Below are 144,179 nucleotides of genomic sequence, written 5' to 3' on the forward strand. Positions count from 1 at the left end.
AGACATTATTGGGAGGGAGGGGGCAGTGCTTATAAGCAAATGTAAAGGAGAAGTTGAAATCTGTACATAGATGCACTTTAATCAATGTAAAGTGGTGTTTGGTGCACTTTAATTTGAGTACTCACACTACACAGACACACTCCATGGATACAATATAATATACTGCAATATGATGCGTCAAACATACAGTGAGGCACAGAACTATATGGCGTTGAACTGGCAGTAACGCGTACAGAACTAAATGGCCTTAAACTGGCAGTAACGCACAAAACGATATGGCATTAAACTGACAGTAACGCACGCAATACGATATGGTGTTAAACTGGCAGTAACGCACCCAAAACGATATGGCGTTAAACTGGCAGTAACGCAAGCAAAACTATAGTGTTAAACTTGCAGTAACACATGCAAAAATATAGCGTTAAACTGGCAGTAACGCATGCAAAACTCTATGGCTTTAAACTGGCAGTAACGCACGCAATATGATATGGCATTAAACTGGCAGTAACGCACGCAATACGATATGGCGTTAAACTGGCAGTAACACACGCAATACGATATGCCGTTAAACTGACAGTAACGCATGCAATACAATATGCCGTTAAACTGGCAGTAACACACGCTATACGATATGGCATTAAACTGGCAGTAACACAATCAAATATACAGTGTTCAACCATCACTACACTGATGCTATCTGAACTGTCCCTACTCTAGCTATACACTAATGTTGAGATTACTGACACGGTCTCACTACACTACACTGAAATTATCTGAGCTTTCCCTACTCTAGCTGCACACTATGCAAAGCTGAATGATGGTCCTCCTCACTACACTCACACTATCCCTAGACTGACACTAAACTAATATTCTACACTGACAATTGAAGCAAAATAGCACAGTATAGCACACTAACTGATAGCACTGAACAGAGTCCTGTTCTATCTCTCTCCACGCCAAAATCACACTGAAAATGGCTGCCATTTAAAGAATAATTTTATACTGTGGGGCGGGAATGAGCCTTGATTGGATAAAGTCATGATGACAGTGTCCACTCATGACTCTGACAGTGCTCTGTGCCCTGATTGGCTGAAGCTTTCACTGCTTCAGCCAATCAGGGCTTGCAATGCACTGCTCAGCACCGCAATGCATTGTGGTCGGTTTGGGGGGGAACAAACGGTCGAAGGACCCACTTGTTTGGCTATTTACCGAATGCCCGGACAGGGAAAGTTCACCCATTCCTAGAGTAGGAGAATCTATTTTGGGGAGTAATTTTTGGTATGTACATGCTATGTACATGCTATGTGTTAGAAATGTTGTATAAATGGACAACCGTGTAAAAAAATGTTTTCATTTTCTTTCCACATTTTCCAAAAACTTGGAGAAAAAAATGACATGTTTAAAAGACTCATTATGCCTCATAGATTATACATTGGGGTGTTTTCTTTCCAAAATGTGGTAATTGTTGGGGGGTTTCCATGGTCCTGGTACTCCAGGGTCTTCAAAATTGTAAGAGGTAGTCAAGAAATTATATGTTTAATTCATGCTCCTAGAACGCCTGATGGTGTTCCCTGCATGTTCGGCCTCTGTATGTGGCCACGCTGTGGAAAGGTCTCACACATATGGTATCGTCATCCTCAGAAGTAGTAGAATGTGTTTTGGGGTGTAATTTTTGCTATGCATATGCTGTGTGTGAGAAATAACTGGATAATATGACAATTTTGTGAAAAAAAGAAAAAAAAATCTTGATTTTTCAAAGAATTGTGGGAAAAAATTACAACTTCGAAAAACTCACCGTGCCTCTTACTAAATACCTTGGAATATATACTTTCCAAAAAGGGGTCATTTGTTTTTGTTTTTTGTTTTTACTTTCTTGGCTAATAGGGTCTCGAGAAATGAAATAGGCTGTCAGTACATCAGGTGTGATCAATTTTCAGAGATTGGCACCACAGCTTGTGGTCCTTTCACAAAGACCAAATAATATACACCGATTTTTGTTATTTTTACCAAAGATACAGTATGTAGCAGCATAATTTGTGGCCAAAATTTATGAAGAAAAATTACTAATTTGCTAAATTTTATAACAGAAAACAAAGAAAAATGCATTTTTTTACAGATTTTCAGTCTTTTTTCTCTTATAGCGCATAAAAAACAACAAAAAAAAAGTGATTAAATACCACCAAAAGAAAGCTCTATTTGTGTGAAAAAGGGACAATTTCATATGGGTACAGTGTTGCATGACTGAGTAATTGTCATTCAAAATATGAGAGCACCGAAAGCTGAAAATTGGTCTGGTTAGGAAGGGGGTTTAAGTGACTAATGTAAAAAATGTAAAATAATGAATTTGGGTGGAAAAAATATGAATGCAATCTACTCACTCGGGGGAGAACCTCTGGGGGAATCTAGGATGAAAAAGGACCTGCGGGTCCTAGTAGATGATAGGCTCAGCAATGGCATGCAATGCCAAGCTGCTGCTAACAAAGCAAACAGAATATTGACATGCATTAAAAAGGGGATCAACTCCAGAGATAAAATGATAATTCCCCCGCTCTACAAGACTCTGGTCCGGCCGCACCTGGAGTATGTTGTCCAGTTCTGGGCACCAGTCCTCAGGAAGGATGTACTGGAAATGGAGCGAGTACCAAGAAGGGCAACAAAGCTAATAAAGGGTCTGGAGGATATTAGTTATGAGGAAAGGTTGGGAGCTCTGAACGTATTCTCTCTGGAGAAGAGATGCTTGAGAGGGGATATGATTTCAATTTATAAATACCGGACTGGTGACCCCACAATAAATAAATACCGTACTGGTGACCCCACAATAGAGATAAAACTTCTTTGTAAAAGGGAGTTTAACAAGACACGTGGCCACTTAACCACTTGCCGACCGCCGCACGACGATGTACGTCCATTTTTTGAAGAGGGATATCACGGTAACGGCAGCAGCTGCTGCCACAACCGAGGTGTCCATCTCTTCAGGCGGCGGTCGGCTGTACGATAACGGTGGTCTCCGTGGCGGATTCGCCGCGAGATCACCGCTATCGGCGGCGGGAGAGGTGCCACCCCCCCTCCCGCCGCCCTCCCGCACCTTCCGCCGCTTACCGGAGCCGTCGGTAGCGGCGGAGGTGATCGGGTCCTTCTGTCGGCTGGGCATAGAGACAAGTGAGGCTAAGATGGCCCCCACTCGTCTCTATACCATAGGAGGGCGGAAGCGACGTCAAAACGTCACTTCCGCCCATACCTCTTAAAGGTATATTTTTTTTTTTAAATGTCAGATTTTCTTTTTTTTGTTGCATTTTAGCCCAAATATGAGATCTGAGGACCTTTTGACCCCAGATCTCATATCCACTTTCAGACCGGACCATTTTGCTGGTAAATGACCAGAGGTCTTTTTACACTTTGGCACTGCGCTGCTTTAACTGGTAATTGCGCGGTCATGCAATGTTGTACCCAAACAAAATTTGCGTCCTTTTCTTCCCACAAATAGAGCTTTCTTTTGATGGTATTTGATTGCCTCTGCGATTTTTATTTTTTGCGATATAAACGTAAAAAGACCGCAAATTTTGAAAAAAAATGATATTTTCTACTTTTTGTTATTAGAAAAATCCAATAAACTCAATTTTAGTCATACATTTAGGCCAAAATGTATTCAGCCACATGTCTTTGGTAAAAAAAAAGTCAATAATTGTATATTTATTGGTTTGCGCAAAAGTTGTCACATCTACAAACTAAGGTACGTTTTCTGGAATTTACGCAGCTTTTAGTTTACGACTGCCTATCTCATTTCTTGAGGTGCTAAAATGGCAGGGCAGTACAAAACCCCCCCAAATGACCCCATTTTGGAAAGTAGACCCCCTAAGGAAATTGATAAGAGGCATGTTGAGCCCATTGAATATTTTATTTTTTTGCCTCAAGCGATTGAATAATGACAAAAAAAAAAATTTTTTTTTTTTTTTACACAAAGTTGTCACTAAATGATATATTGCTCACACATGCTATGGGCGTATGTGAAATGACACCCCAAAATAAATTCTGCTGCTTCTCCTGAGTATGGGGATACCACATATGTGGGACTTTTTGGGAGCCTAGCCGCGTACGGGGCCCCGAAAACCAAGCACCGCCTTCAGGCTTTCTAAGGGCGTAAATTTTTGAGTTCACTTCTCACTACCTATTACAGTTTTGAAGGCCATAAAATGCCAAGATGGCACAAAACCCCCACAAATGACCCCATTTTAGAAAGTAGACACCCCAAGCTATTTGCTGAGAGGCATGTTGAGTTCATGGAATATTTTATATTTTGCCACAAGTTGCGGGAAAATTACAAACTTTTTTTTTTTTTTTTTTTTTTTAACAAAGTTGTCACTAAATGATATATTGCTCATGCATGCCATGGGCATATGTGAAATGACACCCCAAAATAAATTCTGCTGCTTCTCCTGAGTACGGGGATACCACATATGTGGGACTTTTTGGGAGCCTAGCCGCGTACGGGGCCCCGAAAACCAAGCACCGCCTTCAGGCTTTCTAAGGGCGTAATTTTTTGATTTCACTCCTCACTACCTATTACAGTTTTGAAGGCCATAAAATGCCAAGATGGCACAAAACCCCCACAAATGACCCCATTTTAGAAAGTAGACACCCCAAGCTATTTGCTGAGAGGCATGTTGAGTCCATGGAATATTTTATATTTTGCCACAAGTTGCGGGAAAATTACAAACTTTTTTTTTTTTTTTTTTTTTTTCACAAAGTTGTCACTAAATGATATATTGCTCACGCATGCCATGGGCATATGTGAAATGACACCCCAAAATAAATTCTGCTGCTTCTCCTGAGTATGGGGATACCACATATGTGGGACTTTTTGGGAGCCTAGCCGCGTACGGGGCCCCGAAAACCAAGCACCGCCTTCAGGCTTTCTAAGGGCGTTACAGTTTTGAAGGCCATAAAATGCCAAGATGGCACAAACCCCCCCCAAATGACCCCATTTTGGAAAGTAGACACCCCTAAATTTAGGGGTACACTAGTGAGACTAGGTAATAAATGGCGGGTGCCCTGAAACTATAAAAAAATAACTAACCAACCAGCGTCACCTGTAACAGTTATATGGTGATCACTGGTGAAAGGGTTAACTAGGGGGCAATCAGGGGGCTTTATGCGGTAGTATATGGGGGTCCCTGGCGCTATAAAAAGCTGCAGCGAACCTAAATACCTACCTGCCTAACTAGCGTCACCTGTGACACTAATACAGCGATCAGAAAAACGATCGCTTATTAGGCTGGGTTCACACTGGAGCGATGCGGGAACGCCACGAATGCGCGGCGGGTTCCCGCATCGCATGCCTCCCGGCGGCAGTTCACACTGCCCTATGCGAACTGCTGGGAGTGTCAGTGAAATGTTACTGACACCCCCAGATCAGTTCGCATATCGCAGTGCGATCTGCAAACTCGGATCGCATGGTGTGAACACCCATGCGATCCGATTCTGCTGCGGGCCAAAAAAAGGGTCCCGTGCGAATTTGCGGCGGGTGCGGCGGGTGCGGCGAATGGCTGAACTCGAATCGCACAGAGATCGGATGTGATTTGCACTGCAGTGCGGTGCGAATCACATCCGTTCTCATAAACCGCTGCAATGTGAACCCAGCCTTAGTGACACTGGCGACGGGGGGTGATCACGGGGTTAAACCTTTATTGGGGGGGTTAGGGGGGTACCTTAGAACTAAAGGGGGCTAACCCTAACTGCCCTAACAGTTATTAGTCACAAATGACACCCGCCGGGTGATCAGGGGGTTAAACCTTTATTAGGTAATAAATGGCGGGTGCCCTGAAACTATAAAAAAATAACTAACCAACCAGCGTCACCTGTAACAGTTATATGGTGATCACTGGTGAAAGGGTTAACTAGGGGGCAATCAGGGGGCTTTATGCGGTAGTATATGGGGGTCCCTGGCGCTATAAAAAGCTGCGGCGAACCTAAATACCTACCTGCCTAACTAGCGTCACCTGTGACACTAATACGGCGATCAGAAAAATGATCGCTTATTAGGCTGGGTTCACACTGGAGCGATGCGGAAACGCCGCGAATCCGCGGCGGGTTCCCGCATCGCATGCCTCCCGGCGGCAGTTCACACTGCCCTATGCGAACTGCTGGGAGTGTCAGTGAAATGTTACTGACACCCCCAGATCAGTTCGCATATCGCAGTGCGATCTGCAAAGTCGGATCGCATGGTGTGAACACCCATGCGATCCGATTCTGCTGCGGGCCAAAAAAAGGGTCCCGTGCGAATTTGCGGCGGGTGCGGCGGGTGTGGCGGGTGCGGCGGGTGCGGCGAATGGCTGAACTCGAATCGCACAGAGATCGGATGTGATTTGCACTGCAGTGCGGTGCGAATCACATTCGTTCTCATAAACCGCTGCAATGTGAACCCAGCCTTAGTGACACTGGCGACGGGGGGTGATCACGGGGTTAAACCTTTATTGGGGGGGTTAGGGGGGTACATTAGAACTAAAGGGGGCTAACTCTAACTGCCCTAACAGTTATTACAGTCACAAATGACACCAATGCAAAAAAAAAAAAAAAAAAAAAAAAAAATGACATTGGTGTCACTGTGACTGGGGGGCAGGGGTAATTGGGGGGGTGATCGGGGGGTAAAGGGGGGGTGTGAGTGTGCCTGGCATGTTCTACTGTGTGTGTGAGTGTTGGTGCAACTTACTGATCCGCTCTCCTCCGTGTCGGAACGGAAAATACCGACACGGAGGAGAGAATACATCACTTCCTCTCCTGTGTTTACATTACAGGAGAGGAAGTGATGTCACCGGGGATTTCTATTCGTCGGGAGCGATCGCGAGGGGGTGGCCATGAATGAATGGCCGTCCCCTCGTCCGGGATCGCTCCCGTACGAATTCCGACCGCCGCAGGCACCGGGCGGGGGCCCGATCGGGCCCCCGACCCGCGGGAGGCAAGGGACGTACATGTATGTCCTTATGCCTGCCCGTGCCATTGTACCGACGTACATCGGCGTGCGGCGGTCGGCAACTGGATATTTAAGAGGACCTGTCATGCTTTTTTCTATTACAAGGAATGTTTACATTCCTTGTAATAGGAATAAAAGTGATCCATTTTTTTTTTTTTTTTTAAAGTGTAAAAATAAATAAAATAAATTAAAATAAATAAGAAAAAAAAAAAAAATTTAAAAACACCCCGTTACGATGAGCTTGCGCACAGAAGCGAGCGCATACGTGAGTAGCGCCCGTATATGAAAACGGTGGTCAAACCACATATGTGAGGTATCGCCGCGATCGGTAGAGCAAGAGCAATAATTCTAGCCCTAGACCTCCTCTGTAACGCAAAAAATGCAACCTGTAGAATTTTTTAAATGTCGCTTATGGAGATTTTTGAGGCTAAAAGTTTGACCCCATTCCACGAGCGGGCGCAATTTTGAAGCGTGACATGTTGGGTATCAATTTACTCGGCATACCATTATCTTTCACAGTATAAAAAAAAATTGGGCTAATTTTACTGTTGTCTTATTTTTTTATTCAAAAAAGTGAATTTTTTCCAAAAAAAGTGCGCTTCTAAGACCGCTGCGCAAATACGGTGTGAAAAAAAGTATTTCAATGACCGCCATTTTATTCTCTAGGGTGTTAGAAAAAAAACAATATAAAATGTTTGGGGGTTCTAAGTAATTTTCTAGCAAAAAAAACTGTTTTAAACATGGAAACACCAAGTCCGAAAAAGAGGCCTGGTCCTTAAGTGGTTAAAATTAGAAGGAAAGAGGTTTAACTTTAAACTATGTAGCGGGTTCTTTACTGTAAGAGCGGCAAGGATGTGGAATTCCCTTCCACAGGTGGTGGTCTCAGAGGGCAACATCGATAATTTCAAGAAACTATTAGATAATCACCTGAACGACCGCAACGTACAGGGATATACAATGTAATACTGACATATAATCACACATAGGTTGGACTTGATGGACTTGTGTCTTTTTTCAGCCTCATCTACTATGTAACTATGTAACAAGTCCTCTATGTGATAGTATGAACAGGTGACAGGCTCTATACTTTATACAGACATCCGGGGACTTTTAGACCCCTAATGTCTTCCCTGCCCCCCTGCAACCAATAAAGCACAGAACTTTCATAGAAGGATCTCCACACACTGACAGCTCTGAGTGTATTAAATGTGAAGAGCGGCCTCAGCCCCAGCTCCTCCCGATGGCCACAACACTGATGCGTTTCGCCCCCGGGGGTTAGACATAGCAGGGTGGGGCCATTGGAAGGAGCTGGGGCCGAGGCCGCTCTTCACATTTAATTCAGAGTGAGACACTATTGATGTAAAATCTCAATGGAAAGAAAACATTTCATTATCTGGGCATATTGTCGGAATTGTGTAGGGAGCGCCGTATATTTACTGTATGTTGAGAAGATTATGAGGTGGTCTTGAGTGTCTGAAATTTGTTGGATACTTTTAACCACTTAAGGACCAGCCCTATTATTTTAGAGTCGGTATTCACAAGTTAAAATCATTTTTGTTTGCTAGAAAATTACTTAGAACCCACAAACATTATATTTTTCTTTTTCTTACACCCTAGAGAATAAAATGGCGGCCGTTGCAATACTTTCTGTCACACCGTATTTGTGCAGCGGTCTTACAAGCGCACTTTTCTTGGAAAAAATAAACTTTTTTTTAAATTAAAAAATAATACTGCAGTAAAGTTAGCCCATTTTTTTTTGATATTGTGAAAGATGATGTTAGGCCGAGTAAATTGATACCCAACATGTCACGCTTCAAAATTGTGCCCGCTCGTGGAATGGCAACAAACTTTTACCTTTAAAAATCTCCATAGGCGACGTTTAAAAATTTCTACGGGTCAGTGCGCATGCGCGGCGCCCTGTGATGGTCGCCTGAACACAGGGCTCTGCAACGTCCCAGCCTTGCCGCTCACTTAGCGGCTGAACACCGCCGAAACACACAGCGCCACGAGTAGCAGAGGTACCCACCGACACAGGGGCACTAGCGGATGCCAAAAGGGAAGGCGAGGAGAGGGCTGAGCACCGTCTCGCAAGCCTCCCCGGAGCGGCCAACATTTCTAAGATGGCGGCGGAGCGGCCGCCTCACGAGGCCCTCGCTGGAACAGCAGGCTCTTCTCCCTGGCAGGACAGACTCCACGAAGAGGTATGTGGAGGGGGTCTCTCCCAACAACTCCAGGGAGTTCCCCAGTCCCCTGCCACCACAATATCGCTAATACAGCATACACTGGAGGACATCCAGGGCCTATCTCCTGAAGGGGATCACATATCACAGCATGCAGGTGCCTTCATAGACGCAGCACAGCTCATCCCTCAGCCATCCCAGTCCCCTTAGCCACAGGACATGTCTTTTATGTTTTCCAAATTTGCAGAGCTGCTTGACAGGGGGCTAGCGCAGACGGCGTCTAGAATTACCCCTGATATAAAATCTGATCTCCATATGCTGGGCTCCCGCATTGAAAGTATTGAACTTAAAATGGATGCCACGATCGATCGAGTAAATCAGAATTCCGATTGTTTCCAGGAACTACACGATCAACTTGAGGGGGCTTATGCCAAAATCGACGATTTGGAAAATAGATCCCGCAGACTCAATTTCTGCATCAGGGGGCTTCCTGAATCGGTAACAGATGTACATGAAGCTGTCCATTCACTTATAAAGACCCTCATCCCTGACATTAGAACACACCGAATGGAACTGGATCGCGCTCACAGAGCCCTGGGCCCCCCCCCGCCAAGATGGTCTCCCACGCGATATAGTGGTTAAACCTCACTACTTTAGCGTCAAGGAAGAGGTGATGAAGAGAGCTCGGTCATCACCCCAACTTCAAATTATGGGTCACCAGATACAACTATACGCTGACATTTCTTTCTTCACCATCCAAAAAAGGCGATCCCTCAAACCTTTGCTGACGATCCTGACTCAGAAGAATATTAAGTACTGGTGGTTATTCCCATTCGGCTTGAAATTTGACTTTAATGGTAAACCTTTCCGCTTCACCTCACTCCATGAAGGAGAACTGCTGCTCCGCAAGCTAGGCCTCATTCCTTCGGATCCACCATCCCCCATGCAGGCCACTTTGTCTGGGATGTCCAAACGTCCGCCACCATCCAGCCCTCTCACTTCACTCTGGATCTCCCCCAAGCACAAGAAAGCTAAAGATGGTCTTCCTCCATGAAAATGACACAGTCCTATTTTTGGCCCAAAAATGTATTTTTTCTGTGGGACTCTTTTTTGAGTCTGAACCTTTTTAGGTTCTTTGGTTTCAGGACCTTTTGCTAATTTTTCTCTCTCATTTTACCCCCCTTATAACACCTTCCCACCCCCCATTTTTTTTTTTTTTGTGTGCAAGTTATATATCACAGCCATTAGTTATGGTGTGCTACAGGTGTTCAGTTTTGTCTATTAGTTATAAATTGATTGCTATTAGGTTGGTGCTGTGGGGGCTGGGACGTTCCTCCTGAGCACTCTTTCCTCTCTGGGTGGGATAGTCCCTGAGGGGCCTGTCTCATCTAGTCTGGACGACTCCTCCTTTGTGAGGATAGAAATGTTGATTTCCTTCGGTGGGTGGATCCGTTATTATCCCCCACCTGGGAAACATTTTTCTTCTATGTATTTTTCTCTTGTCTGTTTCATTTTCTTCTTTTTCCTCCTTTCTCTCCCTGATATAGCATATGAAGCGGTCTCTCTCTCCCTTGCGGCTCGTTTAGAAGCATGGATGTCCTTTCCGGTGTCTCGCAGTCTGCAGCTGGTAACAAGCGAGAAGGTGGGTCCTCAGGGTATCCCTACCTTCTGTGCCTTTCTGCTCCATGGCTAACATACCCTACCACAAACCATTACTGCGACTAGCCTCCCATAATGTGCAAGGTCTTAATTCCCCAATCAAACGTAAAAAGATTTTCCAGCATTGTCACACCCTAAAAATTGATATCCTTTTTCTTTAAGAAACACATTTCCCGAAATCTTATCAACCCTCTTTCATTCACGCCAAATTTCCCAAATTTTACTTAGCTAATTCTGACAACAAAACCAAGGGGGTAGGTCTTTTTTTTTCAGGAAGGGTTCAATTTTCTTTGGTTTCCGAATTTAGAGACCCAGGGGGTAGATTTATTCTCCTTAAAATTATTATAGATGAACAAATTTACTCTCTTATCTCATATTATGCTCCCAACAAGGGGCAAGCACAGTTTTTCCAATCCATGCTTAGTACCTTATCTACACTGACGGAAGGAATAGTCATTTACGGCGGAGATTCTAATTTAGCTTTTGACTCTGGGGAGGACAAATCAAGTCCCCCAGGAAGGAATAGGGTTCGTCCGACTAAGCAGAGCCTTAAGGTAGCCAGACATTTATATCATTATGGTTTGATCGATGCCTGGAGGGAACTTAATCCCAGGGTTCGGGATTATACTCATTACTCTAGTCCTCACCAAACCTTTGCAAGAATTGATCATTTCTTTATCCTCCAACAACATATCCCACTAGTGCGTCGGTCAACCATTAGGGACTCTGCTTGCTCGGACCATTCCATGGTGCTTCTCTCCATTCAGGGAGGGTCGATCCCTCGATCCGAGTTTCACTGGCGCTTAAATGCCTCCATTCTCAGCAACCCTGTACACATTACGGAAATAGAACAACATATCCAGGATTACTTCCGCCTCAATGATGTGGAAGACATTTCCCCCCTCAACGCTATGGGCAGCTCATAAGGCCACCATAAGGGGAGTCCTCATCCAACTGTCTACCAGGTTACGCAAGGCTCGTAAGGCAGAAATACACAAACTTGAAAGGGAATTTTCTTCCCTAAGCAAAAGTCATAAAGCTAACCCCACACAACTCTCTACAGACAGACTAGATGTGGCCCGTAATGCATTAAATCTTACTGCGGTAGCAGAAAAAGACCTCAGATGGGAGGGAGGACGCTATTACCAACATAATAATAGTCTTGGTACCCGACTTGCTAGACGTCTTACCCCTAAAACCAAACTATTTTCACTTCCCAAAATCAGAATGGATGATGGTTCACTATCCCAGAATCCCCCAAAAATTTTGGATGCATTTCATGATTTTTATCTCTCCCTCTACGGCAATACAGATAGTGGCTCGCATTCCGACGCTATTCATTCATTCTTACAGTCAATTCAAATCCCCACACTGAAGGATCACCATAGGGACGATTTGGAAGCTCCATTTTCTGCAGAAGAAATAGAAGGGGTCATTAAGGACCTTAAGTCGAATTCGGCACCGGGGCCCGTCGAATTCTCGGTACCTTACTATAAACATTTTTCGCAAACTCTAGCCCCATACCTAGCACGCTTCTTTAATCACCTCAGATCTGGCTCTCCTTTGGATAAAGCCTTAAATTCAGCTTTTGTCACGGTAATTCCCAAACCTGGGAAGGACCCCAGTTGCGTGTCTAATTATAGACCCATATCTTTGATCAACAACGATCTTAAAATCTTAACTAAACTTTTGGCTAATCGTCTTTCTAAATTCATTAGCCTATACGTACATGCTGACCAAGTGGGCTTTATCCCAGGGAGACAAGGCCCGGATCAAATAAGGAGGGCCGTGGACATAATCTCACTGTTGCAGTCCAAGTGGGACGGGGGTCCCCCTCAACAGGGGTGCCTCCTCTCACTGGATCTAATGAAGGCGTTTGACTCAGTATCCTGGTCATTCCTGTTCCCCACACTGGAAAAGTGGGGATTTGGACAATCCTTCATGAACATCATTCACGCACTTTACTCGACTCCAGAGGCTTGAATAAAGATGCAGGGATATTTTTCAAACCCCTTCTCGATCCTTAGGGGCACAAGGCAGGGGTGCCCCTTATCTCCATTGATTTTCGCCATGGTCATTGAAACACTTGCTATATCAATTAGAGCGAACCCTGACATTAAGGGTATAAGATGTGGATCGAAGATACACAAGTGTGCTCTATTTGCTGATGATGTTCTGCTATTTATTTCCTCTCCCACCACCTCGCTCCCAGTAATATGCAAACTCCTTAATGATTTTGGCGGTATCTCTGGGTTAAGGGTCAATTATGCCAAGTCCTTAGTGCTTAATATCTATACTAGTTTCACAACTTAAACATAACTTCTGCTTTGATTGGTCGGAATCGACTCTCCCTTACTTAGGGATACACCTGACAGCTCCAAATTGTATTTAGCTAATTTCCTCCCGACATTCCGAAAGCTAGAGGAAGATCTGGCCTTCTGGGATACCCTTAAGTTATCCTGGATGGGCAGAGTAAATTTGGTTAAAATGACACTTCTTCCACAAATTTTGTATCTCTTTCGGTCATTAACTATCCCTGTACCTAAGGACCGCATTCGTAGTTTTCAGTCCAGAATCATGAAATTTATTTGGGGTTCCAAGGGTCATAGAATCTCTAAAGAAACACTTTTCCGTAATAAAAATCAAGGGGGTCTAGGGGTCCCAAACATCCTTTCTTATTATCAGGCGGCACAACTCTCCCAACTGTCTACTATATACCTTAAAACATCCCAGCCAGATTGGGTTCACATGGAGAGACAAGCGGTCCCTAACCATACTTTGGATTACCTCCTATGGAGCGCGCCTAAGTCCAGACCGGCCGTTATGGCACCTACTCTCTCCCACTCCATCGCCCTTTGGGACTCTTTGAAAAATAATCGATTTATTACCTCACACTGGAAACCACTTTCCCACATATTCAGGAATCCCCTCTTTCTTCCAGGGCAGGATATTATGGCCTTCCGTTGGTGGCTAGATAAAGGGTTGTATAGGATTGGCCACTTTATTTCACCCAGATCATAAACCTCTAGCCTCAGATCTGTAAGCTGATTGTTCATAGTCTTATCTGGTTCAAATGGTTTAGTTATATTTAGTCCAAGGTAATTCATTGTTCTTCATTTCGGGACATTTATTTTCTGATACTTAATCCAGAGGATGCTGTTACATAGGTTCCGGATCCTGGGTTGGGTGGGGTCTCAGGGTTCTCAGCTCAGCAAGTTCCCATTTGGGGTGCTGGGCCCAGGAGGCTCGACCTCCCAGTTCATATATGGGTTCTCCGGAACCAAGGGTTTTATAACTATTGAGATGTTGTTTCGTTAGAATTTTTGAATTTAAGATTTACCTGGTCTTCACCCGATAGCTTATATAGATAAGCCTCGCTCAATAACTCTTAGGGTTTATTTTCTGTCTATTCTGTACTCTATTGTATTTTATGGTACAATTGTGCACTGTGCAAACATACTTTTGTTTCTGTATATACCGTATATACTCGAGTATAGGCCGACCCGAATATAAGCCGAGGCCCCCAATTTACCCCCAAAAAAACTGGCAAACTTATTGACTCGTGTATAAGCCGAGGGTGAGACATGCCTGTCCATCCCTGTGTGTGTGTCCGTCCATCCCTGTGTGTCCGTCCATCCCTGTGTGTCCGTCCATCCCTGTGTGTCCGTCCATCCCTGTGTGTCCGTCCATCCATCCCTGTGTGTGTGTGTGTCCATCCATCCATCCATCCCTGTGTGTGTGTGTCTCCATCCATCCATCCATCCATCCCTGTGTGTGTGTGTCTCCATCCATCCATCCATCCATCCCTGTGTGTGTGTGTCTCCATCCATCCATCCATCCATCCCTGTGTGTGTCTCCATCCGTGTGTGTGTGTGTGTGTGTGTGTGTGTGTGTGTGTGTGTGTGTGTGTGTGTGTGTGTGTGTGTGTGTGTGTGTGTGTGTCCAGCCTACCTTTGTCCCGAGCCTCCGTCCCGTGCCTTGCCTCCTTGCCTCCGTCCCGTGCCGTGCCTTGCCTCCTTGCATCCGTCCCGTGTCGTGCCTTGCCTCCTTGCATCCGTCCCGTGTCGTGCCTTGCCTTGCCCCCGTCCCGTCCCGTCCCGTGCCGTGCCGTCCCGTGCCCTCTTCGTCGGCGGCCATTGTAAAGTTCAAAAGCTGCGCCGCCGCCTTCGCCTGTGATAGGCGGAACACTGAATTTCCCAGCAGCCTGTGTTCCGCCTATCACAGACGTCGTATCATCCTCGTCCGTAGTACGACGATGTTAATACGATGTCCGTGATAGGCGGAACACAGGCTGCTGGGAAATTCAGTGTTCCGCCTATCACAGGCGAAGGCGGAGCCGGAGGCGCGGCTTTTGAATAGAATGGCCGCTGTCTGTCTGCTCGACACGCTGATCGAGCGGGCAGACAGCGATGACTCGAGTATAAGCCGAGGGGGGCACTTTCAGCCTCAAAAAAGAGGCTGAAAATCTCGGCTTATACTCGAGTATATACGGTAAGCTTTCAATAAAAATCTATTGAAATGAAAAAAATTTCTACGGGTTACCAGTTTTGAGTTACAGAGGAGTTCTAGGGTTGGAATTATTGCCCTCGCTCTAATGATTGCGGTGATACCTCACGTGTGTGGTTTGAACACCGTTTTCATGTGTGGGCACGACTCACGTATGCGTTCGCTTCTGCACGCGAGCTCGTCAGGACGGGGCACTTTACTTTTTTTTTATTATTATATATTTTACTTTTTTTTAAACTGTCCTTTTAAAAAAAAAAAATTGGGTCACTTTTATTCCTATTACAAGGAATGTAAACATCCCTTGTAATAGAAAAAAATTATGACAGGTCCTCTTAAATATGAGATCTGGGGGTCAAAAAGCCCTTACACCTCATATTTACACTAAAATGCAATAATTTATTTATTTATTTTTAAATGTAATTTGAAAAAAAATAAGTAAAACAATTCTCCTTTAAGAGCATTGTGTGGAAGTGACGTTTGACGTAGTTTCCGCCAGTCAGTGCTATGGAGCAGACCGGGGACCACCTTCCCCTTACTCGTCATCCAGGCTACCATGGGAGCAGACGCGATCATCTCCTTTCCTGCCACCGATAAAAGTGATTTTGGGGTGAATCCGCCGCCAAGACCACTTTTATTTGAAAGCGGACCGCCCGTTGAAGAAGCAGCTAGCTGCTGCCATAACAATGATGTTCCTCTTCAAAGTGCCGACATATAACACCGGCGGGGGGTCCGTAAGTGGTTAAATTCCCTTTAGTTGTCAAAATTATTATCTTTTTTTTCCCACAAATAGAGGTTTCTTTTGGTGGTATTTAATCACCAATGTGTTTTTTTTTTTTTGCTAGAATTTTGAAAAAAATTCATAGTTTGTTTTCAGCTCCAAAGGATCAGCTCCAAAGGACTCAGCGATCACAGTGCTTGCTGCCAGAGGGCTGTAGGGGGCATAGGCAGAGCGATCACGGGAGGACATCCATGGAACCCTCCTGGCAAAGTAATCCCGTGCTGTAGTCATCTTTCGGCTATAGTGTGGCCAGAAAGCGGTTAAAGAAGATATACAGCCTAGGAACAACAGAATGTTGTGAGTGTTGAAAGAGTGTTGTGTGTTCAGTATGGGTAGGTAGTTGGTAGGTAGGTAGCTGTCTCCAGGGGGTATGTAATATAGGGATGAGTTTGATGTTCGAGTCGAACGTAAGTTCGGCTTGAACATCGGGTGTTCGCCCGTTCGCTAAACAGCGAATATTATGGGGTGTTTGTGGGAAATGTAAGCACCTGTGGATCGTCCTATAATGCACTGCGAGATCGCAGCGCATTGCCGTTTGATGATTGGCCAAAGCATGCACCTGACCTGCATGCTTTGGCCAATCCCAGAGTGCTCTACTGAGAGAGCCATCAATTGCCAAAGGCAGTGTGCCTTTGGCCAATCATGGCTCAGGGGGACTAAGTTCACGTTCCACACTATGTAAGGCTGCTTATATGGCGGCCGTGTATGCTGTGCTAGATTAGGCAGGCAGTTTTTTTTTTCTCTGGACTGTCTGCGCTGTGAGAGAAGATGGATTTACATTGCGGAACACTTTTTTTTTTTTTTTAATAAAGGAATTGTCAAAAACTGTCTACTGTCATTTTTTTACCTTTTTGATGCTTTTTTGGTGAATGGGTAGGGGTACAATATACCCCTACCAATTCACATAGGGGGGCCCGGGATCTGGGGGTCCCCTTGTTAAAGGGGGCTTCCAAATTCCAATAAGCCCCCCACAACCAGCTGGCAAGGGTTGTGGGGATGAGGCCCTTGTTCCCATCAACATTGGGACAGGGTTCTCTGGGGGGGACCCTCCCCATGTTGAGGGCATGTAGCCTGTTACCCCCCCCCCCCCCCCCCCATTCAATTTACAAAGAAATACACACAAGAAGAAAGATTATCTGATTAGCTCCTATAAAAAAATATATATTTTAAAACACAACTGATCACAATGTGAACATGCTCTCATCAACTTAACTAATATAAAAAATGATATCTGAATACACCAAAAATTTTTATTTATTAATATAGCCGGATACATCTACATACAATATAATTAACCACTTCAGTCCTGGAGAGATTTACCCCCTTAATGACCATGCCATTTTTTTGCGATACAGCACTGCATCATTTTAACTGACAATTGCGTGGTCGTGCGATATTATACCCAAACAAAAATTGATGTCTTTTTTTTTTCCCCACAGAGTTTTCTTTTGGTGGGATTTTATCACCTCTGCAATTTTTTTTTTTGCGAGTTCCTGATTAGGGATGAGCTCTGAGTTCGAGTCAAAGTCACATTCGACGTGAACGTTGGCTGTTCACCCGCGAACAGTTTGGGGTGTTCGCAGAAAATTCGAAAAGCCGCGGAACACCCTGTAAAAGTCTATGGGAGGAATCTAAACTGCTAATTTTAAAGGCTTATATGCATGGTATTGTCATAAAAAGTGTTTGGGGACCCGGGTCCTGCCCCAGGGGACATGTATCAATGCAATTTTTTTTTTAAAGCGGCCATTCTTTCGGGAGCAGTGATTTTAATAATGCTTAAAGTGAAACAATAAAAGTGTAATATTCCTTTAAATTTCGTACCTGGGGCTGTGTATAGTATGCTTGTAAAGGTTCGTATGTTTCCTGTGCTTAGAACTGTCCCTGTACAAAATGTCATTTCTGCAGGAAAAAAAGTAATTTAAAAGCACTCGTGGCTATAATGAATTGCCGGCTCCCCGTAATACAGAGAACAGTCATTGAAAGTCATTGATAAAAAAAAAAATGGTGGTGATCCCCCAAATTCAACTACCAGGCCCTTCAGTTCTGGTATGGATATTAAGAGGAACCCTGCGTCAAATAAAAAAAAAATGACGTGGGGTTCCCTCCAAATATCCATACCAGACCCTTCAGGTCTAGTATGGATTTTAAGGGGAACTCCACGCCAAATTTTAAAAAAATGGCATGCAGTTCCCCCCAAAAATCCATACCAGACCCTTTATCTGAGCACACAACCTGGCAGGCCACAGGAAAAGAGGGGGGGGGACGAGAGAGCAGCCCCCACCTCCTGATCCATACCAGGCCACATGCCCTCAACATTGGGAGGGTACTTTGGGGTAGACCCCCAAAGCACCTTGTCCCCATGTTGATGGGGACAAGGGCCTCATCCATGCAACCCTTGCCCGGTGGTTGTGGGGGTCTGCGGGCAGTGGGCTTATCGGAATCTGGAAGCCCCCTTTAACAAGGGGACCCCCAGATCCCAACCCACCCCCTGTTTGAAATGGTAATGGTACATTGTACCCCTACCATTTCACAAAGAAAGTGTAAAAAATTGTAAAAAAAAAAAAAACACAAAGACACTATTGGGATAAGTCCTTTATTAAAAATAAAAAAAAGTAAAAAAGATTCCAGCGGTGGTAATCCACTCTGGGTATCCAGCGATGGCTGATCATCTCTCCAGGGTACAGCGATGGATGATCTCTCCTCTCCAGGTCCAGGGTCCAACGATGATGTCCAGCGCAGTGCAACCTGTCTCCACCGGAGACACTGTGGGAATCCCAGCAGCCTGACAGGTCTCTTAGCTGAGGACGGGGCCACCCGTCACGTGACCCCATCCCCCTCTGACCCAAGGGGAAACCCAGGCTTCCCCAGTGACGTGCAGGTGACCCGCCCCCCTCTGATGTAATGGAAACCTACTTTATAATGTACCTGTTACCATTTCAAACGGGGGCGCCAGGGTCTGGGGGTCCCCTTGTTAAAGGGGGCTTCCAGATTCCGCTAAGCCCTCCGCCTGCAGACTCCCACAATCACCGGGCAAGGGTTGCGGGGATGAGGCCCTTGTCCCCATCATGGTTCCCCCAAAGCACCCTCCCAATGTTGAGGGCATGTGTCCTGGTACGGTTCAGGAGGGGGGCTCTCCCGTCCCCCCTCTTTTCCTGCGGCCTGCCAGGGTTGCATGCTCGGATAAAGGGTCTGGTATGGATTTTTGGGGGGAACTCCAGGCCATTTTTTTATTTGGCATGGAGTTCCCCTTAAAATGCATACTAGACCTGAAGAGCCTGGTAATTGAATTTGGGGGGACCCACACGCATTCTTTTTTTCTCAATGACTTTCAATGACTGTTCTCTGTATTACGGGGAGCCGACAATTCATTCATTTCAGTACTTTTTAATTACTTTTTTCCCTTCAGAAATTACACTTTGTGCAGGGACAGTTCTAAGCACTGGGAAACAAGCGCTACTTTACAGGCATACTATAGACATCCCCAGGTACGAAATTTAAAGGAATATTTCACTTTTATCGTTTCACTTTAAGCATTATTAAAATCACTGCTCCCGAAAAAAAGGGCCATTTAAAAAAAAAAAATTGCATTGATACATGTCCCCTGGGGCAGGACCCAGGCCCCAAAACACTTTTTATGGTAATAACTTGCATATAAGACTTTAAAATTAGCACTTTAGCCTTTTAATGGTCGAGTCCCATAGACTTTAATGGTGTTCAGATGTTCGAACAAATGTATTGTCTGTTCGCATGTACTGATGCAAACCAAATTGGGGGTTGTTCGGCTCTTCCCTATTCCTGATCACTAGGAACAGCAGATCTTCATGCTGTCCCCTGTCAAAACAGGCATCCGCCTTGTTTACATAGACAAATTCCGTTCTGTCTCTCTGTGCAGTGATCGCCGGTGGCCGGCGGAAATTGAGTCCATACTATCAATTGCATGAAACGACGTACAGGTAGGTCGTTTCACACAATAGAGCCGCCCTGCCGCCATATATGTGATTAAAGTGACCCAGACACTAAAAATACATTACAAGCAGCTTATAAAAGAACATGTTTTATATATTAATCTTTCGGGAAGGTGGTGAGGAAAATCTTCCCTCTCTGGAAGAGTGATGGGTGTCTCTGATATCGGACACTTTAGGATGATTTGGATACTTTGTCCTCCTCTGATCACTGTGGTTCCTCCTCACTAAGTGACTACATTGTTCTGTATTGATGTAACCACTACACCCAGCAGGGGACAAGGTTTCCAACAAACCCAAAGTGTGCAATACCAATGGTGTCCAGAGCAAAAATTAAAACACACCTTCCAACAGAGAGGTAAGTATTAAATGTTTATATTAAGCAGTGTTCATTCTCAATACACCAGCAAAATACTAATATTAACAGTGATAGAGATAATGTTATAACTACTGGTAATCCAGTGTTGCTCCATACATATTAGCGGATAACTGTTTTTGTATTCAGGTCGGGTCTGAACAGAATTATATAACTTTTTGGAAAAAATATACAGCCAAGAAGTCCAGAATTTGATGCTATTATAGCAAAAACCTCCACAGCCACCATGTACTTCCCTCTGGTGCTCAGATAGGCCGGGATCATGGCAATCCAGACACTGCAGAACACCAGCATGCTGAAGGTGATGTACTTGGCCTCATTAAAACTGTCCGGTAATGTCCTGGCTAAAAAAGCGATAATGAAACTCACAGCGGCCAGAAGTCCCATATATCCCAGGACTGAGTAGAAGCCGATAACTGAACCCTCACTACACTGAATGATGATCTTCCCCTGATAAGAGTGAGTGTCCCGATCCTGGAAGGGAGGAGAAATAGACAACCAAGAGACACAGATTATGACTTGAACCAGTGAGAAGACACAAATGATAGAATTGGGCAGTTTGGCTCCCATCCATTTCCTCCAGGGACTCCCAGGTTTGGTGGCTTGAAAAGCAATACACACCATGATACTTTTGGCAAGTAGAGAAGAGACGGCAACTGAGAAGATGACACCAAAGGAGGTCACACGCAACATGCAGGTCACATCTACTGGATGGCCGAGGAACAAGAAGACACAGAGGAAGCTCAGCATGATGGAGACCAGGAGAAGATAGCTCAGGTCCCGGTTATTAGCTTTAACAATGGGGGTGTCCTGATGAAGTATAAATATGCTCAATATTAAACCAGTCAGAAGACAACAGAGGATGGAGACAGCTGAAAATACTGCAACAATGGGATCATCAGTGTAGGAGAGAAATTCCATAAACTTTGGAACACACCGATCCTTCTTCTCATTTGGCCATTCATCATCAGGACATTTCATGCAGTTTTCACTGTCTGTAGGAAGAACAATACAAACACAATGAGCATCGGGGTCAGAGCTTCGGAGAAAATCAATTATCTTGTGTTTATACAGTAAAACCTTGGAATGTGAGCATAATTCGTTCTGGAAACATGCTTGTAATCCAAAGCACTTGTATATTAAAGCAAATTTACCCCCTAAGAAATAATGGAAACTCAGATGATTCGTTCCACAACTATTTATTCATAAGTCCTTCAGTCTATAGTCCATGTAAACAGATTATAGCAATGTGACCAGGTTGTGTGACCATAAAATGTCCATCCAGAAAATGGCAACCTCTAAGGATTAATGTACACGGGACATTTTAAAAAACTCTCCCGAACGATTTAACTTGACAGATAGTAACCGACATTTAAAAACGTCAGTTTTTGGCGCGTTCAAATGCCGCATTTAGCCGCATTTACATTTAACAAAATGCGGCTAAATGCGAGTTACCGTGTTTACACACGTTTACAAGCTGTTAGAGTCATTTGGTGTTTCAAATGCCTCTGGAAATTGGGGGGGGGGGGGGGCGTGGCTAGCTGGGAACGAAGATGGACGTCTAATTCCTCAGCTCGTCAGCCGGGAGCTATCACCTCACGACACAGGCTGACATCGTTGACCCATCCGCGGCTATCCCACTCGGTAACGACCGGAGGAAACGATGAGCTCATCTCGGAAGAGACTCACCGATCGTAAACCTGAGAAACTCACCGAGTTTGCATACAAGCCGGCGGAGCGTCCGGCGACTAGTCAAAATGGCGCTGACCGGGCCGCACGAAGCGCGGCATATGCAGATCTACAGGACGCTCCATCGGTGGACATCGTGGACGCAGGTACCCTCTCCTCATCTTCCCTTGACCAGGCACCCGATCCCTTACTGGACAGTCCAGCTAAAGCCAAAATGCGGCTAGACATGCCGCCGCAGTGGCATCTCCACCCCCAAATCGAGACCCAGGCTTCAGATCCCTTGTTCTCTGACCAGGCCCTGCAATCCTCCATGGCTGCCTTCCCCAAAGCGGGCCAGTCAGTGCTTGACACGACCTTAAAGGAGATGCTCCTATCCCTCCAGTCTTCCTTAATGACTGATCTCTCCTCCATGTTCTCTAGAATAACATCTGATCTACATTCCTTATCTGACAGAGTGACCAACACAGAATTAGGATTAGCTGACTGTACCACTACAGTCAATGACATAATTGATACCTGTGAGGACCTTAAAGAAGAACACTCCTGGATGAAAGCCAAGCTGGCCGACCTCGAGGACAGATCTCACAGGAACAACCTCAAGCTGCGAGGGGTCCCTGAAAATGTCCCCCCTACTGACTTACCACGCTACGCCAAAGAGCTTATCCGTGTTATATTACCAGACATACCCCCACGTGATTTGATCATTGACCGCATCCACAGAATAGCCAAGCCACCCCGCTTAGCAGCCTCAGTCCTTAGAGCCGTGCTGATGCGGATCCATTTAGGTACTATTAGGTATGAAAGAAAAATCTCCTCTACCATCTCTGTATACAGGAATCCAATTGTTTCCGGATCTTTCCAAATATACCTTACAAATGAGAAGACACCTCAACCCAATCACCAAGTCGCTACAAAACCACAAAATCACCTACAAATGGCGCTTTCCAGCTACGCTCCTCATTGCTAAAAATGGTCACACACATGTGATCGGTGCGCTGGACAAGGGCCTAAATCTCCTCCACTCCTGGGGTGTCATGACTGAACCCCCCGCCTCGACCAACCACCACAGGGCTCCACCTGTGTCCAATAGAAACCTCGATTTCAACAAATCCTAAATGCCGCCTCACCTACTACTATCTGGCCATTTTACGATGTACTAGCTCCCGAGAGCTTTGATCCGCCGACACTTCACCCTTCGTTCCTAGATATCCGAACTGTTTTACCCCTGTCTGGAGGCTTTGTTTAGTGCTACTTGCACCCCTCCAACCGGTTGCCTTTTCCTCTTTTTATTTTTTTATTTTTTTTTCTTTCTTACTAGTTCCATCGCATGGTTATACAACTCTCCCAATCCAGAGACGTCTAGAGGACAAATAAATAATTGTATCATTAAGTCCTACTAGTATCGCCACATCTTACTCTCTGCCTTTTTTTTTCTGTTCCTTTTGTATATAACCTGCACAGTATTGCTCTATCCACAGCTTAGAGATCACTCACACTTCTGTCTCCTTGGACAGTCAACTACTCTGCCTGGACCCTCACAGCACTCGATCTTTGAAGAACCCACCTAAACGTGAGTGATTCCACTATCCTATTCCATTACCCGCCCACCATCTCATACCCACGATGCCTCTCACCATTGTGTCGCTTAACGCCAATGGTTTAAACCATCCGGCCAAACGCCACTCCCTGTGGAGAACTACCTCTGACCTCCGTAGTGACATTATCTGCGTACAAGAAACCCACCTACTGACAGTGGATACCCCACTCTGTAAAAAACACTTATTCCCTCATGTCTTTCATGCCACTGATGCCACCAAATTTAGAGGAGTTATGATTGCTGTCAAACACACAGTTGACTTCCAACTTCTGAAAGCCACATCGGACCCAGATGGCAGATACCTCATCCTTACCTGTAACATCAACCGAACGACCTATACGCTCCTTAATGTTTACGCCCCTAACTCCCATCAGTTGTGATTCTTACACAACGTACTCCGAATCGCAAAACCTGCTCAGAATCACCAATTCATAATGTGTGGGGACTTTAACTTGACTCCAGATCCACTGATGGACTCCAGATCTACTGCTACTAGGCTTGGATCACCTCTAAAACACTTCATTTCCTCTCAAGACCTTTATGATGTCTGGCGCTGCCATCATGGCTCTGAACGGGACTTTACATTCTTCTCTGCCAGACACCGCTCTTACTCGAGAATAGATCTCTTTTTATCTGATAAGTGGACCTTACAAAAAATTGTTAATTTCGTAATCCACACCACGACTTGGTCAGACCACGCCCCTATCTCTATCTCTATTGAGACTTCTCACTCCATCCCCACTGCTCACCTTTGGAGAGCAAACAACTACCTCCTCCAAAACGATCAATATGCATCAGAAATTTCGACCCATATCACTGATTACTTCCAGTTCAACAAGGGCACTGTGTCTGACCCAGGTGTGGTGTGGAGTGCCCATAAAGCATACATGAGAGGGGTACTTATAAAATTGGGCTCTCACCACAAAAAAAAGAGGACGCAACGTTTTGACGGCTTAACAGCCCAAATTACTGCATTGGAACTGAAACATAAGTCCAACCCTAGCTACATATTGACGGACCAATTATTGACCCTACGACAGCAACTTAGAACCTTTCTGCTTCACTCTTATGAATACCTCCAGAGGAAAGTGAAAGCAACTACGTACTCTACTTCTAATAAGGTAGGCAAGAAATTAGCGCAACACATAAAGGGAAGACATCTTAAGACCAAAATTTCCCAACTGACCCACCCTCACACCAAAACTACCCTTAGCGACCCCCAAGACATTGCTGATGCCTTTAGTTCCTACTATAGCGACCTGTATAACCTTGCACAAGACCCCTTCATCCCACAACCCTCGCAAACCATGATTGACAATTTCCTTCAAAACCTGAACCTCCCCACATTGACTGCCGAACTATTGACCGATCTCAACGCCCCATTCACCGAAAAAGAAATTTTGGATACTATAAACACACTACCAAATGGCAAATCTCCAGGCCCAGACGGACTAACTGGCGAATACTTTAAACAATTTGCTTCAATTCTAGTCCCCCACTTGACTGAACTCTTTAACAACATTGCCTCCTCTTCTTCTTTTAATAAGGAATACTTAAAAGCATTTGTGATAACAATACCTAAGCCAGGGAAAGAACCGAATGTCCCCCAAAACTTCCGCCCAATCTCATTACTAAATCAAGATCTGAAAATTTATGCCAAAACCATAGCCCACAGATTAATTCACATCATGCCCACACTCATACACCAAGATCAGATGGGATTCACCAAGGGGAGACAAGCCCCTGATGCCTCCAGAAGAATGCTCAACTTAATCCACCAAGCAGAATCAACCGGAACGCCTTCTCTGCTTCTCTCTTTAGATGCAGAGAAGGCGTCCGATAGAGTTCACTGGCCCTATCTTACCTCAGTTTTGAAAAAAAATTGGTTTTACAGGGCATATATTGAATGGCATCATGGCATTGTACAGCACAAGTCTTTCCGGAAGGAATGCTATCCCGCCCATTTCCCATCATTAATGGTACCCGCCAGGGATGCCCCCTGTCACCCCTTATTTTATACTTAGTTATGGAAACCCTGGCTGAACATATTCGATCTCTCCCTACTATCTCCGGAATAACGATTGGCACAACCTCCCATAAAATTTGTCTGTTTGCAGATGATGTCATCTTGAGTCTTACGAATCCGACTTCTTCCCTGGCTGAGGTACAAAGATTACTTAAATGGTTTAGTTCGGTCTCCTTCTACAAAGTAAACGAGTCCAAATCCCTTATACTGGATATTCATATTGATGCCACCACAAAGAATCTCCTCCAAATGCAATATCCATTTAAATGGGCAACTACCCACATCCCGTATCTTGGCATTCAACTACCAAAATCCCTAAAACATTTATATGCGGTCAATTTCCCTCAACTGTTACACGATATCCAACAAAAATCGCAGAAGTTAGCAAAACATGAACTTTCCTGGACCGGAAAACTCGCCGCCTTTAAAATGATTTGCCTTCCCCAAATCCTCTATTATTTCCGAACACTTCCTATTCCTCTCCCTACTACGTTCTTCCGTTCCTTACAAACCATGTACAATAAATACCTCTGGAAGGGGAAAAAACCCTGATGTGCACACTCGAATCTCATTAAGCACAAAACAGTGGGCAGAATAGGCTCCATAGATTTCAAAGACTACCACTCAGCAGCCATTCTAGCCCAACTTCCTCACTGGTTCTGCCCACACTCATTAACTCCTTGGGCCCAGATAGAACGACAAACATTTACCAAATCTGATTTAAAATCCTGGCTTCTCAGTGTGCCTCTGGGCACTTCCATCCCGACTTTCATATCCCCAACACTAAAGGCGTCGGCTCTTGCCTGGCGTAGACTAGTTGACCGTCTACCCGAAGTACCTTCCTTTAGTATCCCTTTAGAGACACTTTCTCATCTAACTCCTGATCTACCAACTTCCCTCTGGTCCCTCAAAGGTATTCATAATCTTCACCAATTGTACCAAGACCATCAACTCAAACCCTTCTCCTGATTACAAGCCGAATGTGCGTTGCGAAAGAACGCTGGATGCAGGACAGGCCAGTAGTTCAATTCCATACTGTGCAAGCTCTGGCCAGGGATCCATCCTCAAGACCCAGCAACGCAGAGGATTTTCTGTGGGAAAGGTGTCCAAGTCTGATCTTGCCCCTAGGTATTCCTGCACCATGTAATTTAGATGCTGGCGATGGTTGCTGGAAACAATCATACCTTGGGGCTGCGGACTAAAATATTGTCTGAACGCATCGGTCAGACAGCCACCTTCTCCACCGTTCCTTCTGTGACTGACCGAAGCCTCAGCAACATGTTGTCCAGGACCAGGAATTTGTAACCTCCCAGTCTCTGGGAATGCATTGCACAGACCTTTATGCAAGGCCTCCCAAAGATGTTTCATCCTCTGCTCCCTCTGAAACAGCAAGATAAGGTCCGCAACCTTGCCCTTGTAACGTAGATCAAGGAGGGTGGCCAGCCAGTAATGATCCCGCTCCTTGATCCGACGAATACGAGGATCCTTCCACAGGCTTCGCAGGATCAGGGAGGCCATGCAGTGTAGGTTAGCTGAGGCATACGGGTCGGAGTGCTCTGGGTCACTAAGGAGGACATGATCCACAGCCACCTCCTCCCAGCCACGTTCAAGTCCACAGGTTTCTTGGGACTGTAAATGATCCCAAAAAGACTGCTGCTGATTCTGAGTGCCAGGCTCCACCTCCATGCTGACACAATCCTCCTCCTCCTCCTCTTCCTGTGTGAGGAACACTGTCTGGATAAAGGGGGCCTTCAGAGGTAAGGAAGTCCTCCTCTTCCTGCCTCTGTTCTGCCTCAAGTGCCCTGTCCATTATTTCACGCAGCGTGTGCTTCAACAGGTGGACAGGAGGGACAGTGTCACTGATGCATGCACTGTCACTGCTCACCATCCTCGTGGCCTCCTCAAATGGTGACAGGACAGTGCATGCTTCCCTGATCATGCACCACTGATGTGGGGAAAAAACCATGCTCCCCTGACCCTGTCCTGGTGCCGTAATCACACAGGTACTCATTGATGGCCCTCTGCTGCATGTGCAGCCGCTGCAGCATGTGCAGCCGCTGCAGCATGGTTAGCGTTGAATTCCACATGATGGACATGTCACAGATTAGGCGGTTCTTGGGCAGGTTAAATTCCTTTTGGAGGTCAGCCAGCTGAGCACTGGCATTATATGACCAGCAGAAATGCACACAGACTTTCCTGGACTGCCTCAGGACAACCTGTAAGCCCCTGTAACTGCCCAAGAACCACTGCACCACCAAGTTAAGGATGTGAGCCAAACAGGGCACATGGGTCAGTTGTCCCTGTCGGAGGGCGGAGAGGAGGTTGGTGCCATTGTCACAAACCGCCATTCCTGGCTTAAGCTGGCATGGCATCAATAGGCAGAGGGTGTGCCCTTAAGCTGGCCCCTGGAGGGCATCCTTCCTCGTTGGAGATGTGCCTCCTCCACCTCTCTCCTTTCAGGCACCCATGTGGAGTCAGTGACCTCATCATCCCCTCCCTCATCATCACTGGAGCAAACCTGGCAGTATGTTGCAGCTGGGGGAACATGACTGCCAGATTACTGTCTTTCTTGGGCATCCCCTCTCTCTGGGCTCAAGTTACTGCCTTCCTCTAGTATCATCATCAGAGCCTTCAAATCTCTGGGCATCCTCCTGGAGCATGTACCCAACACTGTGCTCAAAAAGTTTGGGGGACTCCTCAGGAGGACATGCTGGGGCTAGGAAAGGAGTGACTGATGCCATTGAGCCAAGGGAAGAGGCTGCATTGCCGGCTGCTTTGCCAGACAAAGTACCCTGAGCCTGGGTGAGAGAGGATGAGGAGGATGGGGAGCATGAGGACGGCTTGGTCATCCACTCTACCAAGTCTTCAGCATGTTGCGGCTCAACACGGCCAGCTGCTGAAAAAAAGGACAAGCGTGTCCCATGGCCACGTGCTGATGAGGATGCACTGTGTCCACGACCAGCACTGTTGCCTCTAGACACAGAGCCTGCTTGCCCTCTTTTATTGGCTTGTGATTGTCTGCCTCTCCTTGTTGGACTTACAGACATACTAATGGCCTGCAGGGAGATGTAGCTGCAAAAAGCTGGGACGTATATACTGATTATACTGCAGCTAGCAGAAACAACTGCCTTCCTGTAGTATTATTAGTATGAGAACACCAGAAATTGGGGTAGCTTTAGGTGCACACTGTGCAGATGACATAATACACCGACTGTAATTACTACAGCAGCCTGTGGATAGGATCAGCAGAACACCAGCAATTGGGGTAGCTTAAGGTGCACACTGTGCAGATGACACAATGCACCAACTGTATTTGCAACAGCTGCCTGCGAATAGGATCAGCAGAACACCAGCAATTGGGGTAGCTTTAGGTGCACACTGTGCAGATGACGCAATACATCAACTGTAATTGCTACAGCTGCCTGGGGATAGGATCAGCAGAACACCAGCAAGTGGGGTAGCTTAAGGTGCACACTGTGCAGATGACACAATGCACCAACTGTATTTGCAACAGCTGCCTGCGAATAGGATCAGCAGAACACCAGCAATTGGGGTAGCTTTAGGTGCACACTGTGCAGATGACGCAATACATCAACTGTAATTGCTACAGCTGCCTGGGGATAGGATCAGCAGAACACCAGCAAGTGGGGTAGCTTTAAGTGCACACTGTGCAAAGGACACAGTACACAGGAACAAATCTAGCTAAACTGAATACAGTGTATATATATATATATATATATATATATATATATATATATATATATATATACACACACAACAACACCTAGGATGCATATATATATACACAATACACTGACTGCAGCGAACTGACTAGCCTCCTGCCTGCTCTATCTAACTCAAATGAAATGAAGTGACACTGTCTATCTCTCTCTCTCTATCACCACGTCGGAACACACTACACAAGGCCAACTTCCAGGGAGACTTATATTCATCATCAGTCTGAAAACTTGTAGGCTACATGTACTATTACTCCCTCATAAATTATGGTTATTTCTTGCACCACTAGAGTGTAAAATTAGAAAACATTAATAAATAAAACTGTATATAAAATAAATAAGGCATACCTGTCTTATTAGATATCTGTCCTTCTGAACATTGGAGACAGCCATAGCAGCAAGAGTGAATTGAAGATCCTGGCTTTTTTCTGTATCCGGGCGAACAAACATCCACACATCGAGATTCCAGCTTCTAAAAGGAAGTGAAAAAATAAATAAAAAATTAAGTCCACTTGTGTGAAATAACATTAGAGATTAAAAACTACTTCAGCCCCGGAAGATTTTACCCCCTTCCTGACCAGACCATTTTTTGTGATATGGCACTGCGTTACTTTAACTGCCGGTTGCGCGGCCGTGCGACGCTGTACACAAATAAAATGTTATATCTCTGTCGGGAGCGTTCGTAGGTAGCCAGCGGACATTGCTTCGGCCGGGTCCGATGACTGGCTCCCCCTGTGGCCAATCAGAGCATGATCGCAGCTCCGGCTGTGCATACGGGCCCCCCAGTGGCTATTCAACAAAATCTCGTACAGTTACGTGATTTTGCGCAATAGAGCTGACCTGTCGCAGTATATATGCTGTAGGCGGTCGGCAAGTGGTGTGTCTCAAAATATTACTGTATTTTCTTAACCATTGCTTCCATTGGACATTACCCAATGGTCAACCAGACGCCCTCATTATGTGGTAGCAGGTTGGCACGGCTGTCCAGTCACTGTCGGTTTACGTCGGTCGCTTTAAGTGCTATAGGAGGTGCACCCGTGACGCATTGCCAGAGCCGATGCATGTGGCCGGCGGCACGCGATGTCCGCTGGCGACCCGTGATTGCTCCACAGAGGCAGAACGGGGATCTGTCAGTGTAAAAAACAGATCCCCGTTCTGACAGGGGAGTAGAGAGAGATTTTCTGTTCCTAGTGATCAGGAACAGCGATCTGTCTGTACTCCCAGTCAGTCCCACCCCCCCACAGTTAGAATCACACACTAGGACACACTTAACCCTTTTCTCGCCCCCTAGTGTTAACCTCTTCCCTGTATAAATTGCTGTATAAATGTCAATGGTCCGTAAAAAGTGTCAAAAGTGTTCCGATCTGTCCACTGCAAAGTCGCAGTCCCCACAAAAAATTGCTGATCACCGCCATCACTAGTAAAAACAAAAATTTCTAATAAAAATGCCATAAATATACCCCCTATTTTGTAGATGCTATAACTTTAACGCAAACCAATCAATATTCGCTTATTGCCTTTGTTTTTTTGTTTTTTTTACGAAAAATATGTAGCAGAATACATATCAGCCTAAACTGATTTTTTGGGATATTTATTATAGCAAAAAGTAAAAAAAAATGTGTTTTTTTTGTTTATAGCGCAAAAAACAAAACAAAAAAAAGCAGAGGTGATCACATATCACCAAAAGAAAGCTCTGTTTGTGGGGAAAAAAAGAATGGCAATGTTGTTTTTTTTGTACAGCATTGCCTGACCGCGCAATTGACAGTTAAAACGACGCAGAGATGTATCGTAAAAAATGGCCTGGTTATTTAGGGGGTAAATCCTTCTCGGGGTGGAAGTGAGTAAAAGTGCATGCAAACCCAAATTCTATTTTTTGGTGCCAACATGCCTCACTGTGTACAGTCTAGAGATCAGGCCAGGAACAACACTTCTTATTTCAGGTTGACAACGCTAAGCCACTGCCTGACATTGGAGGAGGACTCATGGTAGGCTGACAATGCTAAACCACTGCCTGACATTGGAGGAGGACTCATGGCAGGCTGACAATGCTAAACCACTGCCTGACATTGGAGGAGGACTCATGGCAGACTGACAATGCTAAGCCACTGCCTGGCATTGGAGGAGGACTTATGGCAGGCTGACAATGCTAAACCACTGCCTGTCATTTTAGGATGACTCATGGCAGGATGACAATGCTAAGCCACTGCCTGGCATTGGAGGAGGACTTATGGTAGGCTGACAACACTACGCCACTGCCTGACATTGGAGGAGGACTCATGGCAGGCTGACAATGCTAAGCCACTGTCTTACATTGGAGAAAGATTCATGGCAGGCTGACAACTCTAAGCCCCTGTACACACGGTCGGACATTCTGCCAACCAAATCCGTCTGATTTTGTCCGACGGATTGTGTCCGACGGATTGTGTCCGAAACTGTTGCATACACACAGTCGGGCCAAGTTGTCGGATCATTCAGAACGTGATGACGTTGTTTCGTTATGATGGGACTACGTTCAGGTTAGTAGCCAATAGCTTTGGTCTAGGAATTTGATCTGAGCATGCGTGGCACTTGGTTCGATCTGAATTCTCTACACATGATCGGAGTATGTCCGATCGAACCAGTTGGTCGGAAAATATTTCCAACATGTTGGAAAATTGGGCCCGACGGATATTCCGACGGAATCAGTCCGATGCATACCACACACAGTCGGATTATCTGACAACACGGTCCGATAGGACACATTCTGACAGATTCTCCGACCGTGTGTACAAGGGCTAAGCCACTGCCTGACATTTGAGGATAACTCATGGCAGGTTGACAACGCTAAGCCACTGCCTGACATTGGAGGAGGACTCATGGCAGGCTGACAATGCTAAGCCACTGCCTGGCATTGGAGAAAGATTTATGGCAGGCTGACAATGCTAAGCCACTGCCTGGCATTGGAGGAGGACTTATGGCAGGCTGACAACGCTAAACCACTGCCTGTCATTGGAGGAGGACTCATGGCAGGCTGACAATGCTAAGCCACTGCCTGGCATTGGAGGAGGACTTATGGTAGGCTGACAACGCTAAGCCACTGCCTGACATTGGAGGAGGACTCATGGCAGGCTGACAACGATTAGCCGCTGCCTGACATTGGAGGAGGACTCATGGCAGGCTGACAACACTACGCCACTGCCTGATATTGAAGGAGGACTCATGGCAGGCTGACAATGCTAAGCCACTGTGTTACATTGGAGGAAAACTCATGGCAGGCTGACAACTCTAAGCCACTGCCTGACATTTGAGGAGGACTCATGGCAGGTTGACAACGCTAAGCCACTGCCTGACATTGGAGGAGGACTCATGGCAGACTGACAACGCTAAGCCACTGCCTGGCATTGGAGGAGGACTGATGGTGGGCTGACAACGCTAAGCCACTGCCTGACATTGGAGGAGGACTGATGGTGGGCTGACAACGCTAAGCCACTGCCTGGCATTGGAGGAGGACTCATGGCAGGCTGACAACGCTAAGCCACTGCCTGGCATTGGAGGAGGACTGATGGTGGGCTGACAACGCTAAGCCACTGCCTGACATTGGAGGAGGACTGATGGTCGGCTGACAACGCTAAGCCACTGCCTGGCATTGGAGGAGGACTCATGGCAGGCTGATAATGCTACTGCTAATATTGGGGCAGTTGTTTAGCATTGTCAGCCTGCTACAGGAAGGGCTGCTACTGGTGTAATCTCTGGGTAAGAAACTCCAAAGGATTTGCAAAAAAATGAATTTCTTAAGAAAACTGAATACAGCAAGACATGATGCCTAACATACTGAAAACAAAAAAAAAAGATTTGGGGTTTACATGCGCTAAATATTTTTGCAGACTATATGGCGTCAGCCGTCAGCCTTGCCCAATCTATTATTTATTTTTTTTTTTTTTTGAATAGGTATAACAAAATTATTTTGATGGTATTCTTAACAGAGCAAACAGGAGGACATAAGAGAGATTCAGTCGGTTTACATACACTTGAAATCATTTTAACCTGAGGGACAGAAGTCATTGCTATGGATGAGCTTCAAGTTTGAGTCAAACTCATGTTTCGACTCAAACATTGCCTGTTCGCCTGTTCGCTGAACAGCGAACAATTTGGAGTGTTCGCGGCAAATTTGAAAAGCCATGGGACACCCTGTAAAAATCTATGGGAGAAATATAAAGTACTAATTTTAAAGGCTTGCATTGAAGTTGTTGTCATATAAAGTGTTTGGGATGGGGTGGGGGTTTCCCCCAAATTCAATTACCAGGCCCTTCAGGTCTGGTATGGTGTGGAGTTCCCACCAAAAATCCATACCAGACCCTTTATCCGAGCACACAACCTGGCAGCCCTCCTAAACTGTACCAGGCCACAACATTGGGAGGATGCTTTGGAGATCTGTGACCCTTCAAATCACCATATCCCCATGTTGATGGGGACAAGGGCCTCATCCCCACAACCCTGGTGGTTGTGGGGGTCTGCGGGCGTTGGGCTTATCAGAATCTGGAAGCCCCCTTTAACAAGGGGACCCCTGATCCCGGCCCCCCCTGTTTGAAATGATAAAGGGGTCCAAAAGTACCCCTACCCTTTCACAAAGAAAGTGTAAAAAAATTGTGACAAGTGACAATCCGCAATGTGTGGCAGGCGACGTGGCAAGTGACAATCTGCAACGTGTGGCAAGTGACAATACGTAATGTGTGGCATGTGACGTGGCAAGTGACAATGCGGAATGTTACATAGATACCCCCCAGGTACGAAATTTAAAGGAATATTACACTTTCATTGTTTCACTTTAAGCATTATTAAAATCACTGCTCCTGAAAAAACTTCAATTTTTAAAACTTTTATTGCATTGATACATGTCCCCTGGGGCAGGACCCGGGTCCCCAAACCCTTTTTAGGACAATAACTTGCATATTAGCCTTTAAAATTAGCACTTTTGATTTTGAATGTTCGAGTCCCATAGACTTTAATAGGGTTCTAAAGTTCACACAAAGTTTAGGTCTGTTCGCAGGTTCTGGTGTGAACCGAACTGGGGGGTGTTTGGCTCATCCTTAGTCATTGCCCATAGAGAAGCCCAAAGTCCAGAAGTATGAGTAATGCCACGTACACACGGCTGGCAGAAAAAGTTAGATGGAAGCTTTTCATCGTCTATTCCAATTGTATGCCTCATCTGACTTTTTTTTTTTTTCGAAAATTCTGACGGACCTAGAAATGGAACTTGTTCTAAATATTTCCGATGGAACCAATTCCTATCGGGAAAAGCGCTCGTCTGTATGCTATTCCCGACGGACCAAAAAACGACGTATGCTCTGAAGCAAGTATGAGATGGAAGCTATTGGCTACTGGCTATTGAACTTCTTTTTTCTAGTCCCGTCGTACGTGTTGTACGTCACCGTGTCCTTGACGGTCGGACTTTGGTGTGACCGTGTGTAGGTAAGACCGCTTGAGCAGAATTCCGTCGGAGAAACCTTCTGAGTTTATTCCTACGGCGAAACCGGTCGCGTGTACGCGTCATAAGAAATGATCCCTAAAAATATTTCACTTTCCTGTTTAATTTCTGTGTTATTTATACCAATATGTGAAGGGCAGATAAGACTAATATAATATTTGAAGCCAAAAAATTCATGGGTAACAATAAGAAATGTCATTGCTTGACTATAATTGTTACACATCTGTTCAGTGGTGTCACTGAAAACAGTGCCACCCCCCCGATCAGCTGGGTCTGAAGAATGTACCCATCTATGGTGGGCACCGGTGGCTTCCCTTGCTCCTTGGCAGCAACGGCGGTTTTCCCTTCTCCTGTACTCCATGGGCATTGCGGTAGCTTCCGTTTCCTCCCTCCTCGTTGGCGGCCAATCGGAAAGCGGGTCTCGGGACCTGCTTCTGATTGGCCAGATTGAGGATCAGTGTGACAATAGTGAATATTCATACGCTATTATCACTCAACTGGGTGGGCTCATGGTGCAATGCTCTGAGCCATCCCTATTTTGAAAGCCTATTATAGCCTTTGGCTCTAATCAGGTGCTTAAAAAAAAACACCCCCGCTGTGGTAATTAAGGCGCCCAGCGTCCTGAAAGGGGCCGGACACATGTATAGGGGTTGGTCACGGCAGCCATGGATAGATTCATCCATCCATTATTCATATAGGGGGTGGCATGGATAGAGGGGGTGGCACCCAGGTGCCCCTAATGGACGGGCCGCAGACTGCATCTGTTGTAAAAATTGTACAATTGGTTGCCAATGCAATGAAAAGTGAGAGCCCCATGTGCTCTTCCTTACCGTATTTTTGCCTTGGCTCCATGTTATATTTTTGAGGTCAATGTGAATTTGGTCTTCCTCTTTAGCCCATGGTGTGTACAAACCAACGTCAGTAGATCCTTTGGTCAGGAAGTCCAAAGAAGACCTCCAATTAACTATTTGGCAGTGGAAAGGAAATTTGCCGTTGTCATCAAAGAAGGTCATTCTGTCTGCCGTCTTAAATGGATTTTGTACTTGTTTCATATATTTATATAACTGGAAGACAGAAAAACTTCAAACTGTTTATGTGTTTTTTTGTTTCCCTTGTTTCTCCATCCCCCTTCATCAATATGTTATTTATTTTTATTTAATAACCTTTCTTTTTCTATTATATACCCTATTTTAGACTTATGCCCTGTACACACAGTCGGACTTTCCGACAGAAAATGTGCGATCGGATCTTGTTGCCGGAAAATCCGATCGCGTGTGGGCTCCATCTGACTTTTTCCGTCGGAATTTCCGACACACAACGTTTGAGAGCCGGGTCTAAAATTTTCCGACAACAAAATCCGATCATTTAAATTCCGATCATGTGTAGACAATTCCAACGGACAAAGTGCCATGTACGCTCAGAATGAATTAGGAGATGACGGTCCATTTATAGTCCCGTTGTACGCGTTCTATGTCACCGCGTTCAGAACGATCAGATTTTCCGACAACTTTGTGCGACTGTGTGTATTCTAGACAAGTTTGGGCCAAAATCCGTCAGAAAAAATCAGACGGATTTTGACGGTGCATAGTCTGACCGTGTGTACAGGGCATAATTTTGATGTCATCACTGGGTCCATGTGCCTTCCTATGTAATGCGGGCAAATCATGGCTGGTGGGAGGGACTGGCAGGGTGCTGTACATAGCTTCCTGAAAACATCACAGCACCTGCCTCAGGTCTCTTTTCAAGAATCTACAGTCCCAATGCAAGCAATGGTTGCAAAACAAGTAAAGCCCGGCGCCGCAGGGGTTAATAAAATCCCGTAGGCAGAGGGCTGGCATGACTGCGTGAACAGTGCATGTCAGCCCTGCATGATAGGGGGCGCGGGATTGGCCGGGAGTGTAGGGGGTGAGTCCTTCTGTGTAGGGAAGGTGATCCCGCGCCCTCCACGAGGCAGCAGTCTGGAGGAAAGTTTCCCACCCTCCCTCCCTAATATTGGGTTGTATATGTCGAGTGGTGTTTTTTCTGTTGTGTGTTTGTGTTTTTTCTTTCCAGGATGAGAACATGGACTGTCGTGGCAGTGGCTGGTGTTTGGTCTTTGCGGGTGGAGGAAGAGAGTTCTGAATGAAGAGTCAGGATCTGTCGGTGGTACGGGTCCTGTGGGTGGTACTCCAGTTAACGGAAGTTATCTGGTAATTGGTTATGGGGGCATTGCGGTAGGTGGGTGTCTCCGAGTCAGCCTCTCGGCTTGAGGCCTAATAACCCATGTCAGAGGGACCGCAGTGTCATAATTTGTGGCTATAGCTGAGTGTTATTGGTGGACCAGCAAAGACCAACACTAGGGGGAGCTGATGTTTGTCATAACTGATGTTGTTATTGTTTTGTTGTTGTTTTATTATTGTTTACACTATTTAAAGAGTTATATATTTTTGGATATTTATACAGTTTGATTAATAAATTAATGGCTGCTACGGCCTATTTTACTCCAAAAGTGGTATGGTCTTATTAATTATATAAATGGGGGGTAAGTTGGAGTATAGGTTGGTAGCAGATGCACATATGTTATACACTAGTCATGATTGCAAGACATGCAAATATCAGAATGCCCTGATGATTGGATGTCAGTCTGGAGGACTGAACACTTCTAGGCAGTCCAAAAAAAAAACAAAAAAACAAAAACAGTTTGCTGTAACTGGTTTTAAAGTATGAGCTGGAGTTTGGTTTTCCGTTGTTTGTGTATCTAAATCTGCTAGCACATCTTACACTCCCCTTCCCCAGACTGACAATGCTGCGGTCTGCTGTGTCTCCTGTGCTCATTCCTCCAGGGTGAAGGCACTCTAATACAGGGTGGAGGCCCTAGACAGCTGGGCACACTCTCCTGTCATGCGAATTGGAATGCAGGGAAACCTGCATCCAATTTGCATAAGTGTGAACCCAACCTAATACTGCTTTAATATTTGCAAATGATCATAGGTATTTCATACATATGCAGGGATTTGCTGCCTTCCACTGTTAGCTGCTAATGTCACAGTGTTATATATATATATATATATATATATATATATATATGTATTCCTGTCTATGGAAGATTGGCTTTGAAAAAACTCAGAAGGAGGAGATGATGAGAGAGAGGGGGAGAGAAAGTCTCAGTCACATGTCCTGTCCATGCTGCTAAATCCAGACCAAAAGGAATTGATAGGCAAGTGCTCCTATGTCTAATAATGTACTATTAAACTATACACCTTAGCTTACAGTTTATACTGTATACTGTGTGTATGTGTGTGTGTGTGTATATATATATATATATACTGTGTGGGTGTGTAGTGGTCACCTTGCCGTATGTTATTAGATGAACCTGTTTATTGCAATAGAGTTTATATACAGCCGCGGTTGTTTTATTTAATCCTATTCCTTCTGGTCTGGAATTCTATAGCATAGGCTAGAGCCAGGGACGGCATCCAACGGCCACTTCTGGTAGTTATAGGTCCAGTTGTAGGACAGCCTAGAATCTACTAGGGACTAAGAAGCAGAGCAGATGCGCTGACTCTTGAGTTCCAGTGCCAAACATGGTTTCTGCTGATGAAAAGCCCCATTTCAGGCTGGTTGGACAATGGCTGGAGGGTCTCCTCTTCACCACAAATCTTGTCTTTAGGTCTCAGACACAAAGATGGACGCTGCATCGCTGCCTTATCCTCAGAGACCCCTTAAACTGGACTTTGCTGCAACATTCATCTGGAGGTATCGCTATTAATAACTATATATGCCTGGGTATATGTACGCAATTCCCCCAGGACTCTTGTTGGACCCTTTGCTGATAAGACCTGTTTTTAGATTGGATGTATGTACTATTCTTTTCTTATATAAGGCTTGCATTGTTTTATACTGGTGTGCATCTATATACTTATGGTTAATGTTATTAGCTGGTTTCAGTAGTATTTCTGCTCCCACTTACCATGTTTAGATTACTACCTGATTTTCCAGGAAGGGAATCCCCTCTGTTTACAGAGGTCCTGTTCTAGGTGGAGGCATTGCCAACTTTACTATCAAACCCACTCTTCCACCTAGCAAAGGTTCTGCCGCTCTTACCTACAAGTTTAGTGCAATATTTTGTTATGGGGAGGGCCATTTATTATAACCCACTCAATACAAAAGAGGTCTACACATATCTTATTATTGTGAACACGTGCTCAATGTCTTCCATGTCAGTTGCTAAAAGGATAAACAAGGGGTGTGGTCTGGTGTGCAAACAAGATGGCCACTTGATCAAGGAGCTCTGCTGCCCTTGGGGATTTTCTTTAGCCCTTAGCTGTTCTTTATGCTAACCATGGTGAATATTGTCTGATTCCACCCAACAAGAACCCCTCACTCGCAACTAAGGTGTAATTTGTCCAAAATATTCCACACCCGGCCATCGGAGTCACAGACTGGATTGCGTGCCGGGACTTTTACTTCAATGACCGTGAGAAGCTCCATTGGAGTTATTGTCACTCTAATGTTCCAATAAACAACACTTCAAGGATTACAGTTTTGCCGGCTCTTCTTATTACGGTTGCATTGGAGTGTGTTGGGGAATATCGAGCCTCGGCACCTGTGAGTGGACCCAGTGTATGGATTGAGTTGTTCCAACAGAGAGCGCCGTTACCTTTCTTCTTCACCATTTATAGTGTGTTTAAATGATTCTGTTCTCTGTGTTTTGTACTCCTCTTTGAGGTGATTTTAATACTCTGATTTCTATTTAAATGAATATTTTTATTTAAAAAAAATATTGTAAATAAATATTAGTGCATCAGGGCTGGCTTAGCCCTTCCTCATCTGGGCTGGCCGCTCAGCTGTCGGCTAATTGCCAGCTCTCTTCTCTTTCCACAGTTACCAGCTGTTCCCGATGATGCTTGTCTGACCTGCTTATTTAAAGCCTTCCAGTTCACTTTTTCCTTTGCCTTCGCGTTGGTCACATCACAAGGAACCATCTCCTGCTGTTTGTTTCAAAGACTAGCTTGCTGACATCCCTCCTGGCTTCTTATCCTGCTTGCGGTAGCTATCCTTGGATCCCTGACTTCTGGCCTGGCTGATTACCAGATCTGGTTAATGAACTTTGGACTGGCTGACTACCCGATCTGGCTACAGGACTCTGGCTATGCTTGGCTATGCTTTTTTCTATTTACCTTTTATTTTTATTAATAAACAAGTGTGATTTGATTGTACTTCTGTCTCAGTCTGTTTCATGGTTTCTGACATTGGTCTGGATTGCCATGTTTCATATGATGCCAGCTTGGTGGGTTTTAATAGTTAAATAGAATTGGCCAAGTATTAGCCATATTACCCTGATTTCTACACAAATTATGCATGGCATTGAAGCACAGTTACCCTGCTTACTCTGGTAACTCTGTACAATATGAATAGTAAGAATATGTGATTTATTGACTACTTGGTAAATGATTCTTAAACATTGATTTCTATGTAAAATATTAAAATATAGACATAAACGTCTGATATGTGTGAATATATGAGTAGATTATTCTACAAATGTACCTCAAAAGTTCTGATAAAGAAGTACACTGGAACCTCGGATTACGAGCATAATCCGCTCCAGGAGAATGCTCGTAATCCAAAGCACTCGCATATCAAATCGAGTTTTCCCATTGAAGTCAATGGAAATGAAAATAATCTGTTCCGTATTGACTTCAATGGGATGCAATACCGCATGCGGCCAAAGGTGGGGGGCGCCTGAGAGCCTCGGAAATGTCCGAAAAGGCCCAGGGACACTACGGCTGACCTCAGCAAACCTCGGAAAGACTACCCGAGATTTGCAGAGGTCAGCTGTGCTGTACTCAGGCCTTTCCCTGCATTTCTGAACGTGACGTTCGGCTCTGCTCGGCTCTGGTGCCCCCCCAACTCAGGCCAAAAGAGGTACTACACACCACTTTAGCCTGATTCGTGCTCGATTTGTGAGACAACACTTGCAAACCGAGTTACGATTTTTAAAAATACAGTGCTCATATTGCGAAACGCTCGTTAACTGCGTTACTCGCAATCCGAGGTTCCACTGTATAATTTTCACATATTTTGCTAATGATTAAATGCCATTACAGTGTTTACAAGGTAATGTTAAGTTGTTGATATAATAACTTATTTACTTTAACCACTTGAGACCCGCGCTATAGCCGAATGACGGCTACAGCGCGGATCTCCTTTTCCGGGACGACGTCAATAGATTATGAGACTCGCCTGATCACCGATCCGTGCAAGGGGTCGATCCTGACCCCTTATCACGTGATCGGCTGTCAGTCAATGACAGCTGATCATGTGATATAACAGAGCCGGTAATCGGCTATTATTCCTCCTCGTGCTGACAGCGCGAGGAGAAAAAAAAAAAGCCGATCACCGGCGGCCGTGAACGGGACATCAGTCCCGATCACGGCCAGCCCTGCTAGTGCCCACCTGCCCCCTGCCAGTGCCCACCTGCCCCCTGCCAGTGCCACATTAATAAAAAGTAAGTGCCCCCCATCAGTGCCACCCAGCAGTGCCCACAGTGCCACCCAGCAGTGCCCACAGTGCCACCCAGCAGTGCCACCCAGCAGTGCCCACATTTCTACCCAGCAGTGCCCACAATCTGCCTCAATAAAGGTGCTGCACCCCAGTGCCACATATCCGTGCCCATCAGTGTCATCTACCAGTGCCCAGCAGTGCCGCCCATCAGTGCCCAGCAGTGCCACCTATCAGAGCCACCTATCAGTGCCACCTATCAGTGCCCATCAGTCCCATCTATCAGTGGTACCTATCAGTGCCCATCCGTTCCACCCATCCGTGCCACCCATCCGTGCCATGTTATCTGTGCCCATCTTTGCCCATCAGTGCCGCCTTATCTGTGCCCATCGGTGCCGCCTTATCTGTGCCTATTAGTGCCGCCTTAACTATGCCTATCAGTGCCCACCAGTGCAGCCTATCAGTGCCCACCAATGCAGCCTATCAGTGCCCACCAATGCAGCCCATCAGTGCCCACTAGTGCAGCCTATCAGTGCCGCCTCATCAGCGCACTTCAATGAAGGAGAAAAATGACCCGTTTGCAAAATTTTATAACAAACTATTAAACATGATTTATTTTTTTTTGCATCTTTTTTTGTTTGTTTAGCAAAAAATAAAACTCCCAGCTGTAATTAAATACCACCAAAAGAAAGCTCTATTTGTGGGAAAAAAATGATAAAAATTTCATTTGGGTACAGTGTTGTATGCCCGCGCAATTGTCATTCAAAGTGCATCAGCGCTGAAAGCTGAAAATTGGTCTGGGACTGAAGGGGGGTTTAAGTGCCCAGTAAGCAAGTGGTTAATAGAAGGATTTTGAAGAAAGATGTTATTGGAACATCCGGTTCTTTTCTGTATTCTTGGAAAGCCTTTTATGTGCAACATGCGACTAGGGATGAGCCCGATGTTCGAGTCTAACTTTAGGCGTTCGCCTGTTCACCGAACAGCGAGCATTATGCGGTGTTCACGGCAAATTCGAAAGCCGCGGAACTATGTTAAAGTCTAAGGGACACTGACATGAAAAACCAAAAGTGCTAATTTTAAAGGCTAATATGCAAGTTTTTGCCATAAAAAGTATTTGGGGACCTGGGTCCTGCCCCAGGGGACATGTATCAATGCAAAAAAAAAGTTTTAAAAACGTATGTTTTTTCGGGAGCAGTGATTTTAATAATGCTTAAAGTGAAACAATAAAAATTAAATATTCCTTTTAATATCGTGCCTGGGGGGGTGTGTATAGTATGCCTGTAAAGTGGTGCATTTTTCCCATGTTTAGAACAATACCACAACAAAATTTAATTTCTAAAGAAGAAAAAGTCATTTAAAACTGATCGTGGCTGTAATGAATTGTTGGGTCTCAGCAATATAGATAAAAATCATTGAAAAAAATGTAATGGGTTCCCCCCCAGTCAATTACCAGGCCCTTTGGATCTGGTATAAATATTAAGGGGAACCCCAAACCAATATTTAAAATAAAATTGTGTGGGGGTCCCCCCAAAATCCATTCCAGGCCCTTCAGACCTGGTATGCATATTAAGGGGAACCCTGCGCCAAATTAAAAAAAGGGGTATGGCCCCCCAAAATCTATACCAGACGCTTATTCAAGCATGCTACATTGTCGGCCATGGGGGGAGAGAGAGCCCCACCTCCACATCAGGCCACATGCCCTCAACATAGGGGGGTGCTTTGGAGTCAACCCCAAAGAACCTTGTCCGGTCCCCCTCTGTCCTCCTCTGGTCCTCCCCTGTCCCGGATCTGTCAGGATGGAGAATGGAAGAAGGAGCCATTAAATCTGTAATTTACCGGCTCCTTCTTTTTCTGAATGAACAGAGTAAATGATCACGAACTGTCCATTCAAATAACTGAGCAATCTGTATTTTCAATGTCTCATTTTCAGTGCAGCTGAGGCTGCAGAGAAAGGAACTGGGGAATCTGTGCCCTCAGTCCCTTTCTGTGTCTCAAAAGGGAGATGTCAGGGGTCTGTTTAGACCCCTGATAACTCACCAAAGACCCCCCTCAACAAGGCTGATAAAAAAAAAATAATAATAATAATAATAAAAAAAACGTAATACATATTTAAAAAGATAAAATTGTAAAAAAAAAAAAACACTGACACCGTCCACTCATTCCACCCTAAAAATAAATAAATAAAGCATTGTAAAAAAAAAAATAAAAAAATAATAAGCAACCTTTTGCAGAAAAAAAAAAATCCACGGACTGATGGTCCCGCAGGGTTCCCAAGTCCATCTCCTTCACTAGGCAGAAAAAACTGAGGCTGCAGGAAGGAGGCTGAGGGGTCGTTACTGAAGGGACCGCCTCTTGGGCGGAACTAGAAAGTTCTGTTTTTTGTACATGTTAACGTGTTCTGCCTAGTCCTCTCCTGAAGGTGGCGTAACAACCCAATGGTCAAGAATAAAGGAGCTGTGTCAGTCAGTGAACGTAAGAGAAAATAAAATTGTAAAAAATAGAATTGTAAAAAATAAAATTGTAAAAAAATAAAATTGTAAAAAATTAAATTGTAAAAAATAAAGTTGTAAAAAATAAAATTGTAAAAAATAAAGTTGTAAAAAATAAAGTTGTAAAAAATAAAATTGTAAAAAAAAAAGTCCACTGTCACATGACATTAAAAAAAGTATTGGTAAATCAGTATAGAAAAAAGTATCGGTACTTGTAAAGTGGTAATGGTGCAACCCTCATTGTAACTGTACTATTTTCCTTTTTTTTTTGCTTGTAAAGTACTGCGCAAACAGTTGGGGCTATATGAATCCTGTGTAACATTTTATTAAAGCTCCCAACTTTTTGGTCAAAGTACTCCTTAAAAAAACCTTCTTACATTTAAACACAAAAAGTCATCTAAAAATAATTGACAGGCGGTTGCGCTCTACTGTTTTACCTGCTTAAATCTGTTAATATTAAAACTGCGATTGAACTTGGTGAAAAGATTTATAGCTTCAGCCATCGCTTCTACCGCAAAATACACTCGTACAGATTCTTTGCAGAGCATTATATTTGTAGTGAATGAAAGCATGAATCTTAATTTACTGTGAGTGAAAATGGTAACATTTTGTAAATAAATATTTTTTCCATTTTGAGCTGACGTTATATTGTATAACGTAACGATCAAATCATCCAACAAAAGCTTAACTTGTGAACTTCCTGACAATAGATTGTCATCAAATAGACTTGTATTTCTACGGATTGGCGGATCAAAAAACTCGAAATTCAAACATGTTATAAAACCTAGGTAAAAAGCTATTGTCTTGATTTTATCTGAAGCCCAGGCTGGAGGAAGGATAAGCATATTGTTTCGATTGATCCGAGCGCATTCAATTATGTAGTTTTGGGCATTGCTTGTAAAGGAACCGCAAAGTATTAAAACGTAACAATTGACTTTATGAAGGGTGTCTGTCCACTGATCCATTGCAGCAGAATTCGTAGTTATTCTATTTTCAAAAGCCACACAAATCTCCTGGGAAGCCAAATGCCTCTTCAGAATTTGGGCCTCCGTCTCTCCCGTATCATCATCTGATAAAAGTATTCCAACCCAATTCCAGCCAAAATATTTCACTAGTTTGGCAATCCCCAAATAATAGACGTGATCGTTCTGAACGGTTCTGAATACATGCGGGTAAAGGTGTCTGGCACTTAATGAGTAATCCGTGGCTCCATAGCTAATCTGAAAAAGAAGAATATTAACCACTTAAAGCGGAGGTCCACCCTAAAATAAAAAATTACATTAACATTCACAAAAATATTTTTTTACTTACCAGAAAGCCCTGCTGCTAGGCAGTCTTCCTAATCTGCTTATTCCTATTCCGCGGTGCTTCCTCCTCTTCGGCGAGCTGCCCCCTTGTCTTCTGGGACACGTGTGTGTCCCAGAGAACAACGGGGCCATTCACAAAGTGCCGCGGGACTCGCATTGATTACCAGGGCCTGGTCATGGACTGGGTTCCCCCCAGTCCATAACCAGGCCCTTTGTATCAATGCAAAAAAAGTTTTAAAAACTGACGTTTCAGGAGTAGTATTTTTAATAATGCTTAAAGTGAAACAATAAAAGTGTAATATTCCTTTAAATTTCATACCTGGGGTGTGTGTATAGTATGCCTGTAAAGTGGCGCATGTTTTCTGTGTTTAGAACAGTACCACAGCATGACCGAATAAAACAATTCTTTGATCTTCACTACACCTTACAACCCCTCTCTTCAGAAACACTCTTTGAACACATTTGTTTGCACTCCTCCAGAGACAGGGGTATCATCTCACTACTCTATAACCTGTTAAACTCCTCCTCCACCCCGGAAAAATCTACCCCAATGTTACACTGGGAGGAGGAGCTTGACTGTTCTTTCACCCCAGAACTTTGGAGCGAGATGACTGACAATCTCCGGAAAAGTAATAAAGCAATTGCCTTTAGAGAAACCCCTCTCAAACTATTCTCAAGATGGTACATGACCCCGTCCAAAATTCACTCCTTTTATCCCGAAACTTCCCCTAATTGCTTCAGGGGCTGCACAGAACCAGGCACATATGCTCATATTTTCTGGAGTTGCCCTCAACTTCAACCCATATGGCAAGCAGCTATCACCAGATTTGAGCTATCCTCAAAGCACAAAGTCTCCCTTACACCACAAGTATGCATATTGTATGCCAATCTCCCTAACACTCCTACTCCTTGCACGAGACTGTTTCACTCCCTCATTAGCTCGATACAATGGATGATTGCTTTAAATTGGAGAACTAATACCCTTCTCTGGTCGCAAGTTTTGAACCGTATGGAAATGCTCAAACTATCAGAAAGAATTCACCATACCTTATATGACAGTATGCACATCTTTAACAACAAATGGTTATACTGGTCCCTACCCTGATCATATTCTGGTACCCCCACTCAAAATCTCTCTTCTCTCCTTAGGTCCCGTTCATAAAATTGTATTTCTATTATCTGTATCACTTTTCCCATCCCCTCTAATTTCTGTACCACCCTCACATTATGTAAACCCTAGCTTGTATTATCATCTACGCTTTATGCTATATTTTTACCAAAAAATTATCTTTTTATGCATTTTATTTGTATTTTCTAACTGACAAATAAAGCTTTTGTAAACAAAAAAAAAGAACAGTACCACAGCAAAATGGCATTTCTAAAGGAAAAAAAGTAATTTAAAACAGATCGCGGCTGTAATGAATTGTCGGGTCTCGGCAATATAGATAAAAATCATTGAAAAAAATGACATGGGTCCCCCCCCAGTCCATTACCAGATCGTTTGGGTCTGGTATAAATATTAAGGGGAGCCCCGAACCAATATTTAAAAATAAAATTGCGTGTGGGTCCCCCAAAAATCCATACCAGGCCCTTCAGATCCAGTATGGATATTAAGTGGAACCCTGTGCCAAATTTAAAAAAATGCCCCCAAAATCCATTCCAGACCCTTATCTGAGCACACAACACGGCAGGCCACAGGGGGGAGAAGAGAGACCCCCCATGAACCATACCAGGCCACATGCCCTCAACATAGGTGGGTGCTTTGGGGTCACCCCCAAAGCACCTTGTCCGGTCCCCCTCTGTCCTCCTCCGGTCCTCTCCTGTCCCAGATTTGTTAGGATGGAGAATGAAGGAAGGTGCCAATAAATCTGTAAGTTACCGGCTCCTTCTTTTTCTGAATGAACTGAGTCAGTGATCACTGACTGTCCATTCAAATAACTGAGCAATCTGTATTTACGATGTCTCATTTTCAGTGCAGCAGAGACTGCAGAGAAAGGGACTGGCAAATCTGTGCCCTCAATCCCTTTCTGTGTCTCAAGGGGGAGATGTCAGGGGTCTGTTAACCCCCCTGATAACTCACAAAAGACCTCCCCCAACAGGGCTGAAAAAATAAATAAATAATAATAATAAAAAAATTTAATACATATTTAAAAAGGTAAAATTGTAAAAATAAAAAAAAACACTGACACTGTCCACTCCTTCCCATCTAAAAATAAATAAATAAAGCATTGTAGAAAAAAAATGTACTTACCAGAAACCCCTGCTGCTAGGCAATCTTCCTAATCTGCCTCTTCCTATTCCACAGTGCTTCCTCCTCTTCGGCGAGCTGCCCCATTGTCTTCTGGGACATGTGTGTGTGGGGGGTTTGGGCGACATCGCAGGCTCCCTGGACAGGTAAGTGTCTTTATTAAAAGTCAGCAGCTACAGTGTTTGTAGCTGCGGCCTTTTTTTTTTTTTATTGCGGCTGGAACACCGCTTTAAGGACCAGGCCTTTTTTTTTAGATGTGCTGTTTACAAGTTAAAAACAGTTTTTGGGTTTTTTTTTGCTATAAAATTACTTAGAACCCCCTAACAATATGAATTTTTTTATAAAAAATTATGAAGAATAAAAAATAAAGAATAATAAATATAAAAAAAATAAAAATAAAAATAATAGCGGTCATTGCAATACTTTCTGTCACACCGTATGTGTGCAGCGGTCTTACAAGCACACTTTTTTTGGGGGGAAAAAATACACTTTTTTGAATTAAAAAATAAGACAACATTAAAGTTAGCCCAATTTTTTTATATTGTGAAAGATAATGTTACGCCGAGTAAATTGATAGCCAATATGTCACGCTTCAAAATTGTGCCCGCTCGTGGAATGGCAACAAACTTTTACCCTTAAAAATCTCCATAGGCGACATTTAAAAAATTCTATGGGTTGCATGTTTTAAGCTGCAGAGAAGTTCTAGGGCTAGAATTATTCCTCTCACTCTATCGATCGTGGTGATACCTCACATGGGTGGTTTGAACACAGTTTTCATATGGGGGAGCTACTCACATATGCGTTCGGTTCTGCGTGCGAGCAGGGCGGGACGGGGCATGTTTAAAACATTTTTTATTTTTTTTATTTTACCTTTTAAAAAAAAAGTGTCACTTTTATTCCTATTACAGTGGAACCTCGGTTTACGAGTAACGTGGTTAACGAGCATTTTGAAAGACGAGCAACTTTTTATTTTTTATTCTGACTCGGTTTGCAAGTGTTTTCTCACAAGATGAGCAGGATTCAAGCTAATAGGGCCTGCAGTACCACATTTGGCCTGAGGTGTGGGGCGCTGGAGCCAAGACGAGCTGAATGAAGCAGATTACAGCCGTTCGGCGCTATTCAGCAATACACAGAAAGACAAGGAAATACTCCGTTTCCTAGGCTTTCTGAGGTTTGCCGAGGTCAACCGAAGTGTCCTCAGGCCTTTCCGACCGTTTCCGAGCCTCTCCGGTGCCCCCCCACCTATGGCCACATGCGGTATTGCATGCTATTGAAGTCAATGCGGAACAAATTATTTTAATTTCCATTGACTTCAATGGGGAAACTCGATTTGATAACCGAGTACTTTGGATTACGAGCATTCACTTGGAACAGATTATGCTCGTAAACCGAGGTTCCATGATACAAAGAATGTAAACATCCCTTGTAATAGAAAAAAAAGCATGACAGGACCTCTTAAATATGAACTCTGGGGGTCAAAAAGACCTCACGTCTCATATTTACACTGCATATGCTGCAGTTGCAAATGCAATAAAAAAAAATTGTAATTAAAAAAAAATTGTTAAAAAAAATGTCCCTTTATGAGCTATGGGCGGAAGTGACGTTTTGACGTCACTTCCACCATGCAGTATCATGGAGACGGGTGGGGGCCATCTTCCCCTAACTCGTCTTCGTGCACAGCCAGTGACAGGACCGGATCTCTTCAGTCGCTGCCGACAGCTCCGGTAAGCTGCGGAGGGCACCGGAGAGCGGTGGGAGGGAGGGGCCCCTCTCCTGCTGCCGATAAAAGCGATCTTGTGGTGAATCTGACCCAGAGACCACTTTTATCTTGTAGCCGAACACTGGGATACCGGGATTATGGCAGCTAGTTGCTGCCATAACAACGATATCCGTCCTCAAAGTGAAGATGTATATCGCGTTCGGTGGTCGGCAAGTGGTTAAAGCGTAACTCAACTTTTGCTGAGAAAAAAACATTCCCCTCCGGGTGATCGATGTACATTACAAGGATTATAACAACCTTTGTTACAGATTCCTACCTTCTGTTATTCTGAAGTACACCCTGTGTGTTTGTCTGTGCCTCTGGGCTCAGTGGGTCTAATGGGAGGGCTTTCATAACTATCAGTCAGCTGTGGCAGCTGCAGAGCACTAATGAGGAAATCTGTGGGGCCTGCATACCTTTAGACGTGTTCCTATTAGAAATATCTCACCAAAAATGAAATTTTTGTTGCAGGGGATGCCTGAAATCTGACTTGTATCTTAGGCAGACTTCTGGGAAAATTGGGGAGCCAATCACACAAGCAGTAAATGATATTTCTGGGGAGTGGTCAGTACACATTCTGTGTACAGAACATCTCCAGGTAGCCATATTTCATTCCTTTTTTTAGGAAATTACCGTGGCTGCAGATTGAAAAGGAAAGGTGATTTTTAACAGCATTTAATTACAATATGATTCATGTCGCACTTGTACCAGCTATATTATTTTTTCTTTATTTGCTATTTTTTTTCTCCTAGGAAAGTAGAGTTACCCTTTAACCATTAACCGCTTGCCGACCAGCCGCAAAGTGATTGCCCCCCTTGTTAAAACATACTATAACTGTGGTTGTCCACACCTGAGTTCAATTTCTCTAGCCACACCCAGGCCTGATTATTGCCACACCTGTTCACAATCAAGGCATCACTTAAATAGGAGCTGCTTGACACAGTAAGGTCCACCAGAAGATCCTTAAAAGCTACACATCATGCCGAGACCCAAAGAAATTCAGGAACAATTGAGAAAGAAAGTAATTGAGATCTATCAGTCTGGAAAGGGTTATAAAGCCATTTCCAAAGCTTTGGGAATCCAGCGAACCACAGTGAGAGCCATTATCCACAAATGGCGAAGACATGGAACAGTGGTGAACCTTCCCAGGAGTGGCCGGCCGCCCAAAATTACCCCAAGAGCGCAGCGACGACTCATCCAAGAGGTCACAAAAGACCCCACAACAACGTCCAAGGAACTGCAGGCCTCACTTGCCTCAGTTAAGGTCAGCGTTCATGCCTCCACCATCAGGAAAAGACTGGGCAAAAATAGCCTGCATGGCAGAGTTCCAAGGAGAAAACCACTGCTGAGCAAAAAGAACATCAAAGCTCGTCTCAATTTCTCCACAACACATCTTGATGATCCCCAAGACTTTTGGGACAACATTCTCTGGACCAATGAGACAAAAGTGGAACTCTTTGGAAGGTGTGTGTCCAAGTATATCTGGTGTAGAAGGAACACTGCATTTCATAAAAAGAACATTATACCAACAGTAAAATATGGTGGTGGTAGTGTGATGGTCTGGGGCTGTTTTGCTGCTTCAGGACCTGGAAGACTTGCCGTGATTAAAGGAACTTTGAATTCTGCTGTCTACCAAGAGATCCTGAAGGAGAATGTCCGACCATCTGTTCCTGTACTCAAGCTGAAACGAACTTGGGTTCTGCAGCAGGACAATGATCCTAAACACACCAGCAAGTCCACCACCGAATGGCTGAAGAAAAACAAAATGAAGACTTTGGAGTGGCCTAGCCAAAGTCCTGACCTGAATCCTATTGAGATGTTGTGGTATGACCTTAAAAAGGCCGTTCATGCTCGAAAACCCTCTAATGTAACTGAATTAGGACAATTCTGCAAAGATGAATGGGCCAAAATTCCCCCAGGACGCTGTAAAAGCCTCATTGCACGTTATCGCAAACGCTTGGGTGCAGTTGTTGCTGCTAAGGGTGGCCCAACCAGTTATTAGGTTTAGGGGGCAATCACTTTTTCACACAGGGCCATGATGGTTTGGATTTTTTTTCACCTTTAATAATAAACACCTTCATTTACAAATTGCATTTTGTGTTTACTTGTGTTGTCCTTGACTATTGTTTAAATTGGTTTGATGTTCCGAAACACTTAAGTGTGACAAACATGCAAAGGAATAGGAAATGAGGAAGGGGGCAAACACTTTTTCACACCACTGTATGTGTATACTGTGTGATTGTATACTGTGTGTGTATACTGTGTGGCCCCATAATTTCCTATTGCCCTGGGGCCCCCTAATCTCCTATTGCCCGGGGGCCCCATAAGTTGTCAGTCCGCCCCTGGTAGAGAAAGATCATCTGTTCCTAGTGATCAGTAGCCAATAGCTGTGGTCTCTTAATTTATGCTGAGTGTGCGTGGCACTTTGTCCGTCGGAATTGTCTACACACGATCGGAATTTAAATGATCGGATTTTGTGCTCGGAAAATTTTAGATCCAGCTCTCAAACTTTGTGTGACGAAAATACCGACGTAAAAATTCCAGTGGAGCCCACGCACGATCGGATTTTCCGGCAACACGATCCGATCGCACATTTTCCATCCGACCGTGTGTACGGGGCATTACAGTTGGACAGTAACAGGCAATAGATTACTTTTCCAATTCAAACACAAGTGGCAAGTTTTTTTTTTAAGAAACCAAAGAATCTCTGCATGTTCAGTTAGAAGTCGGTTTCTGGTGACAGTCAGAATGTGTGACGCTGCACTGAACAATCTCTCACTTTCCACACTACTGCAAGGAGCTGAAAGATATCTTTGTGCCATTTTGGACAAGAGTTGGAAATCGCAGCTTATTGACTGCCCAATACCCAAGAGGTTTGTCCGAATGAGGCACATTGACCTCTCCAAGATATGCTTCAAAAGGGAAGAAACTGAACTTGGAAAATCAGGAGAGGACAATAAGCGACCGACCGGCAGGAATCTAGTAGTACTAGCTAAGTGGTGTATGGATCAAGACATCGAGGGCCTTCTATTTCATTTAATACATTTAATACAAAATATCCTTTGATCCCGCTAGTCACTTTTTCCTACTTGGTGCCAGTGGCAAAGATCTGATGGCTTTTCTACCCTCTGCAGTGCGTCTACCACTTGCGAGCATGCTCCCGGTGTCTACTGCTTATCCTGCTCTCTAACCAACTTGTGTAGTGGCTTTGACCTCTACCCTGCTTTGCCATTACTTGTGTAAATGCTCCAGGTGTCTAAGGTACTTATCTATCTGAATGGCCCTGGTGGGCGACAGGACTACTGCCCTGCTGTGAATAATAATGACAGGAGGAGCCACTGTCAATCAAATACCCCTGTCCACCCTGTCAAACAATGCTGTTGGTGAAGCAGGAAAATGGGAGCCTAATGGGGATGAGCTTCAAGTTCGAGTCAAACTCATGTTCGACTCAAACATTGCCTGATCGCCTGTTCGGCGAACTGATTCTGATAAGCCCCCCGCCCGCAGACCCCCACAACCACCGGCCACGGTTGTGGGGATGAGGCTATTGTCCCCATCAACATGGGGACAAGGTGCTTTGAGGGGTCACGGACCCCCAAAGCATCCCCCCAATGTTAAGGGCATGTGGCCTGGTACGGTTCGGGGGGGACGCACTCTCTCGTCCCCCCCTCTTTTTCTGCAGCCTGCCAGGTTGCGTGCTCGGATAAAGGGTCTGGTATGGATTTTTAGGGGGAACTCCACGCCCTTTTTTTTTTAAATTTGGAGTGGAGTTCTCCTTAAAATCCATGCCAGACCCTTGGTATGGGTATTTAGGGGGAACCCCAAGTCATTTTTTTTTATTTGATGCGGGGTTCCCCTTAATATCCATACCAGACCTGAAGGGCCTGGTAATTAATTTTGGGGGAACCCCCACGCTTTTTTTTTTTTAATCACTGACTTTCAATGAGTGTTCTCTGTATTATGGGGAGCCGACAATTCATTATAGCCGCAAGTGATTTTAAAGGACTTTCTTTCTGCAGAAATGACACTTTATGCAGGGACAGTTCTAAGCACGGGAAACATGCGTCCCTTTGCAGGCATACTATAGACACCCCCAGGTACGAAATTTAAAGGAATATTACACTTTTATTGAAAAAACTTTTAAAACTTTTTTTTGCATTGATCCATGTCCCCTGGGGCAGGACCCGGGTCCCCAAACACTTTTTAGGACAGTAACTTGCATATTAGCCTTTAAAATTAGCACTTTAGATTTTGAACGTTCGAGTCCCATAGACTTTAATAGGGTTCTAAAGTTCACACGAAGTTTAGGTCTGTTTGCAGCTTCTGGTGCGAACCGAACCGGGGGAAAATATGTAGTATTAACAGTGGCTCCTCCTATCCCATAACCCAGCCCTCACCACTGTAATTGGCAGCCACCCTCAGAATTAAATTAAATGTGGTGTGTATCTGCCACAGGGTGGTCCTGGAGATACACTACAGAAAAATTAAACATGCCACGTCCCGATACTAGACTTTTTAAAAAAAAAAACAAGAAAAGAAAAACACCAAAACCTCAACAAAAATTGTTGACCATACTGGGCTTTTTAGGCATACATATATATATATATATATATATATATATATATATATATATATATATATATAAATAAAAAAAGGAGGGGAGGGAAAAATAATTTAAAAAATGTTTATTCTTCTAAAAAGAGAAGAAAAAAAACACACCAAATCGCAATATTTCTTATCCTGTCTAGTTAGAGGTATGTCATAATCTGTATATATTCCTATACATATTCAATCATAGGAACATTAAGGAAAAATTGATACTTGGTACAGAAAACAGTTTGTATAGACAGGATAGCAATTGAGGAACAGCTCAAAGATATTTTGATGCTCTACATGTTTCGCGTTCATCATAACGCTTCCTCAGGAGCTTAACATTTTTATTCCTTTGGATAGCCAAAAGAGAAAAAAGGGAAGAAAAGGTGTCTCTACAGGGTTAGAGTGGTATATGGTATTGTAGTCAAACTATTGTATATAGAGGAGCCCACAGGTGAGCAAGGAACTGCAGACATATACATATAAAGCGACAGAAGAAGGTGGTGTAAGCCGTAATATTCTATTAGTCCAGTCAGAGATCCCAAAGTGCCTTTCCACTAAATCTAATCCAGACTTTAAGGTATCATTGAGGGAGAGGGGGAACAGCAAGACCCCTCAATCACCTTCTCACCTCGACCGTCGGGCTGCTCGGCCAGCTGTTCCCCCTCTCCTTCAATGATACCTTAAAGTCTGTATTAGACTTAGTGAAAAGGCACTTTGGGATCTCTGACTGGACTAATAGAAGATTATGGCTTACACCACCTTCTTTATACGCTTTATATGTATATGTCTGGAGTTCCTTGCTCACCTGTGGGCTCCTCTATATACAATAGTTTGACTATAATACCATATAGCACTCTACCCCTGTAGAGACACCTTTTCCTCCTTTTTTTCTCTTTTGGGCTATCCAAAGGAATAAAAATGTTAAGCTCCTGAGGAAGCGTTATGATGAACGCGAAACATGTAGAGCATCAAAATATCTTTGAGCTGTTCCTCAATTGCTATCCTGTCTATGCAAACTGTTTTCTGTACTAAGTGTCAATTTTCCTTATTGTTCCTATGATTAAATATGTATAGGAATATATACAGATTATGATATACCTCTAACATACTAGACAGGATAAGAAATATTGAGATTTGGTGAGTTTTTGTTTCTCTTTTTAGAAGAATAAAAATTGTTTTTAATTATTACTCTTTTCCCTCCCCTCCTTTTTTATACATATATATATATATATATATATATATATATATATATATATATATATATATATATATATATATATATATATATATATATGCCTAAAAAGTCCAGTATGGTCAACAATTTTTGTTGATGTTTTTGAGTCACCCTCAGAAGTCTTCTACAGTCTCTGCCCTCAGTCCTCCAAGCAACAGGAGAAGAGCATGCCAAGTATTCACATGGCTATAGATAAAAGCCCAAAAATAGTTAATTACATTGGATTTTCTAGATGTAAAATGGGGAAAAATCATTAGTGATGGTGCCAGGTGTGTTTTCATTTCTTTGACTGGCGTTTACATTTACACACACTTTAACGTTCACAGACCACCATGTTTTTGTAAAATGTATATTGTTGTCTCTGTTGACCCAGAATAGTGTTACAAATATTCAAGCCATTTCCACTCACCTGTGTGTATCTGTACAGTCCGAGGATTTGGGCGATTGGGATTGTAGTGGATGAATAGTGATCTCCAATAACACCGGCCAACTTGCCATGTCCTTTACATGAATAATTAGGAACGGTCCCATTTGGTCCAGATAAGATCTGCAGAACACTCTGTACAGCCTTCCTGGGTTCCAGCCATGAATCATATAGATGGAAGCCGAGAGTGATATTGGGTAAGATGTCTGGATCCTGGTTGATGTTATCAATTGCGTAGAGGAAAGCTAGGAGGTTCACGTAATACCGAAAAGATGAGCTATAAAAAGATCGCCCCAAAACAGTGAGTTAACAATTTGTATATATATATATATATATATATATATATATATATATATATATATATATATTTATAATATTTTTCAAATATTCATACATGTGATCAGCTTAAAGTGTTACTAAACCTACACCAGTAAAATCAGTCTGTATATGCAGTAAAGCATGCTTGTTATACACACTGTGAAACCTAAGGGGTTAATCCTTTGCAGTGTGTAAGAAGGCTGCTTGATCCTGTCTTTTCTGATCCTCACTTTTTTTTTATGAACGCTATTTTTACAAGACCGAGCGCTTCCGGCTTGTACTTGATTCCGAGCATACGTGGACTTTTGTGTGACGGACTTGTGTACACACGATTTGTTGGCAGAAAATTTGAGAACATGCTAGGCAACATTTGTTGGCAAAAAGTCCGATAACAAATGTTCAATGGAGCATACACACGGCAACAAAACCATGGAATTTTGTTCGAAGGTTGTTCGAAGGTTGTTCAAAGCTTGTCTTGCATACACACAGTCACACAAATGCTGGCCAACAATTACAAACGTGGTTACGCACAAGATGTACATAATATCTCCATTATGAATGCTAGTTTTACAAGACCGATCGCTTCAGAGCGCTTGTACTTGATTCCGAGCATACGTGGACTTTTGTGCGACAGACTTGTGCACACTGTTGTAGAATCTCATATTAGCCAATGTAGTTCACATTATTCATATTGATTTGCATATATTTTGGTTTCAAACTTATTATTATTGGTAGAAAATCACAGAATACAACAAGAAGTAATCTGATTCAAAGATACAGTGGACATCTCACAGTACAAATAACTTATAACTTGTACAGTAATAACAGTGTAACATCCTGTCGGGTGCTATCAGTGCTCGTTATTACGAAGCAAGGTAGAGTAGTTTTAACGACTGTATAGACAATATCAAGAGTCACTGGGGAGTTACTCTGAATCAGTAACCATATGTAACATAAAAAGATCAATATCAGGTCAGGGGAAAAACGGTCAAAAAGGATATTTATTTCAGTCTTGTTCTTGTTGTAAGGGATATGTATATAGGATTTTGGTCAGAAGGTAAAGAGAAGAAAGAGGAAAAGTAAAAAGAAGAAGAGGTGGAGAAAAGTGTATAGAAGGAAAAGAGTAATACAAGAAAGAGTATAGCAGTGTCGGTGGGACCGCACTGTCCCCCAGAAGACCACCAAATCACTGAAAATCATGGCGTAAGCAGACTAGTGTCGAAGTCTTCAGGAAGAAAGTTATCTGCCCAGGGTGTCCAAATTTTAGAATGCTGGGGGATACAATCTAGGATCGTCGCCTCAATTTTGCTGTGAATTATGGCTTGGGTTACTCTATTTTTCATTTCCGCTATGTGAAGTTTTGGGGTTTTCCAGGCTCTGGCCATTGTCTGCTTAGCAGCCGTAGTTAATTGGAGAAGAAGGTGAGTTTGGTCTTTAGTATAATCTCCTTGTATATGACTTAGAAGAGGCAGGGCAGGATCAGGGATTAGAGTATCATGAAGTAAAGTGGAAGCTATTTGGAATACTGCCATCCAGAATTGTTGTGCAATCAGGTATGACCACCAAATGTGGGTATGGGTACCCCTCTCCCCACAGCCTCGGAAACATACTGATGGATAGGTTGGTAGAAATTTTGAGATCCTTGCGGGGACAAGGTACCACCACATGAGCACCTTATAGTCAGCCTCCAGCGCCACTACGTTTTGGGTGGAGAAATTTGTGTTGGCCCAGATATTAGACCAGTCCTCTGTATCAAGTGTTAGTTGCAGATCTTTGGACCACTGTACAGCATAAAGGGGAAGGTCAGCTGGTGTGGAAATAAAATGGTTATATATGCGTGATATAATACCTGGGGCATGAGGGTCTGAGTTACAAATATTTTCATAAAAGGATAGGCTGTCCAGATCAGAACAAGAGCCTATCGCTGTCCTGACGAAGTGAGCTATTTGGAGATAGTGGAAAGCTTCAGTAGGGGGTAATTCCACTTGCCTTTTCGAGGGCTGGGAATGTTTTAAGGGTGGTATCAGTAACAAGATTTCATATTCTATGTAGTCCAGCCTGAGAACAGAGTTGAAAAGAACCAGGTGCAGTAAAGGCAGGATAGAATAATGGGTGGCCTATAAAGGAAAGTAATGGGGCATGAGGAGAAACCAGGTTAAAGGGATCATGTAATCTGTCCCATAATTTCAGTGAGTGACTTGTGACCGGATTAGTTATGGGGCCTCGGACTGGATTTGCATATATTCTATTGATAATATAATTATTATTGTTATTATTATTATTATTATGGGGGCGTGGCCGGACCTCACCGGAAGATGGACACATAACAGGTTAGCTCCCGCTGTGTTAACTGCCACTTTGCTGCTGAGAGACTTTTCTTTGCTTACCCGGTCCAGCTGACATAGGGACAGCATCGCGGACATCCTCCACCTCTCGTTCCCGCTCACCAAGAAGTAATCAAAGCGGCACAAACAGCAATTTTCTTGACCCTTTCTGGACACAGGGCTCTAACATGGCAGCTTCCCGCCAAATTTCCTCACAGAATTCCCAGTTACCTCAGCAGAGAATACCTGGAATGCAGCCAGATTATCACCCCGCTGACTCAGATATTTCAGTGGCCTCTGCTTCTGCCCTAGCTGCTACACACCCAAGTCTTTTAGACCTCAGAACAGTAGCAGCAGATATAAAGGATACACTGTCAGCTGCTATTGCAAACCTGCGTCTAGACATCTGTGCCATTGCTGACAGGGTTCTTGTGGTAGAAAACACAGCTGCCCAGCATCATACAATTCTGCGCAGAATGTCCCATAAAATAGATGCTCACACACTACAGCTTAGAGACCACACAGAAGATTTGGATAACAGAGGAAGAAGACATAATCTGCGTGTCAGAGGTTTACCAGAGGCTGTGGATTCTGATCATTTACTGTCTGCCATTACTACTATATTCAATGACACACAGAAGATTTGGATAACAGAGGAAGAAGACATAATCTGCGTGTCAGAGGTTTACCAGAGGCTGTGGATTCTGATCATTTACTGTCTGCCATTACTACTATATTCAATGACCTGCTAGACAGACCAGTGCACACAAACATAGCAATGGAAAGAATTCATAGGGCCCTCAGACCTAAAGGCAGAGAGAATGATCCCCCCAGGGATGTGGTGTGCTGTTTGGTTGATTATAAACTTAAAGAAGACATTCTTCACAAAGCGAGAAACAGGATTCACATTATGTTTGAGGGAGCTGAGATTCATATATACCAAGACCTTTCTGGCATTACTCTGAAGAACCGAAGAGACCTAAAACCCCTATTAGACACACTGCGTGCCAAAAATATTCCGTACAGGTGGAAATTCCCCTTTGGGCTCTCAGCTACATTTCAAGGTCGCACGGCTCTGCTGAGAGTGCCCGAGGACCTACCATCCTTTTGCAACACCATGGGCATTCCTCTAGCAGAAGTCCCAAATTGGTACGCTGAATTCCGACAATCTGCGACTAAAAAAGAACAACAACATGAAGAGCCTATGGAGGCACAGGAGACCCGACACCGTCGTTGCAGATCTCCATCAGACGACAGGTCTTCAATGTCTACAAGAAGACAGCACAACGGTACAAGCTCACCTGAATCACCGCGACCTAGAAGGGCCAGAAGGGACCACGGGTCACAGCGCAACCTTGTTTACCAACGCTAACAATCAAGCTTGGAGAGTATACTGGTTTAATCCATGGTTGTTTATAATGTCTTTTCTAGCCTCTTTACACCGACTTTACTCATCTGCTTTGGTTAAACTGATTAGAGACTGTCAACATCATATGAATTCTGGGGTTAAGTTACTGTTATAGATTGGATATGATAAATTCTCTTACACAATTCAAATCTCATGTTCCCACTAGAAGAGTACATAGGAAAGTACTATTGCACAGTTTTTAAACATCCTCATCCTCATTTATAGTGCTTTGATATTAGTTACTGCTCAGTCTGTTTCGTTCAATTTCCAGCAGTTAATTAGTCCTATATAAGGTTTTCCAATGCAGAACTCCCCTCCCCCCTCATCACACCCGTAGGACTACGGTTATTAGGATTTGTTTTCGGTTATCCTGCCCTGAGGAGACCAATGAACTAGTATCATCCTCTGTATGATACCTAGAAACAGTCAAGCTAGGCTATGTTTAAATGAGATGTAAGGCATAAAGGTGGTCCAACAAGGCCCAAGGAAAAATCGGAAGCATTATTAATATATATATATTTTTTTTTTTAAATTTATTTATTTTTTTTTGCATTTTTTAAGCCATCATAGGTAAAATTGGCCTTTAAATTTAATTTTAATTTCAGTATTAGTGTTATAGTATACCACTTTAGTGGAATCATCATAATGGTTATGTCTCGTTCTTATGGATGAAATACTAGAAAACTTTATTGAATTACATTACGGTCAAGACATTAAGTGAGACTCGCATTTTATAATTGTTAGTTTTGCATTATTACTTGTGCTGTTGTCCTAGTTAGTGGTTAGGTATGGCTATTTTACTTCCAGCACTTGATAAGTCCATCCCAGGATTCTACCTTAAACTATCCCCACCTATCCTCACGCCCACTGGAATGTGGCTGTGAGAGATTGTTATATTTCTTCCACCGTTGTAGATATACTAAGGAACGTGTATGGGTTTATACATAGGTATAGTACCAATAAAATTAAACACTACACAAGTAGTTGGGAGATACTAGTTTGGTTCAAGAAAGCCCAAAATACTCCGACTGCACTAGAATTATTTTATTACATTATTTTTATTTTATTTTTTATTTTATTTTGTAATTGTAATTTTATTTTTTTATTTATTTATCTTATTTATTTATTTTTCTTTTTTTTCCTGTTCCGTACTTGTCTTCTTAGGTTAAGATAATCTTTAATATTAAGGTTAAAGTACACCAAAGACACCTTATTAATGGTATATTGGTAAGGACATTCTGGTGTGGCAAATATTTCTAATTTTACACTGTCTATTCCATACACCCACTAATATTTCCTGTTAGTTGTTCTATAGGATTCAGAGCTGGGGTTTCTAGTTCTTTCCAAAGAAGTATAAGTTTATATAGGCGTGATACTGCTATGCTTTATAAATTTACAATTTATTTATTTATTTTTATGTGAGAACATCTCAGTATTTTTATTTGCAGATTCCACAAAACAAGTCTCTACTCGCATACACCATGTCCTGATTTGCGTCACTCTTATAGTTGCTTGGATTTATTATCATAATTAGATATTTAGTACTTCCACACCCATGCCAAATACATGACCGATATCAACACAAATTTTCCTTAGTTTCTCATATTTACACCTTTATAGGCATTTGGCATTGATAACAGCGGATTACCATGTCACTCATTCTCCTGTTCTCTGTGAGGTTTTATCCAACCCCCACACAGTAGCTTGGACCAGAGTTGGCCTGTGTTATGTAGGCTTTCTCTGGCCTTGCTCTGTACTTCTCCGATTCTACACAGGTCTTGGGTAGATCCCATAACCTGCTCGGTTATTGCTTCAGACCTTTCCCCACATTACACCATCTTAGCCTTATCACATAACCTGGTCTATTCCCCTTACCCCTTTCCCCTATTGCCAAAGTTAATCCAAAAAGAAAGCTACTAATCAAAACATACAATGTCTCTTGCAGGAAGGCACGGCCCTCCTCCCCAGGTCAAGCTATATTCTTTAAACATAAGGGGTCTTAACACTCCAGAAAAAAGATCTCAGTTGTTTATGTTACTAAGAAAAGCTAAAGCGGACATTGTATACCTCCAAGAAACACATTTTAGATCAGATAATATCCCCAAACTTTTCAATCCAGAGTATCCAACAGTATTTCATGCCACTAATCCAGACTCCAAATCAAAGGGAGTATCTATTCTGATATCTAAAAAATGCCCATTGCAGATCCAAGATACTTTGATTGATACTAATGCAAGATATATTTTTTTAAAAGGCAAATTGCATAACAAACTCGTTACTTTGGCCAATTTGTACGCCCCTAACAAACAACACGTTCCTTATTTCCGCGATGCCTTACAAAACCTTAGTACATTTCGCGCAGGCATGCTCATTGTCGGGGGTGATTTCAATTTGGCATTGAACCCCTCACTTGATATGTCCTCAGGTGCCTCCTCTATCACACACAGGGCTCTTCGGGCAATAAAAACACAGCTATCTAACCTGGAGTTACACGATACTTGGCGCACATTGAACCCAAACTGTAAAGATTTCACTTTCTATTCCCCTCCGCATCGTAGATACACAAGAATAGACTACTTCTTCTTATCACAACCAGATTTGGATCTACTTCATCAAGCTACAATTGACCCAATGGTAATTTCAGATCATCACCCTATTTCTGTCACAATCACATTTTTTACATCCAACACTAGACAATCAATCTGGCGAATGAATAGCTCTATTTTAACGGATCCAGTAAATGTAAAGCGTATAAATGATCGCTTGTTGCAGTATTTTCAGGAGAATGATTCCTCCGAAATTACCCCGGTTACCCTTTGGGCGGCACATAAGTGTGTCATACGGGGAGAACTAATTTCTATAAACGCTCAATGTCAAAAAGCTAGACAAGCTCTGATATCCAAATTATCGGATAAAATTCATTCCCTGGAAAGACAGCATAAACAATCATTGGCTGATCAAACTTTTCAAGAGTTATTAAAAACTAGGGAAGAACTTCTAGAAGAACTAGGGAAATCCATACGTCGCAAATATGCCCTATCACAAAAAACCTTCTATGAGTTTGGGAATAAATCCAGCAAATTTCTAGCTAAAGCCCTGCAATCTAAAAAAGCAAATACTACCATTCATTACATAACGGACCCCAAAGGGAATAAAATAGAATCATCCAGTGGAATTGCAAATCAATTTAAACAATTTTTTTCTAAACTTTACAACATACAATCCCATTCGCAGACAGGCTCAAACAAGGACAGGATAAGATTAATACAAGATTTCCTTACACAATATGGTCCACACCCTATCACTGAAGAGGAGGCAGATGATTTAGATAAACCTCTTACCAGGGAAGAAACGCTGGAAGCCCTCAAAATTATGAAGCCAAACAAAAGCCCTGGCCCAGATGGCCTGCCAGTTAGTTACTATAAAACATTCACTGAAGTTCTCATACCAAGGTTCTTAGAGACCTTTAATTCCCTAGATACCCTCTCAGATAAAAATAAAGATCTTTTAGAAGCCCATATAGTTATGATACCAAAACCAAATAAAGATTCATCTATAGTTTCTAACTACAGGCCCATTTCTTTAATAAATGTTGATGTGAAACTTTATGCAAAAATTTTAGCTAATCGTATACTTCCTCTACTGTCCTCTTTGATTTCTCTGGACCAAGTGGGATTTGTCCCAGGCAGAGAAGCTAGGGACAATACCTTGAAGGCACTCAATATTCATCATTGGCTGACATCTTCCAACACCCCTGCGTTTTTCCTTTCCCTCGATGCGGACAAAGCGTTCGACAGAGTGGCCTGGGACTATATGACGGAAGTCTTACGCAAAATAGGTTTCAAGGAACGCATGATGAACTATATCTTAACCTTATATTCATCCCCAACAGCAAAAATCAGAGTTAATGGTCTTCTTTCGGATGCTTTCTCCGTGTCGAATGGAACTAGACAGGGTTGTCCCTTATCCCCCCTTATATTTATACTAACCATGGAACCTATTCTAAGCAAAATTAGAGCCAACAGAGATATTAAAGGAGTTGAAATAGCAAATACTCATTACAAATTAGCGGCTTACGCAGATGATATTCTTCTTTTTCTTACTGATCCCATCATAACAATTCCGAACTTATTGAAGGATTTTGACCTTTTCGAAAAAATCTCCAACCTCCAAATAAATTTATCCAAATCAAAAGCACTCAACATTTCTCTGTCAGATTCCATTGTATCGCAATGTCAGTCCAATTTCCCGTTTGGCTGGGATGCATCAGCCATAACCTACCTAGGGATACAATTACCATCAAAACTACCTGATCTTTACAATAAGAATTTCGCCCCCATTTTAAAAACCATACAGAAGAACCTTCAAGACTGGAACAAAGGCAATTTTTCCTGGTTTGGTAGGGCAGCAATTATAAAAATGAATGTACTCCCTAGACTCTTATATTTACTCCAAACAATTCCTATAAAACTACCGCCAGCTTTCTTCTCCACATACAAAAGATTATGTTTAAAATTTATCTGGGCAGAGAAACCATCACGGGTCAAATGGGGTAAGCTAGTGTCCCCAAAATTGAAGGGGGGAATAGGTCTTCCAGATATTCAAAAGTATTACTGGGCTTGTCATCTGACTAGAATATTAGATTGGCATTTACATCACAAGACAAAGGCCTGGATAGGTATGGAAGAAGCTGTCCTCCATTTACCAATGTCTTATTTACCATGGATCAATCCACAAAAATTAACACATGAGGTCAGATCACATCCTCTAATAGCTCCCACGTTACAAATCTTCCATTCAGTTCGCAAGAAGCTACACATTGCCTCAGTTCCGGGCCCACTAACCCCAATTGACCAGAATCCGGACTTCCCTCCTGGTATTTTGCCTAAATCCGATGCTGACATATCTGCAGTGGAACCCATGAGAGCTAAATCCTTCTATCACAATGGTCAGATATTATCTTTTCAAGAAATTTTAGCTCGTTTCCCTGGAATGAAGATTCCTTTCTTTAAATACCTTCAAATAAGACATTTTTTGCAAAGCTCTAACTCCCAATCTCTGTGGTATAGAGACCATACGCCGTTTGAAAACTTATGCTCCAAAACAGACCCTCAAAGACACCTCATTTCATTTACCTATTCTTTAATGTTCCCAGATGCTTCTTTCTCAAATGACACCACATGTAAGAAATGGGTTAAAGAACTGTCCTTGGATTTAACACATGAGGACTGGCAAAACATATATACACACATACATTCAGGCTCCCTAAATGTTACCGCTCAAGAAAATGGATACAAATTATACTCTAGATGGTATAGAACGCCTGACCGAATTCACAAATTCCATTCTACTATCCCTCCCACATGTTGGAGATGTAATCTAGCGCACGGTTCTCTTCTCCACATATGGTGGGATTGTCCTTTAATCCAACCATATTGGAAGGAAGTCCATAAGCTCATCACTAAAATCACAACCTATTCCCCAGACTACACGCCAGCTCAATACCTCCTGCATCATACATCTATTCCGCAATCCACTTATAAAAGATCCCTCACATTACATCTTATAAATGCAGCAAAGCTTTGCATCCCCGTTCATTGGCGTTCTACCTCTCCCCCCACTATTTCTGAATGGCTCCGCAGAATAGAGAAAATAGCTGAAATGGAGGGCTTGATCTCTCAAGCGAAAGATACTCATACTAAATTTTATAAAACGTGGTCATTTTGGTCACATTTTAAGTGCTCGACTACATATAACACCCTAATATCTGTCCCTGTTTAGCTTGACCTGGGGACCCCAACATAATATAATAGAATAAATGACATTTCACTGCTTTTATATAGCAGCTTGTACTCAATTCTGGATACTAATTCCTTATAAGGTAGACAACCATGTTGGTTGTAGCTCAGATTAAAGCCATACAGACCACTACCTTATATATAGTCTGATGTTAAGACTCAAATTATTTCCGCGCACAGTTTGATCCCATTAGGGGTGCGTGAGATAATATGGAATTTACAGATTCATTGTTACTCTAGTTTGTTACACCTTTTTTTTGGTTTCTTATGAGATGTAGGTATGCGACTAATATGACTCCATATATACGCATGTGTTGTTTAAATCAATTTTATCCAGCTTGGACTAATTTCATCTATATGATAGATATTTACAAGTGTGTTTTTTTTTTTTTTTTTGTTTATTTTTTTTTTTTTTTTTATTGATCTATGCATGTCTATCTTATGCCAAATATCAATTCATATTGTTGCTTTATTTTCAAATTCTGTATTTCATAATTACAATGATATTCAGATTTATGTTTTACTATGTGTATGTAACATGCAATATTTGTTTTATCAATAATAATCAATAAAAACATTGAAACAAAAATTATTATTATTATTATTTAGTGGTCTTAGCAATATTATTATTCAATAGTAAAAAATTGTTATTACATTTTCATTAATGTACACTATGTTATTCTAAAATATAGAAAACGTCTTCATTTTTAAATGTTGAACTTTAGATGACCTCTCTGCTTCTTTCTGATATTTTTTATAAGATAGTTTACTGGGTGAAAGTTTATTAGAACACATTCAAGTTATATAGAATGTTATATTAAAGTCTTGAAACGCATATAAATCACAGAGATAGGAAAAGTTCATGTTTAGTTACTAATTAGAAGAAGAGAGAACTTTTGACAGAAGTGAAATATAGCTGATAAGATAAGCACTGTCAAAGATTAGAAAACAGGTGGTTAAAATAATTAGGTGGAATACGGGAAAGTTATGTACAGAACATTAAATTAAGTTTGACAGGGTAAAACAAAGGTCTGCTTGAGCCCTCATTAAAACTGTTAAAATCTATTGAATACGAAGTACACTCATGTGTATGTATATAGTATATATAATATTAATAATAACATTGAATATGAATAAGTAATTGGCTTGTGTAAAAGTATATATATATATATATATATATATATATATATATATATATATATATATATATATATATATATATATATATATATATATATATATATACAGTATATAGTAAGTAATACAGTACCTTACGTATACACACAGGATTGTATAGTGAAAAACATGACACATCTGGTGGGGTTATTGGAAGTTCATTCTTCCAGAGTCGTAAATCTGTTATTCTTGAATATAGTTAAACCTTATCAAGATGAGGATGGTTGCATTTAACACAGCTGGGTGCCTTTAATTGTCTTTAATTGGACAAAAGCAGTTTTAAATCATTTTTAATGAACATATAGGAATTCTGGGAATAATTAAGTTTATCTGGTTGTAGAACAGGTGTCAGATGTATGGTTGTTTACATTGACATAGATCTTAGTGACCAATCATATTTAGGACAGATGGCAGAAATAGGCTTCTAAATTGGTATATAAATGCAAGCTCTACAATTGTTAGTCAGACAAGTCAGATAGGAGCTCATAAGGCTGCACTCTGTGTATGCAGCCCTATTACAAGGGTCATAGAAGTCAGAACCAATGGGCAAATATCTGTCTGAAACTTGTCTCCTCGTACAAGTCAGAGAAGACTTCTTAAGCCGCGTACACATGGGCGGACTGTCTGGCCAACTTGGTCCGTCGAAACACATTTCAGCGGACAGTCTGCTCGTGTGTGGGCTTCAGCTGACTTTTTCAGCTTGCAGTCTGGCGGACTAAGTATTTCGAAATTTCCGTAATACTGTCCGTCAGACTTTGGTTTCAGCGGACAATCCGCTCGTCAGTAGGCTAGTTCGACGGACTAAGTATGGCGCATGCTCAGAAAGGATTTACACGGCGAAAGGTTGCATTGCTGTGTATTGGACTTCCTATTTCTAGTCCCGTCGTACGTGCTGTACACGTCATCGCGCAAGCTTTCGACGGACTGTTTGTGCATCCGTGTGTGGTCAAGTCCATTCATTCAAAAGTAGGACGGACTATCCGTTGGATTGTCTGACGGACTAAGTTGGCCAGACAGTCCGCCCGTGTGTACGCGGCTTTAACTTGTTCCAGAGTGTGGTTTCAGGTGAATTTACCTCACAAACTTGGTCAAGCTGGAACCCAGAACTCTGAAGGGACTGGACCACTGGTCGATGGACTGGTCCCTATCAGGCGACGGGTTCCCAAGAATTGGCAGAAAAGACCCATTCTGTTTCAAGGTGAGAACAATTCACAATTGGTTCAATTTGGTTAGGGAATAAGAATACCTATAACTAATATGCTTGCATTGTAAGAAACTGTATAAATTAGGCCTGTATCTTTTAATATTTTGAACATAAACCTGTATGTTATCAGCTGTTAATAAACCTGCATTGCTTAACCACTTTTAGCCCTGGACCATTTTGCTGGCTTAAGACCAGACCACCACGATTCAGCACTGCGTCGCTTTAACTGACAATTGCATGGTCATGCGACGTGGCTCCCAAACAAAATTTACGTCCTTTTTTTCCCACAAATAGAGCTTTGTTTTGGTGGTATTTGATCACCTCTGCGTTTTTTATTTTTTGCACTATAAACAAAAATATAGTGACAATTTTGAAAAAAATGCATTATTTTTTACTTTTTGTTATAATAAATATCCCCCAAAAATATATAAAAAAACTTTTTTTCCCTCAATTTAGGCTGATACGTATTCTTCTACATATTTTTGGTAAAAAAAAAGTCACAAGAAGTGATTATTGATTGGTTTGCGCAAACGTTATAGCGTTTATAAAATAGGGGATAGTCTTATGGCATTTTTATTAATATTTTTTTTTTACTGGTAATGGCAGCGATCAGCAATTTTTATTGTGACTGTGATATTATGGCGGACACATCGGACATTTTTGACACATTTTTGGGACCATTGTCATTTATACAGCAATCACTGCTATACAAATGCAGTGCTTCCTGTGTAAATGACACTAGCAGTGAAGGGGTTAACCAGTGGGTGGCAGTGTAGGGGTTAAGTGTTCCTAGGGGTGTGTTACTAACTATGGGGGGCTGGGCTTTGTTTTAGTGTACACTGATCTCTGCTCCAATCACATGGAGCAGAGATCAGTGTCACTTGTTGCTAGGCAGAACGGGGTGATGTCATCTCCTCGTTCAGCCGCCCCGTGAGATGATCGCGGGTATGCCTGCGGCGATCAAGTCCGCGGAACCCAAAACTGGACTCACGGGGGTCCCGACCGGCACGCGATGGCAGGGCGGCATTTAAAACTGGATGCACCTGTACGCCAATATGCCTGCCCATGCCATTCTGCCGACGTACATCAGCGTGTGCCGGTCGGGAAGTGGATCAATTCTGCCCGGTTCGATACTTTACAATTCTACTTCAACACACGATCGGACTTTCAGACAACAATCATTTGTTGGCGGAAAATTTGAGAACATGCTAGCCAACATTTGTTGGCGGAAAGTCAGACAACAAATGTTCGATGGAGTGTACACACGGTCGGATTTTCCACCAGCAAGCTCACATCCAACATTTCCCATTGGAAAATCGGACCGTGTGTATGGGGCATTATAGGGAATTACAGGGCATTACAAGGAACTACAGAACTACAGAAAAAAATGGGAAAGGATCTTTACTATAGCCCATAAAGGCTCAATAAATGTCTTGACCCAAGAAAACAATTATAAAACTTTAACTAGTTGGTATCGAATGTCATTCCCTACTCAACAAATATAACCCTGATATTTCTAGTAACTGTTATGCCCCATACACAAAGTCAAACATTCTGACCACAAAATCCGTCAGATTTTTTTCGACGGATTTTGGCCGAAACTAGTCTTGCATACACAGAGTCACACAAAGTTGTCTGAAAATCGGATCATTCTGAACGAGGTGATGTTATACACGTACGACGAGACTACGTAGAGGCCAGTAGTAAATAGCTTTCATCTACAATTTTTTTCTGAGCATGCGTGGCACTTTGTATGTCAGAATTCTCTACACATGATCGGAAAAAGTCCAATCGGATTTTGTTGTTGGAAAATATTAAATCCAGCTCTCAAAATTCTTCCGCCGGAAAGTCCAACAGAAAAAGTCCTATATAGCCTACACACGATTAGATTTTCCGACAACATAATCCGATCGGACTTTTTACTACTTCTAACCGTGTGTTATGCCCCGTACACACGAGAGGGATTAAGTCTGACAGACCTCCAAAGGAGTTCCGACGGAGTTCCGACGGAGTTCTGGCGGACTTTTCGACCGAACGGACTTGACCACACACCATCACACCAAACTCCGACGGAGTCGAACGTGATGACGTACGACTGGATTCGACGTAGGAAGTTCATAGACAGTAGCCAATAGCTGCCCTAGCGTCGGTTTTAGTCCGTCGGAGTAGCACACACACGAGCGAATTTTTCGAAGGGGACCGGGTCCGGCGGAGTTCCGTAGGGAAAATTTGAAGCATGCTTCATTTCTAAAATCCCCCAGACTTTTGCGAAGCGAAAGTCCGTTGCAGCCCACACACGATCGGATAGTCTGACGGACTCGGTCTGACGGACTTTGGATGTTGAAAAGTCCGCTCGTGTGTACGGGGCTTTAGAGAAAATGCGGAGAACAGGGTACACTGTTGCATATATGGTGGTCATGCCCATTAATACAACCATTCTGGATTCACTTACATGAAATAACGACACAAATTTCTATATACCCATTTTTTGTTTTTCGGGTCATTTGTTATGATCACAATTTGTAAATCCGTACATTCGTAAATTCATACATTCGTACATTCATAAATTTGTAAATTCATACATTCGCACATTCAGAAATTTTTAAATTCGTACATTCGTAAAATTCAAAAAATAGTAAATTAATAAATTCGTACATTTGTAAATTTGTACATTCTTAAATTAGAACATTTATTAAATTCTTACATTCGTAAATTTGTACATTCGGAAATTCGTACATTTGCAAATTCGAAAATGTGTATATTCGTACATTCATAAATTAGAAATTTCGGAAATTTGAAAATTTGAAAATCCAAAAACCCGAAAATTTGAAAATCTGAAATTGTAACTAACTATTAAATTATAGGTATTGTAATTTCCTTTCAAATTTGGCTGTTAGTGAATGTAATGAATACAAAACAAATGGAACGGAACAAATTAATAATAAATAATAATAATACAAAGTTTTTATTATCGTTATTTGTTATTATTCATTACGTTCCATTCATTTTTATACGGCATTCATTATTCCGGATAATTCGTAACTTTGGATTTTTCAAATGTTCACTAACAGCCAAATTTGAAAGGAAATGACAATACCTAGAATTTAATAGTTAGTAATAGTTAAGCTATTATTAGTTAATTATTATTTCAGATTTACAAATTTACTAATGTATGAATTTACGATTGTGCGTATGTATGAATTTACAAATGTGTGAATGTATGAATTTATGAATGTATGAATTTACAAACTCTTCAATAGTTCCTGATGTTTTGTATTGTATTGTTTTTTTCCTGTAACTCAATAACTAAACTAAATACCGCTACTGGTTAGCTTCTAATGAGACATTCGTAATATGATTGGACTTCCTATATGAGATCCAGCTTATATATAACAACCCTAGAATAAAACAGACCCAGTACCCCAGCATGACCCATTTCGGCATGAGTAATGCCGCGTACACACGACCGAACTTTGACGGACTTGGTTCGGCGGACTGAAATCCGTCAGACAATTTGATTGTGCGTGGGCTCCAGCGGAATTTTTCTTCCCAAAAGTCCGGCGGACCTAGAAATAAAACTTTCTGACGGACTTGAGTCCGGTCGAAAAATCCGGTCATCTGTGTGCTAGTCTTACGGACTAAAACCGACACTAGGGCAGCTATTGGCTACTTGCTATGAACTTCCTTATTCTACGTCATCACGTTCGAATCTGTCTGACTTTTAGAGTGATCGTGTGTGGCCGAGTCCATTCGTTTTAAAGTTCGGCGGACCTCAACTGCAAAGTCCGTCGGATTGTCTGCCAGACCAAGTCCATCAAAGTCCAATCATGTGTACGCGGCATTAGATGTTGCTTCTTTCCTCACAACACAATGGGCCCTACCACAAGGTGGCCCCTTTATCAGTTGTCTTGAATAAGTCCAGTTTAAGGCTCCATGCCCACTGAAGTTTATAAACAGCTGTTTTGGGGAGTTTGGGCATTTTTTTTTAATAACTCATAAACTCTCCTCTATGTTATCCTATGTGTCCATGCACACATGGAAGTTTTTGGACATTTATCAGCAGTGGAGTTTATGGGCTATTTTCTGAACGCCTAAGTACTCATGTACACTGCTGCTGGTAAACGGAGGTTTAGAAGCAGTTGGGAATTTTTTTCAACTGCTCCTGAACTCTCCTCTATGTTATTTTATCAGTACATGTACGCAGTGTGACGGAACCAATCCCACACTCCGATTGAGTGCTTCCATCTATATACCGCTTTCTAAGTCCTGGAACACAAGTCCAATGGATCTGACTATACGAACCACCAAGCACTAGACGACACCAGGCTTCGGAGTACATCAGGAATGACCTTTATTTGAGATCTCACACAAAATATATATACAGCGGGGTGACTAAAACCTAACCTAATTAGCATGAGCTAATTATCTAATCAACACTCAGACTAGTTTGACTGAAGGGATAAGACTTTTCGGCTCCTAGCTCACAATTCAATAAACATTACTATAAACATAAACAAAGGGTTAATTTGCACAAACAACAACGTTTGGAATGTCCTTACAAGCCAGACTAGACTCATTTACACCTCAGACAGGTGTCTGGAGTTCATGACATTAGCATCTGACAGTGTGTGTCCCAACAGCATGAGACAACACACATTATATATACATATATACAGCATTGAATCTGACTAGCACAGATTATAGTGGGGTTCTCATTCACCCTGTGCCCCTTAAAATCCAGGACCCAAAATCGGTCTGTCACATGCAGGTTCATTTATAGTCATCTCTAGGCAGTTGAGTTTAGAGGCCTTTTTTGGAACCCAAACAAATTAGTTCATATGTCGAGTTTAGAGGCATTTCAAGAGATAAACATGGCTCAACGTTGTAACTTGCGTCTAGCCGCAGCATGTAAACACGGCAAAACAGACGTTTTAAACGTCGGTTACTATCTGTCAAGTTAAATCATTCAGGAGAGGTTGTAAAAACGTCCCGTGTACATTAAGCCATAAAATCGCATTTAGGAGTCACTCTTTTCAAATGTTTTTATTGAGATTTTTAGCAGAGTTAGTTACAACAAGGGTTACAAAAAAAAAATAATATATAGTAATAAAAGTAACATAACGCAGTATAATGTAGTGACAGGGTTTTCTCAGCACAATATAGCATATAAACAAATAATCCACAATAAAGAATAAAGTAGTATTCCCAAGTATCTAATATTCATAGTCATAAAGGGACTCGAACAAGAGTAAGTCTCTAAGGCCGCGTACACACGCGGGGACTGTTCGCCCAACTTTGTCCGTCAAACAGTTTCAGCAAACAGTCCGCTCAAAATTAGCATGGACGGACATGGCCACACACGACGGACGAACAGTTTGCTGAAACCGTGCGCGATGACGTGAACGGCACGTACGACGGGACGAAAAATACGACGTCCTATACACTGCATTATAACTTTCGGCGTGAAAATCCTTTCTGAGCATGCGCGCAACTTTGTTTGACGAACAAGCCTACACACGCAGGGACTGTCCGCTGAAACAAGGTTTCAGCGGACAGTTTTTCGGAATTTCCGAAAAACCTTGTTCAGCGGACTGTTCGCTGAAACTGTCCGCTGAAAGCCCACACACAAGCGCACTGTCCGCTGAAACTTGGTTTCAGCGGACAGTTTCAGCGAACAGTCCCCGCGTGTGTACGCGGCCTTAGAATTTGTATAATAAAGTCCGTAATATAATTAGTGTAAGATTTATAAATAGCGATATGGATAATGGCCACTTCTGGAATCCAAGACACCCCTCACAGGGATCTATCTGTGTCTTGGAGTACCTAGTCCAACATCCTAAAGGAAATTCAAACACAGTAGTTATCTTTTATGAAGGAAAATAAAGATCTATTCTCACTTCGCAGCTCAATTCAGATAAACAAACATGTGATATATTTGTCACTTTGTTATGAAATTATTTTTAAAGCCATCCAAAAAAAAAATTAAAACGCACAGGAGTTCTTTCTTCTATATGATTAAAGAATCAGCATTATCTAAATTTTGGAAGTATAATTTTTGTACCATGTACTCCAAGGTTCCCATAGTTGTTGTTCCTTAATATATAGGGATTTGTCATTAGGAAATAACAATTCATAGGAGTGGTGGAGTTGGGTTAATTCTATAACTTCTGTCATAGTAGGAAGAGAGTCAGTTTTCCATTTTCTAGTTATGGATAGTCTCGCAGCTAAAAGTATATGTGTTACTACTTTATGATATTGTTTGGGAATCGTATGTAAATTCATATTCAGAATGGCTAGTTCTGGTGAAAGTTGAAGGACAATACCTGTTATGGAAGTGAGTAAATGGAAGATTGCCTGCCAGTAGTTATGTAAGCTTGGGCAGTCCCACATAATATGAAATAGGGTCCCCAATTGGGTACAATTTCTCCAGCAATTAGGTGACAAGTTCCCCTTGAATTTTGCTAGGATATGTGGAGTCAGGTATTGTCTTTGAAAAAAATTTTGTGCCAGTTCCCATAGTGTAACACATGTAGTGGCCCTATATATGCTTAGTAGGGAAGCCATCCATTGTTTAATTGAAAAGTCTTGCCCCAAATCTTGTTCCCATTTAAGGAAGGAAGGTAGTTTGCTGGGTATGTTTTTTTCCCCTAGAATTGGGTATATTGTAGCTACTCCTTTCTGTGAGGTGGCATGGTTATTGAGGAAAGACCATATTTTAACCGGGATTGAAGCTCTGAGTTGTGGATTGTGTAGCAGACACTTTTCTATTTGAATATATGTAGATCGCTCAGAATTCGGAAGCTGTAATTCATTACTTAACTGAGAAAAATACTTTAATGAGCCCTGTTGGAAGAAGGAACTAAGTTTGATATCCCGACCCAAATTCCAGTCGTGTATTTGTACGCCAGGAATTAATGTTGGTATAATTATTAGAGGAGGGTTTAACACCGTGATTGGAGCTTTATCCCATTTGTATGTGATGATTCTCTGCCAAGAGTGTAGCGTCGCTTTCACCGTTGGTGGGTATTGAGCTGTAATTGTGGACTTAATTTTCCTACTAGGTAACCAGAATTGCATATTAGGCTGTCGTGTGATGTCTTTCTCAATTTGTCCCCATAAAGTTTTAGGAGTAGGCAAGAACCATTCTTGCAATTGGGTCAAAAGAGTTGCGTCATAATAATCCTGTAGATCAGGTATGGTCGCACCACCTATATTTCTATGTTTAATTAGTATATGGTATGCGCAACGGGATTTTTTGCCATTCCATAGATATTTTCCCAAACTGCTTTGTAAGGATTTAAAGTAGTATTTAGGGATACATATTGGAAGGGACCTAAGTTGATATAATAATTTTGATAAGGTCATCATTTTGAAAGCTGCCAGGCGACCAGCCCATGTAAGTTCGAATTTACTAAGTGTTGTCAGATCTGTTTCAAAATGTTTCTTAAATGGTAAAAAGTTTGTTTTAAATAACTGTTTTGTTTTGTTAGTGAGAGTGATTCCTAAGTAAGAAATCCACTCGTCTTTCCAGTGGTAGGGGTATTTATTAGACAATAACTGCCTGGTTGTGTTATCTAATCCTAGGTCTAAAATATGGGACTTAGTTTCATTGATTTTATAATATGATGCTGCTCCAAATGTCGTTAGTATATTTTGGAGATTCGGGAGAGATGAAATAGGATCAGACACTATAAGCACTATGTCATCTGCGAACAGACTTATTTTATTATCTATTTGCCCAATTTTTATACCAGATAGTTTTGTGCCAGATCGTATACGTTCTGCTAGAGGTTTGATGGCTAAATTAAATATTAAAGGAGATAAGGGGCAACCTTGTCGTGTTCCATTCGAGATGCCAAAGGGCCTAGACATCATATCATTTGTGTATACTCTTGCTGAGGGGCCCTTATACAGTGCAAAAATTGCCGATAAAATATTTCCATGAAAGCCGAATTTTAAAAGCACTGACTGTAAATAGCCCCAATGGACCCTATCAAACGCCTTCTCTGCATCCAAAGAAAGGAGCAGAGAAGGCGTTTGATGTCTCTCAGTGAAGTGTATAATATCAATCAGATGTCTTGTTGTATCTGAAGATTGTCGCCCTTTAGTAAAGTCAGATTGATCTTTGTGAATGAGGTCTGGTATGTAGTTCATCAGTCGATTCGCTATTGCTTTGGCGTATATTTTGATGTCAATGTTCAATAATGAAATCGGTCAGAAATTTTGGGGAGCATTGGGATCTTTGCCTGGTTTCGGCAGTGTTATGATCAAGGCCTGAAGCATCTCAGCCGGAAATTCTGATTTGGATGCTGCTTCGTTAAAAAGTGAGCATAAGTGGGGAGCCAGTATATCTCAAAGTAATTTATAGTATTCTCCTATCATTCCGTCTGAGCCCGGAGATTTATTGTTGGGCAGGGAGTCTATAGTTCTAGCAATTTCTTCCACTGAAAATGGGACATTAAGATCAGAGATTTGATCAGTAGTTAATGATGGGAGACTAATAGTATCTAAGAAATCACTTATTATCTTTGAGGTAGGTGTGGGAGTCTGAGAATCATCTTTAAGATTGTAAAGGGAGCTATAATAACAGCTAAAGGCATTTGCTATGTCTTGGGGGTCTTGCAATTTTTCTCTAGTAATAGGGTGGTATAGATATGGAATCTTTGATTTGGAATATCTGCCTTTGATCCGAAGTGCCATGTTTTTTCCTGCTTTGTTGCTAGTATGGTAATATTTAGCTTTAAGTTTTCTAGTATGTTTTTCAAATGTATCCAATAAAGTCGTTCTGAGTTCCTGTCGTAATATTTGTAGTTTAGTTTTCATTTGTTGTGATGGGTGAGATTGGTTTTGGGAATCTAATATTTTAATGTCAGCAGTAAGTTTCTCAATGAGTTTCGTTTTATTTTTCCTGAATTCAGCATTCAGTTGCATTAGGATTCCCCTACTAAATGCTTTATGAGCACCCCATAGGGTGGCGGAGTCTGACACCGATCCCACATTATATTTAAAGAATTCAGTTATCTGGTTTTGTTTAGCTGTAGCATAGGTAGGCATTTTGATAAGATATGCATTTGTTCTCCATAGAAAATGGGTCGTTTGAAAGTGTTTAGGTAGAATAGTCATACTAATTGGGGCATGATCAGTCCAAGGTGCAATGTCAGACTCCCTCACCCGCTGCAATAACCACTTATCCGTAAAAATATAATCAATACGAGTATAGGTATTATTTACCAGGGAATGATATGTGTATTCACAAACTCCAGGATGATGGCATCTCCATACATCATAGAGATCGCTTTTATTCAAAAAATGTTTAAGTGCACAGTTGGTTCTGGTTTTGGGATTAGAAGTGTCTAGTTCTTGTTCATGTATTGTGTTGAAGTCTCCACAAATTATTAAGGCACCTTTTCGGCATTTACCTATTTTTCTCATCAGGCCATTCAGAAAATGGGATTGCCTTTTATTAGGCGCATACACATTTACCAATGTAGTAAGTGTATTATCAATGGTACATATTAATATGAGGTATCGTCCATTGGTATCTACAATAGATTCATGTAATCGAAAATTAACTGAATGATGTATGGCAATAAGTACTCCTCTTTTTTTCTGTTGGCCTGATGCTGTAAATATGTGAGGAAAGTTCTTATGGGTGCAAGTGGGAATAGCGCCTGTTTTGAAATGGGTTTCTTGTATACACAATATTTGACATCGCTGGGTGTTAGCCATTTGCCACATCGACGCTCTTTTTGCTTGATGGTTAAGACCATTAGTATTTAAAGATATTAACTTTATACTCATAAAAGGATATTAATAAGATGGAAAAAATAAGTACATACTAGCCTGATAATAGCTTTAAACTCTACTTCCATGTGAACAATCTGTAGTCTGAAATGACTATGAATGTCCAAAAATTTAGTGACTGAAAAGTTTTGATTCAAATTTTGTAGGTTCACAACATACCTGTCCCTTTGAACGCTATGAGTTGTGTATAGGATACTGTGAAGAAAAAAATAAAAGTAAAAACACAAACAAAAATATAACCAAACATTAAACTTAACTTGCAGTGGTAAACATTTCAATGCATACTGCAACATTAGAATGGGGAATTAGTTCAAAGGTCAGCTGTTCCAAAGATTTAGTATCGCACGGCACGGCGGGCAAGCTGATAGATCGGTTTCCTATAGATAGGATTGTATTTTGACTGGATCTAGTCAATGAAAGCTAATGCCATTGTGGCGTAAGTTTCTCTGGATTCTTCTTAGCTCCGATAGGTGGAGTTGGTTCGGGGATAATACCCCATGCGTGAAGTAACTTAATGCCTTGTTCCACAGAAGTGATTGTATGGTAGGTGTCGTTCTTCTGTATCAGTAGTTTAGATGGTTGTTTCCAACGGTATTCAATTTTATGATTACGCAGAGCTTTTGTAATCATGGAAAGTTGTCTTCTCATATCTAGAGTATGTTTAGACAAGTCAGCATAAATCTGGATTGTATTATATGGTTGTGGAAGTTGTCCTAGATGTCGCACTTTATATAGGATTTGTTCTTTAACATGGTAGAAGTGTACTCTAAGTAGTTCATCACGTGGTATCTGTGGAGGGAGAAATGACGGTTTCGGAATCCGATGGATACGATCAATTGTGAGCTCTAAGGCTGGTATAGCTGGCAGCAAGTTGGAGAATAAGTCAGTGGCATATTTTTTAAGATCAGACTGCTATATATTTTCAGGGATACCCCTGATTTTGAGATTGTTCTTCCTTGAGCGGTCTTCTAAATCTGCGATTTTAAATTTAAGCCACTTTTTTCAGCTTTATTTTCTTCATGAGCATCTATTAAATTATTAATAGTATTGATCATGTCTCCCATAGAGTTCTCAATAGTGTGTACTCTTTCACCTAAGGAGTTCACTGCTTTGGAGAATTGATTTGTGAGTTGTAAAATATCCGTATGAAGGAAGCGAAGTATGTAAAGATAATAGCATTTCTTTTAATTGGGTGTCCAGAATAGGCTGGTTATTAGTGGGGAATGCGGCTATAGGCAAAGCTATAGGAGTTATGACTGTGTTATCTTGACTAATATGAGGTATTTTATGGCTTACCTCCTGGCCTGTGAAATCCAGTTTGATACGAGTTTTAGCCGGGCTGCGACATGTAGGGCTGAGGCAATCTTCCTCATGAGGAGATTCCAGATGTGTTTTGTGAGTTTATTCTTCTAGAGCAGCATCAGGCATGTCAGGGTAGTGCGCTCTCCCTGAGGAGGCCATTGCTGGTACAGCATCTGTGAGAGGATCTGCGCCATCTTTTTTTCTCCCTCCCGCTGACTGAGAGGAGAATGTCGTTAGTTTTTTTCATTTTCCGTTCGTCTTTCCGCTTTTTGGACATCACCTTCGGATTCAGGAACTCTTCCGTCGTCTGTTCGTATCTTTTTTACCGATATTCGCTGTGAATTGTTGCTAATATGCCCGTTCGTGTCACGGAGCTCTCTCACAGAGCGTCCATTCGGCTCGTGCGCTGGCCACGCCCCCTCTGCACTATGTCTATTTCAATTGTTTCTAATTACAGCAGCCCCAAAACCTGACAAAAAAGACCAGTGACTGTCTATAGTAGATCTGTATCCCCTCTTGCCTCAGCTAGCCCCCGTATGCGAATATTTTGCCTACGGTGTCTATTTTCCTGGTCATAGAAATTGATCTAATAATGAATCTATTATTCCTTCATGATGCTTTACCATCTCTTGAGTTTCAGCCACCACCTGCTTAATCCCAACTTGACTTATCTCCATCTCTTCCACTCTGTACCCCAGAGCTACTGTGTCCTCCCTTAACCCATCCACTATTTGTTTACATGACAATTCCACTGCAGCAATAAGTGATTGTATATCCGTTTTTGTAGGAAGGGCTCTCAAATGTTCTCTGAGCTCTTTATCCAAGTCCATACTTATTGCCTCTGTTTGGAATACCACTTGCTCTGGGGAGGACTTTGAGTCAGGGGTATAGGTCTCTGTATTTGTGTTCTTAAGTCCCCCTCTCCTCCTGGGGTCCATCCCTGGCTTACATATCCCAGTTCCCTACTGGGGGTTCCACCCTCACAGTCCATCTCCCTGGGGTGATTCCCCAGTTCTCACCCCTCCACTCCCATCTACCGGGGTGACCTGGACCATGTCCTGTCCTCGGGTTCCTTTCTTAAGCTTATTATTAACACCCGAATAGTCACTTTTAGGGCTCTTAGGGCTTTTCCCCATGGCCAAGTGGTCATCCCTCCTGGACAAACCATCCCACTCCACCATCCCCAGTCCGCCAATCATAGTGTCCTCTGCCATTGCTAAACTCCTTCTCTCAAATTCTGGCCGGCCTTGGCCCTTTAGTTGTGTCTCCCTCTCCCTCTCATACCTGTGTCCTCCTTGACCAGCTTTGTATTCGGGATATCCGTGCCTTGTCCCATCCTGCTCCAGTATCTTCTGGGCTGTTCTTCCCAGCTCCGCGCTCTGTGGGGACAAATACACTCTCCAGCCAGCCATCTGCCCCATCTGCAGCTTCTCTCTACCAAGGGGCTGCAAAGCAGTACGTTAGCATATTGCCATACTATGCTGCAATCTTGGGGAAACCAGGAAGTGGGAGAGCTATCGCCGTGTCTCACTGCTGCTCCGTGTTGCTCAAATCTCTCAGAGGCCAGAAGTTTTCCGCACGCTCACACAGCACGTCTCATCTCCATACCGCACCCCGCTGCTGACACCGTCCACTACTCTACTGACACAAATCTCTGTCCTACTGACACTGTCCACTACTCTACTGATGCCAACCTCTGCTCTACTGACACCATCCACTGCCCTACTGACACTGTCCACTGCCCTACTGACACCAATGTCTGCCCTATTGACACTGTCCACTGCCCTACTGACACTGTTTACTGCTCTAGTGAAACTGTCCACTACTCTACAGACACCAATCTCTGCCCTACTGACAATGTCCACTACCCTACTGACACCAATCTCTGTCCTACTGACACTGTCCACTGCCCTACTGACACCTTTACTGCTCTAATGAAACTGTCCGCTACTCTACTGACACTGTCAGTATATATACACATGCACACACACACAGACATATGTGTTTGATCTGTGGGGGGCAATCCCCATTGCAACAGGCTGTGCACACCTACACACTGGTAGGAAATACCCCAAAGATATAACACAATACCATAAAATATTAATTATTATTATTATTTGTGAACAAATGTTATGTTACATAGTTACATAGTAGGTGATGTTGGAAAAAGACACAAGTCCATCAAGTCCAACCTATGTGTGTGATTATGTCAGTATTACATTGTATATCCCTGTATGTTGTGGTTGTTCAGGTGCTTAGCTAACAGTTTTTTGAAACGATTGATGCTCCCCTGGGGAGTCAATTTAATAAGGAGCACAATACGATCCAGGACTCCGAGAGATTGGGATCAGCAGCAGATGAAATATATGTCCCGAGGCTGTGGTCTTACAACAGCCTGCGTCTTTTGATAGGCCACACCAAACCCAGGTCATCACTGTCGACACTTCCTTCTATGTTTCCTTCCATGCTGCAGTGGTGGATTGGGTGGCTGTGATGTTGGTGGTGTTGCTTAAGGTGGTGGAAGAGTATGGTCCAACTCACACAGCTGGGTTTATGTTGTTAGTTCGCCCCTCATCCCCTTGTTTAGGGCCTACCAAATTAGTTCTTCACAGATTGTGCATTGGCCCTCCTCCATGTTTTCTAGTTTGCTTGCAGTGACAAGTCCAAATGCCTCATGTATACCAGGGGTCATGTTAAGTTCTGCAGTGGCCTGTTTGAGGAAAACAGCCACGGACTCCTCAAGGTTGCTTGCCTTCCTGGTCCCGCTGATTGGAGGGCAGAGGGGAGGAACCTAGGATTCAATCAGACTGCTTGCCATGTCCTCCTCCCGGCTGAGATATTCCTGTGTATGAAAATGGTACATAGTTTTTGGTTTTGGTCATCAACCACACACAATTTTGAGCTCCTGATTTTTGGCTACTACTGTCTACTGATATGTAAACCACTTTGTTAAATCAGAAATTAGTGATCAATAACATCTAGTTAACCACTTCAGCTCCGGAAGATTTTACCCCCTTCCTTACCAGAGCACTTTTTGCGACTTTAACTGACAATTGCGTGGTTGTGTGACATTGCACCCAAACAAAGTTGATGGCCTTTTTTAACCCCATAAATAGAGATTTCTTTTGGTGGCATGTGATCACCTCTGCAGTTTTTACTTTTTGCGCTATAAACAAAAGAAAAGCGACAATTTTGAAAAAAAACACAATATTTTTTACTATCAGTAAAGAGCAGTGCTGTGTGTGCACTGTTGGTGTGTGAGGAGATCCCAGCTGTTAGCTGTATGCAACTGGCCTTACCATATGCGATTCATTTTTCTGGAAAGTGTGAGTGAAGTTTACCTTTAGTTTATAGGGAATATTCAATATACTGTCTGTGCAATGGTCTTTTTCTTTTGTTGTTTCATACTGCAGAAGTTCTTTGAAAACCAGAAGCCAGCCCATTCTAATGAACAGCTGGATATATGAGAAAGCCATTTCTATCATTGGGATAACTCATTGAAACCTGTCTAAACTCATCAATCACTAAAGACATAACATTTCTTCACAGCGATATGCTGCCCTATTGAGATATTTGTGCAGGATAGGATTATAGGATTTTGTTATGGTGAAGGATGGTATGTTATTTATAATAGGCTCCATTTGCTTATTTTGCACACGATTCACTGATTAACCATTAGGAGGTTACACCGTGTTATATTGGGAGGTTAATATTAGCACATTATACATTCTAAATATAATCAGCACACAACCTGATGATGTGGATGCAGAGGTTCAGGAAGTGGTTGAAATGGTGACCACAACAGGTCAGTGTCTGAGACCACAGCTTCAGGTAATAAATATATGCCAGCATATTTATAATACATGGTGTGTGTTTTTGTTTTTTTTAGGTGATGTGGATGGTGTGGAAGAAGAAACTCACTTCAGCAATGCAAGTGCACAAATACTTATCAGTGAGATAATGGTGTGCAATCAGGATTTAGAAAAAGTTAAGCAAAATATAAATGATGTTCAAAAAAGACTGACCAACATCATTGATGTTTTAGCCAAAATCTAAAACCCCCAAAAATTTAAATTTTGTCATTATTGTTTTACGTTTTTTTAAAGTTTTAAAGTAATTGCAAAGCCAAATTTTGAAGCTGCACACAGTTTGTCAACCTGGGCTATCTACCATCTTGGGATATCAATGTAAACCTTTGTACGCAATACAACCCCTTCCTCAAAACTAAAGTAGGTGAGAGGAAGGAGTATCACCCTAAAACACGTCCTGTGATCCCCCATGATGGGATCTAGCATATGTTGACACACTGTGGCTTATTTAAAAAAAAGCAAAACTACTTTGCACTACAAGTGTAATGCAAGTGCATTTGAAATTGCACTTGTAGGGCAAAGTGAATTGTCCTTTCTGAAATGAGGCCCAGTGTGTCAACATGTGCTTGGGGGTGCAACCTCTTCCTCTCACCTACTTTAGTTTGAAGGAAGGGGTTGCACCCACAAAACGTGTACATTGTGTGACAGCACGCAGGTAAAATCACCTGGTTGCATCCAGGATGAAAAATATATATGCCCTAGATTCAAGCTTTATGCTGACTTATACCACTAGAGGGAGTGCTGGGAGTCCTACAGGGGAAGAGTTAATGAGCCCAGCTGAAGTAAATGGGCTCATTAAGATCTCTACAAAAAAAAACAGCATGCTTATGTAGATGATCCATCCTGGAACTAGTTCTGTGTTTGTGTAGACTGGGGAGTGTGGCATCTGTTCTGTGCGGTGAGTTAACGCCTGTGTGGCAAACTTCTACAACAGAGAGACAGGGACTGGGCATCACAAGGCTGCACCCAGTTGTTAGACAGGGAATCTACGTGTGTAGTAAGTGGTCAAGCTGACCAGGATTTATTTTCATGTTTCTTTTTGTTTTGCTGTTATATCTTTCACTGCATGTAGCATAAATAAACCCCACCTTTGTTTTTTTTCACCTACAACACTGTCTGCTGTGCCTGATTTTGTGTTGTGAAGCCATCCTGGGGGTCACACACACACCCGCTGCTGAGCGAACCCCTCACAATTGATATCCCATGATGGCAGATAGCACAATAGATGTAGGGAAAAGACACACATTTTAGGCATGGGATTATGAGGGAAATCCACATTTTGAGTCCCAATTTGTGTGTCTTCAAAATATGGTTTTTACAGGGGTGAGATCTCCCCATCTGATGAAGGCAAAATCAACACCGTTTTGACATACTAATGTCTCATATGGCCTTCACTTTAGCAAAGTTGAACTTTGTAAGTTCCTGAGTTGAGGGTGTGGCTGTTATGGTTTTAAACATGCCTGTTTAGCCACAAAAAAGGCTATATGCTGTCAAACATACATGTTATACACCCACCAAAGATGTTGGTTGGTTGGTTTGTTAATAAACTCTTTTATAACGCACATGTGAATGTGTTTGACGTAAAATGTTTTATACTCAACATTGTGCGTCTTCTTCTTTCAATACTCAATACCAGTTGTTTTAGTAAGTTGGTGTAGTTACAGTGACAATGGGGGTTATTTACTAAAGGCAAATCCACTTTGCACTTCCAAATTTTGAATGGAATAGAATAAAATAAAATAGAAAGAATATAGCTGTCATCCAAAAACCAAAAGTTGAATAGATTATAATAAAATGGAGTTGAATAAAATAGAAATAATATAACCATGTTCCCCAATTTGAAAACTGAAAAGAATAGAATAAAATAGACAGAATATAGCCATTTTCCAAAATTTGTATTTCAATATAATAAAATAAAATCTAAAAATATATATCCGGATTTGGAAATTCAAAATTTTAAATATGCATTTTGAATAGAGACATATAGGAGAGTATAGCCCCCCCCCCCCGTGTAATTGAATTTCAAATTTAGATCAGAATAGAATAAAATCGAAAGAATATACCTTTCATTCAAAATTATAATTTTTAACTACAAAATTCAAATTGAATAGAATAGAGTAAAAAAAGAAGAGAAACAGCCATCTTCTTGAATTCAAACTTAAAACAGAATAAAATAAATTAGAAAAAATCCATAACTAACTTTCAAAATTTGAATTTTGAAGTTCAAATTTTGAAAGTAAAAGAATAAAGTAGAAAGAATGTAACTGGTTTACAAAATTAGTATTTCAAATAGAATTCAAACTTTAATTTCATAGAATAGAATAGAATAACATGGAAATAATATAGACATTTTCTGAAATTTGTATTTCAAATTTAGAAAATAATTGATTAGAATAAAATAGAAAGAATATAGCTTTTGTTGAAAATTAGAACTATGAATTGCAAAGTTTAAATTTTGAATTCAAAATTGATTAAAAAAGAACAAAAAAATAGAGCCACCTTCCAAAAATCTAATTTAGAAAATCAAATTTAGAATAGAATCAAAAGTATATAGCCTATTTCCCAAATTCAAATTTCTAATAAAATAGAATACAATAGAAACATATATAGGTGATGTTCATGATTTGAATTTAGAAATTAAAATTTAGAATTTTGAATATAATAGAATATATTAAAATATAAAGAATGTAGATGGTTTCCGAAATTAGTATTTCAAATATAATTAAAAAAAATACACATTTAAATAGAATAGAATAGAATAACATAGAATATAGCTGTCATCCAAAATCCAATTTCAAATTTTTAATTTAGAAAAAAATAGACTAAAATAGAAAGAATATAGCTGTCTTCCAAAAATCAAAAGCTGAATAGATTAAAATAAAATTAAGTTGAATAAAATAGAAAGAATATAGACATCTTCCCAAATTTGAAATTTGAAAAGAATAGAATAAAATAGAAAGAAGATTTTCCAAAATTTGTATTTCAAATATAATAAAATAAAAATATATATCTGGGTTTGGAAATTCAGATTTTGAACTATGCATTTTGAATAGAAACATATAGGATAATATAGAAAGAATATAGCCCCCCTGTGTAACTGAATTTGAAATTTAGATCAGAATGGAATAAAATAGAAATAATATAGTTTTAATTCAAAATTAGAATTTTGAATTTCAAAATTTAAATTGAATAGAATAGAGTAAAAAAGAAGAGAAACAGCCATCTTCTTAAATTCAAATTTAAAATAGAATAAAATAAAATAGAAAAAATCCATAACTAACTTTCAATAAAGAATGTAACTGGTTTCCGAAATTAGTATTTCAAATAGAATAAAAAAAAAAAAAAAAATATATATATATATATATATATATATATATATATATATATATATATATATATATATATATATATATATATATATATATATCTGTCTTTCAACACATTTTTTATTTCATAATTTGCATTTTAAATAGAAAAGAATGGAAATGAAAAAAAATAGAAACAACATAGCCCTCCTTTGAAATGTAATCTTCAAATTTTGAATATAATAAAACAAAAAAATAGAAAGAATGCAGCTGTGCTCAGAAATTAACATTTTGAAATTAGAATTTTGAAAGAATCCAGCTATCTTTCAAAATTCAAACTTTGAATAGAAAATAATATAATCAAATATAATACAATAAATCTAATATAGCAACCTTCTGAAATTCAACTTTTTAAATTTGAGTTTCACAATTTGAATACAATGGAATAGAAAATACCTAGTCATTTTCTAACATCCATAATTTCAAATGAAATAGAATAGAATAGAAAAAAAATGAAGCCAACTTCCAAAATTCTAATTTCAAAATGTTAATTTCAAATAATAAAATAGAATAAAATGGAAATAACAGACATTTTCTGAAATTTGAATTTCAAATTTAGAAAATAATTGATTAGAATAAAATAGAAAGAATATAGCTTTTGTTCAAAATTAGAACTTTGAATTGCAAAGTTTAAATCTTGAATTCAAAATTGATTAAAAAGAAAAAAAAATAGAGCCACCTTCCAAAAATAAAATTTAGAATAGAATAAAAAGAATATAGCCTATTTCCCAAATTCAAATTTCTAATAAAATAGAATACAATAGAAACATATATAGGTGATGTTCATGATTTGAATTTAGAAATTAAAATTTAGAATTTTGAACATAATAGAATATATTAAAATAGAAAGAATGTAGATGGTTTCCGAAATTAGCCATCTTCCCAAATTTGAAATTTGAAAAGAATAGAATAAAATAGAACATTTTCCAAAATTTGTATTTCAAATATAATAAAATAAAAAAATAAAAATATATATCTGTGTTTGGAAATTTAAATTTTGAAATATGCATTTTGAATAGAAACAAATAGAATAATATAGAAAGAATATAGCCACCCTGCGTAATTGAATTTCACATGTATAATAGAATATAATAAAATCAAAAGAATATAGATTTCATCCAAAATTAGAATTTTGAATTTCAAAAATTTAATTGAATAGAATCAAGTAAAAAAGAAGGAAAACAGCCATGTTCTTTAATTCAAATGTCAAATAAAATAAAATAGAAAAAACCCATAAATAACTTTGAAAATTTTAATTTTGAAGTACAAATTTTGAATAGAAAAGAATAAAATAGAAAGAATGTAGCCGGTTTCCAAAATGTGTATGTTAAATAGAATTAAAAAAAGAAAAAAATCTCTGTCTTTCAACATTCAAATTTTACATTTCATAATTTACATTTTAAATAAAAAGAATGGAAAATAATAAAATAGAAAGAATATAGCCATCTTTTGAAATGTAAACTTCGCATTTTGAATATAATACAACCCAATACAAATAGAAAGAATATAGCTGGTCTTCAGAAATTTTAATTTTGAAATTAGAATTTTGAAAGAATACAGCCATCTTTCAAAATTCTAATTTTGAATAGAAAATAATAACATATAATAAAATATAAAAAAAATAAAAATAATATAGTAACCTCCTGAAATTCAAGTTTTTAAATTTAAGTTTCACATTTCGAATACAATAGAATAGAAACAATATGGTCATCTTCTAAAATCCATAATTTCAAATAAAATAGAATATAGTAGTAAAAAATTAAAGCCAACTTCCAAAATTCAAATTTTAATTTCAAATTTTGCATAGAATATAACAAAATTGAAAGAATATACAGTAATTGCCATCCAAAATTTTTAATTTCAAATTCCAAAATTCTAATTTTGAATAAAATAAAATAAAAAAAGGAAAGTATATATCCGTCCTTCAAAATTCAGATTTAAAGGAAAAAAAATAATTTTAATATAAAGAATAGAATAAAAGAGAAAGAATATAGCTGTTTTCCTAAATTATAATTTCACAAAAGGCAACTTTTGAGAATTGAATTTTGAAATTTAAATTTCAAGTTTGGAATAAAATAGAATAAAAAAGAAAGAATATAGCTGTTGTCTGAAATTTAAACGTTGAAACTTGAATCTTGAAAAGAACAGAATACAATAGAAAGTCTCTAACATCTTTCAGAGTTCAAAATTAAAATTTTGAATAGAATAGAATGAATATAGCCATCTTTCAAAAGTCAAATTTCAAATCAAATTAAATAGAATAGAATAAAGTAGAAACAATATTTAGCCGACTTCCAAATTTAGAATTTCAAATCAGTTTGAAAATAGCGAATATACAAAACAAATTTCAAAAACAAATCATTCTAACATAACAAATATGAATAAATGAAATGAGGAATCAAATGAACGAATCTGATTTCAAACTAAACAAATGTTTCCATTGTGCAGATCTCTACTAGCCCCTCCCCCATAAAGCCCAGATGGAGGAGGGCTGCATTGGTGTCCTTCTGGAACTTCATTCCATCTCCACACAGGATCTCTGGAGCTCAGTCAGAGTGACCATCGGGGCCACTTCTCTTACTAAGGCCCTTCTCCACGATTGGTCAGTTTGGTCAGGTGACCAGCTCTTGGAAGAGTCCTGGTTGTGTGATTCTTCTTCCATGTGAGAATTATGGAGGTCGCTGGGCTCTCGGGAACCTTCATAATTCTCACATGGAAGAAATGTTTTGTATCCTTCCCCGATCTGTGTCTTGCAATAATCCTGTCTCTGAGCTCTGCAGGCACTTCCTGTGACCTCATGGCCTTTGCTCTGATACAGAATACATTGTCAGCTGTGATCCCTTCTATAGAGAGGTGTGCGCCTTTCCAGATCATCGGTTCCCCACAGATGGACTCCAATCAAGGTGTAGAAACATCTCACCGACCATCCAGAATCGGGAGGCTCCTGAGATAAATCCCAAGTCTTGATGTAAAGGGTGTGAAGACTTCTGCCAATGTGAGATTTCAGTTACATTGGTAACATTTCTAATATTGTGATGTCACATTATGGGATACTGAGCGTAGATCAAAGAGAAAACGATGAATGTAACATCTGTAGTATCATCCGGGGCAACATAACAACCCTGAGAGAATCTGATGTTTTTCACCCTACAATGAGTTACAGCTAGTGACTGGGTGGGCTAAAGGGTCTTGGATCGTGTGGTACCGGACAGAGGAAGAATTTAGGATGGACATAGTCCTGTTGAGGACGGAGGTCCGTTACAGTTACATTATCTATTTAGCATTTAAAACAACTTATCTTGTTAATTCATGTTGCAACTTGTATCTCGATATCCTGCTTTTGATCAATTTTTTGTATCAATTAAATGTATGGTTTTTACCCAATGCAGAATCTGTCCAGGGTGCCGAGATAGTCCAAGATTCCCGTTTTCTTGTCTTGGAGACTTTTGAGGGGATTAGTCTCTCTGCTTTCATCTCTATCAGAAATAGACTTGAAAAACCTAACATAAATAAGTCACCAGTAGGGATAAGACGAACACCCCCAGTTCAGTTCGCACCAGAACTTTTGAATGGACCGAAAATTTGTGCGAATTTTAGAACTCCATTGAAGTCTATGGGACTCAAATGTTCGGAATAAAAAGTGCCAATTTTGATGGCTAATATGCAAGATATTGTCCTAAAAAGGGTCCGGGGACCTGGCTCCTGCCCCAGGGGACATGGGTCAATGCCGAAAATGTTTTTTTGGGGGCACTGATTTTAATGACGATTAAAGTGAAAAAAAGTGAAATATTCCTTTAAATATCGTGCCTGGGAGTGTCTATAGTATTCCTGTGAAGTGCCACGTGTTTCCCATGTTTAAAACAGTCCCTGCACAAAAATGGAAAATTGTATACTCACCTTTCCGTAATTTTCCTTTCCTGTTGCATCTCATGGCAGCATACACCTTTGGGTTGTGGCTCCGTCCCCGCAACCTGATAGGACCGTTTGACTATTAAATCTTGAGAGGGCCTCTGCCTCAGTATTCTCAATATATAGATACCTCACCTCAGACGGGTGGGCATCTGTATGCTGCCATGAGATGCAACAGGAAAAGAAAATTCCGTATTGGTGAGTATACAATTTTCAGTTTTCCTGTCGCATCATGGCAGCATACACCTATGGGGAATAACTTGCAAAGCTGGGTGGATATGAGCAGAAGTTTATTTACAAGGAATGGAGGAATTGGACTGAATAATTGCTCTCCCGAACTCCACCGTGGACAGCTTAGCGGAGTCCACTTTGTAGTGGGATATAAAAGTGCTTTTTGAAGACCATGTGGCTGCCCTGCAGATGGTTTCTGAGGAGACTCTTGAGAGGTAGGCTAGTATGTTGGATTTTACATCAAGTGGATGTGGGTTCCCCTGCTCGGTGGAAAGATTAAAATGATTAAAATGAAAGGAGGAAGCCACTTTCGGGATGAAGCGATCTGAAGGTTGTCTGGGTAGATGGTTAGGTATGGTTCCTTTGCCATTAGTGCATGCATTTCCGACACCCTCTTGGCTGATGTAATCGCTATCAGGAAGGTGATTTTGAGGGTTAGATCCCAAAAAAAAGCTCCCTCAACTGGAAAGAATGGATCACGGGATAGGAAATCCAGCACTACCAAAAGATCCCAAGAGGGAAAAGAGGGTTTCCTGGGAGGTCTTAATCTTAGGCAGGCCTTCTGGAATTGAGAAATAAGAGGCTCCTGAGCCGATTTCACCCCCGTTATGGCTGATAGAGCTGATACGTGCATCTTCAGGGTATTTGATCCAAGACCTTTGTCGAGACCTAGCTGTAGGAACTCTAGGATCTGAGCAACTGTTAGGGATGAAGGGTCCCAGGCTTGTTGTTGTGCGATCGAGAGGAACTTATCCCAGATTCTCTTGTAGGTGTTATTAGTGGTAACCCTTCTGGCTTGAAGAAGGGTGTTTATCACTTTGTGGGAACAGTCGTGAGCTATGAACCTAGCCCTTTCAGTCTCCAGGCTGTAAGGTGTAATTTCTCTGGGCATGGATGGAGGAGTTGACCTTAAGAGAGTAGGTCCGCTGTCACGGGAAGCAGCAATGGTTCTGCTGTATTCAACTGAAGCAGTGTCGTGAACCATGGCCTCCTTGGCCAAAAAGGCAGGACTGCTATTACTGTGGAACTTGAGTTCCTGAGTCTAAGTAGAAGCCTCGGTATGATTGGTGTTGGTGGAAACACATAACCCAGGTGGAAGTTCCAGTTGCGTTGTAAACAATCCGTGCCTTCTGCCAAAGGAAAGGGAATCCTCGCCAGGTACCTCTGACACTGCGTTGTTCAGAGTTGCTGCCAGATCGATATCTGGAACCCCCCAAATTTTTGTTATCAGAGAAAAAGCTTGACGGCTTAGGGCCCATTCGTGGTTGGATACGAACTCTCGGCTCAAGGTGTCTACTATCTGATTCTGGACACCTGGCACGTATGTTGCCCTGAGACTGGCTAAATTCAGCTGTGCCCATTGGAAGACTGGTTGGACTTCCTGCAACATGGAGCAACTCCTGGTGCCTCCCTGCCTGTTGATATAGGCCACTGCCACTTGATTGTCCATCCTTAGTAGAACTTCTTTCCCCTCCAGGAATGGGCTGAAGGCTAGTAGTGCCTGGAACGCTGCTTTCATCTCTAATATGTTGGAGACCACATTGTGTGTCTTGAACGGCCAACGACCATGGACTGCATATTGACAGTAGTGTGCTCCCCATCCTTCCATGCTGGCATCCGAAGTGATTACCTCTTGAGAGGGAAGGACTATGCGTTTGCACCTCTTCAGATTGTGTGGTTTGGTCCACCATGATAGTGATTGCTTCACCTCCTTCCGAATAACTATTGGCTGGGTCACTGACACGCCATTCCATTGCTTCAGAAATGATATTTGAAGAAGCCTGGCGTTCCACTGGGCCCATTGAACCATTGGAATAGTTGCTGAGAATGACCCTAGAATACTGAGACATTCCCTGGCGGGAATGGTAGTGGGCGCGAGTAGTCTCTTTGCTTTACGGATCAGGATGGGAATTTTCACCTCCGGGAGCTCTACTGTATTGAGTCGGGTATCCAGTTCCGCGCCCAAAAAGATCATTCTCTGCATAGGACTTAGACTGCACTTTCACCAGTTTATTAGCCACCCAATTTTTTGTAGGGTGGAGATTAAGATTGCGTGATGAAGTAGGAGGGAATCTTGGCAAGCAGAAGGATATCGTCTAGATAGTGGTGCACTCTCAGGCCTTGTTCCCTTAATAGGGCTATTACTGGGAGTAGGACCTTTGTAAATGTTCTCTGAGCAGTGGATATTCCGAACGGGAGACTTTGAAATTGGAAATGTTGATGACCTACCACAAAGCGGAGAAATTTCTGAAATGAGGTTTGAATGGGAACATGCAAGTAGGTGTCTTGTAAATCCATGGAGAGCATCCAATCTCCTATGTTGATGGCCTGGAGAATTGTCTGCAGGCTCTCCATTTTGAATGCTTCCACCTGGATTCTGTGATTGAGATTTTTTAAGTCCATGACAGGACGTAAGTCTCCTGTTTTCTTTTTTTACCAGGAATAGAGGAGAATAGAATCCTTTCCCTCTCTGTGGCAGTAGAACTTCCCTTATGGCTTGTTTCTGGATGAGGCCCTGAACATATTCGTTCAGTAGCAACCTCTTTTGGTGAGATGACGGTAACTTTGTTACCTGGAAATGGTCCCTTGGTTGCTTTCGGAACCTCCATTTGTGGGCGAACTGGACAGTCGCCACTGCCCATGGATCCTTTATTGCCTCCGCCCATACCTGCCTGAACAACCTGAGCCTGGCTCCTACAACAGCTGGTTGGGCGGGCGCACCTTCAAAAAGACTTTTGATCCCCTGTAGTAGGGGGTCTTGGCTTTCTGGAGCTTGAGGAAGGATGATTGAGGGTTCTTCCAGTTCCTCCTATATTCTCTGCCAGGTCTGTAGGATCTTGCCTCCCTATATTTGTCTGGGAGATTTCGTCTGGAGGCTGGCGGTCTTCACTGTTTAGATCTTCTATCTGAAGGGATCAGACCCGATTTTCCCCCGATAACTTTTGAAATTGCAGAGTCTAGTTTCTCCCCAAAGAGATTTACTCCGTCAAAGGGAATCTTGCATGAATTTGACTTTGAGGATGGGTCTGCTGACCAGGGGAGCTCACCATTGCCCTTGATGTAGATTTAATTATGTCTACAGAGGTTTCTGCGACAAAATCGCCTGCGAGAGACAGTTCCTGGAGGGCTGAGATTACTTTCTCTTGTTCCACTCCTTCTGATACCAGCTTTTCGGCATTGGCGGACCAGTTGAAAATGGCCCTACCGACAGTTGCTAGAGCCACAGCTGGTCTGCATGCGCCTCCTGCCAATAGGTAAGATCTTTTAAGATCTAAGTCAATTTTCCTATCCAGCACATCTTTAAATGTAACAGCATCTTCGATTGGAAGTGTCACGTGTCTAGCAAGACGCATCAGAGAAGAATCCACCACTGGAGGGGTCACCAATGGAGTGACACTAGGCTCCTTCAGGGGGTAAAACTTTGCTAACCTGTTAGTTAGGTTGATCTTCTTTTTTGGCTTTTGCCATTCCTCCTTAATCAAATCCTCCAGTTCATAAATAAATGGGAAAGTCTCAGGATCTTTTTTGAGATTTGGAAAATATTTCCCCACTTTTTGAGGAGTTGTTTTTCTTCCACCCAATCGATCGCTTCGTTCACTGATTTAATGAAGGGTTCGACCAGTGCAAAGTTGAAGCCGGTAGATGTGTCAATGTCATCGTTATCTGACAAAGGATCCGATCATCTTTGAAGAGGAAGGAGCAGCAGATGTGGTACCTTGCAAAGGTCTGCTAGTTTCTGGCCCTGCGATTTGGAGGGGCGATTCAATAGCTGGATTACTAGGTTCTAATTCTCTGTCTTTAGTTGCTTCATTAAAGCATGAACGACAGGCCATCTTATCTGGAACTGCTATTGCGCCACAAATCCAGCATGAATTCCCAGATGAACGGAGACTCCGAGCGCGAGAAGAATGTCTGCGCGTGGGGGATCTTCTGTAGTAGGAGTGGCCATGTCCAGAGTAGGACCTTGATCGACTCCTCCTGTGACCTCCACTCTCTCTGTGCCTTGAACGGCTTCTGCCATGGTCTCGGTTTTGTCTATGACTTGAGCGACTTCTTCTCGAGCAGCTTGAGTGCGATGATCTGGATGACCTGATAGGGCTGTCAAATTAGACAGCATTAGTGACAGGCTCTCTTTTTCATCTTCGTACTTACCAAGTTGACCCCACTTACCTATTAGGCTGGTGATGGTCTGCTGGGGCAGCGGCCTCCATGAAGAGTGATTCCTAAAAATGAACGGAAGTCAGTGTGCAAAAAGGCAGGTAGGGAGATATGCAGAGTTGCAAGAAAGGAAAAAACCACAAGAAACGAAGAGACTGACCTTAAGATCCGAAGGAAACAAGACGGAAAAACTATTGGAAAAACTCTTAAAACGATCTTATTAGAAATGCAGCAGCAGCCACAGTACACAATGAAAAAATTCATTTTTTTAAATTCAGCGCCACCACCGTCCGCAACGCTGACATCATCCCGCGCATGCACAGAAATGTCCCGCGACGTCTGGTGCCATCTTGGAAACTGTTGAACAGATAGAACAGCGAGGTACTGGCCACCAACGCATGTGCTGAAGAGTCCAAACATCGGCGCCCGAAGAGGGAGGAGAGAGGAACTACAGAGCTCAGCAAGGAAAAAGTACAGAACATACTGAAAAAATACAGGTTAGAGGCCGCTGCATGATAAATCCTTTTAAGATTTGTAAAGATAAGAATGGTACCCCTGAGACCATCAGAGTGGGGATTCCTCCATTAAGCTCATTTAGAGGCTGTACAGGTGGGACGTCCACCCAGGAGAGGCTTGAACCTGGCTGGGGCGATAGCGGTAAGGGGTGATGTCCGGTCTTCTCAGGTGAGGAAAAAAGGAGAATACTGAGGCAGAGGCCCTCTCAAGATTTAATAGTCAAACGATCATATCAGGTTGCGGGGGTGGAGCCACAACCCATAGGTGTATGCTGCCATGATGCGACAGGAAATTACATTTAACTGAAAAAAAGTCATTTAAAACTGCTTGCGGTTTTAATGTAATATCTGTTTCCAGCAATATGGATGAAAATCATTGAGAAAAATGGCATAGGTAGCCCCCCCTGCCCATTACCAGCCCCTTTGGGTCTTGTATGGATATTAAGGGAAACCGAGTACCCTTATTAAAAAAAGGAAAGGTGTGGGGCCCCCAGGCCCTATATACTCAGAACAGCAGTATAATGGTGGTGCAAACAAGACAGGGACTGTGTAGGTTTGTTTTGTTAAGTAGAATCTGTTTGTAATTTTGAACTGCTACATTTTTAAAGTGTAGCTCCAGTCAAAAAATCAGTTTTTAAGCTTTTTGGAAAACATAGGGAAGGGTTATCACCCCTATATAATTTGTTTTGCCATCCGTCTTTTTTCATCTCAATTCCTGTTGTCTCCTTCTGTTTGCAAGTAGGAGACGTTTGTAAGTTGGATGTTTGAAAGTAGGGGCCTGCCCTATATGCTTGGCAGAAATGGCGGAACAAGTTGTTGGTGTTGCCACAACACTGTAAGCCCTCAAAGTGACTCTTGGTGGGCGCTGGAGCTCCCTGCTGTGAACGATTATATCAAGAACTCTAATTACATGCCATTGTTGAACAGTGGTAGAAAAATTGGGCCTTTGGTGGTTGTGGTGGTGGTAGTGGTGCTGGTGCCACAACACTGTAAGTCCTCACAGTTACTCTTGGTGGGTGCAGAAACGGGCCCTGCTGTGAAATATTATATCAAGAATTGTAATTACATGCCTCTGTTAAACAGGGGCTGAAAAATTGGGCCTTAGGCACTGCTTGCTGGTGCCACAACACTGTAACCTCTCCCAGATACTCTAGTTGGAGTGCAGGAATGAGCCCTGCTGCAAAGCATTTCATAAAAAATTGTATTACATGCCTCTGTTAAACAGGGGCTGAAAAATTGGGCCTATACACTGCAACCTCTCCCATATACTCTATTTGTAGTGCAGGAATGAGCTCTGCTGCAAAGCATTGCATCAAAAATTGTAATCACATGCCCCTGTTAAACAGGGGCTGAAAAATTAGGCTGGTGGCATCACCCAAAACCAAAAATGTTCTTCCAAGATATCAGCGGAGGAGGAAGAGGATAGACAGTCAACATAACAGGACAGTCACTCAGCATCAGCATAGGCAGTCTTGAAGGGATGTGATATTTAAAAAAAAATATTCGGTTACATCAGCTTCAGGTGCTTGGTAGCTGGTGGTGATCCAAGAGTGATTCATCTTTATGAAGGTCAGTCGATCAACCGAGACGGTGGATAGGCGCACCCTGTGATCGGTTACAAAGCCACCAGCAGCACTGAAGTTGTGTTCCGAAGGAACGCTGGATGCAGGACAGGCCAGTAGCTCAATTGCATACTGTGCAAGCTCTGGCAAGTGATCCATCCTCAAGACCCAGTAAGCCAGAGGATTTTCAGTGGGAAAGGTGTCAAAGTCTGACCTTGCCCCTAGGTATTCCTGCACCATGTAAATCAGACGCTGGCAATGGTTGCTGGAACCGATCATACCTTGGGGCTGCGGACTAAAAAATTGTCTGAACGCATCGGTCAGACAGCCACCTTCTCCACTGCTCCTTCTGACCGATGCCTCAGCAACACATTGTCCAGGACCAGGAGTTTGTAACCTCCCAGTCTCTGAGAACGCGTTGCACAGACCTTTCTGCAAGGCCTCCCAGAGATGTCTCATCTTCTGCTCCCTCTACGATGGCAAGATAAGGTCGGCAACCTTACCCTTGTAATGTGGATCAAGGAGGGTTGCCAGCCAGTAATGATCCCTCTCCTTGATCCGATGAATACGAGGATCCCTCCGCAGGCTTTGCAGGATCAGGGAGGCCATGCAGCGTAGATTAGCTGAGGAATTCCGTCCTGAGTCCTCTGGGTCACTAAGGACAACATGATCCGCAGCTACTTCCTCCCAGCCATGTACAAGTCCACGGGTTTCTTGGGACTGCAAATCATCCCTACAAGACTGCTGCTGCTGATGCTGAATGCCAGGTTCTACATCCATGCTGACACAATCATCCTCCTCCTCGTAGTCTTTCTGTGTGATGGGTAGGACAGCAGGAACATTGTCTGGATTAAGGGGGCCTTGAGAGGCCTCTGTTCTGCCTCAAGTGCCCTGTCCATTATTCCATGCAGTGTATGCTCCAACAGGTGGACAAGAGGTACAGTGTCACTGATTCATGCACTGTCACTGCAGCATAGTCAACACTGAGTTCCACCTGGTGGGCATGTCACATATAAGGCGGTTCTTGGGCAGGTTGAACTCCTTTTGGAGCTCAGCCAGCCGAGCACAGGCATTAAATGATCAGTGGAAATGCACACAGACTTTCCTGGCCTGCTTCAGGACATCCTGTAAGCCCGGGTACCTGCCCAAGAACCGCTGCACCACCAGGTTAAGGACGTGAGCCACACAGGGCACATGGGTCAGTTGTCCGTGTCGGAGGGTGGAGAGGAGGTTGGTGCCATTGTCGCAAACCACCAATCCTGGCTTAAGCTGGCATGGTGTCAACCACCACTCGGCCTGCCCCTGCAGAGCTGACAAAACATTCGCCCCAGTGTGGCTCCTGTCCTCCAAACAAACCAGTGCAAGCAAGGCATGGCATTGTTTTGCCTGCGTACTTGCGTAGCCCCTTAAACGCCTATGGAGCACTGCTGGTTCCGAGGACAGAGCACTGGAAGAGACCATGGAAGAAGAAGAAGAGGAGGGGTGGAGGAGAGAGGTGTGTCACAACCAGTAGTAGCATTTTGGAGGCGTGGTGGCGGAACAACCTCCAACACTACTGCACCTTGTCCTGCATCCTTCCCAGCTGCCAGAAGAGTGACCCAATGGGCCGTGAAAGACAGGTAACATCCCTGTCCATGCCTGCTGGACCATGAGTCAGCGGTAATATGCACCTTACCGCTTACCGCCCTGTCCAGCGAAGCAAGGACATTGCCTTCCACATGCCGGTAGAGAGCCGGAATCGCCTTCCGTGAGAAAAAATGGTGTTTGGGGACCTGCCACTGAGGAACTGAACATTGCTCAAACTCACGGAAGGGGGCAGAGTCTACCAACTGAAGGGCAGCAATTGAAGTGCTAGCAATTTAGCCAAGCTAGCATTCAACCACTGGGCGTGTGGATGGCTGGGAGTGAACTTCTTTCTACGGTCCAGCAGCTGGGGCAGGGAAATTTGCCTGCTACAATCAGACGTGGGTGTACTGCTAGCAGAGTGCCTGCAAGCACTTGGCTGTGACACACCTAATTCTATACCTTCATTCCTCTCAGTGCAGGTTTCAGAGAGGACTGAAGGTCTAGTGGGATTGGAGATACCAGCTGATGAGGAGCAAGGAGAGGTACGCTTTGTTCTTTGGTGTGGGTCTTTGAGGTAAGCTTGCCAACGAGCTGCATGGCAGGTCAACATATGTCTGGTCAAGCATGTGGTGCCCAAGCGGTGATGTTTTGGCCACGCGAGATACGCTTGAGACATATGTTGCAAATAGCAGCGGTGTGATCTGATGCACTCGTCTTAAAAAAGGCCCACACCAAAGAACTTTTAGAATAACGCGCAGAGGCAGCGCCTTGCACAGGCGGAGCATGTACCCAACACTGTACTCGAACAGTTCAGGGGACTGCTTAGGAGGACATGGTGGGTCTAGGGAATGAGTCACTGATGATGACATTGAGACTGAGCACGCAGCCTGGCCGGTCAGGAAATGGGGTGGGGACGAGTGAGCTTATCGGAATCCGGGAGCCCCTTTAATAAGGAGGCCCCCGGATCCCGGCCCCCCACCCTATGTGAGTGAGTATGGGGTACCCCTACCCATTCACCTGTGAAAAAAAATGTAAAAAAAAACACAAAAAGGTTTAAAAATAATTTATTGCACTGCTCCGGGGGTCTTCCGTCTTGGGGGGGTCTTCTCGCCAGACTCCTCCGCTATCTTCTGCTCTTTTACTAGCTTTTTTACTAACCGAAGGAGCCCAGCTTTCTTCTTCGCCGCCACCCGGGGGTCTTCTTACGACTTTGGGGGTCTTGTCCACCTCTTCGGCGGTCTTATCTCTCTCTTCGGTTCTTCTTGCCGGGCCTCTGCTTTTTTCCTTTATCTCTTTTACTAGCGGAGAACCGGTCTTCTGTCACCGCCGCCTCTTCTTCCATCTTTTTCTGTCTTGTCCACCTCTTCGGTTCTTCTTGCCGGGTCACTGCTCCTTCTTCCAGCCTCCAGAGGGGGAACCCATGCTGTTTTTTAAAAAATTTGCCGTGGAGTTCTCCCTTAGGATTCTGTGAGGGCTTACCTAGGTTGGAGTCCATGGTGCAGAGATGTACGCTCACCCTTGCAAATACACACAGCCCACGGTAACAAACAGATAAGCTACCCGGGTTGTGAATCTGTGCATGGGAGCTTGACAAGAATAGCCAAGGGATCGTCAAAGTAAAGCCGTTGTCCAGGATTCCAGAAGTCAGCATAAACTAAATACAAGCCAGGGTCAGAAGTCGGGGTCAGTCTTGAAACACTGTAACTTTGAACACAGGTACCTTTGGTGGCAAAAGACAATGAACTGACCAAGCCCTCAGAGTGAGGCAGTGTTTTATACCCAGCTGATTAGGTAACCTGCCACAGCTGATCCAAGAGTGACAGGTACAAACAGAATTGCCCACAGTACTTAATGCAAAACTAGGCATGGCTGGAAAGCAGGCAGTCTAGAACTGAGATGTGGCTCAGGGGTAAAGAAACAGGAGTAAGAACAAACAGTCATTAGTTCAATACCACCCAGAGCCACTTGGGGCACACCCACGCCTGGCTGTCTAAAATACACGGTAGGGACTGTGACAGATTCGTACCAAATACAGTGCCTGGTATTAGTGGGAATCCAATTCAGATCCCCGCACCAGTGTGAACCCAGCCTCAATGTCAGCGATGCTTGTCTCTTTTTGGGAAAGTAAAAGAAACATTTTTCCTTTCCCGATGCGAGCCGGCACCTACTGTACAGGTGTATTCTGTGGTGCAGGCACGCAGACAACACCCAGTCACCCACTACCTCCTGCAGATGGCAGATGGCTCAATTAGAGAACAGCAATGAATGGTAGATAGAGGTGTATTCTGCGGTGAAGGCACACAGACAACACCCAGTCACCCACTAACTCCCTCAGATGGCAGATGGCTCAATTAGAGAACAGCAATAAAGGGTAGATACAGGTGTATTCTGCGGTGCAGGCACACAGACAACACCCAGTCACCCACTAACTCCTGCAGATGGCTCAATTAGAGAACAGCAATGAAGGATAGATACAGGTGCATTCTGCGGTGCAGGCACACAGACAACACCCAGTCACCCACTAACTCCTGCAGATGGCAGATGGCTCAATTAGAGAACAGCAACAATGGGTAGATACAGGTGTATTCTGCGGTGCAGGCACACAGACAACATCCAGTCACCCACTAACTCCTGCAGATGGCAGATGGCTCAATTAGAGAACAGCAATGAAGGGTAGATAGAGGTGTATTCTGCGGTGAAGGCATACAGACAACACCCAGTCACCCACTAACTCCTGCAGATGGCAGATGGCTCAATTAGAGAACAGCAATGAATGGTAGATACAGGTGTATTCTGCGGTGAAGGCACACAGACAACCCCCAGACACCCACTAACTCCTGCAGATGGCAGATTGCTCAATTAAAGAACACTCAGAACAGCAATAAAGGGTAGATACAGATGTATTGTGCAGTGAAGGCACACAGACAACATCCACTAACTTCTGCAGACGCCGGAAACACTACACAAGTCCGCCGCGCTGGCGGCCTTATGTAGTGTGGGGAGTGTACTACACAGCCTGAGCAATAATTGGCCACAGGAATCCTGCCTGTGGCCAATCATGGCTCTCCTCGCTGCTGGCGCTGTGATTGGCCAAGCATGCGGGGTCACAGTGCATGCTTGGCCAATCATGAGCCAGCAATGCACTGCGATGGAGCAGTGCATTGTGGGCCATGAATGCCATGCAAATTTGGTGTGAACGGCCCACAGAGTTCTGGCTTCGCCGAATGGGCGAGCAGCCGGTGTTCGAGTCGAACACCAAGCTCATCCCCAATGCCAATATTCCCACCCAGGCTAAGTCCTGGAGAGCAGCCCTCATCCTTTGCTCTCATTCTTAGTTGGGGCCTCAATAAACAGGACCATAAAATTGAATTGTAATAGGTTTATAAACTTTTGCCCTGTCCAGCAGTGCCATTACACCAGTCATTCTCCGGGTAGTTAAAACCCTCCATTATTATCACTGTCACAGGTCTTGCAGTCCTTTCCATCTGTGCAAGGAGCTGAGTCTCTACCTCTTCACTAACACTGGGAAGTTTATAAAAAAAACTCCAATTACAACCTTTGTAGTATGCACACCCATGTACAGTTCCACCATAATGCTTCAGACTCATCACATCTCCATTAACTTGGTCCTCTTTCATAATTGCTTTGAGATCACTGCTCATATAGAGACAGACACCACCACCCTTCTGTCTTACCCTGTCTTTCCAAAAGAGAGCATGGCCAGGAATATTAATAGCCCAGTCATGAGAAGAATGAAGCCAAGATTCAGCAATACCAATTAGATCATAGTTATCCTCGTAAATGTGTAGTTGTATCTAACATCCTGGTGTCTTTGTACTATAAAATGTGCCCATATACTGTATAAGTCAAGGTTCATCCATTATTGTTATGTTACTGCTGAGGAAAGATTCAATTAATTATATTTATTTCTCTTTTGACCATATAGCTGTATTTCTGCAGTGTTTCATGAAATCACAAGTTTATAGGAATGAAGTTTGGCTTCACCCCTACAATAAATTTGCAGCAATACCCTGGCTTCACATAGTTTGCATCCTTTGGACCTTTGACTGATAAGTTTTCAGGTTCACCATAAATAAGGGGCAACCTATGATGCAGTGAATAATTATTACTCCTAGTCAGCTGAGTCACAAGAGCCGATAATGTAAAGGAATGGATAACCCAGACATCTTCTTATATAAAGGTGGCCTTATGAAAGCCACATTGTCAGAGAGTTATTAGGGAAAATCTGTGTAGGGAGAGATTTTTTTATTTTGTCATTGGTACATCCATCTGCTTCTGCAACAGAAAACTTCAACTTGTAGACCTTTCCTTGTCCCACTACACAATGTGATATCAAACAATAACAGGTCTACAATCCCTTCTGCTATTTCACAGAATTATTGTCTATGATAGGTGCCGAACCTCATCCCTACACCTGTATTTATAGAGCAATAATAATATTAGGAATAATAATAATATTAATAAACGTGGCGTTCTTGGCCATCAAACTTCTAATTCTTACTGTTTCATGTACAATATAGCATAATTGTATTTTATAACCTTCACTTTCTACAGTGCTGACAAAGATGAATTCTGTGTATTTTATGTTTGGCCTTTTTTTTCCTACTCTATAAGCAGATTCATATTCCAGTCTATCAGTAATAAATAACAGAATTATTCTTTATAAACCCGACACTCTCACAGCCTTCAGTTGAGCCATGAAATCAGTGTCAGGATCCTGGGCTGCTGTCAGTGATGATGAGGTGAGAGAAGAGGAAGAAGTCATTGGAGTCTATCAGAGACTCGGCCATGCTGTCTTCAGATATCCACTTAGAATATTGTGGTTGTTGTCTTTGTGTGTGACCCCCTGCACATCTCACACTCTGAACTCTGCTCACCGCTGTGATATGACTATGAAGAATTATACATTTGAGTACAAGTATTCTCAGGATGGAGACATCATTATAGGAGGGATATTCACTGTACATTCTGTAGTGACACTGTGGAAAGAGAAAGGAAGTTTTATTAGAAATCTCATGTGTGCAGCGTAAGTGAAATATGAAATGTAAAGCTTGCAATCTGATCTACAGAGCTGTGTCTTTAGGAGATATGTGTGATAATGTGCAGGGCTCATTCAGTCTGTTACACGGCATTTATATAAAAATATGTTCATGAAAACCACGTATGGCCCATTCACATTTAGGTGTTCAATGCACCACAATGGTGGAAAAAAACACACAATACCTTTTTTAATAAGGTAGCATACCGCAGAGCATGGTATGTGTATTGTGGTGCCAAGAGGTGTGTTGTGTGTTGGGATCTATTGTACAATGCATTTGGCAATTCACAATGAATGACACCGCATTGCACTGCAAGGTGCTTTGTTATGCATTATGCAGAAGTGTGAATGGGACCTTGAATAACTTTGGCCCTTAATGACTCTATATATTTTTTTCACTTGCAAATAGAGTGGGGAAGGATAAAGAATCCCTGTCAGGTTTTTACTACTATCTGGGTCTCCATAAAAGAGAATCTGCAGAACAGGAAGTGAGGGAAAATCTCTATAATGGAGCCCTGGACAGTGACTGTCCAAAAAAAAAAGGTTTTTGTTGGAGATGCATTTTAAGGCACCACAATAACACTATATAGTATTTTGATTTCTGATGGCCGACATTACATTTACCTTTTCACTGGAATACATAATTTTAAGGCTTTACACGTTGGGGTTCTATTTGCTCAGAACAACCTCATATTTTATATTTTACTAAAAAAGTTGAGTAACACATTTTGTTTGTGTGCAGTAACATTACTTTTAGTGTATTTTTCACTGAAAATATGTGTTAAACAGCTCTGCTAGTATCATAAAAAAAAATTAACTACCACCATTGTTTTCAGGGTCTTTGCTTTCAGAAAATATATAATGTTTGAAGGGTTTTAACCACTTGCCTACAGAGCACTTTCACCCCCTTCCTGCCCAGACCAATTTTCAGCTTTCAGCGCTCTCACACTTTGAATGACAATTACTCAGTCATGCAACACTTTACCCAAATTAAATTTGCATCATTTTGTTCACACAAATAGATCTTTCTTTTGGTGGTATTTAATCACTAGTCTTTTTTTTTTTTATTATTATCTGTGCTATAAATAAAAAAAGTGAAACTTTAGTGAAAAATGCAATTTTCTTAGTCTCTGTCATACAATTTAGCAAATTAGTAATTTTTCTTCATAAATTTTGCCCAAAATGTATATGGCTGCATATCTTCGGTAAAAATAACCCTAATTAGTGTATATTATTTGGTCTGAGTGAAGGTTATAGAGTCTACAAGCTATGGTGCCAATCATTGAAAATGTATCACACCCGATCACACCTGATGTACTGAAGGCCCATCTCATTTCTTGAGACACTAACAAGCCAGGAAAATACAAATATGCCCGAAATGACACCTTTTTGGAAAGTAGACATCCCAAGATATTTAGTAGGCCACATGGTGAGTTTTTTGAAGTTGTAATTTTTTCCCACAATTCTTTGCAAAATGAACAAAGTTGTCAATTTATACGATATTCCAACACATAACATGTACATAGCAAAAATGAAACACCAATATACATTCTTCTACTCCTCCTGAGTATGGCAATACCACATGTGTGAGACTTTTACTCATACACCACATACACCACATACAGAGGTCCAACATTGAAGTAGAACCTTCAGATGTTCTACAAGCATAAATTACACATCTCATTTCTCAACCACCTATTACACTTTTGAAGGCCCTGGAGCACCAGGACAATGGAAACTCCCCCAAATTAACACCATTTTGGAAAGCTAACATCCCAGCATATAATTTATGAGGCACAATGAGTCTTTTGAATGGTTATTTTTTGTTTACAGTTTTTGGAAAATGTGGACAAAATTAAAACACATTTATTTTTACACAAAATTGTCAATTTATAAGATATTTCTAACACATAGCATGTACATAGCAAACATTACACCCCAAAATACATTCTGCTACACCTCCTGAGTATGGCGATACCACATGTGTGAGTTTACACAACCTAGAAACATACAGAGGACCAACATTGAAATAGCACCTTCAGGCATTCTAGGAGCATACACCAATCTAATTTCCTGATAACCTATAATTTTTTAAGGCAAATCATATTTCTAACAAATAGCATGTACATACCAAGAATTACACTCCAAAATAAATTCTGTTGAGGAAAATGTAAAAAAAAAAATATTACCTGTGGTTTTAGTAGTGTCTACAAAAGGGAGGATTGGCCCAGACAGCAGGCAGGGATGTGCTTAATGACAACAATAGTGATTATCCAGGCAGCAGGCAGGAATATTGTTTATAGTCTGCACAAGGATATCGTCAGTACAGCCAAAGAATGTGTCCATAGGAATTGTCCAGGCAGAGACACACTATTGGTCCTGGTACACTGTTACCTACAGACACTCATTGTACTGCTCTCCAGTCCTTCATAAACATACTGCTCTTGCTACAGCTATTTATTTCCATAGTCCAGGCAGTAAGCAGAGGTGTGGTCAGTTCATGTGGCAGGTAGAGGCATGATGGCAGTAATTCAGCAGCAGGCGGGGAGCTGCAATCAGGTAAGACCTGTGCACAGGGACACTGGGGTAGAGGCTTCTCTCACCCAATTATATTTGAAGTCTTTAGACTCCAGACCCTAAGTTGGAAAGTATGAAACCTGGAGAAAACAAAAATATTTTTTCTTCATCCAGAAAAACAATTCTGGAGCCCCTCACATGTGGGACCTCACTACAGTAGCAGATCAGTTCAAGTGGTAGGGAAAAGCATAGTAGATAAAACAGGCCAGGGTCAGTTAAAGTGAAAGCAGTCCGAGCAGTAGGCAGTGGCATAGTCAAAAAACAGGCCAGGATCAGTTCACATGATGGCACTGGCATGGTTATTTTAGGAAGCATGGAAAATGGTCAGCACAGATGAAAATGAGGAAATGGTTAAAAATATGGGCTAATATTTTAGGGATGTGTGAAAAAGTCGGAAGCATTCATCAATGCAAAGGCTGGGTTGGGAGGGACACTGGGGATAATGGTAGTTGGCATCTCTTCAAAATCCTTTTTTGCTGTATACTTGACATCTTTTTTGGCATCTTCAGCCTGCTTCAGATGGTGGAATGTTGTCTGGGAAGTGGCACTCATGAATTTGGCTAACAGCATCAGAGCAAAGGGTTTCTGGGGGGGGTCTTTGTTGGTAGATGAGGGACTTTACAACTTATTCAATTAATATTTTAATTCAATTTTAGGAAGTGGGCAGGGGTTTCCATGGATTTTGTGTAAATTATGTATGCATTATAAATGGTCAAATTAATTAGATAAATTGCTACTTTCTTGTACCTGAAATGGGACCTCCTTATTGACAAAAGGGCTGAAACATTTGGTCATTGAAATCCACCCCCCCATGTAGAGATTGTATTCTTGAACACACGTTGGCTTTTCAATGAGACCTCATCTTCTTTGAACCTCAAATGTAGTTTCATCATGGATGGTAGACATCATGTACGCATTCCTGTTATCCGTCCACTTCAAGGTCAGCACTTTGTTGCATCTCAAAGTTGCTTTTTCCCCCCTTTGCAGCTTTTTATTCACTATAGATTGTGGGAAGCCCTTCCTATTCTTTTTGGAGGTTCTGTAGGTCAGGGTTTCTACGAAGTATAGGTATTTGAAAAGGGGCAGGCTGGTGTAGAAGTCATCCAGGTATATGTGGTAACCTTTGTTCAACAGTGGGTGTGCCAGGTCCTATACAATTTTTCCAGTTGTGCCCATGTGGGCCGGGTACTCAGGGGGCTGGAGCTAGGAATCTCTTCCTTCGTATATGCGGAACGCATACCGATATCCCGTGACTTTTTCAGCTTGTAAAATTTGACTCCATATCTGTCTCTTTTGCGAGGAATCTATTGTTTTATTCCGAGCTGGCCTGAAAAGGGTACCAGGGACTCATCTACACATATATGTTTATCAGGGACATAGAGTTCTGCAAATCTTTGGGGGAAAAAAATGTATGAAGCTGCAAATTTTATATAGTTTGTCATAATTTCGATGATTTTGGGGAGGGCACTGGGTGTTGTCACTGAAATTAAGGAAGCATATAATAATCTAGTTTTGGGACCTGGACATTATGGCAGAATAAATGGGCATGTGGTGGATGGGATTGGTGGACCAGTAGAGATGTCCTTAATTTTTTTTTGGAAAGCCCTATATTTATGGTGGACTTACTCTGGAGGAGATCAAACAAGTTGAACTCCTCCAGAGTCAAATTTATCCACTTAAACGGATGGGTGTATGATGATTGGGGTTTGTTGGCAATTTGCTGCTGTGCATATAAAATGGTCTGGTCCATGATAAATTGCAGCAAAGTGTCGGGCAAAAACATATAAAAGCAATCAATTTCTGTAAAATTTTGGGTGTTGGCCTGCACACCTGTCTGTGCGGTGAAAGAGGGAATTCTTGCTGATCCCGAGTTGGAAGGCAGCCATGTCGTGTTGGCAAGACCATCTGGGAAATATGTAGCGGCCCTTAGCTCTTGGGGGATGTGACACTCCAGTGCTGGTAGTTGGGGGATTTGAAGTTCATGTGCTGATACTTGGGTGTGATGCGGCAACACTGGTACTGGGCCTGGGCATTTCTTGGGGTCTATCACTGGTGGCAGAACTGGTACTAGGCTTGGGAAGTTGATCCTGGGGTCTATTTCTTGTGGCTACCTGGTTTCCAGAGTGCCGTGCCCTTTTAGGAGGGACTCATTCTTCCTTTGATTAATTTGCAGATCCACTACTATTGATCGGTTCAAATGCTGAATTTGATTCATAATTTGAATTGGCATTTGAATCTGATGAGAACTTCCTGCTGCTCTTATCAGTCATGGAGAGGATCTGGAATGGCTCCTCACTGTTATAGACTTTTTTGGACATTTTGCTGATGGGCTGTGTGATGGGTGACAGATATGTGGCAGGTGACGTTCACTGATAGTTGACAGGTAACAGTCACTAATGGGTGACCGGTGACAGTCACTGATGGGTGACAGGTGACAGGTGATGGTCACTGATGGGTGACAGGTGCACTTTATGGGCACTGTTGGGTGACAGGTGCACTTTATGGGCACTGATGGGTGACAGGTGCACTTTATGGGCACTGTTGGGTGACAGGTGCACTTTATGGGCACTGATGGGTGACAGGTGCACTTTATGGGCACTGTTGGGTGACAGGTGCACTTTATGGACACTGATGGGTGACAGGTGCACTTTTATAAGCACTGATGGGCACTGATGTGGATCACTGTTGGGTGAAAGGTGCAATAGGTGGATGTGACAGGTTCTCTTCACTTGTGTGGTGTTTGTGCGGTACAGTACACACACATCGGTAACTCATTGCTCCGGGCTCTTCTCTCCTCACACAGGGAATGGAGTGTGAGGAGGGAAGAGCCGGTAATGGCTAGTTACTGGTCTGTATTTACATTTTGTGATTGGCTGTGAATGGATCACAGCCATTCACGTAAACAGCCGCCAGTCATTGGCAGTCTACCATGCTTGGTGATGAGCAATGTTTCTGGGAACATGCCGCTACTGAAATGCTCGCAAAGCGCACTCCAGATCGCGCACATGCACTGTCTTCAAGCAGGCAGTACCATTTGTGATCGGCCATGACTTAATCATGTCCAATCACATGGTAAACAGCCATGCCCAATGGCTGTTCACCCCTATTGGTGACGCTCTGTGTCTTGGGGACACGCTGCCATGACAGTTCAGGGCTACGTACACAAGATCTCGTGCATGCAGTGTTTGAATGGTGATGTCTGCCCAGAACCAGAGCCACACCGCCCCTCCATCATTTGACGGTGGCTGGGCGGCAACTGGTTAACTAATTGTCAGGTATTTTAATATTTCCCACAAAAGTGGCTCTGGCAGTGAAAGGACTGAAGACAGCGCAGTCACAGAAAAATTCCCATTGATCTGTTCTTGTTATGGGCTGACAAAACTGCACTATTTGTGAAATGAACTCACAAGGAATGGTGTCAGCCCTGCCAAGTTTCTTTTGGTAATCTAAAGAATGTCTCAACACTACAGCATTGGAGGATTGTTTTGTTCTCAAAGTAAAAACAGAAAACCAAAAAAATGAATGTGTGTTTTGGGGGTTGATTAGACTCTTCAAGGTAACATAGGTAGAGTTAAAAAAGAGGAGAAAAATAAATAACTAGCATGCTCTGGGGATGCCCTGATGCTGCCAGTGAAGGGGAGTATCAGTATAATGTATACAACCTACTACAGCAATATTAACATTTACAAATGAAAAAGATGCTGTTTAAATTGCTGGCAAATTACAGCTTCAGCCACCTACCAATCAGCTGAGGGATCACTTAATCTATAGCAGACTCTTATCCCAGGTGAGGGTCTGGTATAGATGTTAATGGTGGACCCCACACAAAACAAAAAAGTGTATAATTACCGATAAGGATACATAAATTACCTTTATCCCTGATAGGCTATGGATGTGGAGGAGGACCTCCCAAAAATGGCATATGGCTTCCCTCCTAAATATTCATGCTTGGCCATTTGGGTCTGGTATGGATTTTAAGGGGAAATTCCAAGCAAGAAAAAAAAACAAAAAACACTGGGTTCCAGCCAAAATCCACACCTGACACTTACTGTATATGATCATGCACCCTGTCAGGACAGGAAAAGGGAAGTGAGAATTTAGCCTCCTCACCTGAACCATACCAGGCCATATGCCATTAACATGGGGGTACCTTTCCAGGAGGGCCCCTCTGGCAAAGCACCAGAATGATGAGGATGATGCATATTTCCCATGACTTGGGCCTGGTGGTTGTGGGGGTCTGCACGTTGGGGGGGCTTATTGGAAACCCCAGATACAGGCCCTATCACCTATGTGAATAAGTAAGGGGTACCCAGTCCCCTTATTCATTCATAGAAACATTAAAAAGATAAACGCACCACAGTTGTTGACAGTCCCTAATTTAAAAAAATAAATAAAAATCCCACAAGGTAAATCCATCATCAATCAGTTTGTCCAACATTTTAGAATCAATCCACCCACACGAGCAGATTATGTTGCTGGCTGCCTGTTTCCTTACAACCAGTCAGAAATGAAGCGGTCACATTTAGTATCGTTAGTAATATTGAGGCCAAATGTATAATTTCCAGCTGGTGCCGGAGGTTTGACTGAGCCACACTAAAATTAGTTCAGCCCTTTGCCTAACCTTCAAACAAACAAGCAAAAGGTGGTCTGAATCTGTGACCAAGCCGGAAGCTCATCCCTAGACATTATCTTGGTCAAAAGAGCCAATAATATAAGTGAATCAACCCAACCAACTTTTTGAAAAAAAGGTGAGCTTACATCAGCCATATTGTTAATGTGTGGGAGCTTTATGGAAAGCTGAAAATACTATGTAGGGAGAGACACTTTCCTAATGGTATTGGTACATGTTCCCCTCTCCTAAATTGCAGTGGCCAGTTCCCATGCCTTTTTTGACAATTGTTTGCATATTAGTCCTAGTTAGTAGAACAAAAAAAAAAAAAAATTGTCCCCAAAGAATTTAATGCGGTTTGCTGACAGTTTAATAACTTCAGAATTTAACCAAGATTTGAGAAACTTTTCACAAACTAAACCCGGGAAGATTGCCTTATCTCTGGCCCTGACTGTCTCCTATGGCATGTCTGTAGGCTCCAACCAGTCCTGTAGCAAGCTTGTAGTCTCTGACCCTTTCCTATAGTAAGGCCGCGTACACACGGGCGGATTGTCTGGCCAACTAAGTTCGTCAGACAATCCGACAGACAGTCCGTCCAACTTTTGAATGAACGGACTTGACCACACACGATGAACAGACAGTCCGCTGAAAACTTGTGCGATGACGTATACAGCACGTGCGACGGGACTAGAAAAACGACGTCCAATACACTGCAATGCAACCTTCGGCCGTGTAAATCCTTTCTGAGCATGTGCCATACTTAGTCCGTCCAACTTGCCTACACACGAGCGGACTGTCCGCTGAAACCAAGTTTGGACGGACAAAACCAAGTTTGGACGGACAAAATTACGGAAATTCCGTAAGACTTTGTTCGTCAGATTGTCCGCTCAAAAAGTCAACTGAAGCCCACACACGAGCGGATTGTCCGCTGAAACACGGTTCAGCGGACTAAGTTGGCCAGACAATCCGCCCGTGTGTACGCGGCCTAAGTCTGCATTCTCTGACCTTCTTCTGTAGCATTACATATACTGAATATTGTGTGTGGCTATTTGGTTAAATCAGTGGGCTACAGCTGAGGTCCTCTATGCCTCGTAAATTACCAACCACTGCTATAACTCATATAAGTGCAGGAATAATTGAATTTAACTATATGTTTCATGGAGCAATGCACACGGCCACCAATCCCACCATAGATCTGCATTTGAAATCTATTATGCATTTAGCCATAAAAAAACTTTGGCTTTAATCCTTGTACTGTAGACCAATGCAAAACTATCCATTTTCCGCAGGGTTTATAACAGAGAATACAGACATCTCCTGGCTTTTATATTTGCTATTGATGAGATAAACCGCAGTCCAGATATTCTGCCCAACATAACTCTGGGATACCATGTGTATGATTCTTGTGGACATGTGAATAAAGCTATAAAAGACGTTCTACAGATATTATCTGGACATACAAAGGAAGCTCCAAATTATTCCTGTATGGAGCGGGGTGCCCTGGCTGGTTTCATTGGAGATCTCAATTCTGGCACCACTCTCCAAATGGCCCAGCTGCTGAATCTATATGGTTACACCCAGGTAAGAAAAGCTGAATTTTCTATATTACATAATGTTAGGACAACTAGTCATCTTATGGTGAGATGGGTCAAAAGGAAGCAAAAAGCTTGGCCTCAACCATTGGCACCTCAACCTATACCTGCACAGCGCTGCATTATTTTTTAGAACAATGCTATATTTTACAACATTTTGCCACATATGCTGTAAAATATAGCATTGTTCTAAAAAATAATGCAGGTATAGACCAATGGTTGAATCCAATGTTTGTCTGTTATGGCCAGTGGCTACTCCAGCTTTCCTATTTGGGGGGGGGGGGGGGGGACATGGGGGGCAGGAAAAAACGTGGGGGGGCAACTATAAAACACAACATCTATCTATCTATCTATCTATCTATCTATCTATCTATCTATCTATCTATCTATCTATCTATCTATCTATCTATATACACACACAGCACCTTGAAAAAGTATCCATACCTTGTGAACAGCTGGACAGCCTGGTGGTTCCTCCACTCCTCTCCATGTCCTCTCTCCTCTCTTCTTCCCCCTCCCACTTGGCATGCTGGGTGCTGCAGTACACTCCCAAGTAGGGATGAGCTTCGTGTTCGAGTCGAACATACGTTCGACTCGAACATCGGCTGTTCGCCTGTTCGGCGAATTCCGAACGTTATGGGCCGTTCGCGCCAAATTTTGTGTGGCGCTCACGGCCCACAATGCACTGTGTCATCGCAGTGCATTGCTGGCTCATGATTGGCCAAGCATGCACTGTGACCCCACATGCTTGGCCAATCACAGCGCCAGCAGAGAGGAGAGCCATGATTGGCCACAGGCAGGATGCCTGTGGCCAATCATAGCTCAGGCTGTGTAGTACACGCCCCACACTATATAAGGCCGCCAGCGCGGCGGCCTTGTGTAGTGTGTTGGCGTCTGAAGCAGTTAGTGGGTGTTCTGTGTACCTTCAACACAGTACACACCGAACGTTATCGGCCGATTTTCGATCTTGCTCTTCTGTAGTGGTTGCTGTCTGCTTGCCCTGACCGCAGTATGCACCGCTATATTCACCTCACCTATATAGCTAGTGATCTATCTTTTATAATAGAGATTGCAGTCAGTAGTGTTAGGAGATAGTGCGTGCTGTCTGAGTGCTCTGTACCCAGTACACAGCGCTATATCCACCTACATAGCTCTTCTCTATTTGAGCCCACTTGCCACTTGCGGGAGTTATTGGAAGTTGTGTGTGCCTCCAGCACAGCACAGTATACATCTGTATATACCCCTTTATCTCTGGTGTTCTATAATAAAGGCATCTGCAGGAGTTAGTGGGTTTTTTGTGCCTCCAGCACAATATACACCTGTATCTACCCTTTATTGCTGTTCTCTAATAGAGGCATCTGCAGGGCTTAGTGGGTGTTGTGTGACTCAATTACAGTATACCCCTTTATCTCTGGTGTTCTATAATAAAGGCATCTGCAGGAGTTAGTGGGTGTTGTGTGACTCCAGCACAATATACACCTGTATCTACCGTTTATTGCTGTTCTCTAATAGAGCCATCTGCAGGGCTTAGTGGGTGTTGTGTGACTCCATTACAGTATACCCCTTTATCTCTGGTGTTCTATAATAAAGACATCTGCAGGAGTTAGTGGGTGTTGTGTGCCTCCAGCACAATATACACTACCCAACTGCTGTTTTACCCAACTCCCTTCAGGCCATTACCATGTCTGGAAGGCCAGCAAGGAGAGGCAGACAGGCGCGAGCCGATAAAAGAGGGCAAGCAGGCTCTGTGTCTAGAGACAACAGTGCTGGTCGTGGACGCGGTGCATTGTCATCAGAACGTGGCCATGGGACACGCTTGTCCTTCTTTTCGGCAGCTGGACATGTTGAACCGCAACATGCCAACGACTTGGTAGAGTGGATGACCAAGCCCTCTTCATCCTCCTCATCCTCTCTCACCCAGTCTCAGGGTACTAGCAAAGCAGCTGCCAACGCATCGCCTTCCCTCCTCTCAATGTCACCATCAGTGACTCCCTCCCTAGACCCACCACGTCCTCCTGAGGAGTCTCCTGAACTCTTTGAGCACATTGTTGGGTACATGCTCCAGGAGGATGCCCAGTGTTTTGTAGGCTCTGATGATGACACTAAGCTAGAGGAAGGCAGTAGCGTGAGCGCAGAGAGAGGGGATGCTCAAGAAGGACAGCAATCTGGCAGTCATGTTCCACAAGCTGCAGCATACTGCCAGGTTTGCTACAGCAAAGAAGAGGGAGGGGATGATGAGGGCACTGACTCCACGTGGGTGCCTGGTAGGAGAGAGGAGGAGGAGGAGGAGGATGCACATGTCCAACGAGGCAGGATGCCCTCCGGGGGCCAGCTTAGGGGCAGCACACCGACTGAATCACACCACAGAGCTCTGCCTGTGCAGGGCGCTGCCTCTGCGCGTTATTCTAAAAGTTCTTTGGTGTGGGCCTTTTTTGAGATGAGTGCATCAGATCGCACCGCTGCTATTTGCAACATATGTCTCAAGCGTATCTCGCGTGGCCAAAACATCAGCCGCTTGGGCACCACATGCTTGACCAGACATATGTTGACCTGCCATGCAGCTCGTTGGCAAGCGTACCTCAAAGACCCACACCAAAGAACAATGCGGACCTCTCCTTGCTCCTCATCAGCTGGCATCTCCAACCCCACTAGACCTTCAGTCCTCTGAAACCTGCTCTGAGAGGAATGAAGGTGTAGAATTAGGTGTGTCACAGCCAAGTGCTTCCGGGCACTCTGCTAGCAGTACACCCACGTCCAATTATAGCAGGCAAATGTCCCTGCCCCAGCTGCTGGACCGGCGAAAGAAGTTCACTCCCAGCCATCCACATGCCCAGCGGTTGAATGCTAGCTTGGCTAAATTGCTAGCACTTCAACTGCTGCCTTTTCAGTTGGTAGACTCGGCCCCCTTCCGTGAGTTTGTACAATGTGTGGTTCCTCAGTGGCAGGTCCCCAAACGCCACTTTTTCTCACGGAAGGCGATTCCGGCTCTCTACCGGCATGTGGAAGGCAATGTCCTTGCCTCGCTGGACAGGGCGGTCAGCGGTAAGGTGCATATTACCGCTGACTCATGGTTCAGCAGGCATGGACAGGGACGTTACCTGTCTTTCACGGCCCATTGGGTCACTCTTCTGGCAGCTGGGAAGGATGCAGGACAAGGTGCAGTAGTGTTGGAGGTTGTTCCCCCACCACGCATCCAAAATGCTACTATTGGTTGTGACACACCTTTCTCCTCCACCCCCTCCTCTTCTTCTTCCTCCATGGCCTCTTCCAGTGCTCTGTCCTCAGAACCAGCGGTGCTCCGTAGGCATTCCAGGGGCTACGCAAGTACGCAGGCAAAACAATGCCATGCTGTGCTTGCGCTGGTTTGTTTTGGGGACAGGAGCCACACTGGGGCGGATGTTTTGTCAGCTCTGCAGGGGCAGGCCGAGAGGTGGTTGACGCCACGCCAGCTTAAGCCAGGAATGGTGGTTTGTGACAATGGCACCAACCTCCTCTCCGCCCTCCGACAGGGACAACTGTGTAGCTCACGTCCTTAACCTGGAGGTGCAGCGGTTCTTGGGCAGGTACCCCGGCTTACAGGATGTCCTGAAGCAGGCCAGGAAAGTCTGTGTGCATTTCCGCCGATCATTTAATGCCTGTGCTCGGCTGGCTGAGCTCCAAAAGGAGTTGAACCTGCCCAAGAACCGCCTTATATGTGACATGCCCACCAGGTGGAAATCAACGTTGGCCATGCTGCAGCGGCTGCACATGCAGCAGAGGGCCATCAATGAGTACCTGTGCGACTACGGCACCAGGACAGGGCCAGGGGAGCTCGGTTTTTTCTCACCACGCCAGTGGGGCATGATCAGGGATGCATGCACTGTCCTGTCACCGTTTGAGGAGGCCACAAGGATGGTGAGCAGTGACAGTGCATGCATCAGTGACACTGTACTTCTTATCCACCTCTTGGAGCATATGCTGCGTGGAATAATGGACAGGGCCCTTGAGGCAGAACAGAGGCAGGAAGAGGAGGACTTCCTTGCCTCTCAAGGCCCCCTTTGTCCAGACAGTGTTCCTGCTGTGCCACCCATCACACAGGAAGAGGATGAGGAGGAGGAAGAGGAGGAGTAGGATGATTGTGTCAGCATGGAGGTGGAGGCTGGCACTCAGCATCAGCAGCAGCAGCAGCAGCAGCAGCAGCAGCAGTCTTGTAGGGATGATTTACAGTCCCAAGAAACACGTGGACTTGTACGTGGCTGGGAGGAGGTAGCTGCGGATCATGTTGTCCTTAGTGACCCAGAGGACTCCGGACCGAATGCCGCAGCTAACCTACGCTGCATGGCCTCCCTGATCCTGCAAAGCCTGCGGAAGGATCCTCGTATTCTTCGGATCAAGGAGAGGGACCATTACTGGCTGGCCACTCTCCTTGATCCACGGTACAAGGGTAAGCTTGCCGACCTTATCTTGCCATCGCAGAGGGAGCAGAGGATGAGACATATCCGGGAGGCCTTGCAGAAAGGTCTGTGCAACGCGTTTCCAGAGACTGGGAAGTTACAAACTCCTGGTCCTGGACAACGTGTTGCTGAGGCATCGGTCAGAAGGAGCGGTGGAGAAGGTGGCCGTCTGACTGATGCTTTCAGACAATTTTTTAGTCCACAACCCCAAGGTATGATCGGTTCCAGCAACCATCGCCAGCGTCTGATTTACATGGTGCAGGAATACCTAGGGGCAAGGTCAGACTTGGACACCTTTCCCACCGAAAATCCTCTGGCTTACTGGGTCTTGAGGATGGATCACTGGCCAGAGCTTGCACAGTATGCAATTGAGCTACTGGCCTGTCCTGCATCCAGCGTTCTTTCGGAACGCACCTTCAGTGCTGCTGGTGGCTTTGTTACCGATCACAGGGTGCGCCTGTCCACTGAATCAGTTGATCGACTGACCTTCATCAAGATGAATCAGTCTTGGATCACCCACAGCTACCAAGCACCTGAAGCTGATGTAACCGAATAATTTTTTTTGAAATATCACATCCCTTTAAGACTGCCTATGCTGATGCTGAGTGAATGTCCTGTTATGTTGATTGTCTATCCTCTTCCTCCTCCGCTGATATGTTGGAAGAACATTTCTGGTTCTGGGTGATGCCATCAGCCCAATTTTTCTGCCCCTGTTTAACAGGGGCGTTTAATTACAATTTTTGATGCAATGCTTTGCAGCAGGGCTAATTCCTGCAATAAAACTAGAGTATATGGGAGAGGTTGCAGTGTGGTGGCACCAGCACCAGTGCCTAAAGCCCAATTTTTCTGCCCCTGTTTAACAGGGGCGTTTAATTACAATTTTTGATGCAATGCTTTGCAGCAGGGCTAATTCCTGCAATAAAACTAGAGTATATGGGAGAGGTTGCAGTGTCGTGGCACCATCACCAGTGCCTAAGGCCCAATTTTTCTGCCCTTGTTTAACAGGGGCGTTTAATTACAATTTTTGATGCAATGCTTTGCAGCAGGGCTAATTCCTGCAATAAAACTAGAGTATATGGGAGAGGTTGCAGTGTGGTGGCACCAGCACCAGTGCCTAAGGCCCAATTTTTCTGCCCCTGTTTAACAGAGACATGTAATTACAATTCTTGATATAATATTTCACAGGAGGGCCCATTCCTGTGCCCACCCAGAGTAACTGTGAGGACTTATAGTGTTGTGGCACCAGCACCACAACCACCAAAGGTCAATTTTTCTACCACTGTTCAACAATGTCATGTAATTACAATTCTTGATATAATCGTTCACAGCAGGGCGCTCCAGCGCCCACCAAGAGTCACTTTGAGGGCTTACAATGTTGTGGCAAAACCAACACCTTGTTCCGCCATTTCTGCAGAGCATATAGGGCAGGCCCCTACTTTCAAACATCCAACTTACAAACATCTACTTGCAAACGGAAGGAGACAACAGCAAGTGAGATGAAAAAAGATGGACGACAAAACAAATTATACAGGGGTGATAACCCTTCCCTATGTTTTCCAAAAAGCTTAAAAATAGTTTTTTTGACTGGAGCTACACTTTAAAAATGTACCAGTTGAAAATTACAAACAGATTCAACTTAACACAACAAACCTACACAGTCCCTGTCTTGTTTGCACCGCCTGTATACTGCTGTTCTGAGTATATAGGGCCTGGGGGCCACACGCATTTCCTTTTTTTAATATGGGTACGGGGTTCCCCTTGATATGCGTACAAGACCCAAAGGGGCTGGTAATGGGCAGGGAGGGCTACCCATGCCATTTTTCTCAATGATTTTCAACCATATTGCAGGAACCAGATATAACATTAAAACCGCAAGCAGTTTTCAATGATGTTATTTCCGTTTAATGTCATTTTGTGCAGGGACTGTTCTAAACACGGGAAACACGTGGCACTTCACAGGCATACTACAGACACCGCCCAGGCACCATATTTAAAGGAATATTTCACTTTTTTTTTTCACTTTAATCGTCATTAAAATCAGTGCTCCCGCCAAAACGGCAATTTTTAAAAACATTTTAGGCATTGACCCATGTCCCCTGGGGCAAGAGCCAGGTCCCCAAACCCTTGTTAGGACAGTATCTTGCATATTAGCCATTAAAATTAGCACTTTTAATTTCGAACGTTCGAGTCCCATAGACTTCAATGGGGTTCTAAAGTTCGTACGAATTTGGGGTCCGTTCGAAAGTTCTGGTGCGAACCGAACCGGGGGGTGTTCGGCTCATCCCTACTCCCAAGGAATCGTCTTGGGTCCGCCGGTATCTGGGACTACAAGTCACAAGGACTACAAGTACCTGGCTGTTAGTTTCCCATTGGTCATGAATTGCTTGCTGGGCTGGATGAATGAGAGCCACTGGGCTTAGGGCCGCCACCTTTTTTCAAGTCTAACTCAAACACTTTAGCGGTGCTCAGCTTTTTTTGTATTGTAAACTATAGGATTGTAAAAGATGTTTGGTGCCCCAAGGAAAGTAGTAATGTGGCACACTATTTACGCCACAGTGAACAGTTGGTAAGGCCAGATTGTGGTAACGATTTGAGGGGCTTACAGGGGCATAAATAAAGGGGTTATAAAGGGGGTAAAGGGGTTAAATAAACCAAAAGCTTTCTTGTATCCGTAAAATAAGCTTATATTGCTGTGCCACAAGACTCTCACAAACATGTATAGATGTGCTGAAGTGCATTGGGAGCCCACTTGCAATGCATGGAGTACCTGAATGCAGAAAAACACCTGCACTACCACACAGATGTGTACATGACTTGGGAACTCCTTTAGGCCCCTTTCACAGGGACGCCTCTGTGAAGTGGAATCTGCTTGCTCAGTGGGGGATATGTCTGCTTATCCCCTCTAAGCTGGTAGATGACAGATCGGTGTCTGCTCCGCTATTTAAAGTGGACACGGACACAGTCCTGCTCTAATCTATAGGGCAATCAGATGGAAATGGGCTGTCTCCCTGTTTTCATCTGATGCCATCTGATCCAGCAGACAGATGGAAAATAGGACCTCTATCTGTATGTTTTTGGTGGACAGGGTCAGATTGGATGGCGGTGGGTGTCAGTGGACATCCATCGTTCTATAGGAGAGACTGCTGTGTCCAATCCGGTCTGCCAAAAAAACGTATAGGGCCTGGATCTAATTGGATCGCCTGTGTGAAAGGGGACATAGAGAACTTGTGATAAGAGGGAGAAGCTGAGGAAACTTCATAGAATAACCATATAATGTCGAAGCAAAAGGGTTTCTTCCTGTCCCTAGATGCAGAAAAGGCGTTTGACAGAGTGTCATGGGAATATATGGAAGCAGTACTCTGCACTCTAGGCTTGGGCCCAAACATGCTTAACTATATTCTGGCTTTATATTCCAATCCAACAGCTAGAGTAAAAGCTAATGGCACTCTGTCAGACGCCTTTCACATACGCAACGGTACACGGCAGGGTTGCCCGCTATCCCCCATTCTATTCATCTTAACACTTGAACCCTTCCTGGAACAACTAAAAAGCAACCAAAACATCAAAGGGATCCGTACACAACATAAAGAATTTAAATACGCCGCCTTCGCGGACGACATATTACTTTTTTTAACTGAACCTATAACCACTATCCCGAATCTCTTAGCTGAATTTCATTCTTTTCAGTCTGTTTCCAATCTCAAGATTAATTTCTCAAAGTCGTACGCACTCAACATCTCCCTAGCACATGACACAGTGTTACAATGTGAGAATAACTTTCCATTTCAATGGAGAACAGACCACATAACATACCTTGGTATCCAAATCCCCCCCAAGCTAAGGGACCTATATTCCAAGAACCACCTACCACTATTAAACAAGTTAATCCTGGATCTTCGCAGATGGAATAAACCGTCTTTTTCCTGGTTTGGCAGGGCGGCCATTCTTAAAATGAACGCCCTGCCAAGGCTACTCTACATTCTACAAGCGGTTCCCATTCAACTCCCACCAACATTTTTCAAGACATACAAATCCATCTGCTCCAAGTTTTTATGGAACGGCCAAAGACCCAGGATTAGCTTCAAATTCCTTACTCGCCCAAAATCTTTAGGTGGCATAGGCCTACCCGACATAAATAACTACTGCTATGCCGTTCACCTGTCCGGAATTGCCGACTGGAACTTACACGCAACCTCTAAAGATTGGGTCTCCCTAGAATCGTCCTTCTCACTTGCCCCCCTGGGCTCCATTCCGTGGTTCAACCCGAAAAGTCTTTCAGTGTCTATAAAGAGCCATCCATTAATTGGTCCGACTTTGCATTACTTCCAACGCATCTGCAAACAAACGCAGATTTCGTCTATTCCCAGCCCGTTAACGACGTTCAAACTAAATACGGACTTTCCTCCAGGTTTGTCCACCCAATTCCTAGGTCCAGAATGGACCACGTCCCAAGCCAGAGCAGGTAACTTTTTCTCCAGAGGCGAGTTACTATCTGCAGCAGACATTGCAGAAAAACTAGAGATGCCCCCTATCCCTCCTTGGCCATACATACAAATTTCCCACTTCCTCCATTCGTTAAACAGAAACCAGGATTGCTCCCGTGCTCTAACCCCCTTTGAAATACTATGTTCCCAACACTCCCCACAACGACACCTGATAGCCTATACACATGCACTTATCTTTGACCATTTCAGCCCGAGGGACTACGTTGCTTATAATCGCTGGGAAGAGGATTTGAACGTTTCCCTGACAGACGAACAATGGAGTAATATCTTCCTAACCACGCATAAAGGCACGTTAAATGTTAGTTCGCAAGAGAACAATTATAAGGTACAAACCAGGTGGTATCATACTCCAGTGAAACTAAGCAAATTATTCCCGAATGCACAGGACAGGTGCTGGAGATGCCTCTCGGATACAGGAACATTCCTTCACATTTGGTGGTCCTGTCCCTTGCTGGTCCCTTTCTGGTTAGAAGTCTGCAAAATCACTACACAGGTTACGACATATACGATTGAACCTACTCCAGCGCAGTGTCTACTGCATCTCTTTCCCGGATCCCATAACACCTACCATAAATCCTTAGCCATGTTTATGCTAAACGCAGCAAAACAATGTATCCCAACCAACTGGAAATCCAGCCACGCGCCCACAGTTGCAGAATGGTTCAGCAAGATCAATCATTCGGCAAAAATGGAAGAGCTGATACACACTGCTCGTGACACGCCTTCGAAATTTAGTTCGAAATGGGCCTGTTGGATCCACTTCAAGACCACCCCTACTTATTCTAATCTTTTGAATGGTCGTCCCTGAACCCTGCCAGCTTAATAGACATAAAAGATGTCCTACCCTTCCTGTGATAGTTAGGCTTAAAACTCCCCCTTCACAAACCGAATGGCTACTTGCAATAATCCCGGGGGGCAAACCCACAAAACCCTTCTGTTTTAACTTCATTTCTCCTACTTGTGCTAATTCCCTCTCACTCTCCTTAGGTCCCCCAGCTACCCTTTCTCCTACCTTCCCCTTCCCCACACCCCCACTCCAGATTCCCCTCTTCTGAGCATATGACTTCTTCATTACAAGCTTTTATAATCCTCACCAGTCATTACCTTCCATTAGACCCTAAACTCCACGAAGAATTACTTAGCAATTAAGGACTAGGCTCACACTAACCTTGACTGAACAAGATTATAAGCCCTCTGACTAACACGGATGCCACAATCCCCATTTTGCCAGATGCACAGTGTCCTGGGGATATCTTTGGTGTGTCTGGGAGTGTGTTTGTTTGTAAACTCCCCGACTCCACTTTAGAATTATATTGGTGTGTGAATCAAACCTAGTAACCTCTCTGGCCAAACCCTTGGGAATAGAGCCTAGTTTCCTAGACATTCGATTTACAATGGGTCTGAACAGCACAAATCGTAGTAGCGTGTGAATAATATTGCAAAATTGTTTGAGTTGGTGTCGATTCTGATGTTAATCCTCTTATTACCTACATTTTGCTATGTTGTATTACCAAGTACTTGTTATCTGAACAAACTCGGAAGAGATATGTTTGCTTGTACTTACAGTTTTTCCCCTGTATTGCAATAAACCTCAATAAAATTTTCTTTAAAAAAAAAAAAGAATAACCATATAATAACTCATAGGCCACTTTCACACTGGGGTAGTGGTAAAGCGCCACTATTTTTACCATTGTTTTAGCAGAGCTTTTCAGCTGCTAGTGGGGTGCTTTTAACCCCCGCTAGCGGCCAAATAAGGGGTTAATACTGTCTGTGTAGCGCTGCTGCTGAAGCGTTGCCCGTTGTTTTCAATAGGCAGGGGTGGTTTAGGAGTGGTGTATTCACTGTTCCTAAACTGCATCAAAGATGCTGCTTGCAGGACTGTTTTGCAAGTGCACCGCTCCAGTGGGAAGACACTCAGGCTCTCACACTGGAGTGACAGGAGAGGCGCTTTACAGGCACAATTTATATTGCTAAAATGCTTGTAAAGTGCCTCAGTGTGAAAGTGGCAATATAGTGTCGTGTGCACAGCACCCATATGACAGGTCACAGGTCAGACCATCCCAAGGATATGTCAGGGGGATTATGAGCAGAAGAAACCTGAGAATTCACCACACAAGCCAGCCCAGAGCCCTCCACCCCTGCATAGTGTGAACACTATTCCTGACACTAGAAGAGCCTGAAATAATATGGAGTTCATCTTCCATGATAGGAACACTACATACAATGTCCCAGTCAGAAACAAAGCCAGACACTATGCACATGTACATTTAGAATAGATCATATCATCAGTGAAACTTGCTGACCTCTTTGCTGCCATTCTAGCAGTGCTCAAGACTGCCTGTGTCACAGGAAGCAAAGCAAAGTGTAATCTGAGCCAGCCCGGGTGTCTTCCGTTATCAGGCACTGTCCTCACTACAGGGTCCAGGAATCCATCATGTCAGAGACACAGGCAGCCCTGCCTCTGCTCTCTGCTGGAGGGCGCCGCTTTCTCTCCTCCTCATTAGGCAGCAATGATGGGGGCACATCTGGTAATTGAGGAGCCACAATTCCGGCTCAAGGAGGAGAAGGAGGGGTGAAAATCCCCCTCAGCTGCAGCTCTGCCTGTGTCACTCCCTTCACAGAGACTATCAGTTTTGGCTCGGCTACCCTGTTTCCTGCTGATGGAATGTGCAAAGGGGTGTTGGCATCAGCACCCGCTACACATATAGAAAAAGGCATATTAATTAGGCGGCACATGGAGGGGCACAGTATAATGTTGGTGGTGCCATGGTCCCCTCTAGCCCCACCCTGGTGATGCCACTGGTTATGGCATTTGGACAAATGCCTGAACTTTTGTGCATTCAGCCCCCCTGCTGATCGTATATAGAAGTAATTTTTCAGGAAGCTAGGAACTGCCGAAGTCACCAATGTAATTGGCTTACACGACTGCTAATACCTGGCCATGGCAATATTTGGTCAAAGATGTCATTGTTCTCCACATCTTTTCCCTGTTATGTGTGCCAGGTCTGTTGGGTTTTTACTTTCAACAAGATTTCAGGTGGCACACATCATAAATAATGATGTATTTACAACGAGGGGCCTTTCTGGGGTTCTTTTTATTTCTTAAATAAAGGATTTGGGTGTCTTTAGAGGTTACTTTTTTTATGAATGGGTATATAACTATAACCCACTCATTCACATGGGGGGGGGTAGTATCTGGAGGCCCCCCTTATTTTTAAAAGGTGTGAAGTGTGAACTTTTAATAAAAATATAAAAATAAAGTCCATAAACTGTGTAAACAAAAGTCCAATTTGTGATGAGCTCTCAGGTATTCAATGTGTAATTCTTGTCATCATCCAACGCACCTCTGTGCCAGTGATCCCACACCCCTCAAAAATGCACACTCACCAGCCGCTTTAGCCACACACTCTCGTGTTTGGCCAAAATCACCTAAACCCTCACAACTGGGGGGTTAAATCCAGATCTCCAATTTCCACTCATATGTATTTCAAGTACCTTCCATGAAATGATTGCTCCACATGTAAATGAGAAGAAGAACTCCAATAGTCTGATAACGGAAAATTGTTAACAATACTTAGGCCGCGTACACACGCGCGGACTGTTCGCCCAACTCTGTCCGCTGAACAGTGTTTCAGCGGACAGTCCGCTCGTGTGTGGGCTTCAGCGGACAGTTTCAGCGGACAGTTTGACGAACAAAGATTTTCGGAATTTCCGTAAGACAGTCCGCTGAAACTTGGTTTTGTCCGTCCAAACTTGGTTTCAGCGGACAGTCCGCTCGTGTGTAGGCAAGTTGGACGGACTAAGTGTCGCGCATACTCAGAAAGGATTTACACGGCCGAAGGTTGCATTGCAGTGTATAGGACGTCGTTTTCCTAGTCCCGTCGTACGTGCTGTAGACGTCATCGCGCACGGTTTCAGCGGACTGTTCGTTCATCGTGTGTGGTCAAGTCCGTTCATGCTAATTTTGAGCGGACTGTTTGCCGGACTGTTTGACGAACAAAGTTGGGCGAACAGTCCGCGCATGTGTACGCGGCCTTACTGTAATTTTCCTTTCCTGGCCTGCCCTCATGTCAGCACACAATGGGTTAAACCCTTCCTCCAGTCTCTCAGTACCACCTTCTCTTAGCTGATAAAAGGGAGCCCCTCCCTCCCTGCCCTTGTTCCATTACTAGCGGACAACAGGCTTGTAGGGAGGGGAAAAAGATTGTGCTGACGTGAGGGCAGGCCAGGAAAGGAAAATTACAGTAAGTATTGGTAACAATTTTCCGTTTTCATGGCCAGCCTCACGTCAGCACACAATGGGATTTGATTTAGCTGACATAGGATGGGATAACAAAAAGAGTTGAAAAACAACTGGTAATACTGCTTTAGTGAATATTTTATTTTGCTTGGAAGGGTGCTGACACCACTGCGTTTCCAAAATTTGATGCACTAGCCACTGTGACATCTAAGCTGTAATGTCTTGCGAAGGTTTCGCAGGAGCTCCAACTAGCGGTCCTGCATATGTCTTCAACCGATATTTTAGCAGAAGCTGCCCATGAGGCTGCCACCCCTCTTGTAGAATGAGCTCTAATAACTTGTGGAGGCATCAGCCCCTGTTTCTCATATGTGAGGCGTATCCCCTTGGTGATCCAGGTAGCTATGGTTCTAGCTGATGCTGCTTCTCCTCTTCTAGGTCCTGATGGCAGGACGGACAAGGTATCCGTTTTGCGCATCTGAAGAGAGCGGTTTAAGTAGGTTGATAATAAGTTGACCATGTACAATGGTCTGAGATCTAGTTCCTCCGCTTCTCTCGGCGGTTGGGTGAAGCTGGGTAGGACCGCCTCCCAATTGACATGGAACTTGGAAACCACATTAAGGGTTAAGGCTGGCGAGGACCTTACAATCACTTTGTCTGGGAGAATCATCCAAAAGGGATCTTTGCAAGATAGAGCTGCCAGCTCTGAAACTCTCCTTGCTGACGTTATGACTGTGAGGAAAATCAGCTTGACTGTCAGGAACCAGAGTGGGCATGTCTCTGCAGGCACGAATAGATGTTGGAGCAAAGCTTTTAGCACTGTGCCCAAGTCCCAAGCTGGGAACAGGGACTTCCTTGGTGGTCTTATTCTTATGGCCGCTCTAAGAAATTGCTTTATTAATGGCTTGTCTGCCCATTTGTGGCCTGTGAAGCAAGACAAGGCTGACACCTGCACCTTTATGGTGTTGTATGCTAAGCCCATACTTAAAGCTGACTGTAAAAACTCCAGCACCTGCGCAATGTTAGCAGACAATGGGGAGAAATTTTGTTGTAAAGCGAATTCTGTAAATTTTCTCCAAATCCTGGTGTATGTGACATTAGTTGTGCCCTTCTTGACTTCAATAGTGTCGAGAGTACCTCCTCTGAGATGCCCTGAGACTGCAGTCTGGCTGATTCAACAGCCATGCTGTCAGTTGCAATCTGCCTGGGTTGGGGTGATACCATTGGTCCTGCTGTAGAAGGTCCCTCTTCAGCGACAGCCTTATTGGGGGAACTGCCGCCATCTGCAGGAGCAGTGGGAACCATGGCCTTCGTGGCCAGAAGGGTAGGATTGCAATTGCATGGACGTTCTCCCTCGCAACTTTTAATAGGGTTTTCATTATCAGTGGTACCGATGGGAAAACCTAGACTAGGGGAAATTCCCATGGGATTGAGAAGGCATCTTGTGCTAGCGCTTCGTAGCAGTGGAATCTTGACACAAACTGGGGTACCTGTGCATTCTCTGGGGTCGCCATCAGATCTACCAAGGGTGTACCCCACCTGTAAAAGATTGTTTTCAGATAGTCCTTATTGAGTGCCCACTCGTTTTTGTTGGGAAAATCCCAACTCAGATGGTCTGCTATGTAATTTTGACTGCCCGAAATGTAGGCTGCCGTCAAGGCTTCCACATGTGCCTCAGCCCAGGCGAATATCTCGGTTGCCAACTGCAGCAGCGGCAGGCTCTTGGTTCCTCCCTGATTGGTTATATAAGTGACCGCCGTCCGGTTGTCCAACATAAGCTTGACCCGAGCTCCCTGAATCAGGTTCTCGAATGCCAGTTGGGCCAAGTATCTTGCCTGTAACTCCAAAAGGTTGGAGTGTCTGGTCTCCATCCTGCTCCATTTGCCTTGAACCCGTCTGCCGAGGCAGTGAGCACCCCAGCCCCAGAGACAGGCATCCGAGGCTATTTGGATCCAATCTCCGGGGCCGAGAGGCATGACCCGCGACAGAGTTCCTGGCAGAGTTCAACCACGCCAAGCCCTGGCGGATCCGTCTTGGTATGAATATTTTTTTTGGTGGAGTGATACTCCATCCCACTGGTTCAAAAATGACATTTGGAATGCCCTTGTATGGAATCTTGCCCAGGGAAGAGCTGGGGTTGCTGCGGTAAACATTCCAAGAAGCGTCATACAGTCCCTCGCCGACAGCGATGAGGACTCCATCACGTTTTTCACACAGGCTACTAGCTCAGCTATCTTGCAATGTGGTAGCAAGACCTGCCCTTTGCTTGTGTTGAAAACAAGCTCTAGGTACTCCATCTCTTGGGAGGGAATCAACTGGCTCTTCTGCTTGTTGATAATCCAGCGAATTCGGATAGAATTTTCAGCACCACTTCGCCTTGTGCTGTTAACTCTTCGCTTGCACGGACCACTAGCAAGATGTCGTCTAAGTAGTGGAAAATTTTTATGCCCCTCAAACGTATAACAGTGAGGGTAGCTAGCAAGATCTTGGAAAAGACTCGAGGTGCTGTGTCGATTCCTAAGGGAAGACATTTGAACTGGAAATGATCTTCCCCTACCATGAAACTCAGGTATCTTTGGTGATGCCTGTTGGTTGGGACATGAAGTTAGGCATCTGCTAAATCGACTGATATTAGCCAGTCCCCTGGTTGCAGAATTGATATAATTGTAAATATTGATTCCATTCTAAATATCTTGGGATCGATGTAGTGGTTTAGAGATCTTAAGTCTAAGACCAGTCTGAGACCTCCGGAGGCTTTGGGCACCAGAAAAAATGGGGAGTAAACCCCTGTTCCCTGCTGCTTTACAGGAACTGACAAGATTGCCTCTTTCTGAAGTAATTCGGTCACATATTCTTGCAAGCACCTTTGTTTCTTCTGATCTTGTTGCTATTCTGTTTGGGCAAAGATCCCCGGTGGTTTTTCTCGAAACATTATCTTGTACCCTCGCTTGACCGTTTTCTGGACCCATTGGTCCTTGACCTTCTCTGCCCATACCTTCCAAAAGGATGCCAACCTGTCAACCCGTCAAAAGGACTTCTCCGGTTTCTTAGCAGTCTGAGTGGCCTTAGCCTTCACATTCCGAAGAAAGGAGCTTTGTGAGCCTCTCCATTGGGGTCTTGTATATTCTCTGCCTGGTCTATATGACCTGGCCTTCTGCGACCTTCTGAACTCTGAGTGGCCTGACCGAGCGGTTTGCTGTCTCCTTTTGGGTCTCTGTGATAGCAGACCCGACTTCCCTCCAGTAGCTCGTTTAATAGCTTCCTCCAGGGTGTCCCCGAAAAGCATCTTGCCCTTGTATGGAATGTTACAAAGTAACTGTTTCGAGGTACTGTCTGCCACCCATTGCTGTAACCATAGGGCCCTTTTTGCCGTTACTGAAAACATCATAATTCTTGCAGTTTTACTAGGTCTATAGAGGCTTCTGCCAAAAAGGCGGCTGAGAGATAAAGTTCCGCCATTGCTGAAGTGATTCTGGCCGTCTCTACGTCAGACTTCAGGGCCGTCTCCACATTTTTGACCTAGCCCTTCAGCGCCCTGGAGATTGAAGTTAGGGCTATGGCCGGGTGACAAGCTGCTCCAGCAGTTAAATAGATCTTGTTTAGATCTGTGTCTGTGCGTCTGTCCATTGGGTCTCTGAATGTTGTAGAATTCTGCAATGGCAGGGGCACCTGCATTGCTAGACGCTGCAAGGCCACCTTTACCCCTGGAGGTGAATCCCAAAAGACAGCATCTGGGGTGTTAAATGGGTATAATCTTAAAAAGCGATTTTGTACGTTTGCCTTCCCTTCCGGCTTTCCCCATTCCTCATCGCATAATTTGCAGGTCTCCGTCATGAACGGGAAGATTGCCCCTTGCCTTTTTAAGCTAGGGAAATATCTTCTAATTTTTTCCAGAGGCTGAGTGTCTTGATCCCAGTCTATGGTCCCCTTCACTGCTACAATGAAAGGGTCTATGAGTTGGAAGTCGAACAGATATTCCAACGGTTCATCAGGGTCTGAAGAATCTCCTGAAGATATCTCAAGCCCTGATGATGCGTCTTGCTTCTGCTTAGATGCGTTCTTGGCTCTAGGCTTAGTCCCGGAGGCACTGCGACTGCCTGCATACTCTCCGTCACCGCCTCCTGAATATAGTCTTTTGTCCTACGTGCCTCTGTTTCTCTATCTGTGGCTACATCTCTTATGCATTCTGCGCACAAGAGCTTTTCAGGGGCGGATGGCGCTGAACAAGCCCAGCAGAGGCCTTTGATGGGATGGCCTCTTGTCGAACTTGGTTCTGCCACCCTAGCTGTCTGAGCATTTTTGCAGCTTGGACTGCCCATTTCTTGGGGTCTATGTCCTGTGCGTGACCCAGAAGCATGCAGAGATTTTGAACGGTGGCAGGACTTTATCTTCCGCGACTGTCTTTTTTTAGGACTTCTGCTCCTATAAAGACAAAACACCTTATAAGGCTGGTGTTGCACTCTTTTGTTTTGTGGCCCCCGTAGACCCCTCCTACCTTTCCGATGATCTTCGTGCACTTTGGGGCTGTGGTGAGCTCATACTACAGCAACAAAAGACAAGATATAGAAATAAGAAAAAAGAAGTTCCTATTCTGTCGGATCATCAGTGCCCTTATTACAATAGTGCCACCAGTGCTAGCAATCAGTGCCCTACCGATCAGTACCTACCAGTGCCACAAGTCCGTGCCCATCAGTTTACCACAAGTGCCAGCCATCAGTGACACCCATCAGTGACACCCATCAATGCCCATCAGTGCCCATAAATGCCATCTATTCATGTTGCCTTTAATTACCCACCAGTGCCGCCTATCAGTGTCCATCAGTGCCACCTATCTGTGCCCACCAGTGCCACCTATAAATGCCCATCAGTGGCACCGATCAGTGCTCATCACTGTCACATATATGTGCCACCTATCATTGCCCATAAGTATAGCATATTAGTGTCTCCTCATCAGTGCCACCTCATCAGTACACATCAGTGAAGGAGAAAAATTACTTTTTTACAACATTTACTGACAGAAACTAAGAAAATTATTATTTTTTCCAAATTTCTGGTCTTTTTTTTGTAAAAAAAAAAAAAAACAGCAGTGATTGAATACCACCAAAATAAAGTTCTATTTGTGTGAAGAAAATGTGACAGCGATGAAAACTGAAAAATGGCCTGGGAAGGAAGGGGATGCAAATGCCCTGTATTGAGGTGGTTATTGCCACTAAGTTTTTTATATTGCCCTAGGGATATCATCAGAGCAACTTTCCACTTTGAGCAAAACCTACCCGTTTACATGGGCTAAAGATCTCATATTTAGGTATCAAACTTACTAAATCAGTGTGAACGCTGTTTTAAGCAAATTATACCCCCTTCTTAAATAACCTTCTTAGGTAATTGGATGGTATATCCAAGTTGTACCTCACATGGTCAGGCAAACTTGCCACGTTAAAAATGCTACCACAATTGCTTTATATCTGTGCCAATACCTGTGCCCTTATCCTTTTTTAATTCTTTACAATTTACTTTGGGTAATTTTTTGTGGCAAAACATGAAAGCCAGAAGCTCCAGAGCAAACCAGCTCCAGAGATAACCTGACTAAACATAGATTAGTAGGAGGAGCCAGGTAGTTAAATAGTTACATAGTAGATGAGGTTGAAAAAAAGACACAAGTCCATCAAGTCCAGCCTATGTGTGTGATTATATGTCAGTATTACGTTGTATATCTCTGTTAGGGATGAGCTGAACACTCCCTGGTTCACAACCTATGAACGGACAGAAAATTTGCACAAACTTTAGAACCCCATTAAAGTCTATGGAACTCAAAATCAAAAGTGCTAATTTTAAAGGCTAATATGCATGTTATTGTCCTAAAAAGGGTTTGGGGACCCGGGTCCTGCCCCAGGGGACATGTATCAATGCAAAAAAAGTTTCCTTTAAATATAATACCTGGGGGGTGTCTAAAGTATGCCTGTAATGTGGCACGTGTTTCCCGTGCTTAGAACAGTCCCTGCCCAGAATTACGTTTTTAAAGGAATAAAAGTAATTTAAGACTGCTTGCGTCTTTAATGCAATGTCAGGTCACAGCAATATGCATGAAAATCAGTGAGACAAATGGCATGGGTACCCCCCCAGTCCATTACCAGGCTCTTTGGGTCTTGTATGGATATTAAGGGGAACCCCACATCCAAATTAAAAAAAGGAAAGGCATGGGGCCCTATATACTCTGAACAGTAGTATACAGGCGGTGCAAACAAGATAGGGACTGTAGGTTTGTTGTTAAGTAGAATCTGTTTGTAATTTTGAACTGGTACATTTTTAAAGTGTAGCTCCAGCCAAAAAATCTATTTTTACGTTTTTTGGAAAACATAGGAAAGGGTTATCACCCCTGTAACATTTGTTTTGCTGTCTGTGAACCTCTTCAGAAGATTTCACTTCACTTTCTGTCCCAATGACAAATGTTTTTTGAAAATGTGGGGTTTTTAGTGAAACAAGGATTGATGATAAACCATCAGTGGAGAGGAGACACGTTTTTCCCATATCAACTCTTACAGGAGAGAATTTTCCTTCCTAGGGGTAGATTTCATCTTACTTCCTGTTGTCTCCTTCCGTTTGCAAGTAGGAGATGTTTGTAAGTTGGATGTTTGAAAGTAGGGGCAGGCCCTATATGCTCCGCTGAAATTTGGGCCTAAGGTGTTGGTGTTGCCACAACACTGTAACACCTCACAGTTACTCTTGGTGGGCGCTGGAACGCCCTGCTGTGAACTATTATATCAATAATTGTAATTACATGCCATTGTTGAACAGTGGTAGAAAAATTGGGCCTTTGGTGGTGGTGGTGCTGGTGCCACAACACTGTAAGTCCTCATAGTTACTCTTGGTGGGCGCTGGAATGGGCCCTGCTGTGAAATATTATATAAAGAACTTTAATTACATGCCATAATTGGACAGGGGCAGAAAAAATTGGCCTTTGGTAGTGGAGGTGATGGTGCTGGTGCCACAACACTGTAAGTCTTCACAGTTACTCTTGGTGGGCGCTGGAACGGGCCCTGCTGTGAAATATTATATCAAGAATTGTAATCACATGCACCTGTTGTACAGGGGCAGAAAAATTGGGCCTTTGGTGGTAATGGTGGTGTTGCCACAACACTGTAAGCCCTCACAGTTACTCTTGGTGGGCGAAGGAATGGGCCCTGCTGCAAAGTATTGCATCAAAAATTGTAATTACATGCCCCTGTTAAACAGGGACAGAAAAATTGGTCTTTATCCACTGGTGTCAGCATGATCATTGAGGAGGAAGAGGATAGTCACTCAGCATAGCAGGATAGATACTCAGCATCAGCATAGGGATCTGACATTTAAAAAAAAAAATTTGGTTACATCAGCATCAGGTGCTTAGTAGCTGGTGGTGATCCAAGACTGATTTATTTTTATGAAGGTCAGTCGATCAACTGAGTCGGTGGGCAGACGCACCCTGTGATTGGTTACAAAGCCTCCAGCAGCACTGAATGTGCTTTCCGAAAGAACGCTTGATGCAGGACAGGCCAGTAGCTCAATTGCATACTGTGCAAGCTCTGGCCAGTGATCCATCCTCAAGACCCAGTAACCCAGCGGATTTTTGTTGGGAAAGGTGTTCAATTCTGATCTTGCCCCTAGGTATTCCTGCATCATGTAAATCAGACGCTGGCAATGGTCACTGGAACCCATCATACCTTGGGGCTGCGGACTAAAAAATTGTCTGAACACATCGGTCAGATGGCCACCTTCTCCACCACTCCTTCTGTGACTGACCAAAGCCTCAGCAATACGTTGTCCAGGACCAGGAATTTGTAACCTCCCAGTCTCTGGGAACGCGTTGCACAGACCTTTCTGCAAGGCCTCCTGAAGATGTTTCATTCTCTGCTCCCTCTGCAATGGCAAGATAAGGTCCACAACCTTACCCTTGTAATGTGGATCAAGGAGGGTTGCCAGCCAGCAATGATCCTTCTCCTTGATCCGACGAATATGAGGATCCTTCCGCAGGATTTGCAGGATCAGGGAAGCCATGCAGCATAGGTTAACTGAGGCATTCAGTCCGGAGTTCTCTGAGTCACTCAGGACGACATGATCCACAGCCACCTCCTCCCAGCCATGTACAATTCCATGGGTTTCTTGGGACTGTAAATGATCCCTGAAAGACTGCTGCTGATGCTGAGTGCTATTCTCCACCTCCATGCTGACACTATCATCCTCCTCCTCATCCTCTTCCTGTGTGATCGGCGGGCCAGCAGGAACACTGTCTGGATAAAGGGAGCCTTGAGAGGTAAGGAAGTTCTCCTCTTCCTGCCTCTGTTCTGCCTCAAGTATCCTGTCCATTATTCCACGCAGTATGAGCTCCAACAGGTGGACAAGAGGGACAGTGTCACTGATGCATGCACTGTCACTGCTCACTATCCTCATGGCCTCCTCAAATGGTGACAGGACAGTGCATGCAACCCTGATCATGGCCCACTGGCGTGGGGAAAAAAACAAGCTCCCCTGACCCTGTCTTGGTGCCATAGTCACACAGGTACTCATTGATGGCTCTCTGCTGTGTGTGCAGCCACTGCAGCATGGCCAACGTTGAGTTCCACCTGGTGGGCTTGTCTCAGATTAGGCGGTTCTTGGGCAGGTTAAATTCCATTTGGAGGTCAGCCAGCTGAGCACTGGCATTATATGACCTGTGGAAATGCACACAGACTTTTTCTGGTCTGCCTCAGGACATCCTGTAAGCCCAGGTACCTGCCCAAGAACTGCTGCACCACCAAGTTAAGGATGTGAGCCAAACATGGCACATGAGTCAGTTGTCTCTGCCGGAGGACGGAGAGGAGGTTGGTGCCATTGTCGCAAACCACCATTCCTGGCTTAAGCTTTCATGGTGTCAACCACCTCTCAGCCTGCCCCTGCTGAGCTGACATAATCTCTGCCCCAGTGTGGCTCCTGTCCCCCAAGCACACCAGCACAAGCACTGCATGGCATCTTTTTGCCTGCGTACTTACGTAGCCCCTTGAATGCCTACGGAGCACCACTGGACAGAGAAGGGGGTGGAGGAGAGAGGTGTGGCAGAATCACCCATAGTAGAATTTTGGAGGCATGGTGGAGGAACAACCGCCAACACTACCGCACCTTGTCCTGCATCCTTCCCAGCTGCCAGAAAAGTCACCCAATGCATCGTGAAAGATAGGTAACACCCCTATCCATGCCTTCTGGACCATGAGTCAGCAGTATTATGCATCTTACTGCCGACCGCCCTGTTCAGCGAGGCATGGACATTGCCTTCCACATGCTGGTAGAGAGCCGGAATCACCTTCTGTGAGAAAAAGTGGCATTTGGGAACTTGCCACTGAGGAACCGCATATTGCACAAACTCATGGAAGGGGGCCGAGTCTACCAACTGAAAAGGCAGCAGTTTAAGTGCTAGCAATTTAGCCAAGCTAGCATTCAACCGCTGGGCATGTGGATGGCTGAGAGTGAACTTCTTTTGGCGGTGCAGCAGCTGGGGAAAGGAAACTTGCCTGGTAAAATCTGACGTTGGTGTAGCATTATACTGTATGGATGTGATTGATAAATGTGCTTGTGGTGAAATTGGTGAAATGTCTATTCCAATATATGCTTTACATACCTAACATATATATATATATATATATATATATATATATATATATACATATATATATATATATATACATATATATATATATATATATATATATATATATATATATATATATATATATATATATATATATATATATATATATATATATATATATATATATAGAAAGGCCAGTATGGTGGCCTGAAATTATGGGAGGAGCCCGGTCGTTTATATAACCCGCCGTCCGCCCATCCTTCCTCGTCGGTTCCAGTGCGCGATACCTGATACGTCAGATATCAAGGGCCGACTATCCAGACCAGACGCAGTGAGCCCGTTCGTGAGTTCCCGCGTTGTTCGTCTCCGTCTTGACCATCTTCCCGTTCATCAGCGTCCGTGGGTTTCGCCGTCGGAGTGTCGTCTTGCCATCGTATTTGTCGTCACACGTCGGGCCGGCTGTCGCAGGTAGGGCTTCGGCACCCCCTTTTATGTATTACAAATGCAAACATTCCCTGAACTCACGAACCGCTCAAATGTTTTATTGTGGCTCTCGTACGCATGTCACGGTTTCTACTTTCGATGTAGTCGTTATCATCTTCGGTCTATCACGCCACGTCAGGCGATTCGTTCGCAGGTACGTTCGGAACCGTTCGGCTCCATTCTAGTATCGGTCGAATCGTTCGACTCACAGCCGACTGCTTGTTACGACAAAAGCAAGCAGTCCGCACGTATTGGTTGGTCTGCCCCAGTTCGACATGTCTCAGTGTCGGTCGAATCGTTCGACTCACAGCCGACTGCTTGTTACGACAAAAGCAAGCAGTCCGCACGTATTGGTTGGTCTGCCCCAGTTCGACATGTCTCATCATTCATACAGTTGTGTTATGTATCTCATGTTGTCTCGTTCAAATCATTTCAGTCCTACTCATTTCTACCGTTTCTAGTCATTTCTGTCACTAGCCGCGCTCCGGCGCGAATCTTGTCGCACCTCCGGTGCACCGATTCGCTTTGAAGTGCCCCAGGGTTCGGCCTCATTTCTGTACATGCTCCAGAGACTGAGTCACTCGCAGGATCACGCACGGTCCCTGATTCTTGTCTTTGTCATGGCATACTATTTCTGTCACTTATTACGCTCCAAGGCGAATCCTGTCGCATTCTTCTATGCACCAATTCGTCCTGGTGTGCCCAGCTGCTACGCCTCATTTCAGTACATGCTCCAGAGACGGATTCGTTGTAACCTACAGTCCAGTCGTTGAATCCTGTTTCTGTCATGGGAGATCATTTCTGTCACTTATTACACTCCAGTTCAAATCCTGTCGCTTTTATGCACCGATTCGTTCTGGTGTGCCCAGCTGCTACGCCTCATTTCAGTACATGCTCCAGAGTCGGATTCTTTGTGGTTACCATCAGTCCAGTCGTGGAATCTTGTCTCTGTCATGGGATATCATTTCTGTCACTTATTACGCTCCGATTCGAATCCTGTTGCATTTATTTATGCACCGATTCGTCCCGGTGTGCCCAGTTGCTACGCCTCATTTCAGTACATGCTCCAAAGACGGGATTCACCTGTTAGGTTCATGGGCTTGCCTTCTGATTCCAGTCTTTGTCATGGGTTTCATTTCATTTCACCTATCACGTTCCGGTACGAATAGTCACATTCGTGGACCAAATTCGTCCCGGCGTGCCCCAGGATTGGCCTCATTTCAGTACATGCTCCAGAATCCGTTTCGTGCTCGGTCGCAAGTTCGTGGCATGGCGATTCGGATCTCTGTCATGGCAGATTCACTCATTTCACGGTCACTCATCACTTCCCGCTTCTAGTCCAGTTGATTCTTCAACGTTGGATTTTTATCGGGGGGCCCTTGCTCGTCAGCCTCATTCACTAAGGAAAAAAAAAAAAAAAAAGATAATAATAAAAGGGGGAAAGCAAAGGGAGGAGGAGATTTCATTTGTTTCTTTCTTTTTGTCGTTTCATCTCATGTCTAAATCTCACCTCCACGGTTAGCTAGCCGTTCGTCAGGTGGGAGTCTCAAACAAAACTTCACCTTCATCTCCTCAGGTCAGTCGAGTTCAGTAGGTCCAGCCTGCACCTGGTCGGACGGTGCCTCCTTAGGTAAGCATATCTTCTGGTAGGAGATGCTCTTCAGCACGATCATCCTTCTTTAGAAAAAAAAAAAAAGGAGAAGGAAAATGTATTTTCTTTAGGAGTCTCCAACCAGTTGTAATCCATGTCACCCCTATAGGTCCATATTAGGAGAAAACCCGGATCAGAGGACTTATAGCCTCGCCAGACCCGCATTCTGCCACCATGTCCCAGACTGGCAGCGAGGACCTCACGGCTCCATTATCTCCATCTGTTGTCTCAGAGAATGGCAGCCAAAGGGCCTTCAGAGCGTGGACCATTCCCAGGCTCACAGCCGAGCTAAGACGCAGGGGCGTGCCCTTTCCAGCAACAGCCAGAAAGGCCGAGCTTTTCAGGCTCCTGTTTCCTCCCCCTGCGGCGGTTGAGGCTTCTGCCCAGCAGGCCTCCCTGGGCTCCATCGCCTCCTCAATCTCACAGCTTCACACCCTGGTGTCGTCCCTCACAACATCAATGTCAGAACTGCAGAATCGAGTGGCCCTCCTCGAGACCCACCCCGCCGTTCCTCTGCCAGTACCAGCATCCGAGCCAGTTGTTAATCCTTCCGCAGGTATCTCCGGGTGTGCACCAATAGTGTACCCATCCCATCTGGTGTCAGCTAACATCAGGAAGGACATCTTAGAGGGCAAAGACGTCAATTTGGCTTCTCTCCTCATCTCTATTCATGAGCTGGCAGAGAACAAGGCGTATACTTGGGGGGACGTTTCAGTGGTCCTCAAAGCCAAGGATCCCAGACTGGACAGGAAACTCTCTATCACCGAGTTTACCTTGGCTTTCGGCATGATGAGGGACATCATTTGCTCAGCTTCCCCTGGCAGGAGGGAGGAGCTGTATCGGTACCTCCATGTGGTAGTTGACCTGGGTTACAAGTACGGCGGGTTTTCATTCTATGATTACCACCGCTCCTTCTCTGCTAAAGCAGCTGCCAGGCTCTCCCAGTTCCAGACACCAACGGACTGGAGCAACATGGATACCGAGCTGTTCTGCCGCCACTTCGCGGGGCTACGGTCCCCTCTGTGTGCGATCTGCCAGTCAGCAACTCATACTTCAGCTTGGTGCGCTAGCTCAGTGGCAGCCCCGCCCTTAGACGGTCCATCTACCTCGAGTGCCGCTCAGGGCCTACAGGCACCGGCACGCCTGCCACAGACCGATAAGCTTGGGCGCCCAGTCAAAACCATGGGCGGTGCACCAATCTGTAACAATTACAACAGTGGGTCGTGCAATTTTAGCCAGTGTAGGCTGCTCCATGTGTGCACCCAGTGTCATAGAGCTCACCCCCGGCTGATGTGTGAGCTCAAGCGGCTCAACGTTTCATGGCTTAGTGCCTACCTCACCAGTCATCCTACCCCCTCACTATCCGCCTTCCTCGTCCAGGGCTTCACGCATGGTTTTCATACTGGACTTGTCTCTCTCCCTCACATCACGCACGAATGCCAAAACCTACGGTCGGCAGCCACGGATGAACAAGCCATTGACCTACTGCTGCAATCTGAGCTAGACCAGGACTTTGTCATCGGCCCTTTCGTACAGCCCCCATTTAACACCTGGCGAGTCAGCCCTATTGGGCTTGTCAAGGGCAAGTTCTCTAATAAACTCCGATTGGTTTATGATTTGTCAGCGCCTCATTCCTCCACGGTCCCCAGCCTCAATTCCCTTATCCCCTCTGAGGAGTTCTCCCTTAAATATGCATCGGTAGACATGGCCATCCAGGTCATTCTTAAAACAGGCACAGGTACCTGGCTTTCCAAGGCCGACAACTCAAACGCCTTCAAGCTTCTTCCCATCCATCCATCCCTCTGGTGCTGGCATGGCATTAAGTGGAGGCAGCGGTACTACTTCGCCACTAAACTCACGTTCGGATCCAAGAGTAGTCCCTGGCTCTTCGACACTTTTGCGCAGGCTCTCGCATGGATCTTGCTGCACGTAGCCCAGTGTCAGGAAGTCATTCATTATCTGGATGACTTCCTGCTAATAGAGTCACCCGGCTCTCCTCCACAAGATCTGGGTAAGTTGAGGGCAGTCTTCAATAATCTTAACGTCCCCATTGCCGAGCATAAGGTGGAGGGGCCATCGCAGGCCATTACCTTTCGCGGGGTCAGCCTAGACACTAACACTATGCAGGCCAGCCTTCCCCCGGATAAACTGACCCGCATCAGGATGGTCCTGAGGGACTTCACCCGTGCCAGGACTTGTACCAAGAGACAGCTTCAATCCCTTCTGGGCATGCTTAACTTTGCCATGCGCATCATCCCTCAGGGGCGCTCGTTCGTGTCACGCCTGTTAGCCTTACTGTCCCACTCTCAGGACCCGGAGCAAGTACTCAGCCTGGATTCCACAGCTATAGCAGACCTTGCCATGTGGGAGGAATTCCTATCTTCCTGGAATGGAGTGTCCCTGTTCGTCCCCTCCGTGTCCTCCCTTTCACCTCGGGTGGCGACCGACGCGGCGGCCTCCACGGGCTTTGCGGCGATCTTTGGCAACCTCTGGCTCGCAGCCCCCTGGCCTCCCCAGATACTGGCTATTCCTGGCTTCACTGAGACGTCCTCCCTGTTCGAGTTATATCCAATTGTAGCCACTGCACACACGTGGGGCCGCAGCTGGTCGGGCCAGACAGTGTTTTTTTCTACAGATAACCTGGCCACTGCGGAGATCATTAATAAAGGCAGGTCCAGGTCTCTACAGATTATGTCCTTCCTGCGGCGACTGACCCAGCTCTCATTGTTGTTTCAGTTCAACCTTCATTGTTCCTTTGTCCCCGGTAAATTTAATCAGGCAGCGGATGCCCTCTCCCGCTTTAACTTTGTTTCGTTTTTTGACCAGGTGCCCGGAGCCGGACCAACATCAGCGGATATCCCGGACTGGTCTCAACTGACCTTGGATTAGCCCCACACCTCTCAGCAGCAACTCAACTCATTGATCTCTCCCTCTCAAACAATACCCGCAAGGCCTATCAATCAGCCTGGAGGGCCTTTAGCCGCTTCGCATCGTCTCACAGCACAGAGTCCTCCCGGGTCAAACAAGTCCTTGCCTTCATTTCTTACTGCCATTCGGAGTTGGCATTGTCTTTTAATACGATCCGGTTGTACTTGGCCAGGGTACAACATTTCACGTCCCTTCAGGACCCTACTAAGCCCTCCTTGTTCACTTACCACGCCGTCCGGGCTCTCATGCGCGGCATTCAGAAGCGTCGGCCGGTGTCCAGCACCAAACGGCTGCCTATCACAGGTGAAGTGTTCAGGGACATGTCAGATATTCTGGCCTCTTCACCTTTCGGTCTCCACGTTAGTGTCGTCCTGCAAGCAGCCATACATCTGGCCTTCTACGGCTTCTTGCGACCAGGCGAGTTTACCTGCAGTAGCCCCTCGGCACGCATGCTGTGCAAGCACCATCTAATCAGGTTCGAGGACCACTTCATCCTACATTTAGCGGTTTCCAAGACACAGCAGCTTGGATCAGGCACGGACATTCAATTCTATAAAACCTACAACCGCTGGTGCCCGGTCACTGTTCTCACCCGCTTGTTGACCCTTTTGGCCGATCAACCAGGGACTGGCCCGCTTCTGCCCTTCCACACGAAACCTCTCAACGCAGCCCAGTTCATGGAACATGTCAGGATACTCCTGGGCATCCTTCACCTCAATCCTGCCCACTACTCTGGACATTCATTTCGTATCGGGGCAGCTTCGACGGCCTCCCGCCAAGGGGTCCCGGTCCATATTATCAAAAAGTTGGGTAGATGGAAATCCTCCTGTTTTGCCCGTTACATACCCAATCCGCAAGTAGAGATGGCCCAGGCCTTCGTCAAACTCACCCAGTAACAGTCTTGGTTCAATAAAATGTATTCCCTACCTGAGTGTTTTGCCCCCTTATTTTGGTATACCGTACGTTAGACCAGGGCACACTTTCAGGTCCATTTCAAGTAAGCGAGTTTATGTTATCCTTGTTTGTCATCCTTATCCGTATCGGTCAGAGGGCTCTACACCATAAATAGAAAGGCCAGTATGGTGGCCTGAAATTATGGGAGGAGCCCGGTCGTGTATATAACCCGCCGTCCGCCCATCCTTCCTCGTCGGTTCCAGTGCGCGATACCCGCCCACCCGCCCTTTTATCAGGGCTTCTCTCCAGCATACTCCTCATGAGAGTACTCATTTCATCATTTCATATTCATTTCATTTTTGAGGTATGCCCCCTTATTTTGGTATACCGTACGTTAGACCAGGGCACACTTTCAGGTCCATTTCAAGTAAGCGAGTTTATGTTATCCTTGTTTGTCATCCTTATCCGTATCGGTCAGAGGGCTCTACACCATAAATATATATATATATATATATATATATATATATATATATATATATATATATATATATATATATATCAGCTTCTATGCTTAATAAGCCTTAAGACATATTCAGATTTCTTGATCATACATCACGGGACACAGGAGCTTCATTACATAGTGGGTTATATAGGCACCTCTGGTGATTGGACACTGGTTGACCCTAATTAAAGAGAATTCCTCCCCTATATAACCCCTCCCATTTGGGAGGCACCTCAGTTTTTTCGCCAGTGTCTGGTCGATGGTCACGTAAAACTTAGCTCTATGCGGGTCCCGGCGAGGGCCGAAGGGCTACAACAAACCGGATCCATACCTCGGGCCGATATTTGACTCCCAAGATGGTATGGTACCCGGGCCTCGTCTGCCGAAGAAACGAGGTTCTGCCTGTAAGTCCTCTCCATTGGAAGACTGGGCTCTGGGACAACCAGACTTGGGGTACTGTTGACTCAGGGCGCCCGTAAGTTTCTGGCAGAGCTTTTTACATGGCCCAGGTAGGAGGATCTTTTCGTAAGAACCCCAGATACGCCTGAAGGTTGGCTAACAATACCCACCGTGATGGGTGAAGGCTGGAATTGGTCTGAGATCAGCAATTCCTGCGGCGGGGAACAGGTAAGGGAAGTCATCCTATATATTTTAAATATATGAATGGATTTCTTCATTGTGAGTAGTTGTATGTCTTACCTGGTTTCCACCACTAGAGGGAGTAAGAGCAGCCTGATGCATACTTACATGCCTTTCAATACAAACACGCTCAGTGAAAGCCTGGTTCTCCAGCTACTCACGTCTCCCTTACAGTTCCTGCCACAGTTAAGGTAAAAAGGGGTCCCATGCAGGTCCAGGGGTCCCACGTTGCTCCCTTTGGGTTCTCCTCCCCCCCCCCCCGGATTCCGCGGTCCTCGTGCACGCGCGCGGGCGTGTGCACGCGCGCCGGGCGCGCTCCCAGCCTAATGGAGGAGGGGGGGTGTGGTTGCCAGCTGTGCACGATTAGTGTGCTCAACGCTGTAATGCAGGCGCCAAACTGCAGTTTTAAAAAGCCCAGTGCGTCAGGGGACTGTAACTGGAGACACAGGAGCTGTGGGCTGTAAGCATCCGTGGGGATTGGATCCAGGCAAACCTTAAGACACCTACTCAGCATCAGGTTGTGCAGTTAAGCATATATTGATTTATTGTAAAACTTTAAGCGCAACAGTGATTGCATTTGTACTAGTACCTCTGCTTTGTAGCTCAGTACTATGTCTCCTCGTAAGAGGGTTTCAGGGGCAGGTAATAAAAGCACTGGCAAGTCACCGCCCAGGTCCAGGGGTTCCAAAAGTGCATGCAAATTACCATCCCCCTCTGCAAGACGGGAGCCTGCATCTCAAGACGAGTCAGTGCCCCTTTCAGGCTTTGCAGCCTCTCCTAATGTCGCAGCCCCGGTCTATGTCACTGAGGACCCCCTTAGGGCTACATTGGAGGGTTTTGAAGGGAGGATCATGAATTTTATTTCTGCTTCCCTAAAAGATAGCAGGAAAAGGGGTAGATCCCCTCCCTCTGCTGAAATCCCTCTCTCAGACAGTTGTTCTGAAAATGAGGAGGGATCCCTATCTTTGGATAGGGATCATTAGCAGTCGGATGAGTCAGAGGAAGAGGAGTTAGTCCCCTCCTCCCAGGCACTCAGAAAGCAGGTGCAGTATTATACTGAATTGGTGCGTACCACGTTCAGAATGCCGGCTGCTGAAGTCGCTACATCCTCTGTCTCTTCCCTGGGAGTCAGGAAAGCCCCACAGACTGCTTGTTCCTTCCCAATTCATCCTTTAATGGGTGACTTGATGTATGAGGACTGGGGACATCCCGATAAACTGTTTACTCCTCCCAAGAGGTTTTCTATGCATTATCCTATGGAGGAAAGTTTCACCAAGAAATGGGGGGCCCCATCTGTCGATGCGGCTATCTCTTGTGTGAATAAAAACCTAACTTGTCCTTTGGATAATGCGCAGGTATTTAAGGATCCAGCTGACAAAAGGCTGGAAACCTTGTTAAAAGCCTCCTTTTCCATGGCTGGCGCTGTGGTGCAACCTACAGTCGCAGCCGTGGGGTTGTGTCAGTTCCTTAAGGAACAGGTTAAACAAATGTTTGGACTCCTCCCCAGTGAGGAAGTAGAGAAATATGCAGAGATGCCTCACATCTTATGTTTCATAATTGACACAATTTTGGATTCTGTCCAACAAGCATCACGTTTATCCCTCATGTTGGTACACATGCGTAGGGCTCTATGGCTAAAGAATTGGGCTGCTGAGATGTCATGCAAGAAGCATTTGGCTGGGTTCCCGTTTAAAGGGGAGCGTTTGTTTGGGGAAGAATTAGATAAATTCGTCCAAAATATTTAGGGAGGTAAATCTACACTCCTTCCAGTCAAAAAGAGTAAACGTCCTTCATTCAGGCGTACTCTTTCTCCCGAAGCATCAAGCTCTAAACAGTGGCGACGGCCTTCCCAGCCCTCCGCTGCTAGAAAGCCTCAGGGCCGAGCCCAGGGACAGAAAAAGACTTGGGGGCGAAAGCCTGCCAAGCAGACCCCCAAGACCTCCTTGTGAAGGGGCGCCCCCGCTCGGCCGAGTGGGGGGAAGGCTCCTGCAGTTTGCAGGCGCCTGGCGGGAGGAGATTCAGGACAAATGGGTGATCTCTTCAGTATCTCTGGGCTACAGGCTAGAGTTTCAGAAGATTCCACCTTCTCGTTTTCTAAGGTCAAGGATCCCCAGGGATCCGATAAAGCAGAAACCGCTATTACTGGCCTTAGATCAGTTACTATCCCAGGGTGTGATAGTAGAAGTGAGCCCAAAAGATCAGGGTTCAGGTTTCTATTCGAATCTCTTCACCGTTCCAAAACCAAACGGAAGTGTCAGACCTATCTTGGATCTGAAAGACTTAAACCGGTTTTTACACATCCAGACCTTCCGGATGCAGTCAATACGCACTGTGGTCTCCTCCCTGCAAGGAGGAGAATTCATGGCATCAATAGATATCAAAGATGCATATCTCCATGTGCCAATATTTCCCGCACACCAGAAGTTTCTAAGGTTTGCGGTAGAGCAGCGCCATTTTCAATTTGTGGCCCTGCCGTTCGGCCTAGCTA

At 43.6% G+C, this 144,179-nt stretch overlaps 1 protein-coding gene across 1 annotated transcript; it reads right to left on the minus strand.

Annotated features, from left to right (window-relative positions):
- Positions 1 to 20,330: 20,330 nt before the first annotated feature.
- LOC143975983 (vomeronasal type-2 receptor 26-like) lies at positions 20,331 to 80,224 on the minus strand. The gene is made up of 6 exons (XM_077478511.1): positions 79,797 to 80,224; positions 55,464 to 55,755; positions 44,348 to 45,130; positions 35,772 to 36,005; positions 29,826 to 29,949; positions 20,331 to 21,423 (listed from the first exon to the last, which is right to left on the minus strand). Exons 1-6 carry the CDS (start codon positions 80,222 to 80,224, stop codon positions 20,531 to 20,533), a joined length of 2,754 nt encoding a protein of 917 aa, XP_077334637.1. The 3' UTR covers positions 20,331 to 20,530.
- Between the last annotated feature and the right edge of the window lie 63,955 nt (positions 80,225 to 144,179).

Source organism: Lithobates pipiens, unplaced genomic scaffold (assembly GCF_037356315.1).
Source record: "Lithobates pipiens isolate NorthernLeopardFrog02 unplaced genomic scaffold, aLitPip1_a1.2 Scaffold_13, whole genome shotgun sequence".
In the NCBI taxonomy this organism is placed as follows: Eukaryota; Metazoa; Chordata; class Amphibia; order Anura; family Ranidae; genus Lithobates; species Lithobates pipiens.

What these genes read in the sequence shown, in the direction of transcription:
- LOC143975983 (XM_077478511.1), bottom strand. Translation starts at nt 80,224, where the DNA reads ATGGCTGGCTGGAGAGTGTATTTGTCCCCACAGAGCGCGGAGCTGGGA. An exon ending in TCACCCCAGGGAGATGGACT is followed by an intron (nt 55,756 to 79,796) that starts GTGAGGGTGGAA and finishes ATCTTTTTATAG; the next exon opens with CTCATCTTTTCGGTATTACG. An exon ending in ATATTAACAGATTTAAGCAG is followed by an intron (nt 36,006 to 44,347) that starts GTAAAACAGTAG and finishes TCTGTCTTCCAG; the next exon opens with TTATATAAATATATGAAACA.